The sequence below is a fragment of the Phacochoerus africanus genome, chromosome 15 (genome assembly GCF_016906955.1).
Source record: "Phacochoerus africanus isolate WHEZ1 chromosome 15, ROS_Pafr_v1, whole genome shotgun sequence".
Classification (NCBI taxonomy): domain Eukaryota; kingdom Metazoa; phylum Chordata; class Mammalia; order Artiodactyla; family Suidae; genus Phacochoerus; species Phacochoerus africanus.
The window spans coordinates 57370174-57514352 of record NC_062558.1 but is presented as its reverse complement, the minus strand read 5'-3'; the positions used below and the strand labels follow the sequence as shown (position 1 = coordinate 57514352).

General features: G+C 43.6%; 2 protein-coding genes across 8 annotated transcripts; one reads left to right on the top strand and one right to left on the bottom strand.

Annotated features, from left to right (window-relative positions):
- Nucleotides 1–10383: 10383 nt before the first annotated feature.
- Nucleotides 10384–18496, top strand: LOC125117035 (cytochrome c oxidase assembly factor 6 homolog). 2 transcript variants are annotated; one of them, XR_007132460.1, is made up of 5 exons: nucleotides 10384–10614; nucleotides 11157–11316; nucleotides 15934–16068; nucleotides 16156–16275; nucleotides 18157–18186. XR_007132460.1 is itself a non-coding variant. In XM_047762729.1 (3 exons), exons 1-3 carry the CDS (start codon nucleotides 10475–10477, stop codon nucleotides 18250–18252), a joined length of 396 nt encoding a protein of 131 aa, XP_047618685.1. In that variant the 5' UTR covers nucleotides 10387–10474; the 3' UTR covers nucleotides 18253–18496. The 2 variants fall into 2 exon arrangements, 1 of the variants encoding a protein (XP_047618685.1); XM_047762729.1 differs by lacking the exons at nucleotides 15934–16068; nucleotides 16156–16275 and having other exon boundaries at nucleotides 10387–10614; nucleotides 18157–18496.
- A 4867-nt stretch (nucleotides 18497–23363) lies between these two features.
- TARBP1 (TAR (HIV-1) RNA binding protein 1) lies at nucleotides 23364–100018 on the bottom strand. 6 transcript variants are annotated; one of them, XM_047762726.1, is made up of 30 exons: nucleotides 99045–100018; nucleotides 93804–93901; nucleotides 92304–92373; nucleotides 89769–89917; nucleotides 87705–87757; nucleotides 85158–85255; nucleotides 81572–81707; nucleotides 79462–79558; nucleotides 78202–78291; nucleotides 74918–75059; nucleotides 68704–68803; nucleotides 67312–67484; nucleotides 57798–57922; nucleotides 55408–55569; nucleotides 52748–52935; nucleotides 52093–52354; nucleotides 51802–51990; nucleotides 50062–50252; nucleotides 49816–49887; nucleotides 47368–47488; nucleotides 42574–42684; nucleotides 41246–41395; nucleotides 37162–37248; nucleotides 33460–33656; nucleotides 31475–31556; nucleotides 28560–28731; nucleotides 24910–25101; nucleotides 24599–24723; nucleotides 24092–24228; nucleotides 23364–23760 (listed from the first exon to the last, which is right to left on the bottom strand). In XM_047762726.1, the coding sequence occupies exons 1-30, from the start codon at nucleotides 99976–99978 to the stop codon at nucleotides 23592–23594; spliced, it is 4872 nt and encodes a 1623-aa protein (XP_047618682.1). In that variant the 5' UTR covers nucleotides 99979–100018; the 3' UTR covers nucleotides 23364–23591. The 6 variants fall into 6 exon arrangements, 3 of the variants coding, with proteins under 3 accessions (XP_047618682.1, XP_047618683.1, XP_047618684.1); XM_047762727.1 differs by having other exon boundaries at nucleotides 57798–57895; XM_047762728.1 differs by lacking the exon at nucleotides 78202–78291.
- Nucleotides 100019–144179: the final 44161 nt, after the last annotated feature.

Sequence of the window (144179 nt, the reverse complement as noted above, 5' to 3'; positions counted from 1 at the left end):
TTTTTGCTGTTGTTGTTCTATAAATACTTTAAAAATGGGGTCTGCATAACTGAACCAGCTCCTGTCTTTAAGAAATTTAGAAATTAAAAAGAGGATGGACGAAGGTCACCAAGACCTCTAATAAAAGTCAACGTGAGACAGTTGACTCTCAGGAGCAGACTTTGTGCTATTTCAGTCTGGAGGGATTGGAAGCTACTTCATGATGGAAATAACTTTGAGTTGGACCTAATAGGAATGAATAGGATTGTGAGGAACTGGTGGGTGACAGGGAAGTTCAAATAAATGGAAAAGCAGGAAGAGAGGCAGAATATCACGGGAAAGATCTGGGAAGAGCAAACAGCTCAGGTAAAGAGATAGCTGTAGGAGTGTGATAGGAAATAAATTCAGAAAACAGGCTAAGTCCTAATGCAAGGGTCTTCAATGCCATGCTGGGATATCAGGGAATTTGGAGTCAGGCAAATGCCCTGATAGATAGAAAGCCACTAGACCTGATCAATGCATGATTAAATCTTGTTTATGCCAGCCCACCATCCCAGCCTACTGATATCCTTGAGACTTTCATTAAAACTATGAGCTATCTCCTCCATCCCCAGACCCCATGTAGGTTTGATAAGCATCCTTGATTATGCTTTTCTAATCCAACTACAAAATGTGTAAAAGTCATGGCTATAGACATAACTCTAAAGTGACCTCCCACTAGATGGATCACTCAAATTCTTTGGGCTATGCTTATTCAACCATGTAATTCTCATGTAAAACAGCATCATCCATAGTTCTCAATAACAACAGATATTACTGATTTCTTATTTCAATACACATGAGTTACACTCACTATTACACTCTTATTTAAACCTTTCGCCAGCGCTCAAAGATGAAGCTATTGAAACTTACCGCAAATGCCTTTAAACTTCAGTGTCTCTCCTGTGACAGACAGGTTGAATCTCAACCTTGAATTGATTGGTCTTCATCAATCTCCAAAGAAAATATGGATTTTATCAAATAGATCCATCCTTTCTAAAACCTTTGGGCAACAGTTAACTCCTTTAATATCTATCTGGTTAATATAAAGAGCTGTTGAATTCACAAGACCAATTAGAAAGTTATTTTTTGTTTGTATTTATTGAGGCTAACTGGAAAGTTTCAAATCTGGCACAGGGGGATAATGAAATAGATTTCAACTTAGCCAAGAAGCATGATTTTCATCTAAGTAGACCTGAATTTCCTGAAAATTTAAAAAATAATCTAACAGCGCCAGCATGAGCCCTTAGTTGCCTAGGTAATAAAGCAGGTTTCCATGGAAACACATTGGTCTGTATCAAAGAAATGCTTTGAATTTTAATGGAATGAAAGATCACTGTCTAAGAAAGACCAAATAGTTATTGCTACCTGAACAGTTCTTGGTGGTGATGGTTAGCATTTTGTGTTCATATTTGTTAACAATGGTGGTTGTTTTGCCAGGAAAACAAGTTTTAGATATGAAAATAATTGTAATAGCTAATACTCTGCCTCATTTCCTCTGTATACCACAGAGTTCCAGTCCCCATGTGTATTCTGACATTTATTGTAGAAAATTTTTATTTCCTAATTTTGTTATACTTTTGCATTAAATGTGAGAAGTTAAGGTGTAGAACTTTTCTTCCCAATGAGGTTAATAAATGGGCCCACATGCTATGATCTTTCTTCTAAGTACATGAGCCTCAGAGTGTAATGAAGCACTGGGCTCCGTTTCAGAATATGCTTTCTGTTTTTGCAGACAAGCCCTCAGAGCACTCTGCTCCCTGCTCAGGGGATGTTCAGGGAACATCTGTTAACTGAAAGCTTGTCTGACTTGACGTTGATGACTATTCCTTAAAAGCGAATTCACAAAGGGGTAGAGCATATGTAAAAGTCTTCCTCGCAGACTTGCTGTAATTCACAGCAACTAGGCATAGAGAGGTGAGTAAATCACGTAGCTAGTAAATGGCAGATCCAGGGTTTGAACTCCTGAGGTCTATTACAGAAAGTGGGTGACACTATCCTGTGTGAGACTTTGGCTGAAGGCCATTTGACCTGGTAGGAATCTTACCTCTCATGTCTGGCCTTCAATGTGCTATCTAAACTAGCTGGGCTTTATGTGACAGGCCTTACAGTGAGCACAGATGACTAGGCTTAAGAGGAGAGAAGTGAGCTGGGAAGTAGATTGAACATCATTACCTGAGGAGAGCAGGGACTGCTCAGCCAGAACTGCTCACTCAATGCATTTCCAATAGGCAGGAAGCTCTGGGAAGGAAGCCACCTTGTTTGTAATTACATTTTCCTTTTATGATATTAGTCCGGGCACAAAGCTTTTTATTAAATCAAAGAGATTAAAAGTCTATAGTCCTTTGGTCTAACCCGTACCCTTGTCTCTTCTGTTTCCCTTGCCTTCATGTTTTATTTATTTATTTATTTATTTATTTATTTATTTATTTATTTATTTATTTTTAAGGGCCACACCCATGGCATATGTAGGTTCCCAGGCTAAGGGGCGAATCGGAGCTGTAGCCGCCGGCCTACACCACAGCCACAGCAATGCAGGATCAGAGCCACATCTATGACCTACACCACAGCTCACAGCAATGCCAGATCCTTAACCCACTGAGCGAGGCCAGGGATCGAACCCGAAAGGTCATGGTTCCTAGTGGAATTCGTTTCTGCTGTGCAACTATGGGAACTCCGATAATTAAGGCATCTTAGATTTGATGAAACCCAGTATTACTCTCTTTAAAGGACCTCTAAGTCCAAGGTCAACTGGCTTCTAAAATATAGCAATACTAATAACTAACATTATCTTTTTCTTTTTTCTATAATGCTTACCTAACGTATATAATAGAATGTATTTTTTATGTTCATCGCGTAATATCTCCCTGCTAGAATGCACATTCCATAGAGCAGGAATTTTCATCTTTGTTGTTTTTTGATGTCTCCCAAGCCCCTACAACAGTGCCTGGCACATGAGGAATCCCATAGATATAAAAGTTCAGTAACCTGTCCAAGGTCACACAGCTTGACATCACTGGCAGGGGTGGGGAAGAGGATTCGAGCCCAGTCTGGTTCTGAACCTACACCCTTATCCATTGAACTCTGCTGCCTCTAACACTGCCTGTGTTCCCCTTCTTGATTTAACTCCTATTCTAGGCTCTCACTGTACTTGGTGCATGCCTCTCTCATAGCTCTTCTTACTCTTCATTAAAGGATAGTATGGCCTATGTTCTCTGCAAGACTCAGCTTCTCAAGGGCCAAGGCCTATTCTTATTCATCTTTGCACCCCCAAGGCCCACCCCAGTGCCCCGCACTGTGCAGATGCTTAATGTCTGTGAAGTAAACTGGCTATGTACTTATTGAGCAAGAAGCATGAAAGAAAAGTCAAAGGTTCCAACTGGCAGCCAAAGGACTTGTAGAGCTGATGAAAAAGAACAGCTTAGAAAGAGAAGCTCTTCTGGAGAAAGAATACTGAGTTCCAGTTTGGAACTTACTGGAGTGATGGAGATCAGTGCCTTGGAAAGAAAACTGGCAATAAGGTTCTAAGACACAGATTTGCAAGTCTTTCTGACAGAAGTGCTAACTGAAGCTATGACAGTGAATCAGCTCACCATGGAAAAGAGAAGGCAAAGAAAAGAGAGTGGGAGAGAGAGAGAGGGAAGGTAACACCTTTGAGCATACCTATAGTAAAGGCAAGAAAAAGACAAGGAGTCAGCAAAGAGACCTAAAAGAAATTCCGAAGGTTCTCTGCAGCAACACGAAAGTCAAAGGAATCTTTCTTCTGTTTGTGTCCCTGAGTAGGTGTCTGTGATGACTGCTTTGTTACACAGTACAGATTATAAATAAAAGTCTGTGGGCAGCAAGAGAAAAACAACACATACGTTTCAGTGCTACTGGGTCTGTCTGGCCCTGCCCACCATTAGTTTGGGATCTACTTAGTTCAGACCGGAGCACACCCACACGCAATTGCTGGCGACGGCAACCGCCAGCACAACACGCCTTCCGCCTCTTCGCACTGACTTCTCTTCGCCTCCTCTCTCCTCCAAACATAGGTTGGAGATTACACCCCCTCTGTGTCAAAACAGCACATCTGAAATCATCTCATGGCCCCCACATTCTTTTACTTGCCCTTGTCTTCAAGGTTTTGTAAGGTGAATTCGGCCTCTGCAATTTTTATCCTACACTATTGTGGTTATTATCGTTCTTTTTAACCATATCAACACCTCGAAATTTCTCTCTTCTAGTTGTTTTTGCTGTTGGCTAATTGGTGAACCACAGAAGTCCTTGAGAGTAAGTTGGGGCAGGGGAAGGGGCACTGCTGCAATTCATTGAATCTCTCTCTCTCTTTTTTTTTTTTTTGGTCATTTTTTGGGGGGCCGCACCCCGAGCATATGGAAGTTCCCAGGCTAGGGGTGGAATCAGAGCTGTAGCTGCCAGCGTATACCACAGGCACAGCAACAACAGACCCTAGTCGCATCTGTGACCTGTACCACAGCTTGCAGCAATGTCAGATCCTCAACCCCCTGATCGAGGCCAGGGATCGAACTCACATCCTCATGGATACTAAGTAAGATTCTTAACCGCCTCAGTAAATCTCTTTAGTAACACTTCCCTTGTTTGTGCCACAGGCCTCCCACTGACTGGTAGGGATTGCTTAGCTGTTCAAGTGGCAGTTAGCACTAGAGACAACTGACTTTTGAACTAGAAGAACACATAAGATAGTAAATCCATTAAAAACTTAGTAATCACATTATAAACATTCTGAATGGACATTATTTTTACCATTCTGTAAGTCAAATGCAGACGACTTTTCTCAGGCCAATTACCCTATCTATCTATCATCTATCTACCTACTTACCTACCTACCTATTGCCACACCCATGGCATGTGGATGTTCCCCAGCTAGGGACTGAACTCAACTGAACACCACCACAACAGTGACCCAAGCCACAGCAGTAACAACACAGGATCCTTAATTTGCTGAGCCACCGGGGAACTCCACTATACTTTATTTTAAAAATTATAACATATTCATATATGGGACATATGTTCATTCTTTTTCACAGGAGAGGAAGACATACTTGTACAGTTTACTTAAGTAATTAGAAAACAAATGGCAAGTTTCAGAAACAGAACACACTGTCAACTCTTCCGAAGCCCTCCCTGGTTACATCCCATATCCCTTTTCTTAATACTTTACTACTTATTGTATGTATCCTTAATAGTATAGTTGGGTTTTGCATGTTTTTACCTTGTGTAGGTGGGAACATGTGGTATTTACTCTTAGGTTGACTTGTTTCTCTCACTCAGTATTGAGATTCACATTATTATAAATGGCTACAGTTTTTTCATTGTTTTTGGTGCATTATATTTCACTATATGGCCACATCATAATTCATCCATTCCTTTATTGATTTGTTTGGGTTATATGCTGTTTTTAGCTATTACAAAAATGCTCATATACAAGAGATTCTATAGAACTGCTGAATCATAGCAATTGTAAATCTTCAACTTTACTAGATTGTTTTGTTTTGTTTTGTCTTTTTAGGGCTGCACCCATGGCATATGGAAGTTCCCAAGCTAGGAGTCAAATTAGAGCTGTAGCTGCCAGCCTACACCACAGCCACAGCAATGCCAGTTCCGTGCTTTGTCTGAGACCTGCACTACAGCTACGGCAACACCAGATCCTTAACCCACTGAGAAAGGCCAGGGATTGAACCCGCATCCTCATGGTTCCTAGTCAGATTCATTTCCGCTGCACCACCACAGGAACTCCCAAATTTACTAGATTTTATTCTTTGGCCTGGTGGGTGTCTGATAGTTATGGCATTGTGATTTTCATGCTCATATCTGTGGTTACTAATAAGGATGTGCACACTTTCTGTTGGTTACTCTTTGGTGCTCTGCCTATTTAAGCCTTTTACCTTTTTGGGGGGGCTATACCCTTGGCTTATGGAAGTTCCCAGGCTAGGGGTTGAATCAGAGCTACAGTTGCCGGTTTATACCACAGCCATAGCAACATGGGATCTGAGCCACATTTGCAACATACTCCACAGCTCAGGGCAACGCCAGATCCCTGACTCACTGAGCAAGGCCAGGGATCCAGCCTTCATCTTCATGGATATTCATCTGGTTCGTTTCTGCTGCGCCACAATAGGAACTCCCCCTTTTGCCTAATTTTTAATATTAGGTCATCTGTTTCTTATTGATTTGTATGTGCTCTTTATATATTCTGGATAGTAATTCCTGTTACATGCTTTGCAAACTTCTTCTCCCATATTGTGTCTTTTCCACTTTATGGTGTTATTTGGTAAATAAAAGTCCTTAATTTTAATGTAGTTGAATTTATGGATCTTTTCCTTTATGGCTAAAAAAAATTATTCTCAACCATAAAATCATAAAACCATTCTTCCATACAGGTCTACATATCTGAAATCCTTTGGAGCCAGATGTTTTGGAATACAGACATTTTTGGATATTGCAAAGGTACCATGGGACATACAACATTTACTATGTGACAAGTACTAGGACAGTAACTATAATAAAAAATATTAATGCTTCTACAGCAAAACATATAGTCAACTAAGTGATATATAATGACTATCTGTCACTAAATTACATTTTTCACCAAATGAGGGCCAAAGAATTTGATATTTCAAGGTTTGGGGATCTTATAACTAGTATAAAAGTTTTGGTAGCTTCATATAACAAAAATGGAATTATTTCAAAATTTGGAGGAACTTACTGGTAGAGCCATGGACCTGGAATTTGTGTGTAAACATTCTTTACTCCTTATTCAAATTATTTAATGGTTTAGGACTATTCATATTTCGACTCTTGAGTCAGCTAGTTGTTTCTCTTGAGATTGTATAATCATCTAAATTTTATTTGCACTAAATTCTTTATAAGATGTTCTATTTTGATTTCTAAAATATAGTTTTCATTATTGTTATAACATCTCTCCTTTTATTGTTCTATACTGTTAAACATTTGTCAATTTTTATTAGTCTTTTCTCCCCCAAAAAATCAATTCTTGGAAGTTTAACATCTACTGTATGCAGTTCTCTGCTAGTGAATTTCTTCTGAACATAACAAAACAAAAACTCTACCTTGTTTGCTGATTTTCATTGTGTAAAGATCCCCATGAGGGAAATTTCAAGCTACCAGTTTGATGTTATTGACCATGGAGTTAGCAAGAGGTGTATACAGTTGGTTCTCCTGAGCCAGTACAGGCAGTGTCTAGCATACCACTATTTTCCATTGCATTCATATCTGCTCTTAGCATTCTTTCCCTCCTACTTTCCTTAATTTTGCTCTTCTTTTTCTACTGTCTTGAAAGGGGATGTTTAGCCAAAGACCTTTCAGCTCCTTTTCTAATACACATATTTAAGGCTACAAACTACCCTTTAAACACTGCATTAGTTTGTTTTTTTAATATTTTTTATTTATTTATTTTTTGCCTTTTTACCTTTTCTAGAGCCGCTCCTGCGGCACATGGAGGTTCCCAGGCCAGGGGTCTAATTGGAGCTACAGCTGTGGGCCTATGACACAGCCACAGCAACGCGGGATCCAATGCATCTGCAACCTACACCACAGCTCACGGCAACGCTGGATCCTTAACCCACTGAGCAAGGCCAGGGATAGAACCTGAAACCTCATGGTTCCTAGTCCGATTTGTTAACCACTTGAACCACCACGACAGGAACTCCTACATTAGTTTTATTCCTCAGGTGTTACTACTGTATTTTATTGTTCAGCTCAAGATATTTTCTCATTACCATTATAACTCTGGCTACAGTTATAAAGACTTGCCTCTATAGTTCTTTATTGCTTTCTAGTTTAATTGCATTGTGCTCAAAAAACATGTGCTGAATGATTTCAATCTTTAAAATTTGTTGAGAGTTACTTTACAGCTAACTGTGACTAATTTTGGTAATATGTCATGTTTGCTTTCCAAAAAACATATGTTCTGATTTTGGTGGTGTTTTTCTGTGTATATTCATTAGGTCAAGTATGTACATCATGTTATTCAAATTTTCTATACACTTATTGATTTTTTAAAATTTTTTATTTCATTTTTCCCGCTGTACAGCATGGGGATCAAGTTACTCTTACATGTATACCTTTTTTTTCCCACCCTTTGTTCTGTTGCAATATGAGTATCTAGACATAGTTCTCAATGCTACTCAGCAGGATCTCCTTGTAAATCTATTCTAAGTTGTGTCTGATAAGCCCAAGCTCCCGATCCCTCCCACTCCCTCCCCCTCCCATCAGGCAGCCACAAGTCTTTTCTCCAAGTCCATGATGATTTTTTTTTTTGCTTGTCTTAATCACTGGGAAAGGCTTGTTAAAATCACCTAATATGGCCACATACATTTTTCTTTATAATCTTATCAAGTTTCACCTTATACATTTTACATATATTTATCACTATCCACATAAAAATTTAAAACTTGGAGAGTTCCCTGGCAGCCTAGTAGGTTAAGGATCTTGCAGTCACTGCTGTGGCTCCAGGCCTGTGAAATTCTGTATGCTGCAGGCATGGCCAAAAAAATAAATAAATAAATAAGACTTAAACTTTTAAATATGTATTTTCAACTCAGAAATAATTCAAGGAGTTCCCGTCGTGGCTCAGTGGTTAACGAATCCAACTAGGAACCATGAGGTTGCGGTTGATTCCTGGCCTTGCTCAGTGGGTTAAGGATCCAGTGTTGCCATGAGCTGTGGTGTAGGTTGCAGATGCGGCTCGGATCCCGCGTTGCTGTGGCTCTGGTGTAGGCCAGCGGCTACAGCTCAGATTAGACCCCTAGCCTGGAAACCTCCATATGCCGAGGGAGCAGCCCTAGAAATGGCAAAAAGACAAAAAAAAAAGAAAAAGAAATCATTCAAGATTCCTCCATTCTTTCTATATCTCATTGGTCATACTTAAAAGATACTTTTTTTTTTTTTAGGGCCACACCTGTGGCATATGGAGGTTCCCAGGCTAGGGGTCGAATCGAAGCTGTAGCCACTGGCCTATGCCACTGCCACAGCAACTCAGGATGTGAGTGCCAATGCTGGATCCTCAACCCACTGAGCAAGGCCAGGGATCCTGAGTCTTCATGGATGCTAGTCAGATTCATTCCTGGAGCCACTATGGGAACTCCAAGATACTATTTTTATATAAACCGCCCTTCATAGTGGAAAAGAAATGGTGGCTCTGGGAAAACTAAAGCAACCCACTTAATAAAGTCCATTAACTATTACAGAAATACTTTCCATGTTGTAGAACATTATGTTTGGTGGTACTTAGCTTCACATAGCCAACCTGAAAATCTGCATATGTTGAATTTGGAAAAGATCGAACAGCTGCAAAGTGCAGAGCTGTAAACTGCTTATGAGTTTTTTAAGCACTTAGAACTTCAGCAAGACTAGGTAATGGAGCAGATGGAATCAGTAAGTGAACTAAAGACTAACCTTTATCCATAAGCGTGCTTTCAAATAAAGATTCTGCTGCACGGAATATGTATTAACTCATATACTGAAATAACAGCCTTTCAAAATATCTAAAGGCGCATTTTTTCATTCCTTAAAAAAAAATGTTTTGGCGTTTAGAGTAAAAAGAGCTACAAATAATTAAAACAATAATGCAAGTATTAATTTTACCCACTCTCCTGATCAATTTGTAGCACCTTCGACAAATTTCAGATCCAAGTCCAAAGATTTTTAGCTGTAAACTCTAATCATGCTCACTTTTTAATTCCACGAACTATCAGAACTTGCGGACTCGACCTTTGCTTTCATATTCTTTCACTAGATGTCTCCAAATACCAACTAAAAGAATCTTTTCCATCTACAAAATAAAGTCGCGAGGGTTCAAAGCAAGAACAAGGTGATGCCGGGAAATGTAACAGGATGAAATCTCAATGGGGAAACTGGGAGATTGGTGCCCTGAGTTCTCAGTTTAGTCACTTTTTTGCCATGTAACCTGGGGTGTCATCCGCCTCTTTCTGGAGCCGTTTCTTTCTCTCTCTCTCTCTCTCTTTTTTAACCTCAGAAGCGTAGAGTTAAGCCTTTAGGGCTCTTTAACGTTTCGTCCAGCTCTCACCTCCCAGGTGCAAACTTCCACACAAAGCCGCCTTTTCCAGTAGGGCTCGCTCCTGAATTAACCCTTCCGAGCGGCGCTTGGCGAAACAGATATAGAAACTGAGACACGAAAGGAGCATAGTTCGTTAAAGTTACGAAAAGCTGCAAGGAGAGACACTGAAACGTAATAAGTTCAAGGCTGCTCTGAGGAGTGACCGGACGCTAACCACGCACTACTTCTACATCTCCAGGAACTTCCTCCCTTGCCTGAGCAGGCCCGGAAGTCACTCTAGCAGGTAGGAGGGTGGGGCCGGAAGTCCCGCCGTTTTTGACCGGCAAACGGTAGCCCGTAAGGGTCACAAGGCCAGCGAATCCGCCGCGCGAATTGTTTTCCTCAGGTGGTGGGTTTATGCCGCAGGAGCCCAAGTCGGCGAGACGACTGTGCGGCACTGGGACTCGGCCCCGCACCCTTCTTCCCCTGTTGTTGGGCTGTGTGACTCTTTCCTTCCGTTGGCGCCGAAGAGAACTTGCTGCTGGGCGGGCGGAGAGGTCAGCCTGCTGGCGGGGCCGGGGAGTGCGAGGCGCCCCCGAGAGGGTAGGAAACCAGGAGGTCGCCGACTCTCCTCGAGCGTCGGGTTTCTCCTCTGCCAACAGAGGAGTACTCCTCGTTTTGCCTAGTTGTTTTGCTCTCGTGCAGTTAATTGTACAGTACTTCGGTTCGAACAGCAGCTTTGTTAAATGGGCAATGCTCCTACCCTGGGCGTCACCTGCCGATGGGGAAACAGGCTCGGGAGAATAAATGAACCGTCTTAAATGACAAACTGTGTGAAAGTCAGAATTCTAACTCCGGCTTTCTGAGATCACGCTGCCACCCCAGCAGAGGAGCAAATTACAGTGTAAAGGATAAGTTTCAAAAGCGAATGCTCTTACAATACCATTCCTGTGGGGCCGATTAGTTTCAGTCGCGCCATTAAAATCCCGAGGCATAACTTTAAAAAGAGGGGATTGGAGGGAAAGACGGTGTTTTTCCTTTGGTTTGCCTCCTCTCGAATTACAAGTTCTTTGTTAATATCACGTGTTTTGGTTGACAGCTTGAGCCCACCAGGAATGGCAGCCCCATCTATGAAAGAAAGGCAGGCTTGCTGGGGAGCCCGGGATGCATACTGGAAGTGCTTAGATGAGAACACAGAGGACGCTTCTCAGTGCAAGAAGTTGAGAAGCTCATTTGAATCAAGTTGTCCCCAGCAGTGGGTAAGTCACACTTGGACATGTTTCTGTTCGCTGTTAAAATACATAGCACTTATAGTGAGTGGTGGACTATGAAATGAAGCACAGTTTGAGGCTTCTCAAGTCAACAGTTTCTGTTAGCAGCAGAGAAAACCTTGTCTGGTAATCCAGGCTCGTTTTTGTTACAAATAGGGCAAACGTTTGGAAAAGGTCATCTGACTCTTTAAACATCATTGAAAAACAAAATAAACATAAGAACAATAACTAAAAAATTCCAACCCCCTAAACTGATAAGACTTCTTTAGGTTCTTCTGAAGAGATAGTATTTAATCTTGAGAAAGAGTTGGCAAATTCACTGTTCTAGAGCTAATATCAGAAATACAGGAGTTCCCGTCGTGGCGCAGTGGTTAACGAATCCGACTAGGAACCATGAGGTTGCGGGTTCGGTCCCTGCCCTTGCTCAGTGGGTTAACGATCCGGCGTTGCCGTGAGCTGTGGTGTAGGTTGCAGACGCGGCTCGGATCCCACGTTGCTGTGGCTCTGGCATAGGCCGGTGGCTACAGCTCCGATTCAACCCCTAGCCTGGGAACCTCCATATGCCGCAGGACCGGCCCAAGAAATAGCAACAACAACAACAACAACAAAAAGACAAAAAAAAAGAAATAAAAGCATTCCCACTTGTCGCCCAAAGCCATATAATTATATACTTAAAATACAGAGAAAGGAGTTTAGAAAGTAGAAGAAACAAAATATCCAATGGGAGTTCCTTTGGTGGCTCAGCAGGTTAAGAACCCAACCTAGTGGGCTGTAAGGATATTGGTTCAATCTCTGGCCTCGCTCAGTTTGTTGGTTAAGGATCCAGCATTGCTGCAAGCTGCGGTGTAGGTCACAGATGTGGCTTGGTTCTGGCATTGCTGTGGCTCTGTCATAGGCATGCAGCTGCAGCTCTGATTCGATCCCTAGCCTGGGAACTTAGATATTCTGCAGAAGTGGCTGTAAAAAGAAAATAAATAAATAAATAAATAAATATTCAGTGGTAGATTCTGCCACCAGCTGCTCCAAATGCCTCCCTGACATGTGTTCATGCTCTCTGTTGCCTGGCCTTAGAATGGGAGGGTTTGAAAAAGGGAACTAACATTGCTGGGCTCCTTAAGTGATCCTGTATAAGTGCTTGGTACTCCTTCAGTAATACTCTTTAAGATGGGTTGTTACTTTCAATTTCCAGAGGAGGTAAATGAAACCCAAAGCATTGAAATAACTTACTCAGTGTTGGTCAGTAATTGGGAGAACTATAGGTCTAAGTCAGGCCTAGTGGCTGATGTGAAGCTGTGTGCTTTTTCCTCTCATGCCGCTCCAAATTGTACCTAGGAGTTTGAGTACAGATGATTTTAGAGATGAAGTGGATTTAGGATCTTCACCCTCTCACACCTCAGATTTTCAGATGAGGAACCTAAGGCTGAAGATCTCAAGAAGGGTGTGATGGAGGGCGGGGATGAATGCAATGCATAGACGTTGCTTTAGATGAGCCCTTCATCTGTAAAAGCAGAATGATGTAACCTAGCTCATGGAATTACTATGCAGAGCAAATGTCTAACTTGACATACAGACTGAAAACTGATAAATGAGGGGCTTTATGATGGAATTAGATAATGATTTAGCCCCAAAATATAATACATCTTTGGTTTTCCCATCAAGTAGATTCATTGATAGTCAGCTCCTGTTTGAAGAATTTGGTAGAAAGTGTGGGAGTTTGGGCTGACATCACTCTCCTTTATGGCCTGGATGCTGCACCACCTGTGCTGTCCTCTTCTCACCCTGCTGTCTGACCCCAGGGTCACTGAGGAACAGGGACATGGGTGGGAACAGGGATGGACTTGGGGACCTGGGGTCGGAGTGATGAAGCTCATCGAGGTAAGTCATGACCAAGGTGTTGGTGGGTCCCAACCCCTCCCACCCCTACCTTTTCCCTGGAGAACCTCTTCACTGTGAGACCTGTCTTTCGACAGCTTAGCCATGATCTTCCCCTCAGGGTTGCACATCAGAATCGTGTGGAAATTTTTTTCTTTTTAGGGCCACACCTGCAGCATGGAAGTTCCCAGGCTAGGGGTCAAATCGGAGCTACGGCTGCCGGCCTACGCCGAAACCACAGCAACGCCAGATCAGAGCTGCATCTGTGACCTACACCACAGCTCACGGCAGCGCCAAATCCTTAACCCACTGAGTGAGGCCAGGGATCAAACCTGCGTCCTCATGGATGCTAGTTAGGTTGGTTACTGCTGAACCACAATGGGAACTCCCATGTGGAAATTTTAATAAAAATAGCCATGTCCCAGACCTCACCTTAGATCTATGAATTTCTGGAAGCTTTTTAAAAAAGGGTTCTGGCTCTGTAGGTGACTGTCATGGATAACCATGCCTGGGAATCACTGTCTTCACCCCTTTGATAAGTTACACTTCAGTCCTATTTTTTTTTTTTATCCCTTCTCTCTCTAGCAAAACCCACTGCTTTTTCTCCAACCCAGTGGCTAATTGACCCTCCCATCTCTCTGATTTCAGGGCAACTTGTGTTCTCAGCATCATAAAGGGTTTTTAAAGCCAGTCAGGTGCTTCTTTACTGTAAGTCTCTTCTACTCACACACTGAGTGAGTGGCTGAGCACCATGCCATGCAGGCTCGTCCTCTCTCCATCCAGGTCACTGCATCCTCATCAGAGCTCACAGCACAACAGATGTATAATTTATCCCTCACAATAACTCTATTCCCAGTTTTACATGTGAGCACACGGGCACACAGAAATGTGGTCACTTGGAAGTGCAGAGCCTGGATTTGAGCTCAGCCGTCTGAGTCCAGACCCCATATGCTTCCCTGATCCACATCCTTCTTTCTGTGCCAGTCATGCAAGAAAGGAGCCCAGGAATTAGGCTGCACAAGTCTCACATTGTCCTAGAAACTTAGTCATCCTGCAAATCTATTTAAATACAAAAGTGCTAGCTCCTTGGTCCCTTCGCAGTTAACTCCCCAGGTTCCCCTCCTCAGGCCTAGCAGCCATTGCCATGCTAATTGCCATCCTCTTTAGAGTTCCCTTCCAGGCCACTCCCTTTCCCAAGGTGGGCTTCTCTACAGCCATGGCTGAAGTACCACTTTCATGGTGATGCCCAAATCTGCATCCTCACCATGGCCCTTTCTCCAAGTCTAGAAGAACCTTTTGGGCTCTTAAGTGAGATGTTCAGAAGAGCCAACCTTGATCTCTCCCTCGTCTTGTAGCCAACCAGCCTCTCCTCCCACACTTCCAACCTCAGTGAAAGATCCTAACAACACAGTTCCAATTCACTGTAGGAACTGTTCAAGGACAGTTCTTAGGAGGGAAGCGGGAGAACACAAGCAATGGCCCTGCAGTGGGAACAGGTCCAGGGTGTTTCAGGAACAGCAAGGAGAGAGCTGAAGTTAGGGTCTTGGGTGATGGAGGCCAGTGACGCTAGAAGTTCTGAGTGATATGGAGAATCATTGGAGAGCTGTGGGTTCAGGGGTAAGGAGGCAAGTGAGGGCATAAGAGGGATGAGAGTTAGCAAAAAGATGGTGGGCCATTGGGTTGTTGGCATCAGGGTCCTAGAATGAAGGGGGTGGTTGGAGGATAGGAGGCTCAGAGTTGCGGTTATGGAAGGGCTGTGTTTGTTGGTATAGCCCAGGACTAGGCTTTGATCCTGGGAGTAAGGTGGGGTGGAGGACCAGGTCATAGACGAGGTCAAGGAGCCAAGGGGCCAGGGTGTTGGAAGGATCAACCACATGGACAGTGAACTGGCCAAGAGGTAGGACAGAAAATGGCAGCAACCTGTGAAGTTGTAGATGATGCAACAAAGAAGCCGGTGGGAGTGGAATAGAGGATTCAGAGTAGCTTCTGAGTGCATTCTCTGTGGGACATTGTATTTTCATCAGCTTTAGTTTTCACTCAGTCTAGTAAGGTACTCGTTATCTTATTTACATAGTAGGAACTAAAGCTCAGAAAGGTGAGACGCTTTGTTCAAGATCAGCTAACCTGTGGAGTAGTAGAAAGGGGATTTGAATGTAGGTCTCTGATTCCAAAGTTTGTTTTCTTTTACTAAGCTGAAGTCACAGCCAAAGAACAGAGATAAAAATAAAACCACCAACTAGAGATGTACAATGAAAACTTCTATCATAAAACACTAAAAATACAATTTGTTACATGATAAATATGCCACACAACTACTAGGCTGTCACAAAACCAGATTAGTCTTCTCTGCCCCTTTGCTTATCTAGTCAGTCTGTATTGTATAATGCATGGTCTTACCTAAAGGCTCCTGTTGGTTCATAACTAGGAGCGAGCAGGGATCAGGTCTAGGTCACTCTAGCATCATCCAGCACAGTCTCCCACAAAGAGAGCAACTAGACATCCAAGATAGTTGATCCCAGAAACAATTTCAGATATTATCTTTTCCCTGTGAACCTCTGAAATGTCTCAGAAATTCCAGTGCTTGGGCATTCATGCCACTGTCCTGTGTCTCGGTTGGTGGTTTAGAGGACACTAGCATCATATGTACACGGTGCTTCTTAGTAAATGCTTGTTTAGACATTAATCTCTTCGAGGTGCCACCAGTTGAGGGTCCTCAACTGTTCACCAAACCAGGTGGTACAGACTACGGAAAAGAGCTTTTCAAGCAGAGAGTGTGGTGTATGCAGAAGCGTGGAAGCAAGATGCACAGGAGAGAAGCACCTTCAGGAACTGGGGCGGCTCTGGATGGCTCAAGTTGCGGGGCTGGTGGTAAGCTCAGGGGACAGACAGAGACAGAAACTAAGCCATGAATGACCTTGTTTGTCTGACTGAGCTGTTTGGATGTTGACCTTGAAGGCCATAGGGATACCCTGAAAGATCTTGATCTAATTGGGATTTCAAGAAGATTCTACTTGGCAGAGGTGCAACAGATGGGAAGTAGAGAAAACCAGTCAAACAGCTCTTACGGCAGCGCAGGTGAGAAATGATGTGGGCCTGTACCTGGCCATCATGGGGGGAAAGAGATGGAAGCATTTGGGTGGACAGTGATGCAGTCACTGGAACAGATACCAGAGGAGGAGGGATGTTTGGAGAGGATGGGGCTGAAATGTAAGTAGGACAACTAAGCGAAATTGTCCTTTAGGCAGTTGGAGATGTGACAAGAAATGCAAGGTTCTGTTGATTTGTCACAGAAATGTTAAGGACATTGTCCACCTCTTCATCTGGTGTCCTTTATTTTATTTTTTATTTTTTTGAGAGCCGCACCTGTGGCATATGGAAGTTCCCAGGCTAGGGGTTGAATCAGAGCTATAGTTGCCAGCCTACACCACAGCCACAGCAAAGTGGGATCCAAGCCACATCTGCGACCTACACCACAGCTCATGGCAACACTGGCTCCTTAACCCACTAAGCGAGGCCAGGGATGAAACCCGCATCCTCATGGATACTAGTCAGGTTCATTACCCACTAAGTCACAACAGGAACTCCCCCTTCATCTGGTATCCTTTAATCTATAACCCCCATCCCAGCTCAGTCAGCCTGTGGCCACCAGGGGTACGTGGCGTGACAGTGAGATTCACTAACCTGCTGTAACCAGGGAGCCCAGGCACCGAAGTTGCTGTGGGCATCTCACCAACTGAAGGAAAGGAGTTACCAGAGGTATGGGGAAGGGTGAAGGTAAAACTGAAATGAAGCAGTACTTGAACAGGCTCAGAGCAAAGCAGGGCTGCATAGAAGGAGGGCGTCCACTCTGGACAGAGAGGTGGACCCAGGGCCCTTTATCCTACAGAGGTAAATGCTGAATGTTGTCATGCTGAGAAACCTCTTATATGAAGTCCTGCATCCGAGTTGGAAGCCAAGGCTGCTGCTTTGTGTCAAAGTGCCTCCCAGATCCTCCAGATAAAATAGGGTGTTTCATTCTTACTGAAATAACCTCAAAGGACAAATTTCTGATAGTTTGATTTTTAAAGAACAGAGTTTCTTGCTGAGTAAGAAAGCAGCAGTCACGAAAAGGGGCCTGTCAGGACAGTCTGTGGCTGCAGCGTGTCCGCGGAGAAAGTTGACTTTGTAGCCGGCTTTATCTGAGTCTCTTTATCCAGCTAAAGACAGGGTAGGGCAGATTTTTATATTCTTAGTCTAAGCTAATTTTTACTTCCTCAGGCTCAACTGAAATATTTAAGGATTAAATCCTAAGAAAAGCTTTGCTATTCCGACAGTGAAAATGTACTGTTGCCTTGTTTGCAAAGCAGCTCACATACAGACACTGGTGATTTTGTGGTTGCCTTGATTTTCCACGTTAAGAATTTACTGTTTCAGGATATGGGTTTTAAGATACTCCAAATTCCCTATGGCAAGAGGAGGATGTAACTTAAAGTCTTACCATCAGTTTACTTGCTTATAGTTCATAATTTTTAACTATGTGTTTGTGTCCTTAAATGTATGTTTTCAGATAAGATAAACTTAATAAAAATATCATGGCTAATGAATTAAAAAAATGTTCTAAACTTACAGTTGATAGGAAACAACTTGTATAATGCCTTTAAATCATGAAGTCATGACTTGAGAGTTCTGTAGACTCTGACCTTGCATGGGAGTTTTCACATCTAAGCACAGATATTCTTGAGAAGGTGCACGGGGTACTCAAATTCTCAACAGGGCTTTTTACCCAGAAAGGGTTTGGACTCACTCTCTCTCTTTAGAGACTCTTATATATCAGATGCACTGGTTCAAGCTGGTTCTAGAATATAAATTACTTATGCTATTTATATAATTTATATTGAAAAATTAGCTACATTTAAATCTGTGCTTTTGTTTAAGCCACATAGCTTGCCCTTATTTCAAATCCTTTTTTCTCAACAGATAAAATATTTTGATAAAAGAAGGGACTACTTAAAATTCAAAGAAAAATTTGAAGCAGGAGAGTTCCAGCCTTCAAGAACAACTGAAAAGTCTTAAGCTATTCCTGAACATTTCAGAAAGGTTGAAATAATTTTTTTGGACATTGAGAAATGCTCTATGGGACAATAGTAATTTGAATGATGGTAAACACCAGTGCTTGTTCTATCTATACAGCTCTTAATTAAAGTGATCAAGTAACAAGATTCCATTATTCAAAGTATGAAGAATTGAAATAAAATGATATGAAATATGCTAAGTATAGTAAAAAATATTTTAAGAGAAAAATTAAAGCTTATAAAAATGTGTACTTTTGTTGTTGTTGGAGGATGGGCAGTAGGCAAATACTGTCTAGATACAGATATACACTGGAAAAGTGGGCTTGCCATTGTCCTGGGAGTTAGTATTTTAATACAGGCACAAAAAGATGAGGAATGGAAGAAGGTTCAACAGGTAAAATAACAAAGACCATATACAAAAACCCCTACAACTGATATAGTTAATGATAAGACAGTGCATCCTTTTCCCCTAAAACCAGTAACAAGGTAAGGATGTCCTCATCTCCATTCAACACTGTGCTGGATTCCTAGCTACTTCAAGACAAAAAAAGAAAAAAGCATAAGATTGCAAACAAATGGAACTGGCTCTATTCACAGATGATATTATTATCTCTGTAGAAATCCCAAAGAATTGACAAAAAACCACCCAGAATTAATAAGTGAATCTTAGAAAGGTGGCAGGAAACAAGTTCAGTATACAAAAGAATATCATTTTGTGTATAGCAGCAATGAACAACCGGAATTTAAAATTTAAAATACACCAGTTACAATAGCACTAAAAAAAAAAAGAAGAAGAAGAAGGAATGCTTAGTTATAAATCTAACAAGATGTTAGGACCTATATATCCTGAAAAAGACAGAACACTTTAAATCAGAGAAGAGCAGCTTAATTGGGAGAGGTATTGTGTTCATGGCTAAGACTCTGTTGTTAAGACATTCTCCCTGGTTTTTTCTATGAATTCAAAACAACCTCAATCAAAATCTCAACAAGATTTTTGCTAGATATTGACAGGCTGATTCTGAAATCTGTATGGAAAGGCATATGGTCTAAGCCAAAACTATTCTGGAAAAAAAAAAAGGCGCCAAAATTGGAAGAGTCATATGATTTCAAAGCTTATTATAAAGCTACGTAATTGACAGTATTGTATTGGCAGAATAGACACATAGCTCAAAACAACATAACAGAGCAGTACACCCACACAGGTAGAGTTCTTGAACTAAGTTTGGACAAGTTGCAAAGGTGAATCAATGGAGAAGTGCACACCATATTTAAAAAATGGAAAATATAAAACTATAAGACTTCTAGAAGAAAATATAGAGAAATTCTACATGATTTGGGGTTTGTAAATGACTTTAGATGATGACATCAAAAGCACTATAACAGAAAAAAAAGCGAAGGTGTTCTTTTTCAATAGTAAAAATTAATGCTCTATGAAAGATACTATTGAGGAAAAGAAGATATAAACTGGGAGAAAATATTTGCAAATCACATATCTCAAAGAAGTTGCAGGGGGAATGGATGGACTGGGGGTTTGGGATTGGTATATGCACACTGGTATATGAAATGACTGGCCAACAGGGACCTGCTGAACAAGGCCAGGGACCGAACCCACAACCTCATGGTTCCTAGTCGGATTCGTTTCTGCCATGCCACAACGGGAACTCCTAGAATAAAGAACTCTTATTAAAAAATTAATCACCTGAGTTTTAAAAAATAGGCAAATTATGTGAATAGTATTTTCACAAATCTTTTCATAGGGTTATAAGTAACATTGTATTATGAAAAGATGCTCCATATTATTTACAGAGTAATGTAAATTACAACCATGTTGACCTGTCGCTACACACCTATTAGAATGGTTTAAATTGGAGTTCCCGTCGTGGCCCAGTGGTTAACAAATCCGACTAGGAACCATAAGGTTGCAGGTTCGATCCCTGGCCTTGCTCAGTGGGTTAAGGATCCGGCATTGCTGTGAGCTGTGGTGTAGGCCAGCAGCTACAGCTCTGGTTCAACCCCTAGCCTGGGAACCTCCCTCCATATGCTGTGGGAGTGGCCCAAGAAATGGCAAAAAGACCAAAAAAAAAAAAAAAAAGGCTTAAATTAAAAAGAGTTGGAGTTCCTATTGTGGCTCAGTGGGTTACAAACCAGACTATTATCCATGAGGATGTGGGTTTGATCCCTGGCCTTGTTCAGTGGGTTAAGGATCTGGCATTGCTGTGAGCTGCAGTGTAGGTTGCAGACGTGGCTCAGATCCTCCATTGCTGTGGCTGTGATGTATACTGGCAGCTGTAGCTCCGATTGGACCCCTAGCCTGAGAACTTTCATATGCCACAGGTGCAGCCCTAAAAAGAAAAAAAGGTGACAGTCCCTGCTGGTGGGGGAGGGGGTTGACTGAAGGGGTTACACAAAGGAAACTGTAGGTGTTGAAACTGTTTTTCTATGGCACTGGTGGTGAATCCATGTGTGCATGTGTCAAAACCACAGAACTGTACATTGTAGGGAGTGCGTGTACATCAAAATAAAATCAACCAGGGCTTTGGAGGGATCCTCGTTTGGAATGAAGACTGATAAATGAGTCTTACTTGGAATGAAGACTGATAAATGAGTCTATTATAAGTATATGACATTAACTCACTGAAAGCGGAGGGTAAGAAAGGGGTTCACCCACATAACTGAAAAATGGTGTTCTGACTGGATTCTGTAAGGTTAAAGACAAAAGGAACTACCCAAATCGTTAAATTTCATAGGGGTATAGTTCAGCAATTCAGAAACTACAATGAGGAGTTCCCGTCGTGGCGCAGTGGTTAACGCATCCGACTAGGAACCATGAGGTTGCGGGTTCGGTCCCTGCCCCTGCTCAGTGGGTTAACGATCCGGCGTTGCCGTGAGCTGTGGTGTAGGTTGCAGACACGGCTCGGATCCTGCATTGCTGTGGCTCTGGCGTAGGCCGGTGGCTACAGCTCCGATTCGACCCCTAGCCTGGGAACCTCCATATGCCGTGGGAGCGGCCCAAAGAAATAGCAAAAAGACAAAAAAAAAAAAAGAAACTACAATGAGAACCAGGTTTGTGTTAGGAAAAGCAGTTAAAAATAAGCATGATGTGAATATTCTATTAGAATGAGTCTTGGGTTGGTGTCAGAGGGTATTGGTGAGAATTCCTGTTTATGTGAACATACATGGATGTTGTACACACATGGGCTGGCAGACACCCAGGTCCCCAAGTTCTGTCCACCGAGAGGGCCTGCAATGACACCCCAGGAGCAACAAGCACATCCAGCACCCATAACTAGGTTACTAATGGTATTTGCCAGTAAACGGAGCCAATGATTCTCAGTGGAATGTCTGACTCTAGAGCTGGGATAGAGAAAATTAAAGATGGGCCTGAAGCATTGTGTAGTACTGGAATGTAAAGGAGTGCTTTTAAAAAACAAACAAGCAAAAGAATGGGAGCATCCAGAGGACACAAGAGCCATCCATGTTGACATAAATAGATGCCTGAGGGCCAAGACTGGCTTCCAAAATTCCAGGTAATGAAGGATGCCCACTAATGGGTGATCAGGTCAGTGGGCAAAAAGTTCAAGAGAAACAGCTTATTAGCGTGGCCTCCATGAATCTCTCCCCAAAGATTTATTAAAAACTGAGGTACTTTTAACAGTTGCCTCTGAAAGTCCTCCTGCAGGAGGGGAGGCTCACTTTTCCTGTCCTTGAACATGGGTGAGGTTGGGTGACTGGCTTCTTTCTAACAGACCATTGAAAGTGAAAAGTGGTCACTTTCCAGAGGAGAACATGGCAAATACGCCCCTAAACAAAAGATCAAAGTAGTAGGTCAGAGAGATGTGATGAGAAGGGCACTTAATCACTGCAGTTTCCTTCCTGAAAACCCATGACCTCAGTCTGCTATGAGAAAACATCAGATAAGCCCAAATGATGAGACATTTGCTAAGTACCTGATGGATACTCTTCAAAAATGTCAAGGTCATGAAAGACAATGACAGACTGAATCTGTCAGAGACTGGAGAAGGGTAATGGGCAGGGTCAATGCAGTGTCCTGTCCTGGATGCCAAAGCCAGGGATTCTGGGACAGAAAAAGTGCATTCGTGGGGAAATGGGTAATGTGGGCATAGATCAGGCTTGTAGTCTGTCAGTGAGCAGCACCATTATTGATGCTAATTTCTTAGTTTTGATAAATGTCCATGGTTATGGCAAGATCCTATTAGAGGTTTCTGGGAGAGGGACATATGGAAAGATTGCAATATCTTTGCAGCTATTCTGCAAAACAAAAATTATTTTAATACAGCTATGGAAGAAAGCTGTAATGGACTCTGAAGTTTAAATACTGTTAACCAAGACCCACACATGATTAAAGTTCATTGCTGGATGGTGAGGGTTACCAGTAAATAATAATCCTAGAATATCAAACAAAAAACCTCAGAAGAACAAACACAGTAAAGCAACACTTGTAGGTTCCATCCTCATTAGTGGTAATGACATGTTAAGAGTAAGTCACCTTCTTTGGGTCCAGATTGACAACTGTCAGCGTATGAACTATTTCTAACCATTATATGGCATCTGGGCAAAAGTGGAATATGAAAAGTTCCTGAAAATTTCATATGAATGATTATGGCCTAGTTCATAGCTTTAAAAATAAATCATGAACTTTATAGGGAAGCTGGCCGGTATCCTGCCAAGCATGTTTCTTCCCCGGGGAAAAGTAGTTACAGAGCAGCAGAAAGAGGCTAATGACTCAGCCCCATGAGAACCCTTTGCTTCCCGCACTCGTGCCCCTATGTTCCTTTGACGAGAGGGTGGTATTAATAACCAGAGCTGCCTTAAATCTGCCTTACTCCTACCATAATCCACATTTCTGACAATACCAGTTTCTAGGAAAGAAATGCTCTCGTGGGTTCAGTCTCTGGCCTTGCTCAGTGGGTTGGGGATTTGGCATTGCCATGAGCTGTGGTGTAGGTCCCAGACAAGGCTCGGATCTCCTGTGGCTGTGGCTGTGGTGTAGGTCGGCAGCTACAGCTCCAATTCTACCTCTAGCCTGGGAACCTTCATATCCCACGGGTGCAGCCCTAAAAAAAAAAGACAAAAATAAAAAGCACTGTTTCATTTTCACAATTGCTTAAAATATTTTATTAAAGAAGCCATACGACTTAGCTAAAAATGTTTATTAAAGGGGACAACATATAGTAAAATATTTAAGGCACATGACAGTTTTGGCATTAAATTGAAAGAGGAAATACAAATTAGCCCAGTGGATTTTAGAATCTATTTCTTCATAGATTGAAAACAGTGTTTGAACAGCACCGCTAACTCATGTCAGGGAAGGCACGCGCTTCAGGACCCGGCATCCCTGGGCCTCAGGAGCTGCTGTCTGGTGTATTCCCAGATCAGCAGAGCTCCGCTCACGTGGACGTTGAGGGAGCGGATGATTCCCTGCTGAGGAATCTCCACACACACGTCCAGCTGCTGAATCAGATTTGCCGGGATTCCTTCACGTTCATTGCTGATGAAGAGAAACCGGAGAAGGGAAGTTAGTTTCCTTGTAATAATCAATTTTCTTCTCAGATATTCCAGATGTTACTGGAAGAGAGAGCTTAACCAAATGAAACACGTCTATGGTACCAGGAAAATAAAGAGTGTAGCAAAAACATTTATGGGTCAATTCTGTGTTCGCCTGACCATCTCAAATGGGAGAAATAAAAAAAAACCAGAGGGGGCTTTCCATAAACCTTGTTAAGTCAAAATTCAGGTGTGTGTGTAGAGTCAGGAGTCCAGGTAAAATTGAAAACCTTATGAAACATTTTCTAGACAGAGACTCGAGACAGTGTTCTTACCCCAACAAGAGGAGGGACTTCTCAGGAAAGCAGAACTGAGTTAGGTCTACACTTCTGGCAGTTTGTTCCACACCCACTATGGTGTAACCTTCTGCTTTTTTCTCTTGCAGATAATCGATTAGCTGAGGTGGTTTGACCTTAATATTAGTTTAAAAAGAGCAGAATATTAAATCATTTATAGCCCTGCTGAAAGAAAAATCAGTTTCTAAAAAAAACTTTTAAGAAACTGAAATTTGTTAAAAGGAAAAGGACAGAATTACACACTATAAAAAAGACCCTCCCCCAAAAGAACTCCTCCAACATCACATAAATTTATAAAACAAAAGTTTTATAACAGGACATATTTTACCAGCCACAGGACACATTTTACTGAAAAATTGATGACTTCTAAAAATACAAACTTTAAACTATTGAAGGCCAGACTATTGGAAAAGGATCTGGGAAGATGGTATACTACAAAAGATTCTAGCATGTGAGAATTTTAATAACAAATGACTTTCCACCCACCTCCACTAAAGGAAGCCACTGCTCCGCTGAAACACTGAGGTGCTGAAACTGCTTGTCTCTGATGCACTGAAGGCTGCTGACGACAAGGGCCGAGGCACCAAACACCTCGCAGGTCCGGCAAAGCCCTAAACACGAAAGGCCTTGGTTACTGCTGCCAGTCTAGGGCCAAGTTCACTATGCCCCTGACATTCCTCTCAAGCTCCCAGAGAGGGTTAAATGTGGAAAAGGGAGCCAGAAATGGCACTGGGTTGATTAAAAATTTTCAGCACCAAAGGATTTTCAGCAAGCCTCCTGGAAAACTATAATTGTACCTCCTAAATTGGTTGGCTTATCAATGAGTGAGGCCACTACAACCAGCCTACTGATTGACTTTCCAAGTCTGGCAGCACGATCCTGAAACACCAGCTCCAGGTCTAAGTCTGGAGCATTATTTTTCCATGGGATAATCTTCTTCTGAACATCAGCCCACTCTGACTGGTTATCTGCTTCACCTGAGTGAGGACCTGGGAAGGAAAAAGAAAATATAACTCTATTTATTTACATACATAAACATTTTTAATAGCTTAAAATGATAGTGTACAATGAGATTCATTACAGAACTTCTGGATTCAGATACAACTGGCATTTTCAATAATAGCTTAAAATTTTCAAATTCTACTTTACTAACCAACATACCATATTTCGTAAATATATAAGATGCATTTTTTTTATATTTTAGCATACCCCAAATTGGAAAGTATCTTAGAATCCATAACGGTATCATAGTTTGAGAGCATTTTTTCTTTTCTCTTCTTTCTTTTTTTCTTTTCACCAGCACCCTCGGCATGTGAAAGTTCCCAGGCTAGGGGTCCAATCGGAGCTGCAGCTGCTAACCTACACAACAGCTTCCACAATGTGGGATCCAAGCTGCATCTGCAACCAACATCGCAGCTTGCCGCAATGCTGGATCCTTAACCCACTGAGCGAGGCCAGGGATTGAACCCACATCCTCAGGAGCACTATGTCAGGTTCTTAACCTGCTGAGCTACTAATACTCAAAGAGAGCATTTTTCCTTAGAGGTACATAAAATAATGGTATCTCTGAGAAACATGGTGTATTAGATTGGAATAAACTGTAGCAATAATATATTCCTGAAAATAACATAGTCTTTACCTTAAATTATTTAACAAGCACTTGGGAGGCTTTTCTACAATGAGGCCTGTCTTCAGGAGCAACGATCTCCTAACTAACTCTATGAGTGCACAGAACCTCAATGACCACACCAACTATAAACTGAGATCTCTGGCTCAGGACTGAAGCTCCTTCCAGGCTCCTCCTCCACCATGTCCCACTGCAAACCTGGCTGAGCAAACAAGGGGCATGCTTACTGGGATGAAGAGACAGGCCAATGCTGTGCTGAGGGTGAGCTCCCAGAGAGGAGGTACCCACACCTGGGGGGTGGAGCGACAAGGAGTGGGCCCGGGAGGGCTCAAGGGAAGGGAGCTAGCTAAGTCTGCCAAGCCTAGCCCCTGGGCAGGGAGGGCAAAGGTACGCAGGGCATATGCGTAGAGCGCAGATGCCCGAGGCCTCCGGTGGTGCTTTGGGGTCGCCCATAGCAGGCAACGGATGGACGAAGTTAACTCACACCAGATCCTGAGAACTTTGTATATAACAATAAAGAATTTCTTCTACAGGAAGGAGCCATGACAGTGCTTTAAGAAGTGGAGATAATAGTACTCATTTTGTGTTTTAGAAAATCTCTCTTATAGGCAATGTGGAGGATAAGATGGGACTGGAAAACCACTGAGCAGCTTTTGTACTAGTCCAAGCACAGGTGAAAAGTCTAAATTAAGTTGATGCAAGAGGGGCTAAAGAGGAAAAGCAGACCTGCCAAGACCTGATAATGGATGGCTGTGATGAGAGAGAAGCATGATTTCTGTGTATCAGCCAGAGCTGCACCACCAGGAGCACAGACAGGGCGGGTCTGCGTGGAAAGGTACAGGCATTTGGAGGTGGAGTGTAAAGAGCTCGTGGATGCTGGATGCGCGTGGGTCCTGCAGGCCCAGCAGAGAGACTGCGCAGAGACAACCATTTGCAAATTGCAGCTGCATAGGGTGGTGGTTCCCAACTGCCGAAGTTAATACAAATATGCAGGGAGAGCAAACAATGAGTCTCAGCATAAAAACCGAGCTGTGATTTCCTTCTCTATCAAAAACCAAAGAGAAAGACCTCTGTAGCTTTATCCCCTTCTAGCAACTCCTCACTCCTCGGCTCAGCTCTGCGCAAAACTCAGACCAGACGTGCACACAGGCTGATGCTCTGACTTCCCCTCCCAGCGAGGTTGTGCCCTCCCCGGTCACCGTCTTTTGGCCCCAAATCCACATTTGCTGTTCTCTGTTTTGAGAGAGTTCTTCATCCACACTCTGCTTGACTTGCTCTAACTTCATGTACGCCTCTGCTCAATGCTAACTCCTCAAAAAGGTGGGTTTTTTTTGGTTTTGTTTTGGTTTTTTTTTTTTTGTCTTTTTGCCTTTTCTAGGGCCTCTCCCACGACATATGGAGATTCCCAGGCTAGGGGTCTAATCGGAGCCAAAGCCACCGGCCTACACCACAGCCACAGAAATGCCAGATCCAAGCCTCGACTGCAACCTACACCACAGCTCACGGTAATGCCAGATCCTCAACCCACTGAGCAAGGCCAGGGATCGAACTGGCAACCTCATGGTTCCTAGTCAGATTTGTTAACCACTGAGCCACAACAGGAACTCCAAAAAAGGTCTTTTAAAATCTTCTGTCACACTATCTCTTTACACTGCTTTCTGTTCTCCATCATGCTTTCTACAACCTAATGTCTTATCTATCTATTTAGGGTTGTCCCCCTGGAGGAATGTAAGCGCCATGAGGGCAAGGCCTTTGTCTTAAACCAGCACAAAGGAGTCAATCAATAAATCTTTGTTGACTGAGTAAATAAGTTAAAGGTGATACATTTTAAAATGCATTCCTGAACCATCTAGGGTGTTTGATTAAAAAAAAAAAATGCAGTTTCCTAGAACTCTCCTGGGTTAAAATCTAAGGGTCAGACCCAAGAATCTGCACTTTTAACAATTTGTCCAAGGGATTCTTAAAAAAAACACTAAAATTTTAGAGAACTATAAATATAAGGGACATGTGGGGGAACTCCTAAGTTGAGTGAGAAAAGTCAGACGGGAGGAAAATCAGGATAGCAGGAAAAAAAGACGTGCACCCCCAGGAGCACAGATAAAGGTCAGGTACAGTGAGAGTGTTTATTTGGATTTTGTCAAGAAGAAGACAGAGACAGTGTCTGATTTTCTGAAAGTCTCAATGATGGACATGGGTTAGAGAAGCCAGAATCAGGACAAAATGTGAGGGACAGAAAAGATGAGAATACAGATCTCTACTACACATCGCTTAAGGTTACCTGTGATTTTTAAAACGGGTGGGGACTTGGGGCAGCTTGACTGTGAAGGGAAGGAGAGAAAGCTGAAGGGAGGGAGGCGTGAAAGGAGGGGTAAGACGCAGGAGGAAGAAGAGGCTCGCGGTGGCCAAGGCAGACCCAGCAGGGATGGGAGTGGAGACCTCTGCCTATTCCTAAATGGGACAAGGGAAGAGATTTCTTGATTTCGCACTCAGAAGAAAAAAGAAATCCCTATGTTTTCAGAAATATATTGTAGAAGAGCAATGGCTATTAATTAACAATATTTCTAAGAAAAGAGAAGCCTTTAGTTTCATATAGTAAAGCAGATCAGGCTCTCTTTGGCTTTTACGACAAAGCTAATGTCCACTAAAAAGCACTCGTCAAAGGGACACCACACTTCCTGCCTTTTCTCCAAGGCAGGGAGCGGGGTTCATCACATCAACAAAAAAAATGATACGACCAACTAACTACCTGTTCTAAGGAACGTGAATCAGTGAGCCTGACTAGGGCAACGAGGGGGAAAATAAAACAAAAATTCCTTTTACCTATGTCCTGCTGAGACCAGTCACTTGGTGTCAGTTCACAGAGCTGAGTTGGAGAAAGGTACCACTGAAATCCTGTATCTAAAGGAATGTCAGTGAACCTGGTAAATTTATCAATGGCGATCCATTCATCTTCGACAAGGCCGGAGAGGCGCGGAAGGACGTAAAATATGGTCTGCAAGGAGAATTGTAAAATCTAAATGTTTTCCCTTAAAAATAACAAAGAGATACGTGATAATATGTTTAAAGTACAACTTAATATGATATATCCTCCCTATCACACCTGACCACATTGCATACTTTCATTTGTATCTTAATGCAATGTTCATCTATATTTCTTATCTTCTCTAAGAATTTAGGGGATTAATTAAAACAAAATCCTTGAGAGAAGACAGATCCTCTCCTCCAATAGTTCTAATTGTGTACAATACACATTGCGCTCTTGATAAGAGCAAAAAATACTTTTAATCAGCACTAATGTTAGACAACTTCTGGATAAATGCTATTTATTGATAACCAAACACCTCCAACAAGTAGTCAAGTTCAAGCTCTTTTTTTTTTTTTTTTGATTTTTTGCCATTTCTTGGGCTGCTCCCGTGGCATGTGGAGGTTCCCAGGCTAGGGGTCAAATCGGAGCTGTAGCCACCAGCCTACGCCGGAGCCACAGCAACACGGGATCCGAGCCGCATCTGCAACCTACACCACAGCTCACGGCAACTCTGGATCCTTAACCCACTGAGCAAGGTCGGGGATCGAACCCACAACCTCATGGTTCCTAGTCAGATTCGTTAACCAATGAGCCATGACGGGAACTCCAAGTTCAAGCTCTTGAGATGCCAGATCTTCACTCTCGCCGCCATTATACAAGTTCAGAATCTAAATTTTGCCTGGACTATATCTTAGCTGGGTGATGTTAGACAAGCCATTAGCCTTTCTCAGCTTCAACTTCCTCATAAGTAAAATTTTAGAGGATAAAATCAGGATAAAACAGCATATAAAAGTGATCAGTAAACTGCACAGTGTGACTCCACCGTAAATAGCAGTTATTTCATTATATAACAATCCTTCTTCCCTCTTGTACCTACTACAAGAAGACTGAAATCCAGATCATCCTCAAAGATGAAAAGGCACATAAGAAGCAGAAACACAACTGGCAATTTACAAATGAAATTACAGGAGTGCCCGTCATGGCACAGTGGAAATGAATCTGACTAGGAACCATGAGGTTGCAGGTTTGATCCCTGGCCTTGCTCAGTGGGTTAAGGATCCGGCATTGCTGTGAGCTGTGGTGTAGGTCGAAGACACGGCTCGGATCCTCATTGCTGTGGCTGTGGTGTAGGCTGACAGTTGCAGCTCTGATTGGCCCCCTAGCTTGGGAACCTCCATATGCCATGGGTGGGGCCCTAAAAAGCAAAATAAATAAATAAATAAATAAATTAGTTAATAAAAATAAAAATGAAATAATAAATTTATAACAATGTGCAAGGCTTCATAGAAGTGTTTAGAATACAGTTTTCTTTTTGTGAGCAATATTCATGCAAATTTAAACTGGCATAATGAATGCAACTGTTTATGAAGTAGGTACTAAGTTTACCTTTACATGTTTTAAAAGAGTTCTTGTAAGCCATTATTTTATTTACACATACAGTTATGGTTCATATAATTAATGGAGAATGAAATATATAAAATATATGAGAGTGAGGCAGTCAAAGTCAGGATGAAGGAAAAGCGGAGGCAAGGGACTTACTCCTGCTGGAGAACTGAATAGAAAAGGCTGACTTAGCACTAGAGAGTTATTAAGAGTCCTTCAGAAAGATGTCAAACAAAGCATTCTGGGCACTAAAGGACACAGAACAGAGCATGTTAAAATATTTGAAAAATCCTAAATAACTTTTGCAATGAAGCAACAGAAAGTACACAGTAATGTTCTATGATGGATACCTCACAATACATAGATTTGTATTTGTTTAAAAAGGCCAGCTAATTAGTAATCCACATACCAGAAAAAAAAAAAAAAATCCCCCCAAACTGCTTATGAACAGTAGCTAAAACTATGGATACCCTCAAGCGCTTCAGAGGAAAAGTCCTAGGTTTTAAATTCAAAGGCAAAACATTATAGTTACAGTTGAAAAAGGGAGAAAGTAGGAGTTCCCATCATGGCTCAGTGGTTACAAACCCGACAAGTACCCATGAGGACATGGGTTCATTCCCTGGCCTCGCTCCGTGGGTGAAGGATCTGGCATTGCCATGAGCTGTGGTGTAGGCTGGCAGCTGTAGCTCCGATTCGACTCTTAGCCTGGGAACTTCCATATGCCGTGACTGTGGCCCTAAAAAAAAAAAAAAGAAAAGAAAAGAAAAGAAAAGAAAAAGAGAGAAAGTAATTTATACCAAATTTTATAATCTATATATTAACTAATCCACATGCTAATTATAATAAACAAGTCTATGGCTCTTAAAATTACATAAGCACATTGTTACAATCAATGATGTGGGGCATCATTTGCTACACAGTCAATCATCCAGAACCTAAATATGCAGTTAACAAGAGTTATCTTTTGCTTCTTTCATAACAATGGGCTTCATTACAACAAATCTCACCTGCACAAATGTTCTCACTCATTTCCTTTTAATGTCAGAACAGATTTCTGTTCAGAGTTAAATATTCCCCCTTCCAGTGTTTACAAGCCAGACACTGCCTGAGAAACAGAAAGTGAAAATGACTAGCTGCTTTTCACTGCCAAAGAGTGGCAAGCAGGCTATCTGCATGAGGTGACAAACTGAAAGTGAGGCCTTCAGGATGTGAAGGGGATGTTGTCAAGGGGGAAGTTACCCTCATTAACCTTTAACAACTGTGGCTGGAAGGAAGCCTTAGGACTAGAGATGTGATGGAGAATTCACAAACGGTATTCTCCGCTCACCTCGAGACAGTAATCCTTAAGTGGGTGAAATGTTGCAAAGAAGAAATGTTCTTGGATGCGCTGCCAATTCTTCTTGGCGTTCCTAAGAATTAAAAATATGTATAAGGCACAGACTAGGGCACTTACTCTGGTGAGGGGGAAAATCAGTTAGATCTCTGAAAGAGGTACCGCAGAACTTAGGATGAATGGAAAATCGTGTGAACTTTATCCTAAGATTTACACACCCTTGTCTCTAAGATCGACATGCTTTAGACACTGACATCCTTTAGAAACTGACCCTAAATTTGACATTTTGAAATGATACTCAAAGACAGGGAGTTCCCGTCATGGCTCAGTGGTGAACGAATCCGACTAAGAACCATGAGGCTGTGCGTTTGATCCCTGGCCTAGCTCAGTGGGTTAAGGATCCGGCATTGCTGTGAGCTGTGGTGTAGGTTGCAGATGTGGCTCGGATCCCACGCTGCTGTGGCTCTGGTGCAGGCTGGTAGCTACAGCTCCAATTCGACCCCTAGCCTGGGAACCTCCATGTGCCGCGGGAAGCAGCCCTTGAAAAGGCAAAAAAAAAAAAAAAAAAAAAAGGAAAAAAAGAAATTGAGTAACTCTCTTATAGTCAAACAATAAACAGTGATGCAATAAAGGCTCCCCAGTTCCAAGTGTGGGGATCAATCCAGCAGTGTGTACAGAGTCTGGGGCTGCATCAAGGTGACAGGGAACAGGGACGGTTGTCACTGGACAGTGATAGGAAAGTCTCGTAGGGCAGCTGCCACGTGTACAACTCACATGCTTGAGGGAAAAGGATTCTACACGGGAATTGGGTAAGAAATCATGACTGGGATCACTGAGTCTCTGTGGCCATAAATCCTTTTTTTTTTTTTTTTAAGGACAGAATATCATCACATAAGTCACTTATGAAAAATACTTGTGAAGATTCACAACATGCAGCCAAACTAACAACTTGCAGAGGCCAAACAAAAGTCATACGAAATTTTAAATTTTTAACTTTAACAAACGCAAACAACAAAAAGCAAAAAATTCATTGTTTTAAAAGGCAGAAGAGGTAGAAATAAAAATTATACAATAAACCATTACCCTCAGTTTAAACTCATGACCAACAAACCCAGAAGGTAGCAATTTCCAGAGGCCTTCCGGGCAAGATCGCTCGCTGCCATGGCCCTCGGACCTTCTTCACCAGCCGCCCCCTCCTCCCCCAGTTCCTAGTCCCTAGGGTGCTGCTCTGAGTCAGGCACCCTCCCTACTCCATCCACAGCAGTGGTGTTTTATCTGATACTAGGCATCCGAGTAGGATTTTGTTTGACGAATACGGAAGTTCTCTTAGAAAAGAAAAAGGGAAAAGCCTCTAGCTTTAACTGGGACATCCGAGGGGCTAAAGGTATGGCTTTAAAGTCAGACCATGCTGCTTCTCAGCAGTTCTCTGACAGCAGAGGATGATAACATCTGGCTACACTGAAGAGAAACATCTAAAGGTACATAAATTAAACATCAAGGATAAAAAAAGCAAAAATAAAATAAAACAAAAAAGGCCAGTGATGGAGCCGACAACACTTAGACTTATAACTAAACTGTACATCAGGGAGTTCCCATCATGGCTCAGCAGTTAACAAACCCAACTAGCATCCATGAGGACACAGGTTTGATTCATGGCTTCGCTCAGTAGGTGAAGGATCCAGTGCTACTGTGAGCTGTGGTATAGGTCATAGATGCGGCTGGGATCCTGTATTGCTGTGGCTGTGGTGTAGGCCGGTGGCTACAGCTCCAATTCGACCCCTGGGCCTGGGAACTTCCATATGTCATGGGTGCAGCCCTAAAAAGCAAAAAAATTAAAATAAATAAATAAACTGTACATCAAATCACAACCCAGTGAAGGCTGCAAACTCGAGCGTGCTGCCAAGATGGGTGGAAGGGGAGCTGAACACATGCTTTCTTTGTGCCCTGTGGGACCATGTGCAGGGGACAGGTCCACTCACCCTGCTCCATGCATGTTCTCCACCTGGTCAAGACTGGACTCAATAACAGAAGTCAGAGCGTCAAGTTCTTCAATGTGCAATGATTTACACATGCTCCAGATTTTCTTAAGAGCAACCATGGCGTACAGTCGAATGCTGAAGTTATGATTGAAACACCAGTGCAGTACGATAATAAGGGCTTGCTTCAGAATCAGTTTCTGAAAAGAAAGCAGAGAAATCTTCAAATGTAAACATGGACCATTCTACTCTTGACTGTATAACCAAGAACAAGGTGTACAGGTAATAAAAATGATACACCATAAATCTCATTTCACTGGTTTTGCATTGTCATTCTAAGACAGATTAGATACACTGGCCCGAGAAATTTCCTCAAGAAACAAAGTGTCCTCCCAGCTCTTTAGTTTTTATTTATGATGCTGCTGCACATTCTTCCTGCAAAGAACAAATAGCGCAGGAGCTACACCACCTCTCTCCTAGGTCAGAAAGTACTGCCAGCTCCTACGCCTGGCCGTGCCTGCTGCAGGCCACACAAGCAAAGCACTGAGCTGTACCCGGTGACTCAGCGTTCATGAAGCCAGGTCACTGGGACCTCTGGTAACACCGCCTGAGAAAAAAACAACCCCCCTATGACTTGGCTTATCAGCAGGGGCTCATGCCCACCATCCTAATCCCGGACATGTGCACTTTACCTGAAGCCCTGGCTGCACGGTGTGTGATAAAGAGAGGTTTCTGTTCTCATCAGCCTCTCTGTCACACACAGCCCTCCACACCCTCCCGGTCACACTGACTGGTGGCCCTCGTGGACAGCACATTCCAGGTCCCCCCAAGGTGTCTGCACTGTGACCCTAAGATGATGACAACTCCAGGGCAATGTTTCCTATCCAGACCTCTTTGCTGAGCTCCAGTCCCCTATGGAAGGACCCCTCATGAGTGCCTGTGGATGTCACACAGGGGACAACTCCAACTCCTAGCCACAGGCATCACCTGCCCATCTGGTCCTCCTTCTGCTTCCCCGGCTCAGTGAAAGGCAACCCAGCTCATCTCCCCATTTTCCATCTGCGCCATCGAATCCATCACCAAAGTCTGGTGTTTCTCACTGCCAACACCTGTCCTATCCATCTACTGCTACCCTTATACCTCCACCCAGCACAGGTCACACAGAGGCACTGTGAGGTCACAGCAGCCGCTCCCTGACTGCTTGTCTGTTTCCAGTTCTGACCCCACATGACTAATCCCACACCTGCACTCACAGCACACAGATCTGATCTAAATCCTGCAGCATTTCCCTGGGGCCCTCTGGGGAAGTTCCAGACTCCTCTTGCCCTGAGCACTCAAGGCGTGGTGCATAGCACTGCTGAGCTGGGGAGGCGAGAGCTCTCAGCTGCTCTCTCAGCACCATGCTCACCTCACTGACCCCCTCACAAAGGCCCTCTGTGGGCTGGACCCTGCTTGCTCTCTAGCCTCATCCTATGTCTCTACCTGCAAGCAAACCACCATCTTCCCGCCCTCGGCTGTGCCAGCCTCCTCACCTGTCCTGTGCACGGTTCCCTGCCTGTAGGACCCGAGACATGGAGGTCTATGCCAGATGTTCCCCAGGCATCCTGTCCTCGGCGCACACACACACCACACGGCATGGCACACACACAGCACTGCACACTTCACACAACATGGCACACACAGCACACAGCACACATTGGTCTGTAGGCTCTCTAGACCCTTACCCCAGTATCTCCACAGTCTAGTTCAGGGCTAGTAACTATAAGCACTAAAAACATTCTGAATGAATGAATCAATGAAGCCTTGATCCCGAACTCCACCAGGAATAAAGCAGGCCTGCCAGGTATAAAGAAGGATTAGAGATGATACAGATAGCACAGAAACTAAGATTCACTGAGCTCATGGAACTTCCTTGTTATTTAAACCTCATACTACTCTTCGGAGGTAGGTAGCTTTATGTCCACTTTACAAAAACAGGAAAACTGCAGAAATAAAGATTGAGTGCCTCTCCCTGGGCTGCCAGGCCCAGCCTCCCCTTGCAGTTGCTCCCCATGCTTCTAACGTGGATTCACTTTCAGAGCTGGTCTGCGCCCTCTGAGCTGTCACCCACCTGTAACAGTGCAGTCCTTGGTCTGCCTGGCTTCTCTCAACAGAATGGAAGTCAATCTCCTTCCTGCACTTACTGAAAATAGAACGAGTACACCTGCCATAGGAGGCCAGCGCTCTCCTACCCTTAGCAAGTGTTAACAAGAGCTTTCACGTAACTCTAACCAGCACACTGCCATCTGGCGGACAGATACCGTAACACACCATCAATTTTAAGATAGCATCATGGTTTTGGGGTTAAAGTATGGTGGGGAGAAAGGTCTGTCTTAGGATAAATGAAACAAGTTAACAATGAAATTTGGTTGTTACTGTGTTTAAAAGACAGCAACTTTTTGAAAAATCCTAGGAAACCGCCCTCCTCCGCCCCGCCCCCCCCTCCGTCCAATATTTTTACTTCACTTCAACACTAAACAAGACTTATTTCATTCGGTAGACTTGAGTTTGAACTGCGCAGGTTCACTCATACGAGGTATTTTTCACTAGGTATGTACTATGGAGCTGCGCCATCGGCACTTGGTTGAATTGTGGATACAAGATGAGGAACCTTGTACTATGGGGGTGGCTGCAGAGCCATACAGGGGATTTTCCGCCACACAGAGGGTCAGGGCCCCTAACTCTGGAGTTGATTGAAGTTGATCACCGGTCCATGTATTAATTTTCTCCTAGAGCTGACAACATATCAGTGCCTTCTCTGTAGATGCATGAATGCAACATCTTACTCTGAATCTTACCAGCAGGTTTTCCTAAATTCTTGGCAGCTGCCATAGAGATTAACCAGAATTAGCTAAGATCTCTATGGCTCTGCATGGAAAACCCCTAGGGAGGGTACTCTGAACCTGAGAAAGACAAAGAACTGGCCTACATGCTCCAAATAATGACTGACAGTCATTTTATATAAACCTTCAATTCCACAATCGCTTTTAATACACTGACCATAAATTTCTTCATACAAACATCTAATAAATAACTCTGTCTGCCAAGGAACAGTCAAATGCAATAATGGAAGGCCTACTTAAATAATCTTATGTAAGCACTTGTCTAAAATTAAGAACCCTGGAGTTCCCATCGTGGCGTCGTGGCTCAGTGGTTAACGAATCCAACTAGGAGCCATGAGGTTGTGGGTTCGATCCCTGGCCTTGCTCAGTGGGTTAAGGATCCGGCATTGCCGTGAGCTGTGGTGTAGGTTGCAGACACGCTCAGATCCCATGTTGCTGTGGCTCTGGCATAGGCCGGTGGCTACAGCTCTGATTTGACCCCTAGCCTGGGAAGCTCCATATGCCACGGGAGCAGCCCAAGAAATGGCAAAAAGACAAAAAAATAAATAATTAAATAAAAATAAAAAAATTAAATTAAGAACCCTATCACTAAAAACTTCCCGTTACGTTGTCTAGAAACCGACCATGTGCTCAGGTGCCTCAGGGTGTGTGCACGTGGGTAAATTCTCCTGTGTGTTCGTGTCTAAGCGCGTGTGCCATCAGAGGGGAGTGGAAGGGAAGGGGAGAACGCACCAGGGATCCCCTACGAAAACATTAGGACAAATACACAAATTCTATTTTGAGAGTCTAGTTTGAACTCTTCTTATAAATGATTTAAACTCACCTTTTCTGGAATATTTTCAGTAATGATGTCCAAATGTGACAAAACTGATAAAAAGGTACAAATGCTTGTTTTAAGGTTTTCTTCGCCCTGAAACAAAAAACCAGATAAACGAAACAGTCAAGGCTCCTGTGAGCCTGCATACCTCAAGGCGCCACACAGGAGGACGCCACGGGGCCCAAGACATGAGGCCGTCTCTTCCCCAGTGCAGCCATGTCTAGGTGGGGACAGGGGACCAGAAGCAAAGAAAAGGAAGGGAATGTCCTAGAACCAAACACCCTCAATAAGCATGCGGCAGCTTTTTTTTTTTTTTTTTTTTTTTTTAATGGCCACAGCAATGGCGTAGGCAAGGTCCTGGGCCAGGAAGTGAAACTGAGCTGCAGCTGCTGACCTATGCCACACTCACAGCAACGATGCCGGGTCCTTTAACCCACTGTGCCGCATTGGGGATCAAACCGACGCCTCCACAGCAACACAAGCCGATCTAGTCAGATTCTTAACCCACTGCACCACAGCAGGAACTCTGAGAGCAGCATTGTAAGCAAGTGGAAAACTTGATCAAATTTTCATGTTGGAGAACCTGCTCTGGTTTGGGTGTGGGGAGCAGATGAAAGGGAGGGAAGAGAGGACACAGGTGGTCCAGTGAGGGGGAGCAGCACAGAGGATGATGCAGCCTGGACCAAGACAGGAGATAGAGACAGGAGACTGATAACCCAGAAACATTCAGGAGGGGAGGTCAGCAGGATCTGGTCCTGAATCAGACATGCAGCATGAGATGCACTGAGTTTTCTGATTTATGCAACTGTGGTGCTGTTTACAACAGTAGAAAAAAGACGAGGTCTGGGGAAAAAAATCAGGCTCTTGGTGTTAGACATTCAAGTTTTAGGTGGTTTATAAACATTCATGAAGAATGTCTATAGCAGGAGTCGGCAAAGTTTTCTGTAAAGGACCAAATGGTAAATAAAAATGCGGCTGTGAGGTCCATGCAGTCTTTGCTGCAGCACTAGGCTCTGTCACTTCAGTGCACACACTCACAGAACATAAGCCAATGAGTGGGCGCAGCCTGTGCCAGTGACCCTTGGCCAGGCCAGCTCACCCCCGATTTAGCACTTAAGGGAAGGTGTCTGGAATAGAAATATCCATCAGTGAATCTTTTGCGTCAGTTAAGTGAATCCATGAACTAGACAAAACTGACTACAAAACAAGGAGAAATTCAGGAAAGAAGGTCCAGCCTTGAGAAGCACTGACACTTAACAGCTGGGGAGGGAAGGAAAAGCCTGCAAAGAACACAGAACAGAGGGAACAGAGGGGTGGCAGGAACCGGAAAGTGTGTCACTGAATGAGAACAAGGGAGTGGCAGCCCCAGGATAGGCCTGGGGAGGCAGGAGGAGGCCCTAGGGATCATGCAGCAGGGCCCTCTGAGAAGGAAGAGCCAGGAGGCGGGTCTACTGCAGTGAACGGTGGGTGAGGAGAACACAAAGAAAGCCTCAAACTGGGGACCACAGACCGCTCTTTCTGGAAGTCTGTGACAGAGCAGGGAGATGTGCTTACAGGAGAGGAAGGAGCAGGCAGTATAAACACCCATCACAATGGATGGGAAGCATTTGGGTAAGAAGGAGCAACAGCCCAGAAGAGAGCCTGAGGGCTGGAGGTTCCGAGAAAGCAGAAGGGACAAGCAGGAGGACCTCAGCAGCAGGTTCAGGGCCTCGGCGGCAAGGCAGGAAACAGGCCTGGGTGGATGCGGACCAGCTATGCTTGCTGGTACGGTTGCTTTTGAGAAGGCAGAGGAGTTCCTGCATGATGACTCCTATTTTCTCTAAAACATGAAAGTGAAGATCATCTGCTTAAAATAAAGGAGGAAAAGAGGAGTTCCCGTTGTGGCTCAGTGGTTAATGAATCTGACTAGGAACCGTGAGGTTGCGGGTTCGATCCTTGACCTCGGTCAGTGGGTTAAGGATCCAGCATTGCTGTGGCGTGGGCCAGCAGCTATAACTCCAATTGGACCCCTGGCCTGGGAAGCTCCACATGCTGTGGGTGCGGCCCTAAAAAGACAGAAATAAATATATAAAAAATAAAGGAGGAAAAGGGTGTAGAGGACACTGCCCTTTTTTGGATACCTATTCTGAACCCCTTTCCACCCCACAGGTCTTATAAGAAGCTGAAGATGCCAGATAATCATTTTCCCAGCCTCTTTGCCACTGAAGAAAAAGCACCTGACCAGGACCCAGAGAGGCCTGTGCCCATGCTGGGTGAGGACTCATGGCCTGAGAGGCAGAGCCCAGAGAAGCCCCTTGTCGCAGGTGGTAGAGGCAGCGGGCGGGCAGCTGGCCAGGTTGCAGCTCTGCAGTGATGGCTCCACGCGTCTGGGGGTGATGCGGTGCCCCCAATGGACCTGCGCTAGGGCACACCTGTGGGTGCAGCCTCACCTTGTTTCTGCCTATTTTCCAAGCAGAATTCTGCAGCTTTCCAGGTGTTGTGTAAACTACCTACCCTCTTCCTCCTCTGCTGTTTTAATCCCCTTTGATTCAATCAGCAAATGCTGTTTTACCTGCTTACGGTGAGAAATCCTAACTGATGTCCACAGGGAAAGGTTTGAAGGGACTATACTGGATCTGAAAGCTTTTTATGGAAAGTGGGAGGCGGAGCTAAGTGGAAAGACTTGGCAGAACTGCAATGTCACTGGGGAGACACAGGGGACAGGAGAGTCAGGAAGGCTGGGGCCATACCAGAGCCAAGCTGCCTTTCGTGAGCATTGCTGAAGCAGCGTTCACCAACTTGAGAGCAGACAGAACAAACTAGATTAATAAAGCAACAGATCTGAGACACAATTCAAGGGAGAAAAAAAAAATCACAAACTATTTTCCTTAATTCCATGGCCATGAAGAAGAGAGGTAGTGGAAAAAAAAAAATACAGCTTTTGAACTAAACAGGCATGCGAATCAGAACTTTGTCTCTTCTCAGTGGTGTGACAAGTTACTTCATCTCTCTGGACTTTTTTCATTAAGTAAAGTATAAAATCTCCAGCCTGCCTTTCAGGATTATTATGAGGATGATTTGCTTTGCTTGTGATTTGCTCATGACTCCCAGGTTTCAGGTGGGAGCTGGGGACAGCGAAGGAGCGCAGAGGGGGAAAGACAGCACATCAGTTTCTGTTCTATAGGATGAAGCCTGAAGCAAGCGTGTGAGAGGGCCCAGGAGGCAGCTGGAGAGGCAGGGAACTGTAGAGATGGGTGTGCAGGAAGAGAAGAACCTGCCACCTAAGTCATCACCTCCGTATACAACCGGCTAGAGAAAAGGCACCTGTCCATGTGAGAGGCTGTGTGGTGGGCAGAAAGGAGACGAGAAAGAAAGGGCTGCCTGCAGCTGCATGCGTAGCCCTCGTGTGCAATTTCTGAAGATGGTGCAGAGCTCGGGGATTAAGAAGAGCGGCAGAGAAAGGCCAAGATGCTCACTCTCCAAGTTTAACAGAAAAGAAAAGACCACTGGGACGATGGCCAGATGGAGGAAATGCCACTTGGGTAAGAGTGAAGAACTCGGGGTGAAGGTCCAGAAGGAAGCACAAATGAAGACACGGGGACAGATGGGGAAAACAGGACACTTCTCCCCCAGAAACAGAGAGGAGGAAACAGAGACTGAGGGAGGCACCTCGGTTTCATATGACGTGGAGGGCAAGCCATTTACAGAGAAAGGGACGGGTGGATTTGGGAACCAGCAGAGAACACTCAAGGCAAGTGCTAAGAACTGCTGTTTCGAAACAACCTGCTATTTGTCAGGAAGCCTGCACTGCAAGCTCTATCACGAATCTGGGTATTGATTCCTTAAAAGCAATTTTCGAAATATGAGAATCTTGGGGGAGTTCCCACTGTGGCTCAGAAGTAATGAACCTGACTAGCATCCATGAGAAAGTGTGTTTGATCCCTGGCCTCACTCAGTGGGTTAAGGATCCGGCGTTGCCATGAGCTGTGGTGTAGGTCGCAGACGCAGCTCAGATTCAGCGTTGCTGTGGCTGTGGTGTAGGCTGGCAGCTACAGCATAACTAAAACCTTTTCTTCATTTAAAAAAACCATGAAAAATCTCTTTTACTTACATAAGAAAAACAGTCCCAGAACTTTGGAAGAAACTGAGGGAATTTATGAAGAATCAGTATAATAATCCATTCTATAAAATACTTTATGGATGCTTGATTATTGATGAAACCAGCCTGGAAAATCTTGTCAATAATTCTGTTTAAGAAATTCTGAGAAAAATAAAGTTCACAAATTAAGCTGTTGTGATTACTGTTTTTAAACATTTACATTCCTTGAGCTATAATTAACATAACGTGTAAGGTTAAGGTACACATGTTGACGATACACTGATATATTTTTTCGCAGAATGACCACCACCAGAGCAGCACTAGTAATGTCTCTACCACGTCACATAATCACTCCTTCTTTGTGATGAAAACAATGGAAATCTAGTCTCTTACCAACTTTGAAGATGGTTATTCATTTTCATTAAGAAATAGTCACTATTGAGGAGTTCTCGTCATGGCTCAGCAGTTAACAAACCGACTGGTATCCACGTGGACTCAGGTTTGACCCCTGGCCACACTCAGTGGGTTAAGGATCCTGCCAGGATCCTCTGTGGGTTGCCATGAGCTGTGGTGTAAGTTGCAGACACGCTCAGATCCCAAGTTGCTGTGGCTGTGGTACAGGCTGGCAGCTCTGGGCTCTAGCTCCGATTCGACCCCTGGCTTGGGAACCTCCATATGCCACAAGTGTGGTCCTAAACAGATGGAAAAAAAAAAAAAAAAAACAGTCACTATTGAAAAAACAGCTTCAAGTTTTATTGTGGCAAATGAGACTTTCAACAGTTAAAATACTGAGGGGAAAAATATTAAATGGGGACGTATAAATCTGTTTCCAGTTTATTGCTACAATACCTACCTAAGTGCCATAGTATTCTTTCTATTTAAAAAAAAAAATCTTCTGCGTCATAAGTTCAATTTTAAGAACTGAAGTATAAATTTTGGAGTTCCCGTCGTGGTGCAATGGTTAACGAATCCGACTAGGAACCACGAGAATGCAGGTTCAATCCCTGACCTCACTCAGTGGGTTAAGGACCTGGCATTGCCATGAGCTGTGGTGTGGGTCGCAGAGGCGGCTCAGATCCCGCATTGCTGTGGCTGTGGCATAGGCCGGTGGCTACAGCTCCAATTAGATGCCTAGCCTGGGAACCTCCATATGCCACGGGGTGGCTCAAGAAAAGGCAAAAAGACAATAAAATAAAATAAAATTAATAAATAAGAACTGAAGTATAAATTTTAAGCAGATTCCTTCCTCAATTTTAAAGTAGCACGTGACAGTTTCTACTACACAGTCTATTCACATGAAAACATTATGCTTAAAGGTACAAACGTAATAAACATCATACCTGATCGAATCTGGGGAAAAGTACCAGTAGAGTCTGCCATATCCGGTTTTTCACTCTGTGTTGGTGAGAATTCACATAGTATCGAGTCCTAGACTTGGACACCAACTCATCCTGAGGGGATGGGATCAACATTAAATTACCTACTGAATTTGTAACTAATGAAAACAAAGTCAACGATGACTTTAAGTTAAAAAGGTCTGAACTGGGCATAGGAGCCTATTTATCTTCCAAAAGGCAGAAGGATAACATTGTGGCTCTGCAGAAACGAGCCCAAGGATGCGGGTTCAGTCCTTGGCCTCGAACAGTGGGTTAAGGATCCTGTGCTGCTGGAAGTTATGACATAGGTCTCAGATGTAGCTTGGATCCCGAGTTGCTGTGGCTGTGGTGTAGGCTGGCAACTGAAGCTCTGATTCGGCTCCTAGCCCAGGAACTTCCGCATGCCGCAGGTGCAATCTTAAAAAGACAAAAAAAAGAAAAGAAACACTTTCTTATGATCTATTTTTTCTTTTTTTTTTAGTTTCCTTTCTAAGCAATGAATTTAGCTGCTTTTGTTTAACTTACCTGCATTTAAAATTAGAAAAGGAATCAGAAAACTGTACTTAGTATAGGAGGTACTTGGAAGCACAGTTTTCTTTGCTTCTGCCCCTTAGTGGAGGGGGGGTGGGGGCCAGATGAGCGGCCCCAGGTTGAGAAGACACTGAGATATATGACAGGGTACCCTCCCGGGCACTGAAATTCAATGTAAACTCCCTAAGACGGGAGTACCAAGTAAGTGGACAGAGCCAGGCCATCACCAGAGCCCAAAGAACTGCAGCACCAGGGCTTTCTGCATGAGTAGAGCTCTCCCTTGCTTTCAGGTCTGTGCCAACCAAATTCAGCCAACTGTCAGGCTTATTTCTGTTACCAAACTGCTGGTGCTTTGGCTGCTAAGTTAAGACTCCAGTAAAGAGAGTATGAACAATTTCAAATGTGTTAAAGATGAAAAAGCTATTTTCATCCAATGTAGGCAACTCCTCATCTGACTTGGCAAATCCTGTGATCTTTTTTCTTCTGTCTCCATTTGAATGCATGTAAAACTGTGTGACGACATGACAGCTGAGTGAACACAGATTTCAATGACCTCTGACAATGTAATCATAACCTCCCTTACTATTATTTCTTTGGGGAAAGTTTCTTTCTTTTCTTTTTTTTTCTTTTGTCTTTTTAGGGCCTCACCCGCGGTATAGAGAGTTTCCCAGGCTAGGGGTCTAATCCACAGCAGGATCCAAGCCATGTCTGCAGCCTAAACCACAGCTCATGGCAACACCAGATCTTTAATCTGGGCAAGGCCAGGGATTGAACCTGCAACCTCATGGTTCCTAGTTGGATTTGTTAACCACTGAGCAATGATGGGAACTCTGGGGGAAAGTTTCTTTTGATCTAGGTGGTTGTAGGTGTCATGTACTGCTTGGTCTCAGGGCAGCTGTGAAGGGACCCACTCAGGCAGATCCCACGGGCCTTCGGGAGCAGCACCTTTGATAGGGATGGCGTAGGCACAGGTATTTATGAAGTCCCGATAAAGGACCATATTTAAAGAGGGAAACTTAGGGGACACTGGGAGATCTCTGTGAGTAAACAAATTGCTCAAGAAAGCCATCAGCACAAGGCAGGTTTGCTTCTTTAGTGGAGCCTTGAGAATTGCCTCAGGTCGGTGGGGGGGGAGGGGGGGGATGGAATGAGGCCTGAAATCAGATGCAGACCAAGGGCAGGAGTTGGAGGACCACCCTTCTGAGGATCTGAATACACACCTTAGGGGATACTAAGGAGGAGCTACTACTCCCAGAAAGGAAGAGGCGGGCCTTTCCAACCCCCACTCCCCTTGGATGATAAAACTGTAGCCCACCGATCCTCGGTCCTCAGGGCAGAACCTCCTTGCCTGCCCACTTGCATCTCTCACGAGAATCCTTTCCTAATAAATCTGTTTCTTGCCTATCACTTTGTCTCTGGCTGAATTCCTTCTGTGCGGAGGCATAAAGAACCTGAACCTCAGTAAGTCCAGACATTGGGTGAGTGAAAACGTGGGGTCAAGTCCCAATCTGGGTTCTGGCTAGGTTCAGGCTGATAATACGTCAGTTTCGCCTTTGCTCCCTGAACCTGCCAGCAGAGCCTCACCTGCAAGTGCTAAAACTCCCTTTTCAGCTCCAAACCTCTGTCCTTTATCTGTTCCACTCAATGAGCTCTTTTATTCAGAAAGATCTTCCTTTTCGCTACTAGCCTGCCGATATTCTCTAGGTTCATGAGCCTCCGACCTGACCTAACCCCAAGAATAATGTCTGCAGGATCTCCAAGAGCACATCCAATTCCTTTCACGACCTCAAACCCATTTGCAAATCCCCCACCCTTGAATGAACCCAGTGGTCTTAAATTCTCTGACCCTACTTTCAAGTTGCCAGGCACCCCAGAAGAGAAGAAAAACCATGCACCCTGACTTTATTAATGTGTGTACTAGCTTTAGCTGCCTGACCAGTGGTTCTCAAATGCGACAGTACTTCGAATCACCCTGAGGACTTGTTAAAACAGACCGCTGGGCCCTACCCCCGTTTCTGGCTTAGCAAATTGGGATGGGGTTTAGAAACCTGCACATCCAACAAGTTCTCTGGTCCAAGGAAGACCCTTTAGGGATCACTGTGCTAGGCAATCATTTTGCTAATTTCAAGTCTCTGCCCAGACTTATTTCCACAAGGGGAATTCGAATTTTTAGGACCTTCCTCAAGGCTTTAACCCAACCCCTTTTCTTCCTTTGACCATAAGATCCCTCTTACTACCTCAACAATCTTCCTTCAACCTTCCTAACTCAACCTCCTCTGTCTTCAACCTCCTCTTCTTCTTGTATCAAAGGAAGAAAGGTCCTCATATTCCTTTCAGAGAATTATCAACTCTATTTTCAAGTACAATTTTTGCCTGTATTTGCACATTGGCTCACCCTTCAATCGACTGCAAGCTGGCCCTACCTCCACGTGCTTCTGGCAACACCCAGAAATTCCCAGCATCCTCTTCTCCACTGGCTTCCCATCTGCTCTGGGCCAACATTTTTGGCCTGGGCAAGTTTCTAATACATAAATTTTCTTTGCTTTTCCATCCTCCATAAAGCTTATGCTTCTATCAGACATTAGAGCTAATCTAGGCTCTCCAAGGATTTTTGAAAAAATACATAACATTTAAAAAAAAAAAAAACATTTGAAAGTGTCCAACTCAGTGGGTTTTAGTATATTTACAGAGTTATACAACCATCACCACTAATCCCAGAACATTTTCATCACCCCAAAAAGAAATCCTGTGTCCACTGGCAATCACTTCCCAATCTCTCCTGTCCTCACCACTCTCCCTGAACCACTACCTTCTGTCTTATACATGTGCCTCCTCTGGACATTTCATGTAAATGGAGTCATACATGAGTTGCCGCGTATCACTCAGCCCAACGTTTCCTAGGTTCACTGATACTTATTCTCAGTTTGTTTTTAGTAGCGTCCGAGGGGATGTGAAGTGGCCGGCTGGCCTCTCCACAGCCGTGACTCACTCTGCTGGCCTGGACCACTTCCTCAACACACAGCAAGCTCTGATTCTCTCCCATCACCCAAGCCCACACCCCTCCGGCCCCTCCCATTCCTTCGTCTCTTCTGAACACACACCTCACTGTCTCCACCTGCTCAACCACCATTGGCTTCTCGGCCCCTGTTTGGACCCTCATTCCCACATCACCAACAGGCCTTTGGGAGAGGTGACTAACAGAGCTCTGTCGCCAAACCCAGTGGCCAACCATCAGCCTCATTTTCCTTCCTGCCTCCCAGCAGCACTATCCCCATCTGGCCCTTGGATCCATCCCTCCTGGCGTCCTTCTGCCTCACGGACAGAGTTCAGCCCCATGTCACCTACTAGAGAGGCTCTCTCTGACCCGCTATCTAAACAGTTACCTCCCCTCCTTGTTCTGCTTTACTTTTCTCCCAAATATTCATACAGTTTCTATTACATAGCAACATGCATTATAACATGTATGTGTGTTCCAGCTGATGGAGTACTCTGCTCCTTTAAATTCTACTCATCCTTCAGGAAACCAGGAAATCACTATTTCCTCTGAGATCTCCCCTGACTCCAACAGTGTGAAGGAGAGAATTTTTGCATAAGAAGTACTTCCTAGGTTTTATGCAACTAGAGCCAACTGCTGCCTGCACAAACAAGTGTATAAGGGACACTGCTGTGTCAACCCAGGGGACTCAAGTGGTTCTGTGGCCACCAGTTACGTCCCAGCATTTAAGCAGAGGCTAGAAAGCAGACCAAGCAGGACATCTGCCTCAGCCTCAAATCCGAATGAGCACCATGTCTGAACTGGCCCTTTCCCCTTCTCCCCAGACGTATTACCCCAGTCCTCAGACAGTGGGATGTTCACTTATAAATGCTTCTGCAGACTCAACAAAATCAATTCTTCCCATTATGCCACTTCCTAAATTTTTACCCTTTCATTCCATTTCTTACATAAAATAATGTATGGCTGTCTCACCCTGAACATCACTGGTTTTGACTGGTACTGGAAAATACCCAGAGTAACATTTAGATAAAACGTTTGTTCTCCAAAACAAAACCTGAGTTGGACAATTACTAAGCAAGATTTAACTAAAATAAAGAACATAAACCTCATGATATTTCATGATGGAAAATACTTAAAAATACATATTGTGTCAACATAAAGAGCATAAAGGATTTTAACTTGTCAACTATACAAAAAACAAGATACTTTAATGTAAAATAAAGCACATTTACCTTATCTAATAGCTTGACTGCAAGATCTTCTATGAACAACTTATGAGACATATTAGAGCCATCTAATAAACACAGGAATTTGACAGCACAAATTCTCACATAATGGTCCTCTCTTTTAGTACTAAAAATAGAAAGTAACAAATTACATTAACACAATTTTCAAATAAAAAATTATGTTAAATGTTCATTTCAGGAGGTCCCATCATGGCACAGTGGTTAACAAATCCAACTAGGAACCATGAGGTTGCAGGTTCAATCCCTGGCCTTGCTCAGTGGGTTAAGGATCTGGTGTTGCTTTGAGCTGCAGTGTAGGTCACAGACGCGGCTTGGATCCCAAGTTGCTGTGGCTGCGGTGTAGGCAGGCGGCTACAGCTCTCATTGGACCCCTAGCCTGGGAACCTCCATATGTCATGGGAACGGCTCAAGAAAAGGCAAAAAGACAAAAAAAAATCATTTTAAAATATCAAAACTTTTCAAAGTTTTCTAAAATTAAGTAACTTTGTATTTAAAGACAATGCTTTTATTTTTTTATTTTTTATCTTTTTAGGGCCACACCTGAGGCATACGAAGATTCCCAGGCTAGAGGCTGAATTGGAGCTGTAGCCGCTGGCCTACACCACAGCCACAGCAATGCCAGATCCTTAACCCACTGAGTGAGGCCAGGGATCAAACCTGCGTCCTCATGGTTACTAGTGAGATTCGTTTCTGCTGAGCCATGACAGGAACGCCAAGACAATGCTTTTAAATTCAGGACAGACGGTGGAATATAGCAAGTGATTATATCAGCAGGAGGGTCTGTACAGAAAGCTGGAATGAGCACAAATTCACCCAGACTTCTGGAAAGACAAGGCACACACACTACTAATTCTGGGTCAGTGATATCTGTGGACGGAACAGATCAGAGCTCATGAGGCTGCTCCTGGAAGAGAACCAGACACCCCCTGCTCAGGGCAAGGATGGACTTCACTGTGCAGTTAAGCGCACGTTTCTGGGGCCGACTAGGAAAGCACTGAGCTCTGAGAACCCCAGTGTTTTTTCAGTACCCAAGTATGGAAAGACAAATTAAGTGAAGTTGTTGATAAGCATTTCCAAAGTTCCTTGTAAGTGTTAGAATGTGAATGAATGTCATCTTAACTGAACAAACAAAACATCTGTCAAATTGAAATCAAAATATTTTGCAGTCATCAACTGAAAAATTTCACTTACTGCTATACTAAACCAGTCAAGAAGGCAAAAAATCAATTAAAGCAATTAACAATGAAAACTGTATATATTTAATGAAGACTGGCAGATGATTTAAAATACAGCTATGACTCTAGGGATAATAAACTTCGTTGGTAACCAGATACAAATATCATTTGCTGTCCTAAATTCTAAAATCAAAGAAAATCCTGTAACAGTATTTATTATCCTTTTCATAAACACTACACAAACAAATATTTGAAAATTATGTGAGAAAACAAAACTTTCTTAAAATGCTCCCCAAAAATTAATTTCAGTGGTTAGATAAGAATAGGCGGGAGTTCCCATTGTAGCTCAGTAGTAATGATCCCAACTAGTATCCATGAGGATGTGGCTTTGAGCCCTGGCCTCACTCAGTGGGTTGAGGATCTGGTGTTGCCATGAGCTATGGTGTAGGTTGCAGACATGGCTCGGATCTGATGTGGCTGTGGCTGCGGCATAGGCTGGCAGCTGCAGATCTGATTCCACCCCTAACCTAGGAACTTCCATGTGCTTCAAGTGTGGCACTAAAAAGACACACACACACACAAAAGAATCGGCCTACTCCAGAAATTAAAACTTTAGGGCCTATCCCCAAAATAATTTTATTTTTGCATGAGCATAGTGAGTTGTTAAATAGTGAATTTTAGCCAAAAAAGAATAAGCCACATGTGCTGATGATCACCCCGCCCTCCACAAAAAGAGGGTTAGGGATTTTATGTTCCCCATAGTTAATCCTTTCCTTTTCGTTTCTCTTTTTTGGGCTGCACCTGTGGCATATGGAAGTTCCCAGCCTAGGTATCAAATTGGAGCTGCAGCTGCCAGCTTATGCCACAGCCACAGCAACTCGGGATCCAAGCTGAGTCTGCCACCTATACTACAGCTCACGGCAATGCCGGATCTTTGACCCATTGAGCGAGGCCAGGGATTGAACCCGCATCCTCATGGATACTAATCAGATTTGTTTCTGCTGCACCACAAGGGGAACTGCTCCCCATAGTTATTTCATTATTTCTTTATGCTGGACTTTGCCCTAAAATCTTTTTTTAAGTTTATCAAATGTTAGTGAATAGTGACAGGTCTGAAGAAAATACTGTATCAAAGGAATACCATTTCTAATGCACCTTTGAAGGCTCATGTAATACTTTATACAGAAGTGCTCTCATACGATGTTAATATATTGAGTATTCCCTCCACATCAAGACATGGAAGACCCACCACACTTACTTTTCAATAACAACATTCGCTGCACAATCATGTCCGAGATTTTCTACAAAGGTCTGTATATCCTGGATAAGTCTTTCCATAAAACACATGCAACAAAGAACAACAGGGGTTAGACAGGAAAATTAAAGCCCTAAATTAAAAGTTATTTAATATTCATTCAACAAAACCCTTAAAAAAGACACACAATTCTACCTAAGTACACACGTACTTTAAACTATGAGAGGTTGAAACAACAGCATCTTTTACCTCTGATCACGCCGAAACACTGTCCCAAATACACACGCCTCCAGGACAAGTTCACTGTAATTGTTAGCACTTGATAAAGATCCTTGGGACACATTTGAAGCAGAAACTATCCAAGATTGGCAGCAATAACTTATCAATATATTGAAGACTCCAGTTTTCATAGCCGACATTTCAATTATCTTGTACATAATCTGGAATGAAATACAATAGTTGTTTTATCCTTTGATCAGCTTACTTTTGTCGGGGAAAAAAAAAAAAATCCCTGTCGCTAAAAATTGTGACTTGCATGGCATCAAATGATAGTGTCAATGCAACCATGGAGTCTAAAAAATTAAAAATTCTTTATTGTTAGAACTTTGCAAGATGATCAACAATCGCAGAATGCTCACTTAGAATGTGTAATACTAAAAATAAATAACGTTTTACCGACAGTGATATTCACCCAGGACTCTCCCAGAGAAACAACTGCCCAAAGCAATAGAATAAAAGGGGGCGGAAAACACCTTACCCTTGACATTCTGTTTTCTTCACATTTGCCAGGGCCCGCCCCTCCCCCAGAGCAGCCAAGACCACAGTGTCTGTGTCCCCAGGAAAGGACAGAGGCAGTGCAGGGACAGCAGGGTAGTTAAGTGGGTTTCTTTTCCATCCTCCCCTTCGGAAAAGGGGTGTATGTGAATCCAGAGGCATGATATAATTCCTCCATGTGGTGTTCCCTACCACGTAGGAGTGATTTGTAAACACAAGTGCCTCCAGAAACCAGAACGACCTTTTGATGAGGTTATATTCAGAGAAAGACTGCTTTGTACCAGAAAAGCAATAGCACGAATGCACTGACACAGGGCACCTGACTTTGCCCTCAGGAGAGGTCAAGCCACGGTCTGGAGTGGAGAGGGAGAAGGGGTGTGCCCCACCTGTACGGGCCAGTGACTGGACAACACCAGGCGCTGCTGTCATAGAGGAATGACCAGTGTAGCCACAACACCCAATTTTCCAAAAGAAAGGGAAATACGGATTTCCATGCAAATTTCCCCAATTTTTTTGGGGGGGGGGGTGCACCTGCAGCATGCAGAAGTTCCTGGGCCAGGGATCACATCAACGCTATTGAACCCGTGCCACAGCAGTATCCAGAGCCACAGAAGTGACAACACTGCATCCTTAATCTGTTGAGCCACCAGGGAACTCTGCAAATTTCCCAATTCTTAAAAGCTAAGAATTCAAAATTCCTATGTGAAAAGCAACGAATTCAAAACTTGTATTCATGATTATATGAAGCAAATATGTTTGTAAGGTAGATGTGGTTCATCGGGTACTGTTTTGCACCTACCCTTTTATAGTTAACAGATTTTCTGCTTCTTACTCATGACACCCAAGAAGGTTTAAAATATTTATTGAATGAACAAATAAATAAGAAATCTACTGTGTAGTTACAAACATAACTCACTTCTTCCTCATGTGCTACAGGTAACACAAATTAAAATGGAAAAAAGACTTATCCTTCTTTTCTAAAGTAATCAAATTCATAGAAACAACAGAATGATGCTTGCCAGGGGCTGCAGGGCTGGGGTAAAGGGGGATTGTTTAGGGGATTATAAAGGGGATCAGAGTTTCAGTTTTACAACATAAAAATGTTCTGGAGACCTGTCATAACAAGGTGAAATCTAGTTAACACTACTGAACAATATATTTGAAGATGCTAAATCTTAGCTTACATATTTTTAATCCCAATTTTTAAAAAGTTACCTCTTTTATTTTGAAGTATGTCTGGCCCTTGGTTTTTGCAGCAATGGTCAGAACTTTGGGATCAAAAACAAACTGAACAAAAGCTCTTAAATTAGGCCAGAATACCAGTTGAGTGTTGCTTAAAGAAGCTATGATTTTCCAGGCCATGTCAAAAGACTCTATGCAGAGTGATTCACAGGAGGTCAGAAGCTGGTAGAAAAAAAAAAAAAAGAAATACATAATTATCACAATTTCAGACACGGATGTCTGTTCTTATGATTATTCTTTAACTCATGTCTCACTGTAACCTACCTTGGGAACCAAAATCTTCATGCAATGGAACACAGGTAAAACTTGATCTGAAGGAAGAATTGTGAGGGCTTCTAGTGCAGACTGCAAAGTCCTTACTGGCATTTGAACAGCAGGGAGAACGGGTTCCAGAATTTCACCCTCTGAGGTTGGTATAAGGGTGTGATATTTTTTCAACAAGAAAGAGAGGCAGACCCACTGGTCATGAATATATTGTGCAACTATTTTCCCCCATCCTTGGGAAGACGATGATTCCTCGGAAAAACTGAGACAAAAAACAAAGTCACTACCCCATCTTTCCTTAAGGCTATCTCAATTTCCTTTGCACATAGTACACTATCCTTACAAGGGGAGAAATTACACAGTCATCATTAAATATCCTAAACCAAGGAAACCACATAAACCTCAATTTCCTAACTACCCTGAAATCCCCTGGTATTTTCTCTCACTTTAAATGATTCCGTGAAAACAAAAAGCAGAGAAGTTAATGGGTTTCCAGGAGCAGAGATGGCGAACGTGGTAAGATAGTATCATCCTAGACGCAGCTCAGCTCTAAGCTTCCTCTGAGTGAGGATGGGCAATCACTCACTATCTCATGACTGAAACATGAGCACAAAGATGCCTTCCTGTGCACGCTACACTCCAGGGGTGAACGCACCTGCCGTCCTCCTCCGTGAGGGGCTTCTGCAGCGTCTGGTTGAGCTGAAGGGAGGAGAGGAACCTTTCCATGGGGCCTGCATCCAGGGAGTCCGGCTGCAGCTCTGACTTCTGGTCGATGGCCTCGCAGACCTTGGCCAAGGTAGCCATGCTGACGGCTCTTTGAATCTGTGTGCCCAGCGTCGGCTCCTGAGGGGAACCAGGCCGATCTTTTATTTAATGTAAGCAAATCCTAACCAGCAAGGACCTGCACATCTACAGGAATCTCATGCCCTCCCTTCCCTTTTCCTGCTGCTACTGAACATCACAGGAAAGAAGAGGAAATCCAATCCCCGTCATGCAGTTTTACCATTTCTGTGCGGATCGGTGGCAAACAAACTTCAAGTGGCAATAAAAATTCAGACTAACAGACAATCTGGATGCATCGCTCCCAGGGGTGAGCCTTGCTTTAACTGTTTGGCTGAAGTGAACTAAAAAAAAAAGACTCCTGGCATGTACACAAGTAACCCCTTCAGCCAGCTGGGTGCTGCCTTCACAGAGGTGATGGAGCAGCTAAGAGCTGGACTCAGGAACCATAGGGCCCAGGTCTGAATACTGACTCTGCACTTGCCACCAGGTGACTGTGGACAGCCCCACGCCTTAGTTTTACTCATCTGTAAAATAGGGACAGGACTAGAATCTACTTCAAAGGATTACTTTAAGATTAAGAAAATGGGTTACTTCCCGTGAAGCACCTGAAACTCTACACGTAGGAGCACAGAGGAAGGAAACCATGGCAGCCTGGCTTTGTACTCACAGAGAGAAAAATCAGTAACCTCTAACCAAGAAGCTGAGTGTACAGGCAAGAACCCACACAGGGCAACAGCTTCCCCAGTTCAGGCAAGAACCCAGACAGGGCCACCAGGAACATCTCCACAGAACATTTCACCATGCCTTGCCTCACCACCCCCAAGTAAACCGAGTACCTCTAAGGATAAATTTCCCTTAGCAACACTGCCAACATGGGAGATAATACACGGAGGGTTACTTTTGAGCTCGTATGGTCTCTATTAACCTTAATGGATTTCAGTGAATTACTAAAGAAAACAAGCCAATCCTGAAGAATTACTGTGGTTTTGATAGGGATGGCATAGACACAGGTAGCTGTAGAAGTCCCGATAAAGGACCATATTTAAAGAGGGAAACTTAGGGGACACTGGGAGATCTCTGTGAGTAAACAAATTGCTCAAGAAAGCCATCAGCACAAGGCAGGTTTGCTTCTTTAGTGGAGCCTTGAGAATTGCCTCAGGTCGGTGGGGGGGGGGGGGATGGGATGGGATGAGGCCTGAAATCAGATGCAGACCAAGGGCAGGAGTTGGAGGACCACCCTTCTGAGGATCTGAATACACACCTTAGGGGATACTAAGGAGGAGCTACTACTCCCAGAAGGGAAGAGGCGGGCCTTTCCAACCCCCACTCCCCTTGGATGATAAAACTGTAGCCCACCGATCCTCGGTCCTCAGGGCAGAACCTCCTTGCCTGCCCGCTTGCATCTCTCACGAGAATCCTTTCCTAATGAATCTGTTTCTTGCCTATCACTTTGTCTCTGGCTGAATTCCTTCTGTGCGGAGGCATAAAGAACCTGAACCTCAGTAAGTCCAGACATTGGGTGAGTGAAAACGTGGGGTCAAGTCCCAATCTGGGTTTAGGTTCAGGCCCTTAATACTGTCCGATTCAGTTCGGTTCATGATTCTGGTCTACATTCAAAACTCACAGGGTCCTTCCCCAACACTAATACACTAATATACAGTAGAGAGGATGCTGAAGTCTTAATCAGGCCTCCTTATAATTTTATTTTAGGAAATTTCTTGAAAACTACTTTGAAAATTAGATGACGATGATATTATTACTTTGGCAGGACTCACAACCAGGGTCTAACTCCAAAGCCCACGCTCATAGCCACTATGTCTTATTTTAGCATGTTTAAGAAATGCCTCTGGGTACCAAAAACTAGTGGAGAAGACATATACACATACATTATTTCAAAAACAGTAAGCTGGAAATAAACACAAAAATGGAGGCTTAAGGAGCGACAGGTAAATGAAGGAAAGAATGAGACCCTGGTCCAAGAAGGCCTTTAAGAGAAAATGTAGTTTGAGTTGGACGTAAAGGATGGACCAAATCCTGCCAAGGGTCCCTGGAGGGCAGGACATTCTCAGTGGAGGACCAGGAACGAGAGGAAGGACGGGCATGTGCCTCTGAGCCGTGAAACTCCAGGGGGTGGCCTGGAGCAACTGCAGTGGGAAGGAAGGGGCTGGCTGTGGAAAGCCGGGCATGACAGTGAGGTAGGAAGCTGAGGATGGAGGGCTCTGCAAGCAGACTGGGTGAATCTGAACACCTTCACATGCCCCTTACTGCTACCTGGGCCAAGGACCTAGTGGACATCCCCTATCCATATCTAAATGATTTTAAGACTGAAGTTACCACACCTTTTGTTACATACCTAAGATCATAATAGGAGTGCCAATGCTCATCAAATATTATGAGCAAAGGCTTATCATTTTCCAAATTAAATTTCAGTAGATGCTTTTTATGATATCAAACTATTGTCTAATAGTCAAGGATGTATTCCATGTATGCTTTGTTCAACGTAACCAAAAGCCTTGAAGCAAAGAGGATTACCTGTCCACTTCCCATCTCCTGAAGATGCCGGATGGATGCATTTATCAAAGGAGAAATAACTCTCCAAATAGGGTTACCTCTTTTCCACCCAATCTTCAAATGGAGATTTATAAGCTCAGTTAATACCATCAGGTATAAATGGCAACGATCCAGATCTGAAACCTAAGAGAAACAATACAACACCTAATGAGCAGGGTCCACGACTTTCACAAAACCAAGAGAGTTCAGACAAGAAATAATTATTTTATTTCAAAGTAATGAGGAGTTCTTGTTTTGGCACAGCAGAAACGAATCCGACTAGGAACCATGAGGTTGTGAGTACGATCCCTGGGCTTGCTTAGTGGGTTAAGGATCCAGCATTGCTATTAGCTGTGGTCAAAAATGCGGCTCGGATCCCACGTTGCTGTGGCTCTGGTGTAGGCTGGCGGCAACAGCTCCGATTAGACCCCTAGTCTGGGAACCTCCATATGTCTCGGGTGTGGCCCAGAAGGACAGAAAATACAAAAAAAAATTTTTTTTTTAATTAAATAATAAAAGTAACAAAAGATGACACTGAAGAGAGGAAAAGTTGTGGGCATGATGGCCAGAGAGATGGAAACGACAGGAGAGGATGATGTCATCAGCGCTAGCATTTCAGGAGGGAAGTGTCAGCAGTGCCAAGAAAACATGGTCCAGGTGTAGACAAAGATCACGGACAGTTTCAGAGTGACCCATTTCCGAATGGAGCGGAGGATTACAAATGAGCTCACGAGGAGGAGGAGCAGGAATTGAGAGGGTTCCTGTAAAATGAGGGGCCCGAGGCTGTTCAATGCTCAGGACAAAAATCCCGGAGGAAAGGAGAGGGTGAAAATACAGTAAAAAGAGAGGCTGATCAATGTGCGAAATCGCTGAGATGGAAGAAAAGGAACTCCAGTCTGCCTTCCTCTGCCATAACCCGGGAGCAGGGAGGACGACTAGGGCCTACGGGACAGACGGCTGACAGTCTGGAGGAAGGCACTCTGCCTGGTGCTGCTGTTTCCCCGTGAAGTGAGGGGAGCCACAGCCGTGCACCATGAGGGGGACGGTTCATCTCTCGCTATCTCGTCATAGCCTCGTGTTGGTACCTGGAAATCAGCCATGGAAACTGGCAAATGCTACAAATCAGGGCTCTGTCCCCCTGAGAGCCTGTTAGACACTGACCATCATGCTGCTAAGGGGAGGGAAAGTGGGGAAACAGATTTTCATTAAACTCTATTAAGCTACCAAATAAATGTACTTAATTGGAAATTCTAATACCTATTATATTAAAGAGTAAATTTTTCAAAATAATTTTAAACTATCATACACTCCATTTACTTTTTAAAATCTTTGCCTCTAAAAGAAAAAATTCCCATCAGTCTTTCCCTTTTTAAAGCTATTTTTAGCTTCAAATTTCAAACAAACAAAAACACTTAAGTTATATAATGTGTACATGAAAGTCCACTATACTTCTTTTGGGTATGTCTGAAAATTTCCATAACAAAAAGGTAAAGTAATACTAAAAGTGATAAAGTGATATTGGAACAAAACAAGAAAAGTTCCTTCTGTATTAATGCCTTTTTGGAAATGTAGGTGGAGCAAAACTGCTATTAACAACTGTTTTTTGTTTTTTGGGGTTTTTTTTGCCTTTTCCCACAGCATATGGCGGTTCCCAGGCTAGGGGTCCAATCAGAGCTACAGCTGCTGGCCTACGCCACAGCCACAGCAGTGCCAGATCCAAGCCGTGTCTGAGACCTACACCACAGTTCACAGCAACGCCAGATCCTCAACCCACTAAGCGAGGCCAGGGATTGAACCCACAATCCCATGGTTCCTAGTCGGGTTCGTTTCTGCTGAGCCATGATGAGAACTCCTATCCCTAGAGATTTCAACACGCCCCCCAAAAAAATGAAGGATAATAGGCATTTCTATAAAATTGGCATTTTCAAAATATTCTTGAAGAAAAGGAAAAAAAAAACCATTAATTTTTCCAGTGTCCTAGAAAGAACAAACTGTGTGGAGAGCAGAGACAGGGACAACAGCTACCTTCACAGAGGGTCCCCTTTACTTCAGACCAATGGTCCCAACTCTCATTGCACTGAACACAGTAAATACTTCAAATATGTTACACCATTTGAAGGCGAAGCCCTAGGAAGCAGAGGTACTACCTCCACTTTATGGCTGAAGAAACTGAGAATCAGAAAAGCTGCAGAACTTTCCCAAGGTCACGCTTATGACAGATCAAACTAGTACCAGTGATGTTTGTTCTGCTAAGGTCACTTAGCGAGAAACTATCACATTCATTTTCTTTTCAACTTAATACAGGGCCTGCCAGTCAGGAATCATTCAAACAGTGAGGAATATACTGAAAAGTTACTCTAATAAATACTTACACTACTTAGTTCATTCATGGTAAGTCTTCTGAGAATAAATTCAGAAATGCTCTCTGTAGTGGACATAACAAAGTTTTGAAGAAGAGTCGACACCTCATCTGTATGGGGAAAAAAAGACTGTGCAACTAAAATGATAGAAAAAGGTTATTTAGTACAAAGTACACCAGATATTCTAGTAAAAGTTCAACTATGTTAAGCATATGCATAAATCACCAAAAAAATGAATTCTAATAATGTAATGGTCATTAATACTATGGGGAAATCTATAATTAATTTTAAAAATCATTTAGGAGTTTCAGCTGTGGATAAGATGGAACAGAGACACACCCTTTCTCACTGAATCCAGCTATAAACCGAGATAGAGAATTTCCAACAGTCACCTGAAGACTCTGAAAGGCAAAGAGCAGGAGAAGGACTGAGAGAGAGGCTACCCTGAACAGCAGCAAGTTGACTCTGGTCCTGCAGGCCGGCCCCAGATGGAGGAGCAGTCAGGAAAGTGAGTGGTAGGATGGGCCCCAGCTCTCTGGCCAGGGAATGAAAAGAGGATCCTGGAGAACCAGCCTGTGAGTACCTAGGAGATTTCAGAGAGGGAAAATGGCCCCAGCAAGTGGTTTACGAGGTGCTGGGCTCATCCTTGGGCTGCTGGGCCTGGATATAATACCACGCAGCACAGCTAAGACTTTTAGAACTGAACCGACACCCGTGCAGCTCCTAGACCAGCCACTGGGTGGAACACATAGGTTGCAGGTCAGACAGGGTGGCGAAGGGCTTGAAAACAAAAGTGACAGCAGAACCAGCATGCACAGAAGCTGGGGTACCAGGAACTGAGCCCTAAACCAAGCCAGGCTGACTGTCTGCTACACTGTCCACAGGACCTAAATAAAATCCAGAGTCTCATAACACAATATTCAACATATCTAGGATACCATCCAATAAACTGGGTATAGGAAGCATGAGGAATTCCTAGCTCATGTGGATTAGAAAAATTTACAAATGATGACACAAGGTGATGGTGATGTTAGAATAATCTGATAAAGACTTTAAAAGAGCTATTAAAAAGTGCTTCAGGAGTTCCTGCTGTAGTGCAGTGGGTTAAGACTGACTGCAGCGGCTGGGGTCACTGCAGAGGCTCGGGTTTAATCCCCAGCCTGATACAGTGGGTTAAAGGATCCAGTATTGCTGCAGCTGTACTGTAGGTTGCAATGCAGCTCAGATCCGATCCCTGGCCTGGAAACTTCCATATGCCATGGGTATGGCCATTAAAAAAAAAAAAAAAAAAAGCTTCAAAAATCAATCAACGCATACTTTGAAATAAATGGAAAAACAGAAAGTCAGCAAACAGAAAATATACACAAAAACAAAAAAAAAATTTATAATTGAATGTATAACAACTGAAAAATTTAAAACTCACTGGATGGGATTAATAACAGAAAGGAGATGGAAGAGAAAAGAATCAGTGAATCTGCAAACAGATCAATAAAATATGCAATCTGATGAGCTATGGATTGGGGAAAAGTATTTGTAAATCACATATCCAACAAAGGACTTGTATCCAGAACACATAACAAACCCTCATTAATTACATACATTTCATACAAGTCTGGAAACCAAAGACTCAATTTATTTATTTATTTATTTATTTTTGTATTTTTGCAATTTTCTTGGGCCGCTCTCACGGCATATGGAGGTTCCCAGGCTAGGGGTCGAATCGGAGCTGCAGCCACCAGCCTACGCCAGAGCCACAGCAACACTGGATCCGAGCCGCGTCTGCAACCTACACCACAGCTCACGGCAACGGCAACGCCGGATCGTTAACCCACTGAGCAAGGCCAGGGATCGAACCCGCAACCTCATGGTTCCTAGTCGGGTTCGTTAACCACTGCGCCACGACGGGAACTCCAAAGACTCAATTTAAAAGTAGGCAAAAGATTTGAAAAGGTACTTCATAAAATGCTATATCTATCTCTCTCAGATATATTTTTTAAAAATGATGACTGCATTAGAAAAAAAAAGTAAAGCATTACTTTTAAAAGTTCCTGTTACTTATTATATAGGAAACAACACTATATGGTCTCTGAAGTGTCTTGGGGATGAGTCACTGGCCAATTCAAGAAGCCACAAGCAGATGGCTGGAAAGCAAAGCTTTTCAGGTGCTAAAAAAGAACTAATACCAATGAACATGGTAAGAACAGAATATTTCCCTCTTCTATCATCTCTGCCTTTTCTTTCTTCTCAACTCACATCTGAAACTTACACGGATAGCATAAAGAAATATCTCCTTTCCACAGATACAGCCAAACCTTTTATTTTAATCAAAAGTTAATTTGAGATTACAAGGGAAAGCTTAGGGTTTGAAGAAGAGAGAACAAAGTGACATGAAGAAAAAGTCGATACTGTTAATGTTTCCAATATTATCATCACTACTACCCCATGGTGTTTCCTAGCAATCACCACAGTACAGAAGACCCTCTTTCACTCAAAACCCCTGTCCACTGTCACATCTCTAAATTTAACAGTCCATATGACTGTACACGAACTGTGTGCAAAGGCTCAGCAAAGGTTCAGAAGGTGTTTAGGGGTTTGTTTCCTATTCTGTACCTCATATAACTGATAGTGGTAACCTGAACTCCCCAAAATGATGTCTGTATTGGTCAAAAAGCTACTCAGGGAGTTTCCTTGTGGCTCAGTGGTTAACGAACCGGACTAGGAACAATGAGGATTCGGGTTGAATCCCTGGCCTTGCTCAGTGGGTTAAGGATCCGGCATTGCCATGAGCTGTGGTGTAGGTCGCAGATGCGGCTTGGATCCCGCGTTGCTGTGGCTGTGGTGTAGGCTGGCAGCTGTAGCTCTGACTGGACCCCCTAGCCTGGGAACCTCCATATGCTGCGGGTACAACCCTAAAAAGCAAAAAAAAAGAAAAACAACAACAACAACAACAAAAAAAAAAACCTACTCAATCAAAATCACCATGAGATATCACTTCATAACCCATTAGGATGGTTATTATTGAAACGAAAAGCAAAAGCTAAGTGTGTCAGCAAGCCCATGGAGAAACTAGAGCCCTGTGCACTGCTGACTAAACTGTTAAAACAGTACAGCTGCTATGGAAAACAGTGCTATGGAAAACAGATGGTTCCTCAAAAAACTAAACAGAATTACCGTATGATCCAGCAATTCCACTTCTGGGCATATATCCCAAAGACCTGAAAGCAAGGACTTGAATAGATATTTGTATGCCAATGTTCACAGCAGCATTATTTGCACAGCCAAAAAATGGAAACAACCCAAGTGTACTTCAACAGATAAATGGATAAACAAAATATGGCATACACATACAACGAACTATTACTCAGCCTTACGAGGGAATGACTTTCTTTTTTTCTTTTTTTTAGGGCCACACCTGTGGCATATGGAAATTCCCAGGCTAGGGGTTCAATCCTATGCCATGGCCACAGCAACTGGGGATCCGAGCTGTATCTGCGACCTGAACCACAGCTCAGGGAAACATCAGATTCTTAACCCACTGAGCAAGGCCAGGGATGGAACCCTCATCCTCATGGACCCTAGTCAGGTTCATTAACCACTGGGCCATGAAGGGAACTCCTGGGAATGATGTTCTGATACAGGCTACAACAAGGATGAAGCTTTTGAAGACACTGTGTTAAGTGAAATAAGCTTGACATAAAAGGACAAATATTGCATGATTCCATTTCGAAGAGTCAAATTTTTAGAGGTAGAAAGTAGAATGGTGGATGCCAGAGTCTGGGGAGGAAAGGGGTGAGAGGGGTCACTGTCTAGCAGGTACAGATTTTCATTTTGGGGGGATGAAAATCTTCTGGAGACGGATGGTAGGGATGGTTATGAATTATGAATATACTTAGTGTCATTAACTGTACACTTAAAAATGGCTTAAGTGTAAATTTCATTATGTGTATTTTACCACGATTTTTTTTTAAGCTACCTCAAGAAGAACAGTTCACATAGAAGAGATCAAAGCCAGAAAACTAAAGCAACTCAGGAAAAAAGGGACACTCCTAGAAAATGATGGTATGAACTATGGTTACAAATTCAGCAAGTAGTAAGACAGAAGTGTGATCAGGCAGTTACTCTCACTCACATAATCCAGGGTACAAAGGGGGGACAGTTACAATGTAACTAAAGTACATTTCCTCAAGTACACAAATAAACATTGTAGAGTTATTTCACTGGAACATCGTTTTACAAAAAGCCTTCCTTTATGTATATATGGATATATCAGAAGTCAGCTCACAGTCCCTGAATCAGATCTGACAGTACATACCACAGCCTGGGGCAAAACACAGCCCTGTGGGCTGTTTCCACTGCAAATTCACGATCACAGGCGTTAAGAGCATCCAGTGCCTCCCAGCAAGCCTACAATATTGCCCTATCCATTTCCCACCCTCTTCCCCAGGCAAAGGCACCCCAACTTCCTGCACCCCCTCCTCCATCCTCACTGCTTCGTCTTGCGCTTAAAAAAAAGAGAGAATAAACCAGGAAAAGAGCCTCTCTGGCCTCCTCTGCCTCCCCACCCACCTGTACCACTCCCTGTCAGGGCTCTGGGCTAAGGCCAGCCCGCTTAAGCCCTGGATCCTAGGCAACTTCCCCTCCCTCTAGACACCAGCAGGCAAACACCAGCCCCGCATCCCCCACCTTCAAATTCTCCCTCCCGGATCATCTTCACTAGCACATAAACACTGCTATTTTCTCCATCTTAAGGAAATAAAACTTCTCTCATCTCACCATAAACTGCCCCATTTCTCTGCTCACCTATTCACAAGACCCCCTGAAAGAGCTCTTTATACTCAACAGCTCCGTTTCTCTCCATGAGCTGCACCTCACCGTCCCAAATTGTTCCCATCCATGTCATCACTCCATGTGGCTAAAACCAATGGTCAATCCTCAGTCTTTTTTTCTAGTTCGGCAGCAGCATTTGATGCAGTTATCACTCCTTCCTTCTGGAGACACGTTCTTCGCTAGTTTCCTGGATATCATATTCTCCTGGTTTTTCTCTCCTCTTGCTACAGTAAATTCCCAAGTATCCATCCTGTGCTGGTTCCTCTTCATCTCCTCAACCTCCCGACACTGGTGTCCCCCAGTGCTTGGACCTCTTCTCCATCTATACCCACTCCCTCAGTGTTCTTATCTGGTCTCCTGGCTTTAAATACATGTGTATGCTAATGACTCCCAAATTTACATCTCTGACCCAGACTTCTCCCTGAATTCCAAAGCCAAATCCCATCTCAACAATTCCACTATGACAGCAAAAAGGTATCTCACACTTCAACCATCCAAAAACGGAACTTCTTATCTTTACTCCACAACCTTCTCTAAAGCCAGTCTTTCTAATCTCAGGAAAAGGCAACTCCAACTGCTTTGGAGTTTATTGACTGATTGATCCTCACAGCCTACATCCAACCCATCAGCAAGTCCTGTTGGCACAACCGAGATCTTAACAAGACTCCCTGCATCCAGGGCAGTACCTGGTGTAAGCCTAGTGACTCGTCCTGGCTCTTGCCCTTGACCGTCTATGCTGTATTCTCAACACTACAGCAAGGTGAGTTTTTAAACCCTGGGTCAGATCTCATCACCCCTCAGCTCAAAAACCCTCTCATAAAAGCCAGTCCTTAACATGGTCCACGGAGGCTTTCAGAACAGTCACCACCCCCCTTTACCTCTCAAAGCTCCTGTCTTGTTGCCCTACCTATCTTGTCATCTGCTCCCTGGACAGGCTGCCTGCACTCCCCGCTCCCTCCACTCTTGGAGGTCTTTGCTTGAATGGGACTCTCACAGTGAGGCCTTCCCCCCAACCCAACTGAACCTGAGCGCTGGACCTCCAGGCCCCAGCAGGCCCTGCCCACTTGCGGTTTTTCTTCCCCCTCACACTGCCATATGCTTTATGGAGTTTCTGTTCACCATCCTTCTTCCCACCCCACCCCAGTCCCCACGATAAAGCGTAATCCTGACAAGAGCAGGGACTTTTCTCTCCTTTTCCGGGGCTGCGTGCTGCGTTCAGGAGGTACTGGGCGTTTAGAAGACAATCAACAGCCGGGCTGCACGAATGAGTTCTCCTACACAGGTCAAAGGTTGACCATAGTCTCCCTCCACCAAGACTCTCACAACTTCGGAGCTCCCCAGTGTTGCAGCAGGCTAAGGACCTGGTGTTGTCATTGCTGTGGCTCAGGCTCAGGTCACTGCTATAGCGAGGGTTCAATCCCTGGCCCGGGAAATCCCACATGCTGTGGGTAAGGCCAAAAAAAAAAAGGATTGTCATGTCTTCGAAACTTGAACATCAGCTCAGTAATTGCCACAGGTTTTTTTGGTTTTGGTTTTGGGTTTTATTTTTATCTTTATTTTTTTGTCCTTTTGCCTTTTCTAGGGCTGCTCCCACAGCATATGGAGGTTCCCAGGCTAGGGGTCGAATCGGAGCTGTAGCCGCCAGCCTACATCACAGCCACAGCAACGCCAGATCCGAGATGCGTCTGTGACCTACACCACAGCTCACGGCAATGCAAGATCGTTAACCCACTGAGAAAGGCCAGGGATTGAACCCACAACCTCATGGTTCCTAGTCAGATTCGTTGACCACTGAGCCACGACAGGAACTCCTGGTTTTGGTTTTTAAATATGGCATATGGAGGAGAGGAAAAAGCATCTAAGCACATACTCTCCACACCTAGTTTCTTCACTTCTTTTCTCCCCACATGTTATTCTAGCTTTAATAGATTAAAAAGAAAATAGAAGGAAAAAATGATAAAACACAGGAAAAGAACGAAGAGAGGTCAAAGAGGGAAACCAGTCATTTGTACTCTCTCAGGAAGACGGGGAATGACAGAATGAAGAAGCTGGCTGACACGTACATGGGGATTTATCACAGTGTCTCTAATTTTTTTGTATATTTAGGGATTTCCATAATAAAACACTGACAATTTTAGAAAATGCTTAAACACAGTAAATCTAGGTTGTCCAAAGCAGCAGCACACTGCCTGACCTCCGTCTCACCTGCTCACACATGTACACAGTCATGCCTGGGAGCTGGGGAGGCTGTTTCCAGGACCCCTCCCCCCAGTACTAAAATCCAAGGACACCCAAGTCCTTCATATAAAATGGTGCAGTCCTTGTATATCACCTACACATCTCCCCCATAGGCTTAAAATCATCTCTGGAATACTTATAATACCTAATACAATGTATATACTATACAAATAGTTATAAATACAAAGTAAATAATTGCTGGTGCACAGCAAATTCAAGTTTTGCTTTTTTGGGAACTTTCTGGAATTCCAACCCCCCCGCCAAAATATTCTCAGCCTATGGCTGGTTGAATTCATAGATACAGAAGGCCCACTGTACCTAGTTATTTCTGACCCTGCCACTGTGTGTTCGTTGACCTTCGTACTAATTGGTTCCTAGATTATTTACTCATTAATAAAATGGAAATAACTATTTTCTTCTGCCCCCATCGAAGAAATCCTTTCAAGATTTAACTGTATTTAAAGTTAATGGTTTACCAGTTATCTGAAAGTCAATGACTATCCAAGTTAAACAGGAATTTCTTTGGCTCTTACTTGTAGTGTAGGAGAGATGCAGGAGGAGCAATGGGGACTCTTATTCTGCAGGTGCGGACATAAAAGGTGTACACAGCTACTTAGCAGGACAATTTTGCATATCTTAAAAGCTGAGTATGCACATACCCTAAGAACCAGTCATTTTGGTCCTGGGAATACATACACTGGAAAGACACACACAGGTCTGGAGGAGACGTGCAGACAAGTGTTGAAGGCAGCACCTCACATGGTAATAAAGAATAAACTACATGCAATCCAATGTCCACCAACAGGAGATATCATAACTGTGGTGCCATTGTACAATGGAAGATAACACAGCAGGGAAATAAAGAGGTATAAGGAAGGACATGGCTAGATCCAAGAAACATGCTAAGTGGAAAAAGTTATAGAGCACTTCTTACAGGAAAGTAACATTTCTATAAAGCTCAAAAGCAGGAAATTAGATAGTATATTGTTGAGGAATATACCTATTTATGAGGTAAAACCATTTTTTAAGTGCATGGAAGTGATAGAGATAAAAGTCAAAATAAGAAGGCAAAAGGCAGGGGTTGAGGAGGAACAGGTAAGCTCATTCTTCAGTTGTGTGGTACATTCACAGGTATTTAATTATTTTTGCACCACAGTTTACATACAACCATCACATAGTCCTGTGTGTATCAAACATCACAACCATTTTCCAAAAGGAATCCGTGACCAGTCTGCACCTGAACGCACTGAGTCTGGTACTTTCAACAATCAAGACAAGTCAAATGAACCCAAATTTATGCCCTTAACGAAGTTAAAAGTCTTATAAAACCTACTGTTATGTTGATGACACGCGGTTCTGCTCTCATCATCAAAAATATCAGACCATGGAAACTAGCTTTTGAGTGTTTCATAAGTCTGTGTTAGAGTCCAGCCTTCTAATAGCATCCTGAGGTCTCACTTAAAACCAGTGCTTCTCCAGCATAGTCTTTTCTAAATAGAAAATTTCTAAAATTCCAAATGCAACTGATCAGAAAGATTGGGAATCAGGCTTACCCATCAGTAGTCTCACCTCTGATGCCCGTGGGTTTTCAACTACTGTTTGATATAAACCTTAGTTTAACGTGTGAAGAAAGAGCTCAATGCTTCTACCTATTACCACTGTACTCCCTGGAAGAAGTATTTTTCTTTTCTTCTCTTCTTTTTCTTTTTTTGGCCACAATCGCAGCATGTAGAAGTTCCCAGGCCAGGGACTGAACACTGAATTGACACCACAGTGGTAAGCAGAGCCACAGCAGTGACAATGCCCGAGTCCTTACTCCTAGACCAGGGAACTCCTCAAGTATTTTCTACTTGAAGGTGCTTCCTTAAAAACAAGAATTATGGAATCCCCATTGTGGCTCAGCTGGCTAAGAATCCAACTAATATCCATGAGGATGAGGGTTCAATCCCTGGCCTCACTCAGTAAGTTAAGGATCTGGCATTGCTGTGAGATGAGGCATAAGGTGCAGCTGCAGCTCGGACTCAACCCCTAGCCTGGGAACGTCTATATGTTGCAGATGTGGCCCCTACAGAGAAAAAAAAAAAATTGTAACATGACTGCTATTCTGATGCATTAGCTTACTTTCTGTAACATCTAGCATAATGGCAATTCGAAGTAGATCTTGCTTAAGACAATACACAAAATAATGAACATTTTCAACAGTCTGGAAATTAAAGGGCATGCATAAATTTTTTGAAAAAAGCAAATGAAATTGCATTCTAAAATCAATGGTGACCCACAAACGTGAACACTAAAACGTCAGCTCCATGAGGGCATCTCGCTCCTTCACCTCTTGTATCCCCAGTACCACCAGGAGACACTCAGTAAATACATGCTGAAGTTAAGAGTTCAGGAATTTCCTCTCATTCTGAGTACCAACCACATACCAAGCAAAACACCAACAGAAACTATTGATCCTCACCATCTTGGGTACCGGAACCTTTCAACAAGCAAGTGTGCAGTAACTTCAACAGCAACTGCAGGCATCTGTCAGTTTTCAGCAAAGGCATGTAGGCATTGGTACCAAACTTCACAAGGGCATCCAGAAGAGGATCTAAGAATATCCTTAATACATTCTGTGTTCTCCGCTTTTCACTAGACATTAAAAGACATGCCCAAATCAAGCATTTCAAAAGCATACAGCAATTACTGCCCACCTACAGTTTGTGGAATTGGTTAGCTAAGATTCCACTAGACAGCATTACTCTTGTGGATGACCCCACCACCTGGAACCTACCAGGATGGACCGTTGCGTCTGTGCTTTCTCAGCGAGAGGGTGACTCACTGGAGAAGACAGCACGGGCAACATCTGTCCTCAACTCTAGGCACGAGTAGGAAGGAAATCCTACACCCAATTTACTTGCCAATAAAAGTGCTGAGACCATGCTTCCGTATTTCAAAAAAACAAAAGCCCAACATATGCTAGTCAAGGAAATGAGACATGTTAACAACAACAAAAAAAAAAATTAAAAAATTAAAGAGCTGTGAAAAACTGTTATAATCAACTATAGTACTAAAACTGTCTAGAACAGAGATTTGATGTTAATCAAATTAACTGCATTATCACGCAAATACACTACCTAATAAAGCTGCTTTTTGCAACAATTATAATCTGGTGACCATCTGCACACATTTCTCAAAATATAAATGAGACTGTATTACTTTTATTACCTTTTCAAATATTACACATTTTACAAAGAAGGGTAAAAATCCAGTAAATGTCTTCACCTAATTTTATGCTAGGATCTTACAACCCATTCTTCTAATATTATTATATAAAACCAGTGATTTGTGTATAGAATTGGGTTTGTTTTTGTTTTTGTTTTTGTTTTTTTTTGTCTTTTTGCCTTCTTTAGGGCCACTCCTGCAGCATATGGAGGTTCCCAGGCTAGAGGTCGAATCGGAGCTGTAGCCACCAGCCTACGCCAGAGCCACAGCAACGGAGGATCCGAGCCACGTCTGCGACCTACACCACAGCTCATGGCAACCCTGGATCCTTAACCCACTGAGCAAGGCCAGGGACCGAACCCGCAACCTCATGGTTCCTAGTCGCATTTGTTAACCACTGAGCCATGACAGGAACTCCGAGGGGTTTTTTTTAACCTTCTCTACTTTAAATGTCTAATCCTATTAATTTATTGTTAATTTTAAACATTTTTTTAGTATACTACCAATGTTCTAGCTACTTCCTTTAATACACTGTTATCAATTCCATACCAATCATTGAAATGTCTGAATGTATACCATAGTCCTGATCAGCTTTTTTTTCAAAAAAAAAAAAAAAAGCTTTTTTTTCAAGTTTAGAAACACTTACCTATATTGACTCTTCATTCCTTCCACATCTACGGCCAGCAAGACCATCATAGCAACAAGCTTGGCTTCGAACCAGTCAGGCATACAGCAGTTTTCACCTCCTTAAATAACAATAGTTAAGGGTTGCAAAGCATTAACAAAATCCTTCCAAGCTGATGTTTCAAAAATAAAACAGCTAAATGATTACGTTATCAATATTCGATTAGAGGAATACAGGTGAGCTTAAATAAAGTAGAACACCCTATAGTATAGCTAGCTCACTGTTACACATTAAAATATGAACACAGTACATCTCTGCAGGCCAATTGCATGCCATGCACTGGCATCAGTACTGCAGATATCATGGTTCCCGTGCTCATGAAAAGTTATGGTGCAGTTGCGAAAAGCCTGCATCCAAGAATATACAGAGAAGTGGCACTGGTGGTACAGTGGTGAGCATAGCTACCTTCCAAGAATATACAGAGGAATGTAAAATGATAGTTGCAATGAGTGCTCTAAATGGTGCAAGCAGAGTCCACTGGGAAGGACAAAGTCATCCTGAAGAAAGGACACCTGGGTTGGGTATATACCTGGGAAAGAAAGAGCCAGGGGAAGGGAAACAAGACCTTTCCAGGCAAAAGGAAGAGCATGACAGCCCTCCAGGAGAGAGCATGCTGGGATACAGGGTGAAAGAGAGTACCAAGATGAGGCTGTAGAAAGAGGTCAGGAGACTATGGACTTTGCAGGCATGTAATGGATTCCTATGTTTACCCCCAAAGGCAAGAGGGGGGCAGTAAAGGTCAAAGTGAAAGTGTACAAGAATCTGTAAGATCCTAGTTTGTATTTTAAAAAGAGGAGTTCCCACTATGGTGCAGTGGGTTAAGGATCTGGCATTGCCACAGCTGCTGTGTAGGTTGCAGCTGTGGCTCAGATTTGATCCCTGACCTGGGAACTGTGTGTGTGTGTGTGTGTGTGTGTGTGTGTGTGTGTGTGTGTCTTTTTTGTCTTTTCTAGGGCCGCACCTGCGGCATATGGAGGTTCCCAGGCTAGGGGTCTAATTGGAGCTGCAGCCGTTGGCCTACGCCACAGCCACAACAACACCAGATCCGAGCAGTGTCTGCAACCTACACCACAGCTCATGGCAACTCCAGACCCTTAACCCACTGAGCAGGCCAGGGATCGAACCCGCAACCTCATGGTTCCTAGTCAGATTCATTAACCACTAAGCCACGATGGGAACTCCCAGGCCTGGGAACCTTCATACATCACCAGTGTGGCTGAAAAAAAAAAAAATAAGATTTCCCTGGGTACAATGTGGAAAAGAGACTGCAGGAGAGGCAAGAGTAGATGCAAAGTGACCAGTTAAAAGGCAATTCTGGCATCTCAGGTGAGAAGTGAGAGTCCCCCAAAATGTAACCAGAAAGGGGATGGAATGGATACAGACACAAAGGCTGTGGCATCTCAGACCTGTGTTTGAACCTCAGTCCTACTGCTTATTAGCTATGGGACCCTGGGACTCTGTCCTCACAGAAAGTTTAGGTCATCTTCTATGAAATCAAACTAAATAAACCTATAACTTTCTTCAGAGTTTTTATAAAAATTAAATAACATATGCAAAGTTCCTAGAACAACTTTTGGAAGAAACAACTTGGTTAACTCATAAAATTATTATTTTCCTATCCTTGAAAGCCAATTAAAGTAAAACTAAATCACGAATAGAATTCTTTTTCATTCTATCATAAGAGTATACTCTTCATCTCAGCTCCCAAGAAAAATTTAGTTAAGGGATCTAGTTTTCCAGCCCAGTGGTTCAGATACTAAAAACATATTTTAAAATATTCTGGAGTTCCCATCATGGCTCAGTGGTTAACAAACTCGACTAGCATCCATGAAGACCTGGGTTGGATCCCTGGCCTTGCTCAGTGGGTTAAGGATCCAGCACTGCCGTGAGCTGTGGTGTAGGTGGCAGACACGACTTGGATCCCACATTGCTGTGGCTGTGGTGTAGGCTGGTGTCTACAGCTCCGATTGGACCTCTAGCCTGGGAACCTCCATATGCCGTGAGTGCGGCCCTAAAAAGACCAAAAAAAAGAGGATATTCTAATATATTTTGATACAAATTTGTTAGAATAGTACAGAGGACAGACAATACTAAAAACATACTTGCATGGAAAATAACTTGGTTTTAAAGATGCAACAAAAGGATAAACTTTATCATATATTATTCTTTAAAATGTTATAAATACCATTTTATTATCAGTAAAAAATATGTATTCTTTAGAAAATGTAAATGTTGGGCTCTCCAAAATAATTTAGTAGGTTAAATGTATAAATGTTTATAAAGGTGGATTGTTGAAACTTGTTCTCTGAAACATTTTTACTCACACGGATGCTTTATATTCCATATTCACATATAAATACTCATCTATTAATGAAGACTAAAATGAAATCAGATGCCAACACACTTTTCAGTTCCCTGTATATCTGAGCAATCAGATACCTTCTGACCTCACTAGAGGTGGGGCGGAGGTGCTATCTGAGAATGAAATGTTTCCAACCACGAGGGCACTTAAGCCTCTCAGCCACTTACATGCCACCGAGCTGGAAGCCTCTGGGTGTAAACAGTACACATATTGGTATGGACAGCACATGTGCTGGGGCATCCAAGCGGCTAACCAGCAAGTTCTCACTTTCCTCCAGCCAAGCACCAGTAGCTGAGTTCTAGCAGCACATACCTTTGTTGAAGTCATAACAATTTTTCACCTTGGATACTGAGAGTGAACGTTCTCAGTCAGAAGTTTAGTGGGTTTTTAATGATTTCTGATTTCAAGGAAAGCCACAGGACCAGCCTGATGACAACAGAGTGCTTTTCCTGTCCAGTGGAGGACTCACTCTCACAGTGATTTTTGCTGTAGGTTGCTTCCTGAGTCCTCCACTACCATACCAAGGAAATCATGCTACGGAGCCGTGGTTTGCAAACCTCAGCATCTGTTAGAGTCCCTCAGAGGGCTTGTCAAAACACAGAAGGTAAGTCCCAACCCGGAGTTTCTGATTCAACAGGTGTGCGACAGAATTTAAGAATTTGCATTTCTAAAAGATTTCCAGGTCATGCTGATGTTGCTGGTCTGGAAACCATTCTCTGAGAACCCCTGGCAGAGAATTCTTTATATATTCTGCCTATTCTCTCACTGAGGCTAAAAAAAGTGTAGGCCACAATAGTTTTAAAGAAATGAAGTATTACTGGCTATCTTTTAATCATCTTAATGCATTTTAACCCTGAATTATCAGCCAAATCTTATGACACAAATTCTAGAACTGAGTATAATTTTAGAAAATGCAAACTAATCCATAGGGTCAAGAAGCACATCAGGGTTGTCTGGGAACGGGAGAGGGACAGTAGAAATGGGAAGTAAGGATTACAAAGAGGCGTGAAAACACCTTGGGAGTGATGGATATGTTCATTACTTGTGATGCTGATGGTTTCCTGAGCACACAGAGGTTAACGCCATGACACCATACAATCTAAATATGTGCAATTGAATGTATGGCAATCATACCTCAATAAAGCTGTTTTCCACATTTGTTGTGCAGCGACATTACACATACTACACCTTGGGATTATTCTGTCTCTTCAAGTACCTTGGTTATTACATTTTTTAAGTAGGCAAATTATTCAACTACAAAATCTTTACATAAAATATCCTCTCTGATGGACTAAGTATGAATTTGTTCAAACATATTTCACTCTTTGGTTGATCTTAACCTTTCCAAGTTCTGACAAGCTGTTACTACTATTTCCAAAGTATGTCTCACTTTCTCTAATTTAGAAAGCCTGCTATGAAAGCTTCCCAACAGTTTTGCTTTTTTATGATACTGGTTTTATGGGGTTTTCATTGTTGCTTTTTGTTATATACCATATATATGATATGGTATATAATATATATATCTATATATATTATATATATCATATGATATCATATATATATCTACCTAACACATATCCATCCTGCTCTCTTAACCATTCCAACCTGGGCTCCATGCTATATAGACAGGCAGACAAAGATGGACGCCAGCCTACTTTCAATTCCCTGGACACAAGTTCATCCAAGCTTTGTGAGATACTCCTCCCTACTTTCCTTCTTAATTTCTACTTACACATCAGGTGTTACCTCATCTGGTGACCTCTCCTGACCCCCACCAGTCTACCTGCTCTGGATCAGTACCATTTACCTAGTTTCCCCATCTCAGTGCTTGCATCTTTCAAGGCATTGCACTAAGGTCATCTGCTTACTTATCCACTCCCTTGCTGCATTATGCTCTCTCTGAGGGGAGGGGATACATCTTTCATCTCTGTAACTCCAAAGTCTGGCACTCAGAAAATACTTGATATACGTTTGCTGAATAAGAGGGTAAAATCTATCTGTAATGACCATGTCAGACCGAAAGAAAAAAGCTATTTGAGATATAGAACCTAATTAAAAACTTTTGAGCTGATGAGTCTTTACAGAAAAACAAATTTGATCTTTGTTTTTTAATGTACCCACAGCATGTGGAAGTTTCCGGGTCAGGGATCGAACCTGAACCAAAGCAGTGACCTGAGCCTCAGCAGTGATAACACCAGATCCTTAACCTGTTAGGTCACCAGGGAACTCCCAAATTAAATATTACATATAGTTTATGCTCAAAAACTAAAGCTAAAAATGTTTTCTAATAATGATTTTATTAAATTGTTCTGAAAACTGCCCAATAATTGATAACTAAAATTTTATAAAGGTACTTAGCCAAGGGTATGGAGTCAAACAAAAATATTACACACAAACGCCTCCTTTGACTTGAGATCAGTTTTTTAAAAACTTATATGACCATATTATATTAAACAGTATCCTTCAAGTCTTATAAATGTTAGGTGAGAAACTTTAAAAATCTTATTTTATCCAATTTTGAATTATTTAATCAGATCTGATGCTGTTATACACTTTCTTTCTTTCTTTTTTTTTTTTTTTGGTCTTTTGTCCTCTTAGGGCCGCACCTGCAGTATGCAGAGGTTCCCAGACTAGGGGATGAATTGGAGCTGTTGCTGCCAGCCTACGCCACAGCCACAGCAATGCCAGATCCAAGCCTCAGCTGTGACCCATATCACAGCTCAAGGCAACGCCAAATCCCCAACCCACTGAGTGAGGTCAGGGATCAAACTCGCAACTCCTTGGTTTCCAGTTGGATTCATTTCCGCTGCACCAAAACGGGAACGCCTATACTTTGAATTATAAGACAAGTTCTGTAGATATTTTAGGGAGTTTAATCTGTGCTAACTCTAATAAGGACTGAAATGTATTTATTTTTATGGGCCTAACAAAAGAATCTTCCCAGCAATAGTACAGAAAATTTACTAGACAACAGAGAGAATAAAACACAAAAGAAAAATGCTCTAAGAAGGACAAACATATAAACTCATGTATTGTGGAATGACAATTAACCAATCATTTAAGACCTATTTCATGATCAGATTAAAGAAACCAAGAAATGAAAATGACAGTCTGAGACAAAGCTAGGAAATTTAAGACATGTTAAATGCAAAGAGGCAATTTACCTAAATAATCACTAATAGCTTTAATAATGAGGAAGCATTAGAGATGTAAAAAGAATGCTAATTAATGAAACTGCTGATAGTTCTTCCTTCACACAGACTTACACATTTCCCCAGAGAGGATGCCAAATTGATCTTTGCTAAGTATCTGGTAACAAAAAACTAATAAAACCATCCTTTCAACCAGAATTTTTCTCTAAAAGTACTTTTCATAATCAGTTCACACTAAATGTAACAAACATTTACGAACATTTTGCTTGCTTTGAAAACAAACAAAAGATGAAGAGATTTATCTACAAATATTTCCACTACGGACGCTCCAAAACACATCTCCAAGATCTAGCCGACAAAGATTCAGTATTGCAGAATTAGATTATGAATTTATTTATGTTCAATTCCTACTCAGGCAGCTTAACTCATTTCTTAAAATAGTTAAAACAGCTTAAAATCTCAAATCCTAGAACAGATAAAGAACAAGTGAGGAAGCAGTTTTACATGCTGGTTAGTCACATTATTTGGCTGAAATACAGGTTTGACATGAGTAAAACAGCACACCTTTGGTTAAGCCTGTATCTCAATCTGAAAAACTAGTATAAAGTTCTTCAGAGAGGTTTTGGTTACATTAATCCAGAAAAAATGATTTCAGACTTACTTTCCCAGGCAGGCGACTTAATATATTCATGGATGAGGTTCTTTACATAAGCATTTAAAGAGGATGTCTCAGCAAGCCCAACGGAGCTACTAGGTGAGTTTCGCCTAAAACAGCTCTCATGAACACACAGCCAATCACAGAGCTAGAAAAGAAAACAGTTAGCACTTATTGTAAAAGCCTAACTCAACAGAGGGTTTCTAATTTCCCTGAGCCAATTTCCTTTCTTCTACAATAAACTGAATTTAAGTGACTGAACACAACAAAGTAACAGAACGCCCATTGTCATGATTGAGTTCCACAGTGCAGACAACAAAAAATGTTTATATGCATGGATGTGCGTATATATACGTACATGTGCGTATATGTTTTTTTAATCTCCTCAAAGAATTTAGAAACTTCATTAACAGGTGAGAATTTTTAAAGTACCTGATATAAAATGCATGTTTTGATAAGATGTTCTAAAGAACATGTCTTTGAAACATATCACACATGGAAAGCAAATTACTACCTTAAGTTAAAATTCATTCTGGTTTCATATACTAAAACAAAGATTTATTTTTGAGAGAACGTAGAATTTGAAATGTAAGTTATAATTAAAGTCCCTACCCTCCTCACGAGTTTATTTTCTATCATACGTGCATTTTAAAATACAGTTGATCTTTGAACAACACACGTCCACACTGTGTGGATTTTTTTTCAACAGTAAATACTACAGTACTTCAGGACCCACAGTTGTGTGAATCCTCAGATGTGGAGGAGCCCTGGATACCTTACGAGGACAGTTTCTTCATAAACTAAACATACTCTCACCACACAGTCTGGCAACCGTGTTCCTTGGCATTTACTCAATTGAGCTGAAAAGTTATATCCACGCAAAAACCCAAATGTAAATGTTTACAGCAACTTTATTCATAATTGCCAGGACGTAAAAGCAACCCAGATATCCTTTGGTTGGTGAGGGATAAGTAATATTATTCAGTGATACAAAAGGAGTTATCAAGCCATGAAGCAGCATATTACATAGTGAAAAGAAGCTGGTCTGAAAAGGCTTCATAATGTAGGATTCCAACCAAACGACATTCTGGAAAAGGCAGTAAAGTACCAACACGAGGGGAGCGAGTGAACACGGGATTTTTCCAGCATGGAGACTGTTGTGTATGATACTGTAGTGGCGAATGTCTGTCAAGGCCCAGAATGTACAACACAAAGAGTGAACCCTAATGCAAACCATCCACATCAGTTAATCATAAATAAGGCATCAATATTGGCTCATCATTGGTAACAAAAGCAGCATGCTTAATGCCAGAGCTAATGATAACAGCAACTGTGGGGGATGGGAGGGTGCAGAGGGGCTATATGAGAACTCTGTACTTTCTGTTTGTGTTTTCTCTAAATCTAAAACTGCTCTAAAACAAGACAAGTGGCTGTCTCATCAAACCAAGGGGAAAAGACAAGAGAAGCAGGAGGTATTTACATGTAGCATGGGCTAAGCAGGGAAAACATGTTTATGTGCATTTTTTCATTTAAACTTCCCAGCTCCTATCAGATAGCAAAATAAATTCCAGATGGATTAACTGCCATTTACAAACATATTATACATATCAATCCAATGAACAGACTTTATTTGGATACCTGAGCAAAACTGAACATGTGAACAAACAAAATGCAAAAAACAAACAGAAAATCACATTTATTGAACATCTGAAGAAATGCAAACACCAAATATTTGAAATCAAGAAATTAACTACATTTTCAGGGGTGCTAAGGGCCTATTTCTTAGCAGTATCTTATCCTTCAGCAGTACATATTTCTAGATGAAATGGTAAGACGTGAAATAAAAGTCCAACAAAAGGAACTGATTAAATAAATTCTACAATACAAAAGTTCCCGTTGTGGTTCAAAGGGTTAGGAACCCAACGTAGTATCTGTGAGGATGCGGGTTTGATTCCTGGCCTCCTTCAGTGGATTAAGGATCTGGTGTTGCTACAAGTGGCCGTTTAGGTCACAGATGTGGCTCGGATCTCGTGCTGCCATGGCTGTGGAGCAGGCCTGCAGCTATACCAGTATAGTGGTCCAATTCGACCCCTAGCCTTGGAAGTTCCATATGCCCCAGGTCTGGCAGTTAAAAAAAAGTAATAATACAATAAATAAAGAAATAAATTATAAAATATTTAATCAACTGAATTTTTAAATATCACATGTTGAATTATTCAGCAACATGCCATAAAATACGCAAATGTATGAGACGATGAAAAATAAAATTCAAAACAGTAAAATCTTAATTTGCTTAGAAATATATCATTTAAAACAAACATATAGTGAGAAAGCAAGAGTGAGAATACACATATTAAAAAAATTAAGACTTAAACCAAAAAATATGGATTTGATGGCTGGCATTACAGGTGATTTTTATTTGCTTTCCATGGTTCTGTATTTTCCAGACTTCACATAATCCAATGTATTTATTTTAACATATTCTAGGCTGATTTCTCTTGTTTCTCTCTGCATACATAGCTGGAACCGCTTCCAAAAGGAAATAATCACATCTCTAGCCTCAGTGATCTCTTAGGCATGGGAGAAATACAAATTTAAAAAAAAAAAAAAAAAAAGGTTCCTGTCCTCAAAAAATATAACTTATAGAGGACACTGATTAGGACTATGGATAAGGCTAATAAGGTCATTAGCAGGAATTGAATGCTACAGATGGAAACAAAACAAAAAAGAGGACGTGGAGATGGAGGAACCCACAAGGAGGAGCAGCACCGTCAATGCCACGGCCGGCCCTCGGGCCCCTGCACGCGGGTCCCCGCTGAGCCACTGCAGGAGAAAAGGCAGACACTTGGGATTTCAGGATGAAATAGATGCAAAAAGTCAGGAAGATTATGGATTACCCAAACGTCAGGCTTGGGCACCTGACTAGATGAAAGTGCCACGAACGGACAGAAAAAGACAAGGAGGAGGTTTGTGTTTACTCACTGCTTTTGAGTCTAACATCGTCCTGACTCCTAACACACCTCATCCAGAATCTAGATCTGCCCGCTAACACTGTCTTCTTTTCTAAATGGTCTATCTCCGTTCCAAACGCTTCCTGCCTCCCACCTCTCCAAAGGAATCTTAGCAGCATTATTACTTAGATCCACTCAAAACAAACAACTTTTGAAAAAAAATCTCTGTTGACAGATAACAAAGCAATCATAGTCTACATAAAAGGCTAGTAATGAATTCAGTTAGAAACAATTTTTCATAAGGTTTTCAAAGACCTCGTTAAATATTTTCAACCTCACCTCTGTCCACAATGAGGTTCCGCGTCTTAAGGACTCCTCTTGTCTCACAGACATGAGAAAAGTCGCCATGTCAGAAAGGGACACTTTCTCCTAGGGGCAGGGCAGTTTTTTTAAAAAAAAGCACTCATTTAAAATTTTTAACGGAACTAAAATCTCTGTAAAAGCAATCTAGCATACTATTTTACGTAGAATTCTATTAGTTAAATCAAAAGCAATTTCTGAAAAAGTGTCAAACTTTTAAAATGAAGATACCGATTACAAACAACCATTACATAAAACGAAAGATTACTTTATAAACCTATTTTCCTTAAAATCAAGGTTACTTTCTGAGATGGGAGGTGGTCAAAATCTAAAAGCCAAACCAAAAATATTCTATTAAAAATTTATGTATTACTTAAATCAGAAGTGAATCTTACTTTTCAAAGGCAAAAGAAGGACCCCTGCCTTAAGAACACCACCCAGGCCTTTTCCCCTGAAAGTCACATGTCTTCCATTAAGGTATTTTGCTCTAAGCCAGGTGTCAGCACAGCTACTCAGGAGCCTGTTTTGTAAACAGTTTTACAGGAACACAGCCACGCCTGTTCATTTATCGATGGTCTATGGCTGCTTCTGAGTAGTTGTGGCGGCAAAGACCCCACATGACTCAAAACATCTAAAATATGCACTAGCCCAGCCCTTCACAAAAAAAGCTTGCTGACCCTTGTTCTCAGCAACAGTGTTACCGCAGCTCTGTGAAAAACAGAGAATAAAGATACATTCCCTGAATGTCAATTCCCTGGAGGATGTGCAGGAAAAATACAGAGGAAACCAGGTGAGAGCCTCCAAGAGTCTCTCCCTGCTACAGTCACACAGTTACCTGACCCCCCCCAACCCCCTTCCCCCCCCCCCCCCCCCCGCCACCGCCCCGACCCCAACATGCGTGATGTCTACCAGCGGGACTCCAGGGAGACCCAGCACCAGGGGCTTTTACTGGAAGCCAGTCACGCAGACCCTCTGCACAGCACTTACACAAAGATCCCAGGCCCCAGAAGGAAAGCAGGTGTCCCTACAAGTACTGCAGGCCCAGTGAGCTCTTGAATAGTGGGATGGCAGGAACCCTCCCAAAATCCATGTTCCCAGCTGCCAGCTAAGGGCCAACCTCATAAGCAGGGCTTTCTGACACCAGCATCACAGGCCTGCTGTGTTAACTCTTCGATGGACACCCACTTGCTAAGAAGATTCCTACCCTGGAGTTAACACGAGTGAAAGAGACACACTCACCACATCTACCAGGTTGATAGCCGCCTGAAGGAGATAGCACTGGGCCGCCCCTCTCAGCAGGATCTGGTGTGTGATCATGGTGCACTGCAGGACGTCCCTGACATCAGAAACATACATGTCCTTCCACAGTCCCAAGAACTGTTCTGATAACTGTGATTACTGACAACTTGACGATAGCATCTACACTCTTTAATGCAGAAAAGTCACTGCCAGTAGAATTGCAAAGCTCTTAAATCTCTGGTAGCACTCAATTTTGTGAGCCACATGGGAAGTCCATCTGGTAGAGCTCAATTTTATCTTTATTTTGTTGTCTTTTTAGGGCCACATGTGTGGCATCTGGGGGTTCCCAGGGCTGAATCGGAGCTGTGACTGCTAGCCTGTACCACAGCTATGCCAGATCTGAGCCATATCTGCGACCTACACCACAGCTCATGGCAATGCCAGATCTTAACCCACTGAGTGAGGCCAGGGATCTGCGTCCTCATGGATGCTAGTCAGATTTGTTTCCACTGAGTCATAACAGGAACTCCTTATTTTTAGTTATTTATATTTTTGACCACACCTGAGGCATGTGGAAGTTCCCAGGCCAGGGGCAAACCCACAGCACAGCAGCGAGGTGACAAAGCTTGATCCTTAATCCGCTAAACAACAAAGGGACTCCCTAGAGCTCAATTTTAATATGAAATAGATCTTCTTTTAAAAATAACAAAACTGGAGTTCTCCTTGTGGCGCAGTAGTTAACGAATCCGACTAGGAACCATGAGGTTGCGGGTTCGGTCCCTGCCCTTGCTCAGTGGGTTAACGATCCGGCGTTGCCGTGAGCTGTGGTGTAGGTCACAGACGCGGCTCGGATCCCGCGTTGCTGTGGCTCTGGCGTAGGCCGGGGGCTACAGCTCCGATTCAACCCCTAGCCTGGGAACCTCCACATGCCACGGGAGTGGCCCAAGAAATAGCAACAACAACAACAACAAAAAAGACAAAAAAAATAAATAAAAATAAAAATAACAAAACTGGAGTTCCCATTGTGGCGCAGTGGTTAAAGACTAGGAACCATGACGTTGCGGGTTCGATCCCTGGCCTCGCTCAGTGGGTTGACAATCCGGCGTTGCCATGAGCTGTGGTGTAGGTCGCAGACACAGCTCGGATCCAGCATTGCTGTGGCTCCAGTGTAGGCCGGTGGTTACAGCTCCGATTAGACCCCTAGCCTGGGAACTCCATATGCCTAAGGAGCGGCCCTAGAAAAGGCAAAAAGACAAAAATAAATAAATAAATAAAAATAAATAAATAAAAATAACAAAACTATAAATAAAGATGTTTTCAAAGTAAGAAATTTACATTTTTTGAAATACTTTTATTTATTTATTTATTTATTTTGTCTTTTTGCCTTTTCTTGGGCCGCTCCCGCGGCATATGGAGGTTCCCAGGCTAGGGGTCTAATCAGAGCTGTAGCTGCCAGCCTATGCCAGAGCCACAGCAACACAGGATCCAAGGCGCATCTGCAACCTACACCACAGCTCACGGCAACACCGGATCGTCAACCCACTGAACGAGGCCAGGGATCGAACCTGTAACCTCATGGTTCTTAGTTGGATTCGTTAACCATTGCGCCACGACAGGAACTCCAATTCTTTTAAATTAATATTTATATTTCATGTTTGATCTCTTGTTTCCTACATATCAATGTAATAACAACAACTTACTGGCCTTATTTTAAAGTGGGCAAAAATCCACTAGTATGTATTATGGCATATATTTTAATTCATAAGACAAAATAAATTCAATCATGTGAATAATAGATTTGTTTCTTTTTTTTTTTTTTAATTTTTATTTTTTTGGCTGTAGCCATGGCATGTGGAAATTCCCAGGCCAGGGATCAAACCCAAGCCATAGCTGTGACAACACCCCATCCTTAACCACTAGGCTACCAGGGAACTATGAATAATAGATTTTTAAAATTTACCCTTTTTTATATAAAATGAAGAGTGAAAAAAATCCCAATGCCAATGCTGACTAAAACCACTCACTATGGATTAGAGCAAAAGGGAAGACAAATTTACTAATGGAAAGTTACAACAAATAACCATACATGAACATACACAGAGTAAATTACCTGAGGGCAAGAAGGCCTTCTACACCCAGAGCTTTACATCTCGGAACACTGGCCAAAGCCTTAGAGAGAAACAAAATGGGAATAGCACACCAATGTCTACTTGTCATCTTCTGAATAAATTTTAACAGGAAACTACCTGAAAGAAAAGAGGCTTAAGATATCATGCTTGTCAATAAGCACATGAAAAGATGCTCGACATCATCAGACATGAAATAGGGAAATGCAAATCAAAGACCATAATGACCTATACCTCCACACCCACTAGGATGACTATAATCAGAAGGACAGACAATAACAAGTGTTGACAAGGATGTGGAGACATCAAACCCATATGCTCCTGATCCTGATGAGGATGCAAAGTAATGCGGCCAGTGTGGAAAATAGTCTGGTAGCTTCTCTGAAAGTCAAACGCAGAGTTTTACTCCTAGGAATAAAAATGAGAAGTGGGAGTTCCCGTCGTGGCGCAGTGGTTAACGAATCCGACTAGGAACCATGAGGTTGCGGGTTCGGTCCCTGCCCTTGCTCAGTGGGTTAACGATCCGGCGTTGCCGTGAGCTGTGGTGTAGGTTGCAGACGCGGCTCGGATCCTGCATTGCTGTGGCTCTGGTGTAGGCCGGTGGCTATGGCTCCGATTCGACCCCTAGCCTGGGAAACCTCCACATGCCGCAGGGGCGGCCCAAGAAATAGCAAAAAGACAAAAAAAAAAATGAGAAGTGACAGCTGGGAATTCCTGCTGTGGAACAATAGGTTAAGGATCCAGTGCTGCTGCATCTGAGGCACAGGTCATAGCTGCAGCTCCCGTTCAATCCCTGGCCCAGGAACATCCATATGCTGCAGCTCCCGTTCAATCCCTGGCCCAGGAACATCCAAACAAAAAAAGAGAAAAAACGAGAGAGAGAGAGAAGTGAAAAATTATGTTCCCATAAAAGCTTCTATATGAGAAGTTATTCATAATAGTTAAAAGTGGAAACAACCTGGAGTTTCCCCTCATGGCTCAGTTGTTAACGAGCCGGACTATTACCCATGAAGATGTGGGTTCAATCCCTGGCCTCACTCAGTGGGTTAAGGATTGGGCATTGCCGTAAGCTGTGGTATGGGTCACAGATGCTGCTTGGATCCGCATTGCTGTGGCTGTGATGTAGGCTGGCAGCTGTAGCTCTGATTCGACTGCTAGCCTGGGAACCTCCATGTGCCTTGAGTGAGGCCCTAAAAAAGACAAAAGACAAAAGTGGAAACAACCCAAACATCTTCCAACTGATGAGTGGATAAACGGAATGTGAATCTGTATAGTATCTATACAGTGGAATATATACCCAGCCATAGAAAGGAACCAAATATTGATACATGTTAAAACAAAGGTGAATCTTAGAAAACATTATGCTAAGTGAAAGAAGCCAGACATAAAAGGCCACATATTCCATGATTCCTTTTCTTGAAAATGTTTAGAATAAGCAAATCTACAAAGACAGAAAGTAAATTAGTGGCTGACAGGAGCTAAGGGAAAGGGAAAATGAGACAGGAGTACTTATGGGCACGGAGTTTCTTCTGGGGATGATGAAAACATTCTGCAATTAGTAGTGATGGTTATACAACTTTGTGAATACAGTAAAAACCATTGAACTGAACACTTCAAAGGGGTGAATCTCACGATGTGGGAATTATATCTCAATGAAGCTGGTGGAAAAAAATCAATGTTATTTCGTTCTTTTTAGTAAAGTATTCTACTATATTGTAGAGATTCTGATAACCATGCAGCTATATTTGTTTTTGAAAGTTAAGGCGAAAGATACATTTTTCATTGTTGGAGATGTTAAAGCAAACAGGATAAGAATTACCAATGGTAACTGCCCCTGGTATCTGCAAACAATAATTAGATCTTTCTCACAGGCTATTTCTTAACCTACCCTGAATCTAATTACTATAATTAACTTAACTATTTTGAGATATAAAGACACGGTGCTCTATTCTGCTTTCTCTTAACTTGACACGGTGCTCTATTCTGCTTTCTCTTAACTTGTGATGTCTTAAGGATCTTCAAGTCATGTAGTTTATGAGAATGTTTCCCTAGATCATCACTGTAGAATGACTTTTAAGAAATCACTGGATGCTCCTGAAAGGATATTATGTGTATTTTATTTCTCCCAAAGTGCTAACCCGAAATTAGATACACTTAAAATATTCACTGGAAATTGTTGACAGAAAAAACTACAAAGTAAAAACTGTAAGTAAACATGCTACGTGTCCTCCCCCACCAACCTTGGACTAATTAAGTTTCCATCTTTTGCCCAACACCTTCCTCACGAGAAGGATGGCAATGGCCAAGCTTGCACTTCACATTCATTCACCATGTTGACAAGGGTGAATGTCAATGCCTGGCACTGCCACAAACACCAGACACTCAAACTCTAGGGGGTGCTGATTGCACCTCACTCACACTGCCCGATGGATGCAGATGTGCCAATGTGGTCGGCAAATTAACCTCGAGACTAAACCTCCAAATTCTGGCACACTGAAGAATGGCTCTGACAGTTATCTTTTCCACTTAAATTGTTAAAAATTAAATCCAGAGGAGTTCCCGTCATGGCGCAGCGGAAACGAATCTGACTAGGAACCATGAGGTTTCGGGTTTGATCCCTGGCCTCGCTCAGTGGGTCAAGGATCCGGCGTTGCCATGAGCTGTGGTGTAGGTTGCAGATGTGGCTCGGATCTGGAGTTGCTGAGGCTCTGGCATAGGCCAGCAGCTGCAGCTCCAATTCGACCCCTAGCCTGGGAACCTCCACATGCCACTAGTGCGGCTCTAAAAAAAGCAAAAAAAAAAAAAATTAAATCTAGAAATCTAAAGTTGTGATGTACAGACGACCATCTTTTCCCTTTTGCTGCTGACTTCTGCACAGATGTTACCATTGGTATTGTTCACCCTATTTGCAGGTTAAATACAAAAGAGAAAAATATATATTTCATAGCCAGGGTCACTTTCTAAGTCTCAAAGCCCAGAATGAGAAAAAGACTTACTTAGGAAGCAGAGTAAGTCCTGCTGCTCAGCAAGCAAAATAACACTGGTTTTGTGCTTTGCTCACCAACATCTCTCATCAGAAAGAAAAAGACACCTCCAATCTGAAGAAGTGGGACATTTCTAGGACACAAGGTATTATACAAACTAAGTTTTTTTTTTTCTTTTTGATCTTTCTAAGTCAATATCTATAAAGAGACAACTTTGCTAAAATGGACATTCTGTTTGTAACTTTTTCCTAAGCCCAGGTTCTTTTTTCCTTCGATTTATTTTGCTAATTTTTGAAATTGAATAGAGACAACTAGAAAGAATGGCAAAACTGCAGCCCACATTCCAAAATCACTTCCATGCTACTCATGCTGTTACTGGTCCTATGTTAGTTATATACACAAGTAAAAGTGTGTACTCAATTTCAATGGACACCAGTATAATTCTGGCAAAATGTGCATATCCTGGAAAAGGGAACTATTTTGATAACACTGATTATAAGAGTCATAGCATGGTGCTTATAACCAACACACTAAAAATGTTCTAAAATTTGAAGCTAATAAGTTGAAGCTCTGTACTGACACGTACTCTTTATTTCTTCTGGAAGAAGGGAAATGTAAGTGACTAAAAACTTCTGTAATTTCAATCCCAATGGAGAGCCACTTCCTATCAGCTGGCCTGGGGACCTATAGACAAAGAGGAAAAAACCAAATATTTAAAATCTATTTACAAATAATACACTGAAACGAAATGGAATATGGCCCAAATGTCGTTCAATAATAAAACAATAAAACTATCTTCTTCTGAACCTGCATGTTATTTTTCAGTAAAATATTGAGGATCCTTCTGATTATAAATAAAAACATTCAGATCTTCTAGGAAGACAGACATGAGTTAGTAACACTCTATCCTAAGCAGGCATGGACTCCCTTTTTATGACACTTTCTCTGACATGTATACATGAATCTTGCCAAACAGTATCATTTAAAAAAACAAAGTCTAGGAGTTCCCACTGTGGCACAATGAGTTGAAGAGTTCCGGTCCCACTACAATGGCCTGGGTTACTGTGGAGGTGCAGGTTCCATCTTCCGCCCAGAGGAGTGGGTTAAAGGATTCAGGGATTCAGCGTTGCAGCAGCTGCAGCATAGGTCGCAGCTGCGGCTCAGATCCAAACCCTGGCCTGAGAACATCCATATGCCATGGGTGCGGCCATAAAAAGTTAGTTAAGTAAAAGTCTAAATGATAATTCAAAAATATATTTTACTGTTTCCAACACATAGCCCAATGATTTTAAATCTTTACATAGTAAATAAAAGAAATAACATTAATAGAAAGACAAATATTAGTAATAAATCACTTTTGCAAGAGCATTGAATTGTGAACATCTACTAAAGTCATGTGGGGTTTTTTTGCTATGTGCTTCTGCAAAGAACATTATCTGTTAATTGAACACATTACAGAGCTAGGAAACGGAAGGCATTCATAATAAATGTGTTTGTTAACTCTCAGAAAGCATCAAGTTGGTTTTACTGCTCTCTAGCTGTCTAATTGCTTCAGAAAACTATTCAATAGTAATGAGTTATTTGAAAACTAAAAATAACTGGCAAATCAAGCATTGCTATGCTCTTTTGATATTTATTAAATAGGACTAAACATTAGTATAACTTAGCACAGACTAATTTAAAAAATTTAAAGAAGTTGGTGGTGAGGGGTTTTCTTTTAGAGATATACCAAAGACTTGTTAAGTATAAATTTAGCTGTCACAATTACAAAGACAATCTAATTTCAAAAGCAAGTGAAATTTTTGAAGATATAATTCAAGAGTACAGGTAATACTCAAAAAAATGAGGATAAGGCAGAATACTGACAAATTCTCCTGACTATCAACCTCAACAAAGGGTAGAAGTGGCAGATAAGTAATACGTCATTGAGAATGGCCACCACTGTCAGATATGGACAGTGCAAAGCTAGAATAGGCCCTGAGGTCACCAACCAGAAACAGATGTATTGGTGTGAACTGATGGTTTTTAATGTGGATGGATGGACAGATGGACAGATAGGCAGATACTGAAATATAGATAGGTAAGTTGATCAACAGACAGAGCCAAGAAACAAATGTAAGACACCCCTACACACAGATGTCAATTAAACAAACACAGTAAAAGAAAACATTATCATTTAGAGACTGTGGTTAAAAGATAAATAAAAATTATTTGTATTATTCTCACAATTTTTCAGCAAGTCAAAATTAAAAGAAGAAAAAGGGGGAAAAAAGTATAAATTGTTATCCAAAGCCAGTACAATTTCCAAAAGGGTAGAAATCAGGAATAAGGGAAAGTAAGCTGTGAAAAGTATCCTTTCCAAAAGCCCAAGAATGGAAGGGTTCAAAGTAAGAGAGAAAAGAAAAAAGGAATACTTCATACAACTACTAAAAGGCAAGAAGAGGAGTTCCTGTCCTGGTACAGCAGAAACGAGTCCGACTAGGAACCATGAGGTTGCAGGTTCAATCCCTGGCCTCGCTCAGCGGGTTAAGTATCCAGCATTGCTGTGAGCTGTGGTGTAGGTCGAAGATGTGGCTCCGATCTGGCATTGCTGTGGCTGTGGCATAGGCTAGCAGCAACAGCTCCGATTCGACCCCTAGCCTGGGAACCTCCATATACCATGGGTGCGGCCCTAAAAAGACAAAAAAAAAAGGTAAGAGGAGTTCCCATCGTGGCTCAGTGGTTAAGGAATCCCGCTAGAAACCATGAGGTTGCAGGTTCGATCCCTGGCCTTGCTCAGTGGGTTAAGGATCCAGCATTGCCGTGAGCTGTGGTGTAGGTCACAGATGTGGCTTGGATCCTGCATTGCTGTGGCTCTGGCATAGGCCCGTGGCTACAGCTCCAATTAGACCCCTAGCCTGGAAACCTCCATATGCTGTGGGAGCAGCCCTAGAAAAGGCAAAAAGACACACACACACACAAAAGGCAAGAATAACAAACATAGAAGGGACAACATAGAAAAAGCTGAATGTCCATGAGGCAACATATATATGTACCAAATGCATCAAACAATCTGGTCCTATGTCATAACCATGTTAACTTATATATCAAATACATGTTACTGCACTGCTGCTAAATAACAATGTTGATTTACCTGCTATACAGAGAGCTCTCTGAAAGTGCATCCATTAATGGTCCAATAATAAACTAAAAAAAAAGGAAAAAAATATTTGATGTTAGGTTGTACCTGTAATTTTGAAAAGTCAGCTTGCCCTAAATGCAGATCCTATACACGGAGCTACAGATGAACTGTGACAAGCAGAGCTGATCTCTTATGCTGAAGGTTAATTCATGACAGTCTTGGAGGATACATACGTTAATTCCACCAGAACATAAAAACAAATACTGAATTTTCCCACCTGATAAAAACATGGAATACTAAGAAGAGGGTATATGTTGTGTTCATAAGGAAGAAAGGAACCCAAAGAAGGAACACATGGTGGAAAAGAAAGGCAGTTAATAAAGGAAAAACAGAACGATACTAAAAAGAAAATATAAGCCCTTATGCCTGGAAGATAAAGGGGTGAACATATATCTTCAAAAATATTACTAGACAAAAGCAAGCTTACAGGAAGTACACAGCTAGGAGAATGTAGAAAAATGATGCATATTAAATGTAGCTGGACAATTAGGAAAGTATACTTAGGCTTCCTCCAAATGAGAAGTAAATTACTATACCCAGAGATCACGTGACTCACAGGGCATCATAACACGAAACTTAAAACTGTCATTCTCTTGGAGAACAGACTTGTGGTTGCCGAGGGGGAGGGAGTGGGACGGATTGGGGGTTTGGGTTAATAGATACAAACTATTGCTTTTGGAATAGATAAGCAATGAGATCCTGCTGTATGGCATAGGGAACTATATCTAGTCCCTTGTGATGGAACAGGATGGAGGATAGTGTGAGAAAAAGAATATATATACATGTGTGACTGGGTCCTTTGATGTATAGTAGAAATTGATAGATCACTGTAAATCAACTATAACGGATAAAATAAAAATCATAAAAAGTAATAAAACTGTCATTCTCACAGTCTCTTTGCTTTGTGTGATTTCCAACAAATGGAAGTATAAACACTAATAACAGAACTCAAAGGTAATCTCTACTCAGTACAGGAGAGACTAACTCACTGACTCAGGTTGAGGGAATAGCATCACTCAATAGTGGTAATGCAGTGACTGAGAATTGTGCAAAGAGTATTACTAAGAAGTTTCTACACCAGTTTTCATGCTGCTGACTTTTGTTCAGAATACTGATACCAAAGAACTACTTTTTCATAATGGTAATGATCCAAGCAGCTTGTCAACACACTACATTACAGTAAGCCTTTCCCAAGTAGAGTAGCTAAGTTCAAAGAAACAGGATTTGCTGCATGCATATCTCTAAAATGTTACTTGAGATTTTATTTTTATTGTTTATTTTTTGTCTTTTTAGAGCTGCAGCTGTGGCACATGGAGGTTCCCATGCTTGGAGTCGAATCAAGAGCTGTAGCTGCTGGCCTACGCCACAGCCACAGCCACAGAAACACAAGGTCCAAGTTGCATCTGCGACCTACACCACAGCTCACGGCAACCCTGGATCCTTAACCCACTGAGCAAGGCCAGGGATGGAACTTGCATCCTCATGGATACTAGTCAGATTTATTTCCACTGAGCCACAGTGGGAACTCCCTACTTGAGATTTTAGAGCCTGTTCATGTATATATATATATATATATATACATATACACACACTCACATACATATATATTGTTTGTTTGTTTGTTGGCTGGCCCTGCAACATGTGAAGTTCTAGGCCAGGGATTGAACCCATGCCACATCAGTGACCTGAGCCACTGAAGTGATATGGTGACAGTACTGGATCCTTAACCCCCTGCACCACAAGAGAACTACAACAGGTTATGTCTTACTGCCATTTTTTTTTTTTTTTTGGCTGTGCCTGCAGCATGTGGAGGTTTCCCCCGCCAGGGATTGAACCCGCAACCCGAACCACCACAGTGACCCAAGCCACTGCAATGACAATGCTGGATCCTTAACCCATTGAGCCACCAGGGAATTCCCCTAGTATACATCTTTGAAGACCACACAGAATACAACAAATGCCTTCGCCTCCCATCTTTTGACAAAGGGAACAAAGGAAAGGAAAGGCTGTCCTTACCTCAGAAAATTCTGGTGAAAACGGAAGAACCCTGGTTTCATACAGCTCCAAAAAGTGAGTAACACCTTCTTTGGTCAGGATTTTATTTTCACTTTCAAACATTCTTTTATAAATACACAGATGCCAAGATGGGTGAAAGAGCCAACATCCTGTGGGAATAAATATCCAATGTTGACGCTTTATTCTCACGTTACATTGTTGCACATAAACTATATATTCATAAATAAATACATAAATAAACACATTCCCTTTACTGTATGTAACACTACAAAAGTGAGTTCGTTTTTAATCACATCCAAGGGTGTTCACTGAATAATAAAAATGACTTCAGTATTCAGTATTCCATTTTCAGATAGTTTCATCGAAAAAGACTACAAGCAAATGTTATAGTGGCTACTGTGTACAAAAACTAAATATTACCCCATGCAGGCAGGTTAGAAGTTCAGATTTGGAGTGATTTCTTCTCTCACCTTACTTCAATCCATGTTTCATACAGAAATCTGAAACTGTCCCTCCTCTGTTTAAAACCCTTGAGTGGCTTCTCAACACTCAGAATAAAATGCAGACAGGGCATGAACGGCCCCTTGACCACTACTCCCTCCTTTCCCCGCCTCCCACTCCCTCCCCTGGCCCAGGTCACTACCCCACTGAGCTGTTCACATCCCAGGGCTTTTGCACCCAGAGCATCTCCTCAACTCCCATGTCCTTCCTGAGGCTGGCCTTTAGACTGCCCTCTCCAAGGTATGGCCTCACCTGCCAGATACTGCTTTTCAACCACTAGTTTGTTGCTTGTATAGAACTTATAATCAAAACTATCTTTTCATGGAAAACAGGCAAAAATCAAATGAGTACACCTGTCTCACCACTTTACACCAGAGCTTAGCATGTATTGGACAATAAGTAAACTTCTATTAAGTAAATATATATATATATGAATGAGAAACAAAAAAGTAAACATATACCTTAGAAATTAACTCTTTTGAAATAGCCTTTAATTCTATTAGAAAAAACTCAGCATTTTTAACTCATGTCATCCTATAAATACTTTTTTTTTTGTAATTTACACCAAGATGCTTGTTCGATTCCTTGGCAATGGTAATTTTTCAAAATCTGTCGCTGCTATTTGGTGTGGTTTGCCAAGAGCTGTGGGCAAAATGTGGTAATGAGAGAATGATTTTCATAGGAAATGCATAAGTGAAGTCACGACAGGATTCGATTAAATTCTAGCCCCAGGTGGGACTATAGATTCTTATGGTCTGTGAAAAATCCCAGGGTATCAGAAAACAACCATACCCATCAGCTGAATAAAGCTCAATTCTTAAAGGGTCAAACTATTAAAGTTGTAATTATTAAAGAAGGCACTAAAACCCATTTTCCTAGATTAATTCTCATGTGTAAACACAATAATGCAGCATGTTATCATTCACATGAATAAAAAACACTGTGAGCTGCATTTAGCTGCTTAAAATAGATCTAAACTTAATTTCATAAAATAATTTTAGGAAGCTCCAGCTTCATTTTTTTTTTTCTCTTAAAAAGCTCTCACAATACAGTGCTCGTAAAGGACTTAAAAAACATATTCAAGGAGTTCCTGTTGTGGCTCAGCAGGTTAAGGACCCAACGCTGTCTCTGTGAGGATGCTGGTTTGATCCCTGGCCTCACTCAGCGCATTAAGGATCCGGCGCTGCCACAAGATGTGGCATAGGCCACAGGTGCAGCTCGGATCCTACGTTGCTGTGGCTGTGGCTTAGGCCTTTGCTGCAGCTCCAATTTGACCTCTAGCCTGAGAACTTCCATTTGCCACACATGCAGCCAAAAAAAACCCAAAAACATATTCAAAATAATATCTTGGTATTTTCTCTTCCTAAGAAGAACAATCTACAGAACAATAACTGAAAGCCCAAGACAGTAACTCTGACAATAAAATATATTAAGAGAATAAGAATAGAAAGCAGTTAAAATACATAATCCCAAAGAGCCTTTATTAAAAATGAATGAGACACCATCATTAAAACATTATCAAAGAGTCCTTAAGGGTATATAATGAAATAATTACATATGAAATTATATGCTGTCTAGAAACATGCTTCAAGTTCACTTGGTGGGAGGGGGCCGGGGGTGTGTGAGGTCACACATAATATAAGGTGGAGGCCAGCCCTGAGCTGATCATTGCTGAAGCTGGGCAATGGAGCTCCCCACAGAAACTGTTCTCCTTCTGTTAACTACCTCACGTTTTCCATCATCAGAAGTTTATAGAATTACCATACGTCTAAACTATAGGAAACTCTGCATCCATTTAAAATTAAATTTTCAAAGAGTATTGAAGGACAGCGGTAAATGCAACTGGACATACTGCTGAGTGAGAAAAAAACACTATGGACAATCAATCCACAAGGTATGTATCTAGAATGTCAGCAGCTGTCTCTGGGTGGCATGTATGCGCATGACATTCTCTATAATAAATGAGAGTTAGCGACACAATCAAGGGGAAAACCACAAACATTATAAAAAAATCAAAATAAAAGTAATTATTACCATTTTCCTCTGACACTGCATATTCGAATAGATTGTTTAGCTTTGGTAAAACTGGCTTTATAACATGTATCTGAAAACAAAAGCAAAAAGCCACAGGAAATGAAAATTCACCTTTAACGACACAAAAGAACTTTCACCTATTTATATAAAGGAGCTCTTCTGTCACCCCCCCCAAACCCTGCCATCATCCCCCTGTAAAAAATATGCAAAAGGTGCCTGATTTCTTCAGCTCTTAAATCATGTAAATTCAGGTAAGACTGAATGTGGCAAATAATAAATATAACCTAGAAGACAGTTATGGTAATGCTACCTTTCTAGAGTGAGTATCATAAATTATGTCACGCAGTCCTCAACCATCCTGGGAAATAGGTAGGGCGGATAATACAATATTTACAAAAAGGAAAAAATACTGAGATACCTTCTCTGGTAACTCGAGTTTTTCGAGGCCACACATTGAGAAGCAGAGCCAGTTCAGGGCTCAGTGCTCTTCATTCTCCTTAGACTCTGCTGCAGATACCAGAGTCCAACTTATGTATCCTTCAAACTAAAGGCAAGTCAGTTTCTAAATAGTGAGGGTATTAATCTACTGATTAAGGAAAACCATGTAAGTTTATGAGTTGAGAAACACTTTTTCTTTCTTCCTCATCCTCACATCAATATACATTTAGCACCCAGGAGTCATTCTTTATTTCAGTTCCCAAACAGGGCTCGGCGCGCATCTGGACCTACACTGCACAGTGACTCCATGATCGCTGGCCCCAAGGTGGCCTGCTGCTTACACACTGGGAACCCTGCACCAGGGATTCTCCAAGGCTGGTCCCCAGAAACGAGGCATAGGCATCTCCTGGGAGCAGGTGAAATAGTGGAATTCTCAGGCACCACCCAGACCTACTAAATCAGAAATTCTGCGGACCAGACCCAGCAACTGGTACTTTAACAAGCCATCTGGGTAATTCTAATGCATGTTAAAGTTTGAGAACCACTGCACGAGACTAGGTAATCGTAAGATCTTGAGTCCTCTCGACTTAAAAATTCCATGATCCTACAAAAGCTAATTCCAAGTCCACTGAAAATAATTTTTCCAGTTTCCATTCCCAGGACCAGGTAGGCAAAGATGCAAGAAAAGAAAGGAAGGGAGGGAGAGAAGGAGGAAGGAAAGAAAGAAAGAAAACATATGAAATCCAAAGGCTATTATTTACTTAATAACAATTTACCTCAGACTTTAAATAACATTTTCCCAAATGTGTATTTCTTTGGAGAGTATTCATAACATGGAGAAACTAAAAACTAACAAATACTTTAGAAGTAAATGTCAAGGGAAGATCAAATAAGACTAAATTCTTTGAATGATAATTTAAGTCAGCTGAAAGTAGTACACTTGTATTCCATTATGCTATATCTAGGTTGGCCTTTTTATTGCTTTTACAGAGCATTTGGAAAAAAAAAAAAAGAAAAACAACTAGATCTACACAGGATTTGTTAAAAGATGAAAACACTTACCTGATTTCCTTCAAGAGTTTCCATAATTAAAATATAGTTTTCCCAAAACTTTAGAAGCTCATCTTTTTTCTTCTCAGACCACCAAAATAGACTTGGGCCTGAAATGGTTTAAAAAAGAAAATTAGTTCCTAGATTTAGTTCCCAAATTAGAATATTTCACAAGTTTCTAAATGACAGTAATTCTTAAAATTATGCCACTACTATGAAATGCTGTTTTCTCGAACAACAGAGGATGCCTCTGCATCAAGGCCTAGGTAAGAGGCTTGGACTAACAGGAATCCTTCTCTTGCTTCTTTTTTTAAAATGATTTTTATTTTTTCCATTGTAGTTGGTTTACTACAGTGTCCTGTCAATTTTCTACTGTACAGCAAAGTACAAATATATATTCTTTTTCTCACACTATCCTCCATCATGCTCCATCATAGCTGACTATATATAGTTCCCAGTGCTATACAGCAGATCTCATTACCTATCCATTCCAAAAGCAAGAGTCTGCATCTATTAACCCCAAATTCCCAGTCCACCCCACTCCTTCCCCCTCCCCCTTGGCAATCACACAAGTCTGTTCTCCAAGTCCATGAGTTTCTTTTCCTAACAGGAATCTCAAAAGGAGACTTTTTTTTTTTTTAATGAAGGTTACTATTTTGGAATTCTGGGTAGGAATGACAGATTTGAACACATGCATGAACTGAACTTTCTCTCCCCAACAATCTCACTATAACAGTAAAAGATTTTTCAACGGCCAAAAAAAACAAGAATGGAGAAAACAGCATAGCAGATAATAGCAATGAAATCTGAAATCAAAATCAGATGAAAACCAAGCAGACTCAAAAAAAAAAAGTTATTATTAAGTTGGCATAAAGAAAACAAGGAAAAATCTAATTCACACTACAAAATACCCCCAACCCTAAGGAACCGGCAGCAAAAATAACTTGTATAAAGCAGAGGTAAAAAATCAAGGCTAAGAGTTCCCACTGCGGCACAGCGGAAACGAATCCAACTAGGTGCAGGTTCAATCCCTGGCCTCACTCAGTGGGTTAAGGATCTGGCGTTGCCGTGAGCTGTGTTGTAGGTTGCAGACGAGGCTCAGACCCTGCATTGCTGTGGCTGCGGTGTAGGCTGGCAGCTGTAGCTGCTATTGGACCCCTAGCCTGGGAACCTCCATATGCCATGGGTGTGGCCCTAAAAGGCAAAACAAAAAACAAACTAAAAAAAGACTAAATTAAAAAGGATTTGTTTGATGTGTTTAAGAAACAGCTCCCAGATCCCCCCTCCTGCATTCTGAATGGGGAAAAGCCTGGAATTTGTTCTCTGGGGAAGGTAAAACAGTGGGTCCCCAGATTGAGGTGTACTGGACACAGCTGAGGTCTGGGTGCTGCCACATGAAGCGGGGAAATGGACATGTCTGCACCCTGGACACTGAGGCCCCCTTCACCTGGCCCCATCACCATCTTTGCCCCTCAGGTCCGAGAACACCAACCAGCCTTCACTATCCAGCAGATGACTGGAAGACCATCTCCATGGAATGTGGCCACCCCAAGAGGAAAGACCCAAAAATACTTTCATTAGAGATTACTCAACAAAATGCCTTGGCTGGATCCCCCCACAGAGAAGGTCGTGGTCAACGAGCACCACTTATGTCCTTAGAGCTTTAAACATGACTTTTGGTTTCACATTCTTACATATATGCAGGGATCTAAGAACCAACAGACAGTTAGGGAAACCTCTACGCTAACGATCAAGACCCAAACAACCTAACACAGAAACCTGGAGAAAACCTAAAAAAGAAAAAAACTTTCACTAATATGTCAAAGGGAGATAAAAGAAGATAGTGCAGTTATTGATATAAGAACAGGATACTATTAAAAAGGGGACATTCCAAGAAAAAAAAGATCTCATGAGAATAAAAATTTGACAGCAAATATAAGAAACTCAAACAAAGGACCGAGGAGTTCCCGTCGTGGCACGGTGGTTAACAAATCTGACTAGGAAACACGAGGTTGCGGGTTCGATCCCTGGCCTTGCTCAGTGGGTTAAAGATCCGGCATTGCCATGAGCTGTGGTGTAGGCCGCAGACACAGCTCGGATGCCACGTTGCTGTGGCTGTGGTGTAGGCCAGTGGCTACAGCTCTGATTTGACCCCTAGCCTGGGAACCTCCACATGCGCAGGAGCGGCCCTAGAAAAGACAAAAAGACAAAAAAAAAAAAGAAAGAAAGGACTGAAAATAAAGTTGAGGAAATCACTCAGGAAGTGGAGAAAAAAGACAAAACCATAGAAAACAAGAGAGAAAAGATACCCTGGATCAGGAGGTCCAATATCCAAGGAGAACAGAAAGCAAAGGGAGGAAATCAGAGTAATTCAAGAAAAATTTCCAGAATAGAAGGACACGATGTCCAGACTGAGCTGGTCCACTGAGTACCCGGCACCCCCAAAACTGCACAATGCAAACAGGCTCCCCAAACTGAAACTGCAAACACGGCCTCTACAATCGCCCTTGGAGAAGAGACAGCACACACAAATAAACAGGATTCAGAATGGCTTCAGATCTCTGGATAGTAACAATGGGGGTTCATGCTTCTATGAAAACAGATCAACACACTTAAAATTGTGAATGGAAATGTTCTCCAAGTCAGAATTCTTCCCCAATCAAGCCATCCATCAAATGTGAGGGCAAAATAAAGGCATCTAGACATACTTGGTCTTGGCTTCCAAGAGAGCTGCAAGAAAACATACTGCCACACCAACAAAGAGGATCGGCTGAAAAAAATCTACAAAATCCTAACTTCTAGGGGGTGTGGGGGAGCATCAGAGAGGGTGCAGCATGACCAGATGATCTGAATTCCAAAGGGCAGAAAGCCTTTCCAAGAACAGACAGGACACACAAACTGCTTCACCTCTGGTCAAGCACAAGAGGAAGAGGTGGTCACTAGAAAAAGCAGTTAAAAAACAAAATAAAATGTTTAAATAAATAAAAATTTTAAAGGCCAACCGTGGCCTAGATTAGAAACGCTTGAGAACGCCAAGGAGACCATGCCCACCCACCCACCCCTTTTTCTGCCCCTCCCCCAAGTGTTTCATGAAGGACTGTGAGCAGGAGACCCTGGGTGCCCAGGCATGCTGGGCAAAGGGCAGACCATCCATGCCCCACAGGGGTTCAAGGTGGTGGACAATCAAGAAAGCCTGTCAGTTTTACAGTCCCTATGACAGGAGACCAAAGCTGTTGGCCCCTGGAGGAAACCCTCCCACACCGCCATCCTTGTCCCTGATACCAGGTAAAGTTGGCTGCCCCTGGGGATGGATAAAAACTTTCTCCCCTGAACCCTGCACTGACATGAGGAAACACTCTTTTGCATGTGCCACTCATACAAAGCACATCTGCTGCTGTGGAGGAAGGGCAGGAAACTAGCACCCAAGACCTACCACAGATACAAGCAGAATGCAGCCACCACAGGAGAGGGTAAGAAAACTCTTAACCCTTCAGTAAGAGGAGGCAGAGGATATCTGCCACTGGAGAGGGACAGAGATGGCTAAAAAGCTTGAACCCTAAGGTCTGGGCATATGGGGCCTAAGAGAAGGCTAGTGCAGAAGGAATGAAAAGTTCCCTCCTTTCTCATCTTAAGCTTTGCACCTAGTTACATACATCAGCAGTCTACCCTTGCAGGAAGGACAAAGGCATAGAGGAAGCTCTCCATCTGTGCAACTGGCATCATGGGCTTGAGAAAAACTACAACACTGAGGAGAACCTTTTGGTAAACTAGGCTTCAACACTAAAACATAAGATAGTAACAATCCACAACTATAGCAATAACAAAATCCAAAACCAGCTCAACTAGAGTTACTCAACACCCAACACCCTAACAGAGAGGAGTGCCTATCTCTAAGGCACAAATATTTCATTCTTTACGAAAAAAAGGTGGTTCCATTGCCAAGAGATAAAATAGAAAACAAAACCCAACTTAGAGATTGTCCAGGTACAGAACTTACACATAACTATGATTAGTATACTAAAGGATCTGGTGGAAAAGGCAGACAACATGCACAAACAGATGGGGTTTTTCAGGAGAGGAAAACTATAAAAATGTGTCAGATGGAAGTGACAGAAATAAAAACATATCAGGGAGTTCCTGTAGTGGCTCAGTGGAAATGAATCCAACTAGCCTGCATGAGGATGTGGGTTCGATCCCTGGCCTCGCTTAGGGGAGCCCTCGACGTTATTAGCTGTGGTATAGACTGCAGTAGCGGCTTATCTTCAAAACTGCAGAATGTCTGACTCTTTGAATGTTTTACTTTGGTAATTTTAAATGTTTTTCTAGTGACACCTCTTATCGGATGATCATCACTTTGTGGACTGTTAAAATATTTACTGTCAGATGTTTTCAACTGTAAAAAAAGAAAAATCTAATTAAAAAAATTAAAACCGGAGTTCCCATCGTGGCACAGCAGAAACAAATCCGACTAGGAACCATGAGGTTGCAGGTTGGATCCCTGGCCTCGATCAGTGGGTTAAGGATCCAGCGTTGCCTTGAGCTGTGGTGTAGGTCGCAGACGTGGCTTGGCTCTGGCATTGCCGTGGTTGTGGCGTAGGCCAGTGGCTACAGCTTAGATGTGATCCCTAGCCTGGGAACCGCCGTATGTCTTGGGTGTGGCCCTAAAAAGACAAAAAAAAAATTTTTTGTAATTAAAACCTCATTCTATTAGATCAATTGCAAAAGTACCCTCAAAAGGTCGACTTAAGACCCATATGCTTAACAAATAGTAATAAATCCTACTAAGAGAATTACTAAGGAAATTTCAAAAGAATGTGATGGTTTCCACAATCAAATTCTAACCCAAGACTCAATTCATCAGTCAGTATATGTACATAATTTTCCTTGGCGCTAATCCTCCTTTTCTATTAGAACGGACCTACCACGATATAGTGCAAATTTGGTCTGTAAAGTCCCTCCTGGGCTCAGTCACATTCCTAAATTATTCCGCGGATGCACAGTATTCCACCTGCTCTGGGTCAGAAGGGTGAGGAAGTGCAGACTGTTCTGTATGTAGCGATTTGTGTCACTTCGGAGTACACCCTGGAGATGAGGTTTCCAAGGTTTTTCAGGCTCTATGGGGACCATGAGAATAACCAAATTCTCTACTGATCATGGAGACGACCCCAGGAGCTGGCTGTCGGAAGCGGGGGACCTCCCTACCAGGAAACCAAGTAGGGATGGTAAGAGGGTGGGACGGGGGTGGCTCAGTACCGGTTCCTTCTCCCGGGGCGCACGCGCAATCGGCCCCCTGTTCCGCCGACACTTCCACGGCCCGCTGCAGCAGGTAACGCGCCCGCTTGCGCGTCAGGGCATCCTCGGCCCAGGCCAGCCCAGCCTGCACTGTCCTCCAAAACCGCCAGCAGCGCCGGGCGTCTGGGCCCGCCTCGCGTGCCACCGGGGCGCAGTCCACGCCGGGCTCGGGCAGCAGCTTCTCGGCCAAGGCGCTCAGCACCAAGAGCTGTGGCCCTACTAGGCCCGGCCCCAACGGGGGCCCGGGCGCGACCAGCCCTCCCCACACGGCCCGCAGCGCCGCCCCGCCGCACTGGCCCAGTGCTGGCAACAGTCGCCCGGCCACCAGTGCCACCGCGTCCTCGGAGGGCCCCGCCTCGTCCCCGCCCAGCGCCAGGGCCAGGGCGGCCTGCGCCACCCGCTCCAGCAGCGGCGCGTCCTCGAGGGGCCGCAGGCAGGGCCCCACGGCCGCTAGCACCTCCACGGCGGCCTCACAGGCCCCCTCGAGGCCCGGCGCAGGTCTCGCGGCGAGCAGGTCACGCAGAGCTTCCTCGGCCAGCGCGGCCGCCAGCTGCGGGCCCCCGGCGAGGCGGGCGCACGAGCGCAGGGCCGCGCCCGCCGCCCTCAGCACGCGCCGGCGCTGGCGGGCCGGGGGGCCGGTGTCCGCGCCGCCCATGAGGCGCCCCGGCAGGCCCCGCAGCAGCGGCACCAGATACCCGGCGGCCACCTCATGCGCCGCCTCCGGGAGCGCGCCCGCGCCGCCGCCGCCGCGCGCTTCCTCGTCCTCGAGCCGCTGCAGAAGAAAGCGCAGCGTCTCCACGCGCTCCGCGGACGCCTCCCCGCGGCACAGCGCCCCAAGCAGAACCCGCGGGTCCCGGCTCTGCGACAGCAGCGCATCCGCCAGCACCCACTCCATCTACACCGCGCGCCACCAACCCCAGGCGCCGGGAGGAAGGCGCCGGCGTGCGCGAGTGCGTGCGCGTGCGCGTGCGCGGCTGGCCGTGGCGCGCGCCTGCAGGCTGGGAGCTTGAGGCCCAGCCTTGGCCCTCCTGGAGCGCTTTGACAGGTTCCACCCCTGCCGCCTGAGATCTGGTCCTCTTGCCCCTGCTCTTTACTCTTTTCAGAAGCAAAGAGGCTCGGTAAGCGTTAACATCGTAGCTATATCAACTACATCGATTCCTAATTGGAAGTTGACCTACATGAGGGCCCTAAATCAGTCAAGCGTGCCTGAGAAATGGGCAGAGGTACATCTGGAAGATGTGCTCACGATCGCCTAGGAGCTTATTTTCAAAAAGCTGTAGGTGGCCCCACCCACAAAGGGATTGACACGGTGGGTCTGAAATGTATTCCTGACACCTGCATAAAAAAAATAAATAACAGAAACACAAGAATGATTTAGAGGCCCTGATAGGTACTATAGCTATGAGCCAGGATGGGGCAGAAAACAAGATGCCCACACTGGTGCTTGCAGTCAAATGCCCTAGCTGACTCTAGCACACAGATCTTCACACATGATGCTAGTGCTCCCATTTGCATTCCTCCAAATAGCCCTCGTGTCTATTTCTGACAGCATCTACTGCTAAATAAAGAAACCAAAAACCTGGTTTGGTTTCTGGCTCAATCCTAGGTGAACTGATGTGGGTGTTCTTTGCCTTCCAGCCATATAGATTTCTCCCTTAGTGGAGAAGCTGCAGTCCCAACTTCAAAGAGCTTGATGTGCAACAAATATAATAGATAAAGTGTGATTAAAGTTACTTAAATTTAAGGTTATTTTATGCAATATAAAGTTTTATTTAATTTTTATGTTTTGGACTTTATATAAAGTTATTTAAAGTTATCTAATATCATATATGAAATTTTTTCCCATATTTCAATAATTCAGTTTTTCATTGATAGAATATATAAAAGTTTCCATTGTAGGCCAGTTTAGGTTGTGTCAGTAAATATCAGCTGCCTTCAGCATTTAATGTGCCAATAAATATCAGTTTCTTTCAACATACATTCTTCATAAATCTATCAAACAAAAATGGGGAAAATCTTGAGTAGACACTTAACAAATGAAGATATGCAAATATAAGCATCTGAAAAGGTGTTGAGTATAATTAGTCACTAGAGAAATGCCAATTAAGCCCTCAAAGAGATATTGCTTCACACCCATTAGAATGGTTAAAATTTAAAAGATTGTGCAATCAAATTTTGGAGGCTCCTCAAAAAACTAAAAATAGAACTACCATAGATCCAGCAGTCCCAGTCCTGGGCATCTATCCAGAGAAAACCGTAAATCAAAAAGACGCATACACCCCAATGTTCATTGCAGCACTGTTTAAAATAACCAAGACGTGGAAGCAACCTAAATGTCCATCAACAGAGGAATGGATAAAGAAGATGTGCTACATATATACAATGGGATATTACTCAGCCATAAAAAAGAATGAAATGGTACCATTTGTAGCAACAGAGATGGACCTATAAGCTATCGTACTAAGTGAAGTTAGTGAAAGACAAAACATCATATGATATCACTTATATGTTGAATCTAAAAAAAAAGGATACAAATGAACTTTTTTTGCAGGACAGAAACCGGCTCACAGACTTTGAAAAACTTATGGTTACCAAAGGGGACAGGCAGGGGGGAGGGATGGACAGGGGGGTTGGGACTGGCATCTCCACATTGAGGTATATAGAGTGATTGGCCAACCGGGACCTGCTGTACAGCACAGAGAAGTCTACCCAATATTCTGTGATAATCTATATGGGAAAAGATTCTGAGAGAGAATGGATATGTGCATATATATGACTGGGTCACTTCGTTGTACAGCAGAAATTATCACAACCTTGTAAATTAACCATAAAAAGAAAAGATCAAATGGCAAGGACTGAGCAAGTGGAACAGTAGGAACTCCCAGACATTACTGGTGGGTGTGTAGATAACATAACCATTTTGGAAAATCTTTTAACAAATTTAAAATATATCTACTTTATGATTCAGCAATTCTATCCCTAATTACTTGCCTAATTATTTTAACATATTCCAACAAAAATGCTTGCACGAGATTGTTTTTGGCAACATTAGTCATTTTAACCAAAAACTTCTTAAAACCTAAATGACCATCAAGAGAAGAATTGATAAACAAATTGTGATCAATTACTATATTGATGCTATTCATCAGTAGGAGAGACTGGATTACTAACCCATGCAACCACTCAGATAAATCTCAAAAATATTTGGTTGAACAAAAGAAGCCAGAGACAGAAAGTTAACATGAGGCAGAATAATAAGTCAGGTAGTTAGTGTAGGAGCATGGGCTTCCATGCATTCTTTGATATGGGTGTTGATTAACATTCGTGGCCTAAGGGCTCCAAGAAGTAACACCCCCACAGGCCTTGTTTACTCTAGAGACTGTACCTATGCCCAGATGGACATTAATCCCTAACCCCCTGTGACTCAGTTTACTGGAAGAGAAGGGAAAATAAACCATGAGGCTTATAGGACATTTCTACCCCTAAGACCCCTATTGGACAAAGACTGCTATAGGTAATTGAACAAGGCCAGTGGGAGAAAACCGCATCTTTCTGGACCCCACATTGGTACCCCCACCCCATCTTTAAGGGATAAAAACCCCTCTAGGACTCTGGAGAGCAGGGGCTCTTCTCCCACCTCCCAGTAGCCCTGGAAGCTATTTCCTTTCCTGTAATAATGACTTTGCTTGCTTGCTTGCTGCCTGTGTGTTCGAGAAGTTCATTCTTCAGCTTCGTGAATAAGAACCTGGATTCCAGTAACATCTTTCTGGCATCAAACATACGGAATAATTTCATTTGTGAAATTCAAGAATGGGCAATAGTAGTTTTTGGATAGAAAGGAGAACAATTGTTGTTTATGGTGAGTGGAGGTTGACTAAAACATGACACAAGGGAACTATCAGAGGTGATGGAAATATTCTATTTTGTTCGGTTTTTGTTTTGGGTCACGCCTGTGACATGAGGAAGTTCTGAGGCCAGGGATAGAACCCACACCACAGCAGTGACACCAGATCCTTAACCCACTAAGCCACCAGGGAATTCCTAGAAATAATTTTATTTCCATTAGGGTGCTGGTTACACAGGTTTCACGTTTGTCAAAACTCCTTGAATTGAACAAACACTCAAGATCTAAGTTTTACCTCAATTAAAAAAAATTTACATTAAAGGGGTTCCCTGGTGGCTCAGTGAGTTAAGGATCTGATATTGTCATTACTGAGGCTCGGGTCATTGCTGTGGCACAGATTTGATCCCTGGCCCAGGAAATTCGCCATGTTTCTATCAGGATGAGTTCCTGGCTACCCATCGCCCTCAGAATAACGTTTTAGTCTCTTAGCCTAAAACCCAGGATGCCTCTCCATGTGGCCCTGCCCACTTCCCCAGCCCTGTTGCCCTCATGTCCCATAGACACTTGCATGTCAAAGTCCTTAAACATGCCCTGTGCTTTCACTTTGTCTTTTCAAAAGCCCTTCCAAGCTCTTCCATTTAGTCCACTTGACTAGTTCTTTTCTTATCAAGACACAGTTCAAATGCCAGTCTCTCCAGAAAGTCTTTCCTCAATACCTCACTCCCTCCACCACCACCCAGCCCACCTAAGTGAGGGCATCTTCTTCCAAATTCCCCAGACATCCTCGCAGGTCCCTAACACAGGATGTGTCACGCTGTGTTGTGGCTGCAGGTTTACTTCTCTGCCCCTCCCCTCGCAAGGGCAATGGGAGAGCTGCACAGGATTATGGAATTATACATTTTATCACACTAATCCCAGTACCTTCACCTCTGGCTATAGCATGTTCATGAAATGCTTATCTCCCACTCCTCAGTGAAGACCCAAAGTACAAGGCATATCCAAATAGCCCCTCACAAATGCTGCTAACCATACTTCTCCTGGCTTCCCCCAAGTTTCAGCTGTGGTAATAAAAATGGCTAATAGTTACTTATCACACTTGTAAATAAGTGTGGTAAAAACACACTTATATATATAAAAATATTGATATATACAAATATATTTGTTAATATATAAAGATATTAATAGATACTACATAGATATATAAAGATATTAATACATATAAAGGTAGTAACATGGTAATATCTTTATATATCTATTTTTGCTTTTAATCCTCAAACCAACATAAATGAAGTACTATTATTTTTCTCATTTTACAAATGAGGACACTAAGAACCAGAGAGAGTGATTAACTTGCATCGGTATCACACAACAAAAAGCAGCAGAGCTGTCTGCTCTAAGCTGTGCACTCTTGGGAGTTCCTGATGTGGCACAGTGGGTTAAGAAGCCAACTACAGCGGCTCAGGTCGCCATGGAGTTGCAGGCTTGATCCCCAGCCTGGCACAGTGGATTAGGGGTCCAGCATTGCCACAGCTTTGGCAGTGGCGCAGCTGCAGCTCTGATTTGATCCCTGGCCTAGGAACTTCCATATGCCGTGGGTAAGGCCATAAAAAATAATAAAATAAAATAAAAAAGCTGTGCTTGCACTCTGCTACATTTCCTCCAAAACGTCAGAAAAGAAAAGTATACAGGAGTTCCCGTTGTGGCTCAGTGGTTAACGAATCCGACTAGGAACCATGAGGTTGTGGGTTTGATCCCTGGCCTTGCTCAGTGGGTTAAGGATCCGGCGTTGCTGTGAGCTGTGGTGTGGGTTGCAGACGCAGCTTGGATCCCGAGTTGCTGTGGCTCTGGCGTAGGCTGGTGGCTACAGTTCCGATTCAACCCCTAGCCTGGGAATCTCCATGTGCCTCGGGAGCAGCCCAAGAAATGGCAAAAAGACAAAAAAAAAAAAAGAAAGAAAAGATAAAGAAAAGTGTACAATTACTGTGTCAATCTTCCCCCACTGCAGAGTCTGCACTGCCAGGGTCTAGCACACACACAGTAAATATTTGTTGTATGAATGCATGAATGAAAATGTGTGTTTCTGCCACATCTTATGAGCTCCTCGAGAATTAGGATTTGGCTTTTAATTCATTTTGTAGCCTAGACACCAAACATAGTACCAGAAACATGGTAGCTACTTAAAAAGTGCTCAAAGGGAGTTTCCCATTGTGGCTCAGCAGTAATGAACCTGACTAATATCCATGAGGACACGGGTTTGATCCCTGGCCTCGCTCAGTGGATTAAGGATCTGGCGTTGCTGTGAGCTGTAGTGTAGTTCACAGATGCAGCTCAGATCCTCCGTTGCTGTGGCTGTGGTGTAGGCTGGCAGCTATAGCTCTGATTTGACTCCTACCCTGGGAGCTTCCATATGCCATGGGTGCAGCCTCAAAAAGACAAAAAAAAATTTTTTTTTAAGTGCTTGAATCAGAATTTAGTATTTTAGGAATTCCCATTGTGGCTCAGCTGGTTGAGAACCCAACATTGTGTCCATGAGGATGTGGGTTTGATCCCTGGCCTTGACCAGTACATTAAGGATCCAGTGTTGCCTAGAGCTGCAGTGTAGGTTGCAAATGTGGCTTGGATCCAGTGTTGCTGTGGCTGTGGCATAGACCTCATGTGCAGCTCTGATTTGACACCTAGCCTGGGAACTTCCATATGCCGCAGATGTGGTCATAAAAAGGAAAAAACAAAGAATTTAGTATTTTATAGTGAGAGTGCTATAAATTGATCAGTCAGAAATTTTTCAGTGACATAATAATTCTTGGAACATCAACATGTAAAATCTGAGGTCCTTGTTGCCTGGTTCAACACATAACAACATACTGCTTTAACAAACAACCCCGGTGTGAGGACAATTGGCTACCCCTGCTCATTCCATGGAGACGAAGGGTTACTTGGAAGTGATATGTGAATCGGCTTTAGAGGAGTTTTGCTTTCCCTACTCCTCGCAAGTTTCCCATTTCATTTGTATATGACTAGTTGTTATTTTAATTGAAGTATCATTGGATTTATAATGTTGTGTCAACAATGTTGTGTTAGTTTCGGGTGCACAGCAAAGTGATTCAGTTACACACACACAGACACACATACTCTTTTTCTGATTATTTTCTTTTATGAGTTACTAGAAAATACAGAGTAGAGTTCCCTGTGTTATACAGCAGGTCATTGCCATTTATAGATTGTATATATAATAATGTATATCTGTTAATCCCAAACTCCTTATTTATCCCTCCCCCTTTTCCCCTTTGGTAACCATAAGTTTGTTGTCTATGTCTGTGGTTCTATTTCTGTTTTGTTTATAAGTTCATTTGTATCCTTTTTTTTTTTAAAGATTCCACATATAATTGATAGCATATGATATTTGTCTTTCTCTTTCTGACTAACTTCACTTGATATGATAATCTCTAGGTCCATCCGTGTTGCTGTAAATGGCCTTATTTCATTCTTTTTGATGGCTGAGTAATATTCCACTGTGTATATTTACCACATCTTCTTTATCCAGTCCTCTGTCGATGGACATTTAGGTTGCTTCCATATCTTGGCTATTATAAATTGTACTGCAATGAATATTGGGGTGTGTATATCTTTTCTTTATTTGTTTTTATTTTTTTAGGGCCATGCCCATAGCATATGGAGGTTCCCAGGCTAGGGGTGCAATCAGAGCTATAGCTGCCAGTCTCTGCCACAGCAATGCAGGATCCAAGCTGCATCTGTGCCCTACGCCACAGCTCACAGCAACGCCAGATCCTTAACCCGCTGATCGAGGCCAGGGATCAAACCCACATCCTCATGGATGCTAGTCAGGTTTGTTAACCACAAGGGCAACTCCGCATGTATATTTTTGAATTGTGGTTTTCTCCAGATAGATGCCCAGGAGTGGGATTGCTGGATCATAATATATGTAACCCTATTTTCAGTTTTCTAAGGGACTGCCATACTGTTCTCCATGATGGCTACACCACACTTGTTATTTTAACATCAAGAACAGGTGTCAGTGTAACAAATGTCAGAGTTGCCCTACCCCCAGTTGAGCTACTTTAGCTGTATCTTCGTGTATCTATTCAACACTCTTTCTGGCATCCCTTACACCCAAAGCCACACATGTGTGGTTCTGAGAAAGAAAGTCCTGTTCTTTGTCTTGTGGGTGTGAGTGTCCAGCAGTGGCCTCTAAAGACGCACCTCCTGGGACGTGTTCCATCCTCTGCCTCCGACTCTCAAGCTGACTGACCATCCAGGTGCTTGGTCTCTCGCAGCACTGTTTCCAACCTATGAGTAATTCATAGGTGTGGGTGTGGGTTGTCTACACCACACATTTTACCTCTTCCCAGGAGGTCTCTGAGGATGGAGATCCTTGACTGTCTTCCCGTCTGAAACAGAACTCCCATAAATGTGATTGCTGGCAAGCTCCTCTGAACTTTAAGCCCTTCCCACTTGCCCAGCTTGAAATGGATACTGCTTCCCTCTCTGGAAGGTGAATGGAGAGGAGGGCAGAGCAGATGGAGGAGTGGAGGTGGAAGTGAGGAGTAGTGACCCTGCTCAATGTTCCCCCCATCTCCTTCCTCCAGGGGTGTCTGCATGAGCTCAGGGATGGCTCCTGCGGTGGGCTCTGCAGGAGTTTAATTTGGTTTTTCACGATGCTGCCAAGGAAGCAATGGACAAGAGCTGCTTGAAAGTGTGAATGAATACCCACGGGAAATCATACATGATGACCACGCTGACTCAAGGTAGGTAGACAGGGCCCAGAACCGGCTGAAAGAGCTCTCGAAGGCCGGCGTCTGTGATGCCCACGTGCTCTGGGATAACAGTGCCCCTGGTCAAACCCCAAACTCTCATGTGTTTAGAAGCTGACGTTTCTCTGGACAGAAGATGGTGCTGTTGTCAATGCAGTGTGCTTTTTCCATCCTTCCAACATAGCCTCTCGGTTGCAAAGTGGAAGCCGTCTGCAGAAAGAAAGGAAATAGCAATTACAGAGCAGGATTTCAGCTGGAGTCTTTCCTTGAACCTCTGAGGGTCTAAGAAGGAGGCGGAGATGCTTGATAGGCTCTGTCTGAGATTCTCGCCTTGTGATGTCTCCCACGAAAGCCCTCAGAGAATCTTCATGGAGAAAATTGCTGTCGCCGTTTCGGTAATAGGTTTATGTGAAGGGTAGCAGCTAGAGAACGCAAATTCCCTGTGGGGACTCAGTGTCAGATACCATTAGTTAGTAACCCAGTATCTGTCCGCTCTTCTCCCTGGCTCACAAAAGCTTGGTTTTTCTTCAGGATGGCAATACGTTAACCCCTGGGGCAACGTCTCATGCTCAGACAACCCCCTGGACCCAACCTTCCTTCCACTTAGGGGATGGGGCTGGCCCTGAGTCCCAGCCCTGGCCAAGGAGGCTTAAGCAGAAGCCGGCAAGGGTGTGTCTGGGAAAGCTTTTGCTTTCTGATGAAAGGAGAGAGAACATCACTTCCTCGGCCTCCTCTGCTTCTTCCCACCCAAATGCAGTATGATCTACAGACCCACAGCAGCCATCTCCAGCCCATGAGGACACAAGCACCACAGAATAACTCTGCATTAAAAGAAACAGAGATGAAGACAGAGGAGCCTGGTTTTCTTGGAGCTTCTCAACTGATGCTATCAATTATCCATTTCTGGACTTGCTGTTCTAGGAGTAAAATTGGCCCCTCTCTGCTTAAGCTTTTTGCTGAGTTTTCTGTAACCTGCCATCAAGTGTTCTTCTCCAGTAAGAACTCCTACCCACCAGTTGTCTGTTATTTAATTTTGTTTTGTTTTGTTTTGTTTTTTAAGGCTGCACCTGCAGTGTATGAGGGTTCCCAGGCTAGGGGTCCAATCCAGGCTACAACTTCCAGCCTACGCTACAGCTACAGCAATGCCAGATCCGAGCTGCATCTGAGACCTACACCAGAGTTCACAGCAATGCTGGATCCTTAACCCACTGAGTGAGGCCAGGGATCGAACCAGCAACCTTGTGGTTCCTAGTCAGATTTGTTTCTCCTGCACCATGACAGGAACTCCTATTTAGTATTTTTTGGCTGCACCTGTATCATATGGAAGTTCCCCGGGCCAGGGATGGCACCTGTGCCACTGCAGTGACAACACCTGATCCTTAACCCACTGTGCCACCAGGGAGCTCCTGTATTATTTACTATCATTAACTTGGTTCATTTTGAGCATCTCACTCTTTCCAAGCTGAGGAGCCTTCTTTTGACCAATTGCCATCATTATCCCCGCCTTGAAAGGCAGGGATTCATACTGGGCGGTACCGTGTTCATCCCGGCTGGGCTGGCCCAAAACAGGAGGAGGCCACACAACTGGTCTCTTCACCCACTTCCCCTTTCTCTTTTCCTCCACTTGTACTCAAGGGACTGACCAAGGTCAGGTTGGTTAGGACCATCAGTAGCATGTAATGGATCCGTGCATTTTCACTGGGCCTTTCTAGGAAATAAGATTTTTTTTTTTTCTTTTTAGAGCCGCACCCGCAGCATATGGAGGTTCCCAGGCTAGGGGTCAAATCGGAGCTAAAGCTGCCAGCCTAACCCACAGCCACAACCACACAGGATCTGAGCCGTGTCTGTGACCTACGCCACAGCTCACGGCAACACCAGATCCTTAACCCTCTGAGCGAGGCCAGGGAGCGAATCTGCCACCTCACGGTTACTAGTTGAATTCATTTCTGCTGCGCCACAAGGGGATCTCCTCTAGGAAATAAGATCTTTACTTGAGTTGGCCTCACCCAGTTGTTCTCATCTTGGTACCCAGTAGAAGTCCTGGGAATCTTTAATCCCCCGGAGCAGGGTGTTCACACAGAACATCTGGGCCTCACCCTAGACCAATGAAACTAGAAATTCTGAGTGTGGGGAGAAGCATCTGTGTTTTTTTTAAAAGTTCCACAATGGAGTTCCTGTCGTGGCTCAGTGGTTAACGAATCCAACTAGGAACCATGAGGTTGCAGGTTCGATACCTGACCTCGCTCAGTAGGTTAAGGATCTGGCATTGCCGTGAGCTGTGGTGTAGGTCGCAGATGCGGCTCCGATCCCGCATCGCTGTGGCTCTGGTGTAGGCCTGTAGCTATGGCTCCAATTGGACCCCTAGCCTGGGAACCTCCATATGCCGAGGGAGCGGCCCTAGAAATGGCAATAAATAAATAAATAAATAAATAAATAAATAAATAAATAAAAAGCTCCACAAGAGGGTTGAGAGTGGCTGGCCTTGTTCTCCCATCGCCATTCTCATTAGAGATGTTCACAGTAATTAGGGAAGGAGGGGGGAAACTATCTGGGGACAAGCCATCCTCTCAGCACTCAGCAAATATCTCTGTTATACACAGACACTGTCTCATCTCCCCTCAGGGTGGCTGTGCCCATTTGGAGAGGCGCAGAAAGATGAGGGTGCTGAGCCATTCACCAGCCTAACTCCCGTGAAGGAAGGGGTGTGGCTGCACCCCCAGGAAGGGCTCTCCTAAGATCCCAAGGAAACTGCCATGAAAGACAACAAAATTTCCACCCAAAGTTTTAAGACAGTCTAGGAGTTCCCTGGTGGTTCAGTAGGTTAAGGATCTGGCATTGTCACCACAGTGGCTCAGGTGGCTGGTGTGGCATAGGTTCGATCCCTGGCCTGGAAACTTCCGCATGTCCCAAGCATGGCCAAAAAATGTAAAAAAAAAAATTTTTTTTAATTAAAACAAACTAAGAGCTATTAAAAAGAAAAAAAAAAATCACCCATACTCCCCCACCCCCTACTAACTCCTCTCCTTTTCTCTTTGATTTTTCTGCAAACTTCAGGGGTCCTGCATGAGCCCTCAGCACAGTGATTGCAGGATGGCCCACGAGAGGCTTCAACCCGTGGGACGGGGTCCTGAGGTCCTGAAACAGATCCCTGAGAGCTTGGCAGTCAGGGAAGGCAGGACGAAGTCGGCTCATTCAATCTGTTTCAGAGGCAAAAATCAGAATTCTCAGGCTTTCTGTCGCTGTCAGAATCCCCTACTCTGCTGCTGCTGGTCTAGGCAGGAGATGGCAGTATGTTCAGTCACAGGAGGATTCCTGTTAAATGATGAATTGTGATTCTATAGCAAGCAGTACATCAGCGCAGGAGAAGCTGAAGCCCGGGGAGTTCTTGCCTGCGTGGGAGTGCTGGAGGGGCCTTTAACAGCTGCATTTGCAATAAAGAAGGAGGTGAAATCCATTACCGACAGTCTTTATTTTGCAAGCCCGCTGATAAGCGATGGCACTCTCTAGAAACTCTTCCAATCATATTTTGCCTGCTGCTTTTAGCCAGACTTGGACATACAGGCCAATCAAATTCTCACCAATACTCAGGGAACTTTTCCTGGAATACTGGGAATTTCCTTTCCCTGCTGTGTAAGTAGGAGTCCTTAAAGAGGGTTTGGCTTTTGGATTTAAATGTTTGTCCTTGGGCTCAGAGCCAGGGGGCAGTGAGTAGCTACTGGTGATTCCTCCTTTGGGGGTGTGACAAAGATCTTAAGGTGAGCAATTAAGACAGTCTTTAAGGTTTCGTGCAGAGGTATTGTGTGCTTTCTATCCCTCCTGCTTAGTTAAGGAAGAAGTGGTTTATACCCCAGAGAGCAGATGCCGTTGGGGTATAAACCTCTGCCATGCAGCTTTCAAGCTTAAACTAGTTTTCTATTTCTTGGGCAGGGTGGCACCTACATTTCCCTCCCACCTCACATGAATGTCTTCTCTACTGGGTTTTCTTTCTTTGCAAATCTTTACATACAACAGGTGATGATTCATTTTACATTTCAACTTAGAGGGTGTTTTTGGTTGAGATTAATGTTACATTGATGAACTCTGAGTAAAGCAGAGGGTCCTTTTCTAATGTGGGTGGGGCACATCCAATCAGTTGATGGACTAACTAGAACAACAGCCAAAAAAAAAAAAAAAAAAACCCCAGCCTCACTAAGGAAAAGAGGAAACACAGCAGCCAGCAGACAGCCTTCAGACTTCATCTGCCCCACTGGCTGTCTTGCAGACTTGGCATTGTCAGCCTCCATAAGTGCATGAGCCAATCCCATAAAATAAACCTCTTTCTCTCTACAGCTACACACATATCCAATTGGTACTATTTCTCTGGGGAATCCTGACTAATATACATAAGTTCCCCAACCCATAAGTATGTCTGAAAACATTTTTTTTTTGATAGCTGCACCTGTGGCATATGAAAGTTTCCGAGCTAGTGGTTGAATTGGAGCTGCAGCTGCAGGCCAATGCCACAGCCATAGCAACAGCAGATCTGAGCCACATCTGCAACCTATGCTGCAACTTGCTGCAATGCCAGATCCTTAACATACTAACCAAGGCCTGGGATCAAACCCACATCCTCATGGACATTATATCATTTTCTTTTTTTGTTTTTGTTTTTGTTTTTTTGTTTGTTTGTTTGTTTGTTTTGGTCTTTTTGCTATTTCTTGGGCCGCTCATGCGGCATATGGAGGTTCCCAGGCTAGGGGTCGAATCTGAGCTGTAGCCACCATCCTACACCAGAGCCACAGCAACACGGGATCCGAGCAGCGTCTGCAACCTACCCCACAGCTCACAGCAACGCCGGATCGTTAACCCACTGAGCAAGGGCAGGGACCAAACCCACAACCTCATGGTTCCTAGTCGGATTCGTTAACCACTGCGCCACGACGGGAACTCCTATATCATTTTCTTAACCGGCTGAGCCACAGTGGGAACTCCTAAAAGCACTATTGATTAAATGCAATGTTAAATAAAGTAAAAAGGAAAAGATATATTATTTGCTGACTGTTTCAAGTTTATTTTAAAGATTGTTGTCTTTTTAAGTTGGTGATCTCTTGTCTTTCTTTTTTTCTTTTTTTAGAGCCACATCACAGCATATGGAGGTTCCCAGGCTAGAGGTGGAATCAGAGCTACAGCTGCCAGCCAACACCACAGCCACAGCAACTTGGGATCTGACCACATCTGCGACCTACACCCCAGCTCACCGCAATGCTAGACCTCGACCCACTGAGCGAGTTCAGGAATCAAACCCGAATCTTCACGGATACTAGTCGGATTCGTTTCCGCTGCACCACAACGGGAACTCTGATTGCATGTCTTTCTAATGCTGGGTAGTTTTAATTTTTAAGTTCAGTGTTTTCCTCATTGGCCAATAAACTTTTCATTGTTTCTGAGTTTGCAGGAAATATGTAGTCCTTTTTTTTTTTTTTTTTAGCATATGTGCTGCTGAAGCGAGCACAAGGAAATATGTAGTCTTTAATTTTTTTTGCAATCAAGTAATCAATCAGTCAAGATGAATTTATTCAGCCTCCATCTACTATATGCTTTCTAAACTGTATAGCTTATAACAATCAGCCTTATAAGGCAGGTTTATCTTCCTCCCTAGGCTAAGGTGAAAGAAGGGAATGGAAGGAGTCCGACAGCCACGCAGCATAAGAACACACAGGAGAGAGGCCAGGAGGAGGCTGATCCTTTCAGTGGGAAATGCTGAATTGGTCTTTAAGGTACACTACCCAGAGAACAGATGAAAAGACTTTGCAAAAGACTTCTTCTTGCACCCCCCCATTCCACCCCTTATCCAGCAGCAGAGGCTGAGAACAGAAAACATCTAAATAGTCTAACTTCAAGAGGCCAGACCCAAGAGGAAGAAGGCTTCTGGGGTAGGTAGCATGATGAGGGGCAGGGAGTAGAGATGGGAGCCCAAGTGTTAAAAGGGCAAAGAAACAGTGGGAGAATGACAACAGTAAGTTCTTACAAAATGTACCCCCACAACATGCAATACCCCTCCCCCACCCCACCCCCACACTCAATTCCTTTTACAATGAAGAGAGACAGGCTCCTGCTTCCTGCAAAGGAGACAAAAGAAATAGTCCTTGAACTTGTTTGTGGTCAATTTGAAAATCCACATATTGGTAAACCAGCATTAAATCTAGCGTTTGGGGAGTTCCCGATGTGGCACAACAGGTTAAGAACTTGACATGGTGTCCGTGTGGATGTGGGTTTGATCCCTGGCCTTGCTGAGCCAGTTAAGGATCCAGTGCTGCTGCACATCTTGGAGAAGGTCACAGATGCAGCTTGGATCTGGTGTTGCTGTGGCTGTGGTGTAGGCCTGCCGCTGCAGCTCTGATTCGATGCCTGGCCTGGAAACTTCCATATGTCACAGTTATAGCCTCCAAAAGATTAAAAAATGTACATAGTATTTGGGCAATGTCTTTTTGAATCTAGAGCTGAACTTATGGAAACTTAGTGCCCTTGAGAATGGGCTGAACCATGAGTTTAGCACCTGTCCACATTTCTCGGTAAATATGGATTCTCACTGGTTTGGGGCTATGGTTGAGCTTGTTATTGCTTATATTATGGGACTGCAAATGGCTGTACGCAAATGAATTTACATTGCCTGCAGTCTTAGCACCTGTCACACCCTGTAGATGGCAAAAGGAGTCCACATCAGCAAGGATGACATGAAATGGACTTGTTCATCCGGCAGATAACTTGAGTACTTGTGATGTGCAGAGTGCTGTGTCTGGGGCAGTGAGTGGCCCTGTTCTCAGGGAGATTACAGTCTGAAATTGTTTATAAATAACTGATAACTGTTATGCTAAGTACTGAGAAAGAGAAACAGGAGCATGCTGAGAGCCTGCAACCAGAGGCCGCAATCTGGTCTGGGCTAGGACTGACTTTCCTGATTAAAAGGATGTCAGTAAACTAAAGAATGAGGGGAGGCGTTCCTGTTGTGGTGCAGTGGATTAGTATCCATGAAGATGCGGGTTCCATCCCTGGCCTCGATCAGTGGGTTAACGATCTGGCATTGCCGTGAGCTGTGGTGTAGGTCACAGACTTGGCTCAGATCCCGCATTGCTGTGCTTGTGGTGTAGGCTGGCAGCTGCAGCCCTAAGAAAAAGCAAAAAAAAAAAAAAAAAAGAATGAGGGGAATTAACCAGTTCCCCAGGGGAAACTACTTGGAGACACTGAGACAGGAGGGAGCATGAACAAGGAGGGTGGAAGAGCAAAAGGATGGGGTTGGGTGGGGGGTGGGGAGAGATGGGCAGGCTAGGTGGCCAATGGTTAAGAATTTCTGACTTGATTTTTTTTTTCTTTCTTTTTTTTTTTCTTTTTAGGGCCATAAGGGTGGCATATGGAAGTTTCCAGGCTAAGGGTCCCAGGCCTATGCCATAATCACAGCAACACAGAGGTCCGAGCTGCATCTGCAACATACACCACAGCTCACGGCAATGGATCCTTAATCCACGGAGTGAGGCCAGGGTTTGAACCCGCATCCTCATGGGTGCTATTCGGGTTGTTATCACTGAGCCACGATGGTAAATCCCAGACTTGGTTCTTGGTGGGAAACCATGGCAGGGCTTTTTGAAGGGACAAAGGACTGTTGAATGACATGATTTGCATTTTCAAAGTATAACCATTATGTTGAAAGAGCAGGACTGCAAGATAGAGTCATTCACAAACTCCTTAATTCAGTATTCAAGGCCTATTTCTTTCTTTCTTAAAATTGTGGTGGAATTCCCATCGTGGCTCAGCGGTAACAAACCTGACTAGTATCCATGAGGATGCAGGTTCGATTCTTGACCTCCCTCTGTGGGTTAAGGATCCGGCATTGCCATGAGCTGTGGCATAGGTCAGCAGCTGCAGCTTTGATTTGAGCCCTAGCCTGGGAACTCCTATATGCTGAGGGTGTGGCCCTAAAAAGACAAAAATCAGACAAGACTCATAAATGTCAATAAAGAGAAACAACAGGTTATTTCATTCATAAACAGATACAAAAACCTAAATAAAGTATTTTAAAAATTGTGGTTAAGGAGTTCCCATCGTGGCTCAGTGGTTAACGAATCCAACTAAGAACCATGAGGTTGTGGGTTCGATCCCTGGTCTTGCTCAGTGGGTTAAGGATCCGGCGTTACCGTGAGCTGTGGTGTAGGTCACAGACGTGGCTCAGATTCCACATTGCTGTGGCTCTGGCATAGACCAGAGGCCACAGCTCTGATTAGACCCCTAGCCTGGGAACATCCATATGCCGAGGGAGCGGCCCCAGAGAAGGCAAAAAGACGAAAAAAAAAATTGTGGTTGAAATACACATAACATAAAATGGACCATCTTAGGAGTTCCCATTGTGTCACAGTGGTTAACAAGTCTGACTGGGAACCATGGGGTTGCGGGTTCGATCCCTGGCCTTGCTCATTGGGTTAAGGACCCAGTGTTACCGTGAGCTGTGATGAATTTTACAGACGCAGCTCAGATCCTGCGTTGCTGTGGCTCTGGCGTAGGCCGGTGGCTACAGCTCCGATTAGACCCCTGGCCTGGGAACCTTCATATGCCTTGGGAGCGGCCCTAGAAAAGGCAAAAAGACAAAAAAAAAAAAGGACCATCTTAGCCCTTTGTTTATACGGTTCAGTGGCATTAAGTACATTCACACAGTTGTGCAACCATCTTGCAAAACTGAAACTCTCTCCCCACAAAACAACTCCCAGACCCACTCCTCCAGCCCCTGGGACCCAGCATTCCACTTCTGTCTCTGAATTTGACCTTTCTAGATATCCCATATAAGTGGCATCTTATAATGTTTGTCCTTTTCCAATTGGCTTATTTCACTTTGCACAATGTCCTCAAGCTTCCATGTTGTAACGTGTGAGAATCCCCTTCTTTTTTTATAGCTGAATAATACTTCTTTGTAAGGATATAACACACATTGTATATCTATTTGTCCATTGATGGAAAGTTGGGTTGCTTCCTCTGCTTGGCTATTGGGAAAAATGCTGCCACGAACATGGGTTTACAAATGTCTCTCTCTATTTTTTTGACCATACCTGCAGGATATGGAAGTTCCCAGGCCAGGGATTGAATCCAAGTCACAGCTGCGACCGATGCTGCAGCTGCAGCAATGCTGGGTCCTTTAACCCACTGTGCCAAGCCAGGGAACAAACCTGCGCCTCAGCAGTGACCCAAGCCGCAGCAGCTGGATTCATAAACCATTGTGCCACAGCGGGAACTCCTACAAATGTCCCCTTTGAGTCTGTACTTTCAATTCTTTTGCATGCATACCTTCAAAGGCTATTTCTTGAACCCCCTTTTCAGGAATGATGCCACACTAAATTCTATGGGGATTTAGAAAAATGAATATGACACAACCACCACCATCCCAATGAAGACAGCAAAATGCTTCCTCTCTCTGCTGATTTTGGGAGAGTAGATAAAGAAGAGGTGGCTGGATAGTTAGAGAGGCAGGACCGGGAGCTCCCCACGTGGCTCAGCCGAAATGAACCCAACTAGTATCCATGAGGACATGGTTTGATCCCCGACCTTGCTTAGTGGGTTAAGGATCTGGCATTGCCTGAAGCTTTGGCAGAAGTCACAGATGTGGCTCGGATCCTGCATTGCTGTGGTTGTGGTGAGGGCTGGCAGCTGCAGCTCTGATTCGACCCCTGGCCTGGGAACTTCCATATGCAGCAGGTGCAGCCCTGAGGAAAAAAAAAAAAATCAAATTAAAAATAGACAGAACAACCTGAACTGAATTGTGTTACAGAAACATGATTTTGGAGTCCATAAGTAGAAAGAATTGGAGTGGGCAAAACTGGAGATAGAGGGCTTAGATACAGGTAAGAAAAAAATCAGGGCCAGAAGGAGCCTGATATCAGCAGGGATGGAAACAAGGCATTTTCCTTTGGAGTTTGTGTCAGTCATGGTCAAGCTCATTTGTTTCTTGGTTGATTTCAGAATGTTCTGGCCTCCACCCACAGGATCCCTCTCTCTCTGAGGATCCAGCAGCCTGTCAGAGGGAGGGAGTCTCTTCCTCCAGGGTTTCCTTTGGTGACGGAGCCCCTGGTTCCTTGGGACCGGATGAAAGGCAGCCCAGGAGCGCCCAGCGTGCACCGTCTTTCAGGGCCATTTGGAGCAGCAGTTTTGAAGGACATGTTCTCAGAGCAGGAACTCCCACTGGGCAACTCAAGAAGCCTCTGGGCCGCTCAGTCCCTTTAGCTATTTTTAGTGTGCTTTTAGATTTAGAAACAGCAGCATTCTGTAAAAACTCATTTTTTCTGCTTCCCTCAGGCAGAAAATTTCAATCTCAAACCTTCACACTAAATGACACAGCGTTGGAGCGTTCAGCTTGCTTTCTTCCTTCACTGTTACCTTGTCATCACCCCTTGAAGGATGCTATAAACTCAAAATCTTACTGTCCCAACTCAAGCAGCAGACAACAACAATTCGTGGGGTCTCTAACTATATTAAGACCGTGATGTCAAGCTAGGGGAAGGGTCACCATAACCAAACCGTGACTGAGAGATACAAACCTCAATGCCCACCCCTAGAGTAACCACGCTTGAACATGAATATGCACTAAGTGGTCCTCAGATTTTGGGTTCATCTTAAAAGCTTCATTTATTTTAAAAGCACTCTTTGGGAGTATAAGAAATCTGTTTTTTTTTTTTTTTTTATTTGGCCTTTCCGTCATGGCGCACTAGAAACAAATCCGGCGAGGAACCCTGAGGTTGTGGGTTTGATCCCTGGCCTCAATCAGTGGGTCAGGGATCCGGCATTGCCATGAGCTGTGGTGTAGGTTGCAGATGAAACTTGGATCTGGCATTGCTGTGGCTGTGGTATAGGCTGGCAGCTGTAGCTGCAACTAGACCCCTAGGCTGGGAACCTCCGTATGCCATGGGTGTGGCCCTAAAAAGCACTAAAAAAAAAAAAAAAAAAATTCTACCTGGAGTTCCTGTTGTGGCTCAGTGGGTTAAGAAGCTGACTAGTATCCATGAGGATGCAGATTTGATCCCTGGCCTCGCTCAGCAGGTTAAGGATCCAGCATTGCCATAAGACGTAGTATCTGTCGAAGGTGGGGCTTGGATCCTATGTTGCTGTGGCTGTGGCCAGAGGCTGCACCTCTGATTGACCTGTAGCCAGGGAACTTCCATGTGTTGCGGGTGTGGCCCTAAAAACAACAACAACAACAACAAAAAAGCAAAAAATTCTACCTTATCTTCTTCACCTGTTACCATTAAGAGCTCTAAAGAAAAGGAAGAAAAAAATAAAGGGGGGGGGGGAATTCTCCCTGGGGCTCAGCAGGTATAAACTCAAAAAGGATTCAAGAGGATGTAGTTCAATCCCTGGTCTCACTCAGTGGGTTAAGGATCCTGTGTTGCTGTGGCTGTGGCATTGCAGCTCTGATTCGACCCCTAGCCTGGGAATTTCCATGTACGGAAATTCCATGTACAGCCATTTCCATGTGGCTGTAAAAAGCCAAAAAAAAAAAAAAAACCGACAAAAAAAAGGCACCGCATGACAATAGAAACATCATTATATCAGTGTTGCATTTACTTCTTCTTTTTTGTGGGACCCATTGCCAAGAGTGAGATGCCAAGTTGTCTGTAGTTGGCTGCTCTCTGAAGTGCTGAGAAACATCCAGATGTACAGGACACCCACCAGCTACAGGCTTAGCTGGGAATGTGACATAAATTTATCTTTCCATTTTTTTAATTTTGAAAGTTGTCGAGCCTATAGAAAAGTTGAATGAATACTATACCATTCAAGGACATCTTATGACTTTCACCTAGATTCTCTGATTGTTCATGTTTTACTATATATACTTTCTCTCTCTATGTATATATGTGTGTGTGTGTGTGTGTGTGTGTGTGTAATATCTGTGAGAATGTACACACACGTCAAACATGTGAAAGTCAAGTGTAGACCTCATAACCCCCCACACTAAATGCTTCAGTATGTATCTTTCAGTATTGTCCTTTATAATCCCAATGCTACGATCCCACCCAATAATAAGAACATTGATATGTTAAAGGAAAATTTTCACAAAGGTAAAAGGATTATGCTTATCCAAATACAAAATGAACATATGCTTAAGATTTCACTTAAGTCATGCTCAGCAAGGGAGCGGTTAAGAGGTCACAACCTGTTCAAAAGGGAATCCAGAGAAGATCTGTAGATGAGCAAGGCTGAAAGGAATGAGCAAATGGAGGCAAAGCTGGCATCTTCACATTTCTGGGCAAGGATTATTTCCCCTTGCTCTCCATTATCTCCATTATCTCCATTATCAATGGCTGTGAAATAACTCAGAAGCAATGAAAACCACAGAGCCCCTATCTCGTCAGAATTAGATGACCCTGAGGGTTGTGCTCCAGACCAGAGTGGGCCAACTTTTTCTCTCAAGGGCCAAACAGTAAATATTTTAGGTTGCAAGCCACGTGGCCTTTGTTACAACTCCTCAGCTCTACTGTTGAACATGAAAGTAACCCTAGAGAATGAATGAGGGTGGCTTTGTGCTAATAAAACTTTATTTATAAAGCCAAGTGGCGGGCCATAGCTGGCCCACTGGCTGTAGTTTGTGGACCCTGTTCTAAAGAAAGCAGTTTCCCCCTGAAGCACAAATTTCTCTAACAGATTTGCAAATAAGATACTCTTATGAGTTGAATTGTTTCTCCTCAAGATTCCCATGTCAGAATGGGACTGTATTTGGAGACGGAGTTTTTAAAGAGCAGATTAAAATGAGGTCATTAAGATGAACCTTCGTCCAATACAATGGTGGCCCCATAAGAAAAGGAGATTTGGGAGTTCCCATGGTGGCTCAGTGGTAACGAATCTGGCTAGTATCTGTGAGGATGCAGGTTGGATCCCTGGCCTCTCTCAGTGGGTTAAGGATTCATTCAGCATTGTTGTGAGCTGTGGTGAAGGTTGCGGACTCGGCTTGGATCCTGCGTTGCTATGGCTGTGGTGCAGCCTGCAGCTTCAGCTCCAATTTGACCCTTAGCTTGGGAACCTCCGTATGCCCTAAAAAGCCAAAAATAAAATAAATAAAAAATTTTAAAAAAAGAAAGAAATGGGGATTTGAACACAGACACACAAAGAGTGAGGACCACGTGAACATATAGGGAGAAGAGAAGCCAGGGAGAGGAGCCTCCGAAGAAATTGTGAGAAAATACATCCCGGCTGTTTATGTCACCGGTGTGTGATGCTTTGTTATGGCAGCCAAAACACAATCACCACAAATGTCTTTCACTTTTGAAAAGATGGCTATTTAATCATGGGTCAAGGGAGTACGATAGATCAATATCTCACTAAAGTCACTTTGTCAAGTGTGCTTACTTCAAGAAGCACTTGAAAGTGGGGGTGGAGGAAAGGTTTCGACGTCAAACGACTTTGGAAACTCTAACAAACCCTCGTTCCTTCTTAATACCCTCTATAATCTCGGTATGTCAAAGTGCTTGAGAGGTCCCACAGTAACACCTGTCTTAACTGGCTGGGTGTGACTTGGTTTTGAAAACTTGGAGCGACTTTTTTTTTTTTTTTTTTTTAAGATAGAATTCTGAATAGGTAAGCCAGTATTCTTGGAATATGCTTTGGGAACACTCGTGTGAGCCGAAAATGAAGCAGCTGTTCTGAGAATGTGCAGATGCCATGAAGCGAACCTTGAAAGAGTGTAGGATTCAGAAGGCTGGAGAAGAGAACCTAAGAGGTTTCCAGGCTGTCATGCCCAAACCCGTGCCATCATGACCTGGACAGGAGGACATAGGAGGCTGGTTGGGGCTGGAGCTAAGGGCTCCTGGTGCTGTCCCAGAGGACCATCATTACCTCCGAGGAGAGCCCGAGTCCTCGAATTTCCTATTGCAGAATAAGGAGTGGAATTTAGAAAAGCTGGCTCTTGGTGTCTTCCTTTCAGACCCCCCAGTGATCAGTCCCCTCCTCAGCAGAACAGAAAGCTCACAATAGAATGTAAAATGGTGCAGCCACTATGGAAAACCGTGTGGAGGTTCCCCAAAAAACTAAACATAGAGTCGCTGTCTGATCCAGTAATCCCACTCCTGGGCATCTATCTGGACAAAACAATGATTTGAAAAGATAATGCACCCCTATATTCATAGCAGCGCTATTCACAGTAGCCAAGACTTGGAAGCAACCTAAATGTCCATCAGCAGAGGAACGGATAAAAAGGTGTGACACATATCTACAATGGAATATGACTCAGCCATAAAAAAGAAGGAAATAATGCCTTTTGTAGCAACATGGATGGATATAAAGATTATCATACTTTGTGAAGTTAGACAGTGAAAAAACAAATATCATATAATATAACTTTTATGTGGAATATAAAATATCACACAAATGAATTTATCTATGAAACAGAAACCAACCCGCAGACATAGAGAATAAACTTGTGGTTGCCAAGGGGAAGGAGGGCTGAGGGAGGGATGGAGTGGGAGAGTGGGGTTAGCAGATGCAAACTATTCTAGATAGAATGGATAAACAAGGTCCTACTGTACAGCGTGGGGAACTAGGTTCAATATCCTGTGATCAAACACAATGAAAAAGAATATATATGTATAACTGAATCACTGTGCTGAACAGCAGAAATTAACACAACATTGTGAATCATCTATACTCCAATAAAATAAATTAAGCAATGGGATCCTGCTGTATAGCATAGGGAACTATACATAGTTACTTATGATGGAACATCATGGAGGATAATATGAGAAAAAGAATGTGTATATATATATATATATATATATATATATATATATATGGATGACTGGATCACTTTGTTGTACAATAGAAATCATAATGGAAAAAATAAAAATCATTAAAAAATAAATAAAAAGATTAAAAAAAAAAAAAAAAAAAGGCAGCTCCAGAATACTAGCCTGTTAAATTCTGCAAATCAATGGAGTCAAAGGCCGGAGGGAAGCGCGCAATGTCAGCTCAGGCCACCAGATGGCGCGCGGCATCCACAGTGCTTCTGCGCCGGTCTCTAGTTGGTCCCCGCGCTGGCCCAGGGCCCAGAGAAAACGTGTTGTGCGGATCCTCTTAGGGGAGCGCCCTGTACGGGTTTTTTTCCCCTTACACTTTAGAAAACCTGTGTATAGAAGAGCATGTGAAACACCACACTGCACAGCTGTGCTCTTCCTGTGCTGTCCTTCCAGGGGACACGTCAGCAGCATTTTCCCCTTGTCTGGAGAGTTTCAAAGCCCAGTTTCTTCTTGCATTTTTGTTCTCCCTGGATCTTGAAGTCTATAGGACTTAGCTTCCATTTTGAAACCCACAATCCTGCTGAAATAGAATCGCTTGGAAAAAAATATCCCAAGGATTGTTTATTAGGTCAGGCAACCACATTTCTGGCACGGAAAGGAACTCTGCAGACACTTTGTTACTCTGGTATTTTGACAGCTAACACAGTGGGGTGTAAGATTTTTACGTAATCCCAAACCTCAGCCCTGAAGAGTTAATGATGTTACTCATGCCACTGGGGCATGAAAGAAAGACTCGCATTTTTGGGCGGTTACTGCTTGCCCAGCGTGGTGCAGTGAGCCATGAGGCTGAAGGCCAAGGGACTCTGGCCACCCAGGCAGTGAAATAATTCCCCAGAAATGCACTGCCTGGAGTGGAAATGCTAGGAAAGGGAACATTCATTCCAGGGCATTATGGACGGTCATTCAGTCTGAAGTTTGCTCGACTCTCAACATGGCCAATCTCACACTTGGGACATATTACATAGATACCAGGAAATGATGGAAATCAAGCAATGGTCAAGGCTGGGTTGTAAGCAGTGAACTCTTTCCTTCTTTTCAGTTCCAATAAGATGAATAATGAATAACCTAGTTTTTGAATGGAAAGCACATTTCAATAGATGGGTGATGCTTTCAGAAAGGCCTTTGAGAGTCTCCGTTTATTTCCTTCTTTCTTTCTCTTTCAGAAGTAGGGCCCTGGAGTGGAAGACAGAAGCGATATTCCAATAGTTGAGGGCCTACATTTTTTACCCATTCAGAGACTTGTGTGAATAAAGAAAAGCAGACTCTAATATCTACCTTGGCACCTACTATTTGCTAGGCCTTCTGTTGTATGTTTTAAAAGTACTTTATTATTTCATCTTCCTGACAATTTAGTGGTTGGCACTGGCCCAGGTTTTCAGATGAGAAACCTCAGTTCAGAGAGGTTAATGAGCTTACCTGAAGTCACACAGCCAGTAAATGTGAGAACTAGGAAACAGACCCAGTTATGCCTGACTTCAAAGCCTGGTTTGTTCTCTTTCACCAAGGCATGTCATAGACTCACAGAACCTTCGAGACAAGAGGGATTTGGGAATTTATTTATTTATTTATTTATTTATTTATTTATTTTTGGCCACGTTCCCCTCCCCCCCCGCATGTGAAAGTTCCCCAGCCAGGGATTGAACCCACATCACAGCAGCAACCCAAGCAGCTGCACTGACAATGCCAGGTCCTTAACCCACTGAGCCATAGAGGAACTCCTGGGAGGTCATTTAGATAAACCGTCTAAATAAGGCAGGAATTCCTTTTCCAGCATTCTCCATAAGTTGTAAGTCTACGTGTGTCTGAAATCAAAAGCTGAAGCCTAGAGAGAAATAAGAGCAAGACTTCAGAAGACAGATGGAGGGCCTAGATAAATATCCTAGATTTTGTTTCAATTTTATTTAAAAATTCAACAACACACACACACACACACACACACAAGATGGCTGTAATAGTCTCAGGTGTGAGTGCTATAATTAAAAGAGATTCAGAGGAATTCAAAACACCTTCCCATACCAGAAATGTACATTCTGGTAAAAAGCCCCCTCTCAGTGCTGGGGAAAGTGAACCACAGGGAGGGAGGGTAGGTGACGGGCCTCAGGCCACACAACAAGTCGGTGGCCAGGCTAGAAATAGCCCTGAACGCTGTGTGTCCCGGCTGTCCCTGGGTGCTGCTCTCCTTGCCACCTCACACTTAGTCCCTTGTCATGACTAGCTGTGTGTGAATTTGGTAAGGAAACCCAAAACCGGGTTTCAGTTTTCATTACATACCGGAAACTTGGCCTCAGATCACTAAAAAGCTCACCGTGGTTTGTGAGCCTCGCAAGCAGATGGAGCCAGGTTCCTGCCATGCGCCTGCCCTGCCGAGGCCAGCAGGGATTTGTGGGTCTGAGCGGGAACCACGTACAATTCCGTAGCCTCGGCAGGGCCAGGTCCCAGGTGCAGGCCGGCCTGGGGTGACACTGGGAGGATAGGAGCCTGGGCAGATCTCAGCCACTGTGGGGGACAGAGCAGAAGGGGAGAGATGATATAGGAGGTGGGCATATTCATTTGCAAAAGAAGTTATGGAAGTTACTGGTGAGATTTATCTTGGTAATTAAGTGATAATGGCTGTATAAAGCTGCTTGAGATGGAATCCCTGTACAATACTGATGGGACGGAGGTCCTTTTGAGAAATTGTCTTATTGCTTTCAGAAGCAATTTGGGTTTCTACGGTACTATATACCCGCTAACTAGGAACGCCTCAAAGAGTCCTCGTTAGGCAGGGCCCCGGGCCGGCCCATCAGTGCAGATCCCAAAGATCGACCATCTCTAAGTCGCCTGTATTAGCTCACTCCACTATTCCTGCCTCCGGCCCTCAGAGGAAGGACACAAAGTTGTGGGGGTTTGTTTGTTTGTTTGTTTGTTTTTGTTTTTGTTTTTTTTAGGGCCGCACCTGCAGCATATGGAGGTTCCCAGGCTAGGGGTCATATTGGAGCTACAGCTGCCAGCCTATACCACAGCCACAGCAATGCTAGATCCAAGCCGTGTCTTCAATCTACACCACAGGTCACGGCACCACCAGATCTTTAACCCATTGAGCCAGGCCAGGGATCGAACCCGTGTCTTCATGGATCCTAGTCAGGTTTGTTAACCACTGAGCCACAGAGAGAACTCCCAATGAAAATGTTCTTTTAATGGCATGGAAAAGTAGGGAGTGTTTTGTTTTGTCTTAAACCATTAAGATCCTCTGTACAACCAGCTTGAAATAACCAGTTTGATGAAGGGGAATTAGGGGAATTTTGAAGCAACCAGGCTCAAGGAGCATCCAAAGATCTTGCAAGAATTCAAGTTCAAACTACTGTGTAAAACGGAGGTGGCTCTCTCCCCTTGCCGGCTGGCAATGGTGGCCCAAATATCCATCAGGCTGGGGAAAAGGAATAAGGGAGAAAAATATTCTCTAAATATTCTCTGGAGTTCCCATTGTGGCTCAGTGGGTTAAGGACATGACATTGTCTCTGTGAGGATTCAGGTTCAATCCCTGGCCTCGCTCAGTGGGTTAAGGATCAGGTGTTGCCTCAAGCTGCCATGTAGGTCACAGATGCAGTTGGATCCGATGTTGCCTTGGCTGTGGTGTAGGCTGGCAGCTGCAGCTCCGATTCGACTCCTGGCCTAGGAACATCCATATGTCGCAGGTGTGGCTGTAAAATAAATGCATGAATGAATAAATAAATAAATAATCTCTAAAATATTAACTATATATACATATATAATATATACTTTAATATGTTATAGCTGTATTTTAATTATATATATAAGTTTCTCTTTCCCTAAATGGTGGAAGTCTAAATAAATAGCTGGTCCTCGAAAGAGAGTGTAGGAAACAGTCCCTCCCTTACAATGCTTTGACTTAATGAGTTCTGACTTCATGATGGTTTGAAAGCGATATGCATTCAGTAGAAACCATTCTTCTAATTTTGAATTGTGACCTTTCTCCAGGCCAGGGATATGTGGCACCATCCTCCATCCTCTGGGCCAGGCTGGGACCTGGGACCTTGGACCCTTTGCTGCAGTGGCTGCAATGCTTGCCCCTTGGAGTTCCCTTCGTGGCTCAGTGGAAACAATCCGATTAGTATCCATAAAGATGCAGGTTTGATCCCTGGCCTTGCTCAGTGGGTTAAGGATCTGGCGTTGCTGTGAGCTGTGGTGTAGGTCACAGAGGTGTCTCGGAGCTGACATTGCTGTGGCTGTGGTATAGGCTGGCAGCTGCAGCTCCGATTCAAGCCTGGCCTGGGAACCTCATATGCCACAGGTTGGCCCTAAAAAGCAAAAAAAAAAAAAAAAAAAAAAAAGCTTGCACCAGCACAAACACCTCCCGGAGCAACAAAATACAAAGAAACTATAAGGAGCTAAAAATAACTATGTGCATGCGCAGTTGCACAAATTATAAACAATGAGATACGAAAAAAACCCTAAACTCCCACAGCCACTTAGGCCACTTAGTAAAAGCAGGGTAGGCACATGCCCCTGGCACACAACACCACCAAAGGTGGGCAGACCTCCTGAGCCACCCCTTTAGCGGGATGCCTGGACCCATGCCTACCCTCTTCTCATATAAGGAACCAGCTCGCCCCCCTCAGCAAGCGAGCAAGCAAGGGAACCTGTTGTTTGTTTTCCCTCCCTGTCTGCTGCTGCTGCAGGGGCCCCAGTAAAGCCTTGCCTGAATTTCTTTCCTGGCCGCTTATCAATTTCTATTGATTGAGGAGGCCAAGAACCCACATCAGTAACAGTGCTGGGCAGTGAATTGCAGCTTCTGGTCAGCAGATCATGAGGGTAAGCACCAGATACACCTACCACCGGTCTGTACCCAGACGGCCGCTCTGTTTTTCACTTTCAGTACAGCATTCAGTAAATTGCATGAGAGGTTGAACACTTTGTCGTGAAATAAGCTTCGTGTTAGATGACTTTGCCCAACTGCAGGCTAATGAAGGTGTTCATACATTTTCTACTTACAATATTTTCAACTCACAATGCGTTTATGGGGATAGAGCCCCATCATAAGTTGAGAAAGTTCTGTATTTTGAACGTTCAAGGTGCAGCTTGCTTATGGGAAGTAGGAACCAGCTCCTGCTTCCCACACTTGTCCACTTTCAGGGTCTCTCTCTCTCTCTCTCTCTTTTTTTTTTTTTTTTGGTCTTTTCTAGGGCCACTCCTGTGGCATATGGAGGTTCCCAGGCTAGGGGTCGAATCGGAGCTACAGCTGCCGGCCTACACCACAGCTCATGGCAACGCCAGATCCTTAACCCACTGAGCGAGGCCAGGGATCAAACCTGCAACTAGCAACACCAGATCCTTTAACCCACTGTGCTGGGATTGAACCCACACCTCTGCGGTGACCTGAGCCACTATAGTCAGATTCTTAACCCACTGCACCACAGGAAGAACTCCCCCTTTCAGGGTCTTAAATGCTCTTTCAATGCTTGCTGTGAGAAGGCTTGTGGCTGTGTGTCTGGATGCTGAGGACAAGGACTACCCAGGACTAGTTTTGAGATGATGGTGCCACTTGGGTTCAGTGAGGGAGGGCGAGGGCCGGCTTTTCTGTTGGCTTTTGGGCTTGGTATCTGCTGCCAACATCTCTGAACAAAAGCCACAGAGCAGCCTCGCTGTCTCTGTAGTTATGAGAGGAACCAGGGGGACAAATAAGAGGAAGGATTGGGACTCGAGGGGCTCTTTGGGAGGCTGCAGCAAGCTGAGGAGAGTTCAGAGGGAAGAGGAGGTGGTCCTGCTGGGTCCTGGGTCCCACCTAGGACTGAGGTCCTGGGAGGGAGGGGAAGGGAATCTAGGAATCAGAGCTCAGCACATGCTCCACTCCTGAGGTCATCTGGGAGAGGGGAACTGAGGGATGAATGGCAAGGAGCTCGAGAGGATGTACTATTATTCTCAAAATATGAAGAGAAAATAACCTAAATGAACAACTGTCTCATCACATGTCTGAAGGTGCAACATGCTAACAAACCAACCATGTCTGAACTCAGCTCTTATGTAATCCTCCATGGCGTGGAGAGTGGGAGCCCTTGCCATGAACATGGGTGGTGTGGCAGGGAGGGGGTCCAGAGGGAGCAAAGCAGCCCCGGGTCCCTGGTGGGGATGGGGGGATGACCGAGGGGATGAGGACATTAGGGTCAGAGATGTAAAGGGAGAAAAAATTGGGGAACTGGGAAGACTTTTTTTTTTTTTTTTGTCTTTTTAAGGCTATACCTGCAGCATGTGAAGGTTCCCAGGCTAGGGGTCGAATCAGAGCTATAGCTGCCAGCCTACCCCACAGCCACAGCAACACGGGATCTGAGCTGCGTCTGCGACCTACGCCATGGCCCACGGCAACGCTGAATCCTTAACCCACTGAGGGAGGCCTGAGTTCAAACCTGCATCCACAGGTGCCAGTCGGATTTGTTTCTGCTGAGCCACGATGGGAACTCCAGGAGAGACATTTTAAAAAAATCTTTATGGCCACTCCCATGGCATATGGAAGTTCCCCGGCCAGGGCTGGAACCCAAGCCACAGCTGCAACCTACCCCAGAGCTGCATTCTTTAACTTACTGGATTCTTTAACTTACTGCCGGGCCAGGGGTCAAACCCGAGCTTCTGGAGTACCTGAGCTGCTGCAGTCAGATTCTTAACCCACTGTGCCATAGCAGGAACGCCAACATTTTGTTTTAAGGGAGTAATTGCTGAAGATCTGTGCTCAATTCAGAATGTCACAGCAATGCACACCTTCTCTTTCTGGGGTCCCTAGATTGTGTCCCCTACAAATAGAGGTCTCCAACACCCAGAGGACTCAACAGTCCATACGCCCACGATTTCACTCTGACACTTCCTAGTTGTCCAGTTGTTTTCTTGAGACTAAGTGATACTAAGGAGCTTAAAGGTGAAATTGGATATTTAACCAAGACTAGTTATTTAGACTATGAAATATGTTTTGGAGATAGTATAATTAGTTACATTTTTGCTCTATATTTTTCCTTCCCTTGCTTAGCTCATGCTGGTTCTTCCCAAAGGAGGTTAGTCTAAAACGTCGACTACTTGGAGTTCCCGTTGTGGCTCAGCAGAAACGAGTCTAACTAGCATCTACGAGGATGCAGGTTCAATCTCCGGCCTCACTCAGTGGGTTAAGGATCCAGCATTGCCTTGAGTTGTGGTGGAGGTTGCAAATGCACCTTGGATCTGGTGTGGCTGTAGCTGTGGCGTAGGCTGGAGGCTACGGCTCCAATTAGATCGCTAGCCTGGGAACCTCCATATGCCGCAAGTGTGGCCCTAAAGAAACAGAAAAAAGAAAGAAAGATAAAAAAGAATTGACTACTCATGTCCGAAAGAAGCAGGCCAAAATCTTGGTTCTTGGAAGACTATAAAGCAAAGTTGTCTTTTAGGATTATCTGAAGGCATATAACAAGACAGGAGGGAAAAATGTCAACTGGGCATCTGAACACACAAATGCACACAGATAATGGCGGCCACTCACTGGAAATATACCAAGTGGCTGACACTTTGTTGTGTGTTTTGCACACGTGAACGTTTTTAATAACGGAATGAATGAACAACCGCCCAGGTGGATGGTAGCAATGTGACTGCTGGCTCCTCTTCCCCTCACCCCTGACACCCACTGACCTTTTCACTGCTTTATGCTCTATTTTAGCAAAGGTATCCAAGATTTAAATATCAGCTTTTCTCCAGCCCCTCCCAAATGACATTATTGCCTGTGTGCTGTGTTCTGTGCTACGAGAGAGCTTTACCTGATCTTAACATGAAAGGAGGGTGGGCTCCAATCGCCAGCTTCCCCCCAGAGGGTCCACAGCCTGCCTCCATCACCTCATCTGCCCTGGCTTCCTTCCTCAATTAGATTTCAGCCTCTGGAGGAGAGTCGTGGGTTGAATTGTGAGAAGACATGTTGAGTTCCCAACCCCCAGTACCTGTGGCCATGGCCTTATTTGGAAATAGGGTCTACGCAGATGGCATCGAGCTAAGTTGAGGTCGAGCTGTCACAGGTGTGCCCTTGATGCAGCTTGACGAGTGTCCTTAAAAGGGAGAAGAAACACTGAGATGGACACAGCAGGCTAGAGACCATGTGATGACACAGAAAGAGGTGAGAGGCTGCAGCTTCAAGGTGACGGTCCCTTGCCTCACCAGCAGCTAGAAGAGGCAAGGAAGAATTCGCTTCTGGCCTTGGCCACACCTTGACCTTGGACTTGGGGTTTCCAGAAATGTGAGACAATAAATTTCTGTTGTCTAAGCCAATCCAAGGTGAGGTTCTTTGTTATGCCAGCCCTGGCAGACGAATGGGGGGGGGAGTTGTGGGGGGCAAGGGCTATGGGAGAAGAGTTGAAGATCCTGCAGTTTGAAATCAGATCTGAACTTGAGTCAAGTTGAAGTTACTTACTGGCTGATGGTTTGGGGCAACTTTCTCACTGAGCCTCATCCCTTCCTGAGAACTAAGTGGCCTAAGAAAAGGGAATAACAAGACTACTTTTGCAGGACAGTTGTGATAATTAAATGGGATACATATGTATAACAGCAAAGTTTTTTTAAAAATGTATTTTATTGAAGTGTAGCTGATTTACAAGATTGTGTTAGTTTCTGCTTTTCAACAAAATGATGCAGTTATACATGCACACACACCTTTTTTTCATATTCTTTTCCATTATAGTTGATCACAGGATATTGAATTTGTTCCCCATTCTATACATTAGGACCTTGTTGTTTATCCATCCTATCTATGGTCGTTTGCACCTATTAACCCCAAAGTTTCAGTCCTTCCCTTTCTCTCCCCCTTGTAATCCCCCTTGGCAACTACAAGTCTGTTCTTCATGTCTGTGAGTCTGTTTCTGCTTCATAGAAAAGTTCATTTGAGTCCTAGTTTAGAGTCCACATAGAAGTGATATCATATGGTCTTTGTGTTTCTCTTTCTGACTTGGACTTTACTTAGTCTGAGAATCTCTAGGTCCATCCATGTTGCTGCAAATGGCATGATTTCATTCTTTTTTATGACTGAGTAGTAGTCTCTACTATATATGCACCACATCTTCTTTATCCATCCCTCTGTGGATGGACATTTAGGTCGTTTCCATGTCTTGGCTATTGGGAATAGTGCTGCAATGAACATAGGGGTGCATGTATCTCTTTGAATTATAGTCTTGTTCAGATATATGCCCAGAAGTGGGATTGCTGGATCATATGATAGTTCTATATTTAGTTTTCTGAGGTGCCTCCATACTGTTTTCCATAGTGGCTGCACCAATTTACATTCTCACCAACAGTATAGGAAGGTTCCATTAAGAAAGTTTGTTTGTTTTGTCTTTTCTAGAGCTGCAGCAGCAGCATATGGAGGTTCCCAAGCTAGGGGTCTAATCGGAGCTGTAGCAACCAGCCTACGCTACAGACACAGCAACGCTGGATCTGAGCCACGTCTGAGACCTACACCACAGCTCACGGCAACACCGGACGCTTTTTTTTTTTTTTTTTTTTGCCTTTCCTGTCTTTTCTAAGGGCCACACCCACGGCATGTGGAGGTTCCCAGGCTGGGGGTCTAATTGGAGCTGTTGCCACCAGCCTACACCACAGCCACAGCAATGCCAGATCTTTAATCCACTGAGCAGGACCAGGGATCAAACCGGAAACCTCATGGTTCCTAGTCAGATTTGTTAACCACTGAGCCACGACAGGAACTCCCCCATTAAGAAAGTTTTAATTGAGAGGCATGAAGACTGGTATGAGAATTATGGGACCTGAGTGTGGGAAGGTAGCTGGGCCTTAGGTGTGAACACTGACCACCTAAGACCTATACTGACCAATGTATAGAATTCTCCATCCATCATCCCTGCCCTGCCCTCATCCATGCACACCTGCCTCTTCCTCCTTCCTTTTCTCATCCTCCCTTTAGATCAGTGGCTCCTCCTTTTCTAGTCTTCCAAACTTGTCCTCTTCCAGCTTCAGCCACCAGGAAGAAACTCATCTGAACTACCCTTGCTTTCTAAACCCAAGTCCAATGGAAGGGACTTCATGGCCCACCAGGGGTCAGATGCCCCCCAACCGCACTTTGATCAGCTCTCCCCAGGGGACCGTCGTGTCTTCCTAAATGTGTCAGTTATGAGTTGTGGTGAAAGTCACAGGAGACAATGTATAGAATTACTTAGAGACCTGAGGCAAATGTAAAGAAACATCCTTTCAATTATTAGAGAAATGCAAATCAAAACTACTATGAGGTACCACCTCTCACAAGTCAGAATGGCCATCATTAAGTCCACAATAACAAATGCTGGAGAGGGCATGGCGAAAAGGGAATGCTCCTACACTCTTGGTGGGAATGTAAATTGGTACAACTACTATGGAAAACAGTATGGAGGTACCTTAGAAAACTAAATGTAGAACTATCATGTGACCCAGCAACCCCACTCTTGGGCATATATCCAGACAAAACTCTCCTTGAAAAAGACACAAGCACCTGTATGTTCACTGCAGCACTAGTCACAATAGCTAAGACATGGAAACTACCCAAATGTCCATCAACAGATGAATGGATGAAGAGATCTGGCATACATACACAAAGGAATACTACTCAACCACAAAAAAGAACAAAATAATGCCATTTGCAGCAACATGGATGGAATTAGAGACTCTCATACTAAGTGAAGTAAGTCAGAAAGAGAAAGACAAATACCATATGATATCACTTATATCTGGAATCTAATATACGACACAAATGAACCTTTCCACAGAAAAGAAAATCATGGACTTAGAGAACAGACTTGTGGTTGCCAAGGGAGAGGGGGAGGGAGTGGGATGGACTGGGAATTTGGGGTTAGTAGAGGCGAACTATTGCCTTTGGAATGGATAAGCAATGAGGTCCTGCTGTATAGCACTGGGAACTATATCTAGTCACTTACGATGGAGGATAATGTGAAAAAAAGAATGTATATATTTATGTGTGACTGGGTCACCTTGCTATACACTAGAAAATTGACAGAACACTGTAAACCAGCTATAATGGAAAAAAAAAAAAAGCATAAGGAACGCATACAAAAAAAAAAAAAAGCCGTCCTTTCAAAACTTCCTGCCTCCCTCACTCTCAACTCTTCCCCATATCTCACCAATGTCTTTCCCACCTTCGCACTCTCCACCCACATCCATTCCAAGTTCAAGTTCTTATGCATATCTCTCCTCCCAGAAGCTCCCTCCAACTCCATGCACCCACACAAGTTTCTTCCCCTTTTTTTTTCATTTATTAAAGTTTTAAGTAGAGTTGATTTACAAGGATGTGATCATTTCTGCTGTACAACAAAGTGATTCAGTGATACATGTACACACATCCATTCTCTTTCAGATTCTTTCCCCAAATAGATTATGATAGGATATCGGGTAGAGTTCCCTGTGCTATACAGCAGGTCCCCACTGGCCAGTCATTCCATATACCTCAGTGTGCATATGCAAATCCCAAACCCCCAGTCTATCCCTCCCCATCACCACCACCAACCTGTCCCCTTCGGTAACCATACATTTTTCAAAGTCCGTGAATCTGTTTCTGTTCTTCAAACAAGTTCATTTGTATCCTTTTTTTTTTATTCCACACGTAAGTGACATCATATATTTTTTGCACTATTTACAATAGCCAAGACATGGAAGCAACCTAAATGTCCATTGACAGAGGAATGGATAAAAAAGATGTGGTACGTTATGTGCCATGGGATATTACTCAGCCATAAAAAAGAATGAAGTAATGCCATTTGCAGCAACATGGAGGGACCTAGAGATGATCATACTAAGCGAAGAGAGTCAGAGAGTGAAGCCAAGTTTCTCCTTTTTTAAATCCCTGTTGCCCTTACAGTATGTTCACATACCTCAGCCCTTCTTCTGATGGGACCTGAGTTGACTCTAAGCCACCTGAGGGAAGGAGGCTGCTTCACTGGGCTCCTAGGTCCTTCTACCGTATCTCCCACCACTAGGAGGTGCTGTGCAGCAACCCCAAACCTGCCCCCACTTTGCCGGCTCTTTGGAAGGCAGCAGTGCTGCCTGCAGGCTGCCCCCCCCCAATCTGGAAGTCAGAGAGACTCCACCGTGAGCAGGACGAAGGTCCTTATTTCCACAAAGCAGGAGATTTGGACAGAGGTGCTGCTTTTCTAGGTCTGAGCGCTGTCTTGCCCCAAATAGATCAGGGAGTAACCCAGTCGTCCCTTTGCACCCACTTCCACCCCAGGCTGTTGGAGTTTCTGTCTCCCGGAGGTCTCCGACCTACCAGCCCTTCTCCAAGCCGGCTCAGGGAAGGAGGCGGGGGCGCGGCCTCTTTTCTACCTTCTCACTGGCTTAGTCTCGCTCTGGAAGCCTGGGCGGGCCAGATGGGTACCCACCTGAGCTAATACTGGCATTGGGTCAAGCCATGGGGTGTGATGAAAAAGCTTTGTTATGAGCACAGCAAAGGAGGATCTTTAACAAGAGGCCAAGTCTTGCCCTGGGGAGGAAAGAACACATCTTAGAGGAGAGAGGCCAAGACCCAACCTAGCAGACCAGGGCCTCTGAGATGTTCAACCCTGAGAAAGCAATAAGGCCCATTCCCCCATGTAACTCCATATGAGAACAATGCTAAACTGAAAATACAAGGGGTTCCGGTGTGCTGAAATCAAATAAATCCTTGCTAGGTTTTCCTATCAATAAAATTCTATTTATGTTCATCAGTACTGAACTTTTGTTTTCTCCCTTCCTTCCTCTTTTTTTCATTTTTTCCATCTTTCCTCCTGCCCTTCCTCTTTCTGTCTTTGCTATTTCCCTAAGCAAAAGCACAAGCAACTTATGGAGAAGGTTGGAAAAGGATTTCTGCATTTTTCAGAGGTTTCCTCTATGTGACCTCTCAGATCCCTCCCAGCTTGGAGATGCCACAAGTCTATGAATTGCTTTGGTGAGGAGAACAAATCCAGGCTTACCTGGTCCCCACACCTAGCTCACACCTTTACAGGCGGTGTGACTTTAGGCAAGCTACTTAACCTCTCTGAGCCTCAGTGCCTCATCTGAAAACCTGGGCCAATGCCAACCACCTAATCATGGCTCTAAGGATTAAATGAAAAATGATTTATACCCCATAGCAAGGATGGGAATGGAAGGGTGAGTCAGAAAATCTGCTGCTGGGGAAGCTGGGATGGGCCAGCCTGAGCAGAGAATGAATGCAAACCCACAGTGTGAAGGGCAAGTTCCCTTTGGTGGTGCCCAGCGGGGTCAGAGGAGCCTTGAGTCCCAGAGCCCGGCCCTCTCCTGTCTCCCTCACCTTCCCTCCCCAGATTCTTGTGAACAACCCAGCTCTGTACCTGGGACTTTGGCCACCACTGGGCGGTCCCCCTGAGGCCTCACAGCGCTAGCGCAGTGATTTCTCCCCGGCTCCTCCGGCGCCACTGGATTCCCACCCCTAGTCGGACTTCCTTTCTTTCCCTGTCCATTTATTCTGCAGACATTGTGGGGGCTCTACGGGGTGCCAGGTCCTGCTCCGGAGATCTGAGAATCCCTGGCCCTTGTGCCCATCTCTCTGCACGGATTCTGTCGCTTCCCATCAGCTCGGGAACCCCCCCCCCCGCCCCCGCCCTTGGAGTTGACCACCTTCCCGGGGAGGCTGATGCTGCCCCCCCACCTCCGACCCCCCCCCGACACACACCTCCGACCCCTCCCCCGACTCCCTGCCGGGAGCCAATCCTGACACTTCGTCCTTATTTGTGGATTACATGAGCAGATAGAACAGGATTTTTTTTTTTTTTTTAATTACCACCCTTCCAGATCCCCGCCCCCCTTTCAAACTGATGGAAACCAAATCGCTCTGTGCGTTGAGGAGTTCAGGGCTGGCGGCTCGTGATTGTGCCAAGTGAGGGTCCCAGCTCCCAGGCACCCGTCATCAGCAGCAGCATCTCCTCTGTGAGTTTCTGATTTTCAAGTATCCGCAGGGCTGAGCAATACTAATGGTGGCTCTTTTCCTTTTACTGTAACAACACTTAACACTCATGTCCACCTACAGGAAATCCGTTCAAGGGTGCCCGCGTCCCCTGGAGGGATGGGTTCCTTGTTCGCACAGTGTTGTAAATGAGTAGCTGGGGGTGATGGGTTTTGGCTAAGGCACAGGGCTTTCATCTTAAATGGCCTTCGCAGCGCCCCCCCCCCACCAGGTGTATGCTGTTCCCTCAGAGGGCAAACAGGCCCACAGCAGTCTGGCAGGAGGTAGCTGGGCCCCTTACTGCCTTAAGGCAAAAACAAAATCCCTACATAGAAGAGACAGAGCTGTCAATTGCACCTGAAATTAGCCCTGTACATTATGAATCACCCCATTTCAATTCTATTGACTGTCAAAAATGAGCAAATTTTAGGAGTTCCCATTGTGGCTCAGCCAGTTATCTGACTAGTATCCATGAGGATGTGGATTCCCTCCCTGGCCTCTCTCAGTGGGTTAAGGATCTGGTGTTGCTGTGGCTGCGGTGTAGGCTGCCAGCTGCAGCTCTGATTCGACCCCTAGCCTGGAAACCTCCATATGCTGCAGGTATGGCCCTAAAAAGCAAAAGAAACAAAACAAAACAAAACAAAACAAACAAACAAACAAAACCCACCACCACCAACAAATAACCAGTAGTGTGTGGACACTGAAGGAACTAAAAATATTCTAGCCAAATCTTTTACAGATGAGGTAACTGAATTTCAAAGAATTTATTTATTTATTTATTTATTTATTTATTTATTTATTTTGGCCTTTTCTAGGGCTGCTTCCCATGGCATATAGAGGTTCCCAGGCTAGGGGTCTAATCTGAGCTGTAGCCGCTGCCCTACGCCAGAGCCACAGCAACGCCAGATCCAAGCCGCTTCTACGACCTACACCACAGTTCATGGCAACGCCGGATCCTCAACCCACTGAGCAAGGCCAGGGATCGAACCCGCAAACTCATGGTTCCTAGTCAGATTCGTTAACCACTGCACCACGACAGGAACTCCCGAAGTTCAAAGAATGTAAATGACTTGCTGACTTGCAGGAGGTGATACATCTAATTAGTGCCCAACTTGTAGTTTTAGTATTAATACTAAAATACATATATATATATATATTTAGGATCTCACCTGTGGCTTATGGAAGTTCCCAGGCTAGGGGTCGAACTGGAGCTGCAGCTGCCAGCCTACACCACAGCCAGGGCAATACAGGATCTGAGCTGCATATTTGACCTATGCTGCAGCTTGTGGCAATGCTGGATCCTTAAATCTACTGAGTGAGTCCAGGGATTGAACCCCCATTCTCATGGATACCATGTCAGGTCCTTAACCTGCTGAGCCACAAAGGGAACTCCAATATTAATACTATAATCGAGACTATTAATGAAGTTGCAACAGATATCCGCATGACAGTTGACTCAGCAAATATTGTTCTGCTGAAGTATAACAGATATGTAAGTATAATTGCAAGAAGGAACAAAATTAGTGTAAAAGCTGAAATAAGAAAACCACAGTAAAGAAAAAGAGGGGTGGCATTTTGACCCAAAAAGCACATGTGTTTCTTGTCCCCACATGCATTTGCAGGGTTCCAGTTCCTTGGATGTGGTGTGAGCTCTGAGTGTTTTTTGACCAAATGAAACTTAGGATTCCTGGTCTCTGAAAACTTTCTGTACCATCTTATGTAAACCCCCCCCCCAAAAAAAAACCAAAAATCAACCCCTTATGTCACTTGAATTTGTACTGCCTGACTTATTTGCCTGGAAACTGGAAACTTCATGTCATTATAAAGATGCGAGTGAGAGTCACAAAGTGCTGAAACCAGGATGCTGAACCAGCCATTCCGGGGAGGGGTCAGGTAGGGCTCTTTCCAAGGTCACGGCCTATTTGCAGGTGTTTATGGTGAGAGGATGGGGGCGCAGTTTCAGTAATATGCACGCCCTGTTCTAACTAGAAGCAGTTCCAGTTGCTCTAAGGCTGCCTTGGTCTCTATTAAAAATCCTCAAATGGCAAAAACTAGGTGCTCCATTTGACTGAAGAGTGAGCAAAATAAAAGTTCCCATTCTGAAACTGCCTGCTAATTATTCCAGGGGCATTCTTCCTGTCAATCTTGTATTAATTATTCAGGGGAAGTGATCCTGTAAAGCAGCACACAGTGAAATGATTCATCTGACATAACTTCCTCCGTTTTCCATCCAACTGAAACAATTCCAAAAGCCTCGACTAGCAATAAAGTTGGGAGAAAACTAAACTGAATGTCCTCCAAACACGCAGCCACATCCTGAGTTGAGTCCCCAGCAGAAGCACTGGCCTGAGCACAGGCACCAAGTCAATTTTCAATCCCTTACCCTCCCTGGGTGTTTAAAATGAAGACTGGATTCTATGAATAAAAATCATACCCAAGGGAGTTCCCGTTGTGGCACAGTGGAAATGAATCCGTCTAGTATCCGTGAGGATGTGGGTTTGATCCCTGGCTTCACTCGATGGGTTGAAGATCTGGCATTGTCTCGAACTGTGGTGTAGGTTGCAGCCACAGCTCGGATCCCAAGTTGCTATGGTTGTGGTGTAGGCCGGCAGCTGTGGCTCCAATTCAACCCTTAGCCTGGGAACCTCCATATGCCGCAGGTGCAGCCCTTAAAAAAAGAAAAAATCATACCCAAGACTGATGTCAAGGAGCTTTTCCCTCTATATCTTCTTCTAGGAGTTGTATGGTTTGAGGTCCTATAGTTAAGTCTTTTATCCATTTTGAGCTCATTCCTGTGCATGATGTCAGATGGGGGTCCAGGGTCATCCTTTTGCACGATGATGTCCAGTTTTCACAGCATCATTTTTTGAAGAGGCTGTCTTTCCCCACTGTATATTCCTGGCTCCTTTCTCAGAAATTAATTGGCCATATATGCATGGGTTTCTTTTTGTGCTGCCTCCTCTGTTCCATTGATCTATGTATCTGTTTTTAATGCCAATACCATACTCTTTTGGTTATTATAGCTTTGTAATATACTAGTGATCCTTGAACAACATGGTTCTGAATTGCATGGGTCCACTTATATACAGATTTTTAAAACAGATATATATTTCAGTACTATATAATCTGGTCCCTGGTTGGTAGAATTCGATAATGTTAAACTGTGGATATAGAGGAAGGCCAAGTGTAGAGTTCTATACAGATTTTCTGCTGTGGAAAAGGTGGCAGCCCTCACCCTTGTGTGTTGTTCAAGGGTCAACTGTGGTTTAAAATCAGAAAGTGTGAAGCCTCCAGCTTTGTTCTTCTTTCTCAAGATGGCTTTGGCTATTCAGGGTCTCTAGTGGTTCCATACAAATTTTAGGATTGTTTGTTCTATTCCAGTGAAAAATGCCATCGGAATTTTTACAGGAATTGCACAGAGTCTGTGGATTGCTTGAGTAGTAGGGATATTTTAACAATATTAATTCTTCCAATCCATTTATTTGCTTCTTCCTCAATTTATTTCATTAATGTTTTATAGTTTTCAGTGTACAGACCTTACACGTCCTAGGTTAGATGGATTCGTAGGTATTTTATCCTTTGGATGCTGTTATAAATGGGACTGTTTTCTTAATTTCCGTTCCTAGAGAGAGTTGTTACTGTGTAGGAGTGGGGCTGAATTTTGTACGTTGATTTCCCATCCTGCATTTACTGAAATCTTTTATTAGTTCTAACAATTTTTTGGCAGAGTCTTTAAGGTTTTCTATATGTAATGTCATGTCATCTGCAGAGACAATTTTACTTCTTCCTCTCTGACAAAATTATTCATTCTTCTTCTTTTTTGGCGATGCTGTGGCATGTGGAAGTTCCGGGGCCAGGGATCAACCCCCCTGTCACAGCTGTAACCAGAGTCATGGCAGAGACAACACTAGATCTGTAACCCACTGAGCTGCGAGGGAACTCCCAAAAGTGTTCTTTTAGATGCACAGGCTGAATTCAAGGAAAGAATGTGGGTGAAAGAGCACGAGGCTGTGCCCACACTACAAGACTGAAAACTTACTGCCCCTTCTCCATGTTCTGTTACTGGGTGCACTGAGTTTCAGGAGCATTTAAAAGAGATTTCATCAGTCATTCAAAGGCATGGATTTTAAATGCAATTACTGTATATAATTAGTTGTTTCATCTTCAGTGCCAGAGAATTTGGAATTTAATCTCTGATTGCACAAAATGGAATACTAAGCAGCTTACTGCATTGAAGGGCTGGAGGAGTTCTTTATTGGTGGATGGATAACGTGGCTAAATTCCTTATAGCCAACATAGACAAACGTCAGAGAGAAAAGAATGGAGAAAAGACACTGGCTCTTATGAGATACTTAGGTATCTTTTTTTTTTTTTGGTCTTTTTAGAGCCGCACTTGAGGCATACGGAGGTTCCCGGGCTAGGGGTTAAATTGGAGCTACAGCTGCCAGCCTGCATCATAGCCACAGCAATGCAGGATCTAGCCACATCTGTGACCTACACCACAGCTCATGGCAATGCTGTATCCTTAACCCAATGAGTGAGGCCAGGATCTAAGCTGGGTCTTCATGGATCCTAGTCAGGTTTGTTAACTGCTGAGCCACAATGGGAACTCTCTCTACTTAGGTATCTTTAAACTCCTACTGAAGACACAGTTCAGGGGTCCTGTTTGGAAGACACTTCCTCTGCCTTGCTCAAGCTGGAGGGACACTATCACCACCCTCACCTCAATAGGACACCTATTTCAGCTCCCTGCTGTCTCCAGATCTGCTTTTCTTACAGGATTATAAGCTCCATGAGGGCAGGGGCTATGTCTTACTAAGTTTGTGTTTTTATCACAGAGCTCAGTGCCTGTTATTCAATGAATGAATAATGAACAAACTACCAATTAAAATCAGCCAAGGCCAGCTTGAAAAAATAAGCAGTTTACTTACATAGTTGTTTTTTATGTCTCTAAAGAAAAAGGAGCCATTTAAATTAAATTTATTTATCAGTCCTTTTCCAAGATAAACGTTCAACAAAACCCAACTTTTTCATAGCTTGGGTGGTCCCTTTCCAGCCCTCTAGCCAAACCCTTATAATCATCATTGGAGAACTCACAGAGTCCTAGATGTGCTGGGCCATAGCCCTCCTTTGCAGGCGTTGTCCTCCTTTGTGGACATCTGTCTATAGCAAAGATCAGTGAAGTCAAGAGATGAGCTTGAGGTTTCTGGGGGAAAAGAATGCAGCCCCAATCCTCAAAATCAGATCACCAAATAAATGACTTGATAACAGTATTTTAAAATATATGAATAAAGGTAGGCCATGAAGTTCAAGTGAGGCTTCACGTAGTGACCTTAATTTTATTTTTGGTTTGTAGCATACCTATGAACTTCCTTAGTCATTACTGGGATATAAGCTTCCTGAAGGCAAGCAGTGCATCTGCATTGTTCAAAACTATATTCTCAACAACCTCAACAGTACCTGAATTGAAGAAGTTGCTTTGCTCAAAAATACTTCCTGAGTGACTGAATTCATATGTGGTAGCCACTGGGTTAGAAATTGGCTGTTAAAAAGTCAAGAGCTAGAGGGAGTTCCTGTTGTGGCTCAGTGGTAACAAACCCAACTAGGATCCATGAAGATGTGGGTTTGATCCCTGGCCTCGCTCAGTGGGTTAAGGATACGGCATTGCTGTGAGCTATGGTGTAGGTTACAGACTCGGCTCAGATCTGGCATTACTGTGGCTGAGGTGTAGGCCAGAAGCTGCAGCTCTGATTTAACCCCTAGCCTGGGAACTTTCATGTGTCTTTCCTAAAAAGACAAAAAAATAAAACTAAATAAATAAATCATAGGCTAGGGAGGGAGGAGAGGGTGCGATGGACTGCAGTTTGGGGTTAGTAGATGCAAACTATGACATTTAGAATGGATAAGCAATGAAGTCCTACTGTACAACACAGGAAATTCTATCCAATTTCCTGAGATAGACTGTGATAGAAAAGAATATTAAGAAAGAATCTATGCATATGTATGACTGGGTCACTTTGCTATACAGCAGAAATTGACACAACACTACAAATCCATGACAGTTTAATAAAAAGAAATCATGAGCTACTTTCTTGTTTTTAAGAATAAATTTCAATGGACCAACCCATGGAAGGAGATAGCATAGGTGTAAAAATTTGGTGGTTTTATTGCGATTATTTTTATCCCCCAAGGAGTAAAAGAAGCCCCCCAAATCTGTAGGGAACACAAAACAAGAAAATTCCCCTTCAAAACATGTCCCAACTAAAGTGTTTTCTTTGGCCCCATGAATGGGTGCCTCTCAGAGGACCCTGGCAGCTCAGCTCCCCTTGGGACAGAGGCCCAAAAGGCAAGGCCGGAGAGAAATGGGGATGACAAGTGGAAAGAAGCCACCCAGGGCCCTCCCGGGCAAAGGACACGTATCCATCTGCATGCGCAGTGGGTATGCGCAGCCAGTGTATGGTGATTTCCCTGTATCTCTTCTGCTGCAAAAGCGAGGAGAATGACAAAAACAGAACGAAAACAAACAGAAACCTCGCTGTGGTTTCTGAAGACTGGGGTTTCCATAGGTGACATGAGAGGTTTGTAATTTCCGCATGAAGCTGTCTGCCAAATGACTCATTCCCATGCTGGAGAGAGAAAGACGGATTCCCAAACCAGTCCCCTCTCCCTTGTCATCATGATAGCCAGAGACATGTTGGGGAACAAAAAAGGGGACATTCCAGTTTTTCCTGTGTCCGGTCTCAGCCCAGGTCCCTCTGGGGAAAATGACAGTTCGGGGTCAAGGGCCAGTTTATCTGATCCTCCGTGTGGAGAGGGCCAGACCTCACCTCTGCAGTCACCTCTCGGGACACTGAAGACACCCCCCACCCCCGGGGCCAGCAAAGCATAGACCTGCCACTGCCAGGGCAATTGCCGCACCTCTGGCCCTACATCTTGCCCATTGCTGTGTACACACTGTGTGCGTGTGTGTGTGTGCTTGCACGTGCAGTGAGGGAGGGACCCTTGGAGGGTGGAGAGGCAAGTCTAGGCCTCTCAAGGGTTATTCACTCTTCAATCTGAGACAAGTCTTCAGCCTGCCTAAGAAAGTGTTTTCATCTAGAATGAGGAGATGGGGTAAAACCTGACCTCCTCTGCTCCTCGGAGATCAGTCACACCCTCTCCACGCTGCGGCGTGTGGCAGATGCTCACCCTTCTGACTTTCCTGCTTCTTTTCCTTTCCTTGCAGCTGTGTCCATGACTGGACTGACTTGGGGCTGGGAACCCCCGACCCTTCCCCCACTAGGGCCGTAGGCCCTTGAAAGCAAAAGCCAGATAGGACAGGCTGGCTTCGCCCTTTGCATGGGATTTCTGTTGACACGCAGCCCCAGGAAAGTGGAGGGAAGCCGTGCTGTTTCCACCAGCCCTTCCCCTTGTCTGCAGCTGCCCTTCCTGTCCCACAAGCCTGGACCGTGATGACCGATGCATTCCCACCTGATACCCGGAAATCTTTGTGCTCATCGACTGTCTCCTGAAATCTTGCCGGAAGTTCTCTGAGTGATGATAACAACAGTGACTGAGGTGTCTCCGAGTGGTTTCATGTCAGGCACTTGGCCAAATAGCCTGCAGACTTCCTCTTATTTAATCCTTACGATATTCCTTAAACTAACGGGCATGATGTCCATTTTCCAGATGAGGAAACTGAGGCTTAGAGAGGGTAAAGTCCTGCCCAGGATCACATAGCTCTCGAGTGGCAGAGCCTGGATTGCAGGAGGCTGG

Coding starts and splice junctions, on each gene's coding strand:
- LOC125117035 (XM_047762729.1), top strand. CDS start 10,475: ATGCCGCAGGAGCCCAAGTCGGCGAGACGACTGTGCGGCACTGGGACT. Junction 10,615..11,156: donor GCTGCTGGGCGGGCGGAGAG/GTCAGCCTGCTG, acceptor TTTGGTTGACAG/CTTGAGCCCACCAGGAATGG. Junction 11,317..18,156: donor CAAGTTGTCCCCAGCAGTGG/GTAAGTCACACT, acceptor TTTTCTCAACAG/ATAAAATATTTTGATAAAAG.
- TARBP1 (XM_047762726.1), bottom strand. CDS start 99,978: ATGGAGTGGGTGCTGGCGGATGCGCTGCTGTCGCAGAGCCGGGACCCG. Junction 92,374..93,803: donor AAACTCTTGAAGGAAATCAG/GTAAGTGTTTTC, acceptor TTTTGTTTTCAG/ATACATGTTATAAAGCCAGT. Junction 87,758..89,768: donor TTTCACCAGAATTTTCTGAG/GTAAGGACAGCC, acceptor CTTTTTTTTTAG/TTTATTATTGGACCATTAAT.